At 35.6% G+C, this 124,795-nt stretch overlaps 3 protein-coding genes across 7 annotated transcripts; 1 reads left to right on the plus strand and 2 right to left on the minus strand.

Moving 5' to 3' along the window:
* Positions 1-11,069: 11,069 nt before the first annotated feature.
* On the minus strand, positions 11,070-31,400 carry LOC123533536 (nicotinate-nucleotide pyrophosphorylase [carboxylating]-like). Its single transcript, XM_045315192.2, has 3 exons — positions 30,732-31,400; positions 22,315-22,446; positions 11,070-16,773 (listed from the first exon to the last, which is right to left on the minus strand). Exons 1-3 carry the CDS (start codon positions 31,317-31,319, stop codon positions 16,555-16,557), a joined length of 939 nt encoding a protein of 312 aa, XP_045171127.2. The 5' UTR covers positions 31,320-31,400; the 3' UTR covers positions 11,070-16,554.
* A 10,141-nt stretch (positions 31,401-41,541) lies between these two features.
* Positions 41,542-106,475, plus strand: LOC123533531 (synaptic vesicle 2-related protein-like). 5 transcript variants are annotated; one of them, XM_053520331.1, is made up of 18 exons: positions 41,624-41,762; positions 54,576-55,173; positions 68,384-68,469; positions 72,139-72,237; positions 73,940-74,011; positions 79,468-79,592; positions 80,595-80,658; positions 85,450-85,575; positions 86,124-86,255; positions 90,517-90,593; positions 91,414-91,490; positions 92,080-92,190; positions 93,876-93,987; positions 94,392-94,473; positions 96,790-96,817; positions 97,157-97,218; positions 99,316-99,429; positions 100,285-106,475. In XM_053520331.1, the coding sequence occupies exons 2-18, from the start codon at positions 55,014-55,016 to the stop codon at positions 100,321-100,323; spliced, it is 1,566 nt and encodes a 521-aa protein (XP_053376306.1). In that variant the 5' UTR covers positions 41,624-41,762; positions 54,576-55,013; the 3' UTR covers positions 100,324-106,475. The 5 variants fall into 5 exon arrangements, with proteins under 5 accessions (XP_053376304.1, XP_053376306.1, XP_045171119.1 ...); XM_053520329.1 differs by lacking the exon at positions 97,157-97,218 and having other exon boundaries at positions 41,542-41,666; positions 96,790-96,879; XM_045315184.2 differs by lacking the exon at positions 97,157-97,218 and having other exon boundaries at positions 96,790-96,879.
* Positions 106,476-115,515: 9,040 nt separating this feature from the next.
* On the minus strand, positions 115,516-117,499 carry LOC123533483 (FMRFamide peptide receptor frpr-18-like). The gene is made up of 2 exons (XM_045315129.2): positions 116,411-117,499; positions 115,516-115,551 (listed from the first exon to the last, which is right to left on the minus strand). The coding sequence occupies exons 1-2, from the start codon at positions 117,497-117,499 to the stop codon at positions 115,516-115,518; spliced, it is 1,125 nt and encodes a 374-aa protein (XP_045171064.2).
* Positions 117,500-124,795: the final 7,296 nt, after the last annotated feature.

Consider the following 124,795-nt stretch of genomic DNA (forward strand, 5'->3'; position numbering starts at 1 on the left):
CGCTGCAGCTGTAGGGGCGGTTTCAACATTTTGTCAAAATATGAAAATCGTGAGATATCAACTAAACACATGGAAAAACCACAACAAAACAATATTTAAGCTTACATTCTCGTGTACTTTATGCATCGAGGCGGGTCTGCACTTTTAGCTCATAACAATACTGCGGTAAACGCCGAGGAAATCGTATAAGTCACGCCTCACTTATTGACGTAGAATTATAAAAAAAATCAATAAAATTGGATGTACATGTTATATTACAGACACATTTATCCTGTAGAAAATTGTAATCAGAATCTGCAACCTGAAGCACATCATTTTATTACTTTTTTAGTTTATAGTTCTGCAAAAGGGCTGTTATTATAATAAAGTTAGAAAATCGTTCGTTATATTTTATCACCATAATTCATAATTCTGTAATCTAAATACTCTCCTGAGATACGGTATTTAAAAGCCTGGTTTTCATGGAGATGTGATTTGCGAAATGCCTTTGGTATATTAAGAGCGTTCTAAGGCACACTGTATGTTTAGTGTTCATTTTTCTTTTTGATTGTGGGGGTGACGGGACAGATGGTGGTCTCCATGGTAGATAGATCTTAAACCCCCACCCCCCTCTTTTTCGGACGGACTGTTTTGATATTTGTCACGAGCTCTGCTGTGTATTGTCCTTAATGGCGTTTCCTTTGGTGTTCTGGTTACTGTAAAGTCATTGAGTACAAATATTTACTGTTCCAAGGGTTTTGATGTAGATGTAAATGAGATGTGGAACCAAAATTTGTAGTCCGGTTTGGCGCCATATAACCTATACTGTGTTGGTGCGCCGTAAAACCCAAATAAATAAATATTTGATTTATATATCTTTAAATCAGCATATTTGTCTTTTATAATGTGTTCCTGTGGTTACTGTTTCTTGTGTTAGGGATCTGCCTAGCTGGGAGTAATTTTATTTACATTGTTTTTGTTTAATATGTAGAAAATGACAGGGCTTAAAGAGGTTCTAGTTTAAACTCCCCTGTGGTGTTTTTGCCACTGATGGTTCCAAGACGGTACCCTGTTGTGTTCCTTCTTCATGTTTGTTTTTCGGCGACGCCGTCTAAATTCGTTTTCGTTACCTATGCCATGTGACTTCAGTTTGCAAATCAAACTACTTGATAACGCATTATAGATAATTTATCAAAATGGAAGATTTATGCAAAACTCTGCCTGATTGGACGAGAGTGTCAATTTCTTTCACTCTGTTGACTGTGCTACGCTGAGTGAAATGTAGACAAAGCGTTTATCCTAAACGACGCTGTTCACAGTTTTAAAGCTAACTTTGGCTCGGTATATTTAGCAAGAATATTAATATATCTCAAAATGATAAGTAAGTTTAATAAATATGATAACAACCTGTTCAAATACCAACATATATCAAATTAAAGAAAGAGCTGAATACGGTCTCCGTATCACATGAATAAGGGTGTGATAAGAGTCTTTTATGTAGAGAAGTGCTATTTAAAAGATTTTCCTTGTTACAATGGTCGTCTGTATATGAAAAGGTTTCTTGCTTTTGTGACTTATTCAGATTGAATATTAAAATGAGTACTTGTTTGCTTTGATATATTTGTTATAAATTATTTAACTGATTTATTATATATGAATATTTTTCTTTAGTATGGTATGCAAATATTGAACTCAGTTGAAATCTGTTTTATTATATATATGCTATATAATGACTGAATCTCATTACACTGAAGGTACGCTGCATACAGATATCTATGTGAGATGACTACGGTCAAACTTTGCTTATGAAACAGAAATATTGAAATAATTACAATTGTATGGTTTGCTTGATCTTCACTTTTTTATAGGTGTGACGTCATTATCCAAAGATTCATGAATAGCGAATATGCTATTTGTTATAGCGGGATCAGTTGGCCTATTTTAGAAATAAATAAAAATAATAGATAAAAAAATCCTTTAACTGATTTTTTCTCATGTATTCTAATCAAACTTGATTTGTAGCATCTTTATTAGGCCCGCAGCCAACTTTGTTCAGCTGGGATATTTGACCCATTTTAGGGGCTGCTAGAGCCAGAACTAGAAATGCCTTTATACAGCGTCTCATGAACAGCTTGGTGGATGTTTGTCATACTTGGTCTGGAGCATCATTATAAGGTCCTCTTCCAAATTTATTTCTATAGGAACTCGGGCCCTATTAGGGACCACTATAGATAAATAAAAGTAGATATGCCTTTCTTCGCATTAACCACTAAAATGTAATGATTTTTATCAAACTCGATGTGTAACAATATCGTAAGGTATCCTGCTATTTTGTTACAAATGGGAATAGGGACCAATTTAGCTAAAAAATATAAACACGTTTAATGACCTCTTCTCATGAACCGCTTCATGAATCTTCATCAAAGTACTGCTGTAATTATTCGTCTAAGGATAAACGAAACAAAATTTTCAACCCTACAAAACCTTTGCGAAAAATTAAAAGAGAACCATTTAAATTGTTAAAGTGCGGTGTTTAGTTTTGCAATTTGAAAAATGTTAAATGAAAGATGAATGTTAGATGAAAAATTCATAAACTTCTTTCCTTATTACAATTCGCTGACCATCATTTTTAAAGATATTTCTTGTTTATCTTTTTGTTACTTCTGTGTTTGGCTCTGTACCTATATATACATTCTTCTTAAGTGCAAAAAGTGTTAAACATCGGTTTCCATCTTCACAATATAACTATTTCCCGCTTCAAGTGCTGCCACATGAGGGTTGCGATTAATAAATATAAAACTGTATTGTCCAATTCAACCAAAGTCCATGAATGTTCTTTAGGTGTATAACAATAAGGTGTATATGACATTGCATCTTATTGACTTGCAAATTGATCAAGCTTTTTTCCATATCATTTGATGGCCTGTAATTGGACTCTACGTCAGTGTTAATAAAAATAATCACACTAACATCAAGAATATATTTATATGTCGTTAAAGGTGAATAACAAGAGCTGTCACACGAGACGGCACGCTGGACTATTTCGATGCTGGATGAAGAAACTGGGCACATCTGAGGAAGTTGGAGCTGTCTCTGGTTTAATGACACCAGCGTGGATGAAGATATTAGACAATAATTTGAGGCTGCGTCAAATGTATTTCGTAATAACAGAGACAAAGTGTATCAAAACATTTAATAAGTATAAAAGGGACATAATTCATGGAAATATTTTGCAAAAGTAATGCACCATGTGTCATATCATGTGGCTAATAATGTCGAACAACTATTTTAAGTTTGAATTAAATATATTTAGTAATAACTGAGACAGAGCAAAAGCGCATCACATCTTAATTAAAACTGAAATTAAAGTAAAAAAGGTGGGCATAGCTCACAGTATTATGAACTTATGATGCGGGTGACGATGTGTAACAACTGTTAAAGTTTGAATCAAATCCATTGAGTAACTACAGAGATATGGTGAAAAAAGCATCAAACTGAAATTCTACTTAAAAATAATTGCGTCAGAGTTATGGACCTTGTGTCATATGATGACGACAATGTTGTGGAAGGAATATTTTAAGTCTGAATCAATTCATTAAGTAATAACAAAGATATAGTGTAAGTGCACCAACATTCACCTGCAATTCTAAGTAAAAAGGGGGCATTATTCATGAAATACTGATGCAAGAGTTATTACCCTTGTGTCATATGATATTAATGATGATGTGGTACATTTTTTTTAAGTTTGAATCAAATCTGTTCAGTAATAACAGTTACAGAGTGAAAGTGCATCAAAACTTTTACGTGAAATTTTACATAAAAAGGAGGCATAATTCATGAAATATTGGTACCAGAGTTATGGCCCTTTAGTTAAATGATGTAAGCGATGTTGTGGAAGAATTATTTTAAGTTTCAATCAAATCCCTTCTGTAATAATTCTGTAGTAAGAGAGATGTAGTGAAAATACATCAAAATTAACTTAAAATTCCAAGTAGAAATGGCGCATAATTCATGAACAGCTGGTGGTCCAGAGTTACGGACGTTGTGTCATATGATGTGAGTGATGTGGGGCAACCCTTTTAAGTTTGAGTGCGTGTGTTCGTCTTTAACGTCTTTTTCAACAATTTTTCAGTCATATAAACGACGATGTCTACTTGTAGCAGTGAGCACAATGCCCAACTTTATAGTGCTGCCTCACTGGAATATCACGACGTAGACACATGGCATGATACCCCACACAGTCACATTATTATACCAGTCCTAGCACTATCCTTTTAATGCTGTGCGCCAAGCGAGGAAGCTACTAGTACCATTTTTACGTCTTTGGTATGACGCGGCTGGGGATCGAACCCACGACCTCCCGCACTCGAAGGGGAAACAAAGGGGAAATGTAGATGTTTTTCGAAAGAAACAAGACAGTCATAATTGCCCTATATCGCTCACCTGATTTAAATAGACACAAATAGCTTATAGTCTCTTATTAGTGGTTCTAACAAGGCAAAAATTCACGATTTACACATTCACTTAGGGTGTAAAAAGATCCATTCTAACACTTTAAAGATTTTTTTATATAAACAAAGAAGGATTTTACCGTATATTGTCTTGTCCTTTAGAACATGTTTCACAAAACAACCTACTTTTAGCACCAAGGGAAGTAATGCATCAATTTACCCCTAAAAAGGATTCCAGATTAGTATCCCTTCCTGGTGTAATTCGAACGTTAAGAATGAAAATATATTTAAGATTTGCGTGCTTTGTTGGCAAATAAAACACGTTTTTTTTTTCGTTCAAATGCGTAGTAATCTAATCACGAAGGCCGACCAAAACTAAAATCTATTTCCAAAACATATGGTCATTTGCATTATCAATGTAAGGTGCGAATACTATAATACAGTACAGTTGAAAATGAGGAAAAAATATTTTACAGCTGGTAATGAGAGGGGAAATGAGTAACAAATAACAGTGTATATAGGTAATTGAACTATTTGAGAAAGTTCTAGTTTTTCTGATATGAAAATTGACCCCATGCCAATGCATGATTTGAACAAACTTGGTAAAGGACCACTACACAATGCTACGTGCCAAATATTTATGTTTATGGCATAATGGGTTTAGAAGAAAGTTTTTTTTTAAAAGTTCCCATTATATAGATGTAGGGAAAATCAACCAAATCCACTCTGGGGTGTATAACTTGGTCAATTTTGGTAATGGGCCACCTAAGAAACACTTGCATGAAATTAAATAACAAGAGGACCATGATGGTCCTGAATCGCTCACCTCTTCCCACATGACCCAGTTTTGAGTATGGCGTCGTTTCTTCTATTATTTGACATAGTGACCTAGTTTTTGAGCTCATGTGACCCAGTTTTTAACTTGACCTAGATATTATCAAGATAAAAATTCTGACCAATTTTCATGAAGATCCATTGAAAAATATGGTCTCTAGAGAGGTCACAAGGTGTTTCTATTATTTGACCTATTGACCTAGTTTTCGAAGGTACATGACCCTGTTTTGAATTTTACCTAGATATCATCAAGGTGAACATTCTCACTAATTTTCATGAAGATCTCATGAAAAATATGGCCTCTAGAGAGGTCACCAGGTTTTTCTATTTTTATAACTACTGGCCTAGTTTTTGACCGCATGTGACCCAGTTTCGAAACTGACCTAGATATCACCAAGGTGAACATTCAGATCAATTTTCATGAAGATCCATTGAAAAATATGGCCTCCAGAGAGGTCAAAAGATTTTAATAATTTTAGACCTACTGACCTAGTTTTTTATCACAGTTGACCCAGTTTCAAACTTGACCTAGATATCAGCAAGATGAACATTCAGACCAACTTTCATACAGATCCCATGAAAAATATGGCCTCTAGAGAGGTCACAAGGTTTTTTTTATTATTTGACCTACTGACCTAGTTTTTTAAGGCACGTGACCCAGTTTCAAACTTGACCTAGATATCATCAAGGTGAACATTCTGACCAATTTTCATGAAGATCCATTCATAAGTATGGCCTCTAGAGAGGTCACAAGGTTTTTCTATTTTTAGACCTACTGACCTAGTTTTTGACCGTACATGACCCTGTTTCAAACTTGACCTAGATATCATCAAGATGAACAATCAGACCAATTTTCATACAGATCCCATGAAAAATATGGCCTCTAGAGAGGTCACAAGGTTTTTCTATTATTTGACCTACTGACCTAGTTTTTGAAGGCACGTGACCCATTTTCGAACTTGACCTAGATATCATCAAGATGAACATTCAGACCAACTTTCATACAGATCCCATGAAAAATATGGCCTCTAGAGAGGTCACAAGGTTTTTCTATTATTTGACCTACTGACCTAGTTTTCGCCGGCACGTGATCCACTTTCGAACTTGACCTAGATATCATCAAGATGAACATTCTGACCAATTTTCATGAAGATCTCATGAAATATATGGCCTCTAGAGAGGTCACAAGGTTTTTCTATTTTTAGAACTACTGACCTAGTTTTTGACCGCACGTGACCCAGTTTCGAACCTGACCTAGATATCATCAAGATGAACACTCAGACCAACTTTCATACAGATCCCATGAAAAATATGGCCTTTAGAGAGGTCACAAGGTTTTTCTATTATTTGACCTACTGACCTAGTTTTTGAGGGCACGTGACCCACTTTCGAACTTGACCTAGATATCATCAAGGTGAACGTTCTGACCAATTTTCATTAAGATCTTGTGAAATATATGGCCTCTAGAGAGGTCACAAGGTTTTTCTATTATTTGACCTACTGACCTAGTTTTTGAAGGCATGTGACCCACTTTCGAACTTGATCTAGATATCATCAAGGTGAACGTTCTGACCAATTTTCATGAAGATCTTTTGAAATATATGGCCTCTAGAGAGGTCACAAGGTTTTTCTATTTTTAGACCTACTGACCTAGTTTTTGATGGCACGTGACCCAGTTTCAAACTTGACCTAGATATCATCAAGATGAACATTCTGACCAACTTTCATAAAGATCCCATGAAAAATGTGACCTCTAGAGTGGTCACAAGCAAAAGTTTACGGACGCACGGACGGACGGACGACGGACGACGGACACCGCGCGATCACAAAAGCAGACTAGCAGACTCTGGCAAGATTTTTTACGTTCCCGCTATATGCATATAGGTAAAGGTTACCACGTTCGAGGTGGCCATGATTTTTTTAACAATTCAGAAAAAATGTGATTGAGAAATTGAATCTGCTTGCCCAATTTTATTATAATTTCACAGGAATTAATGTTCCTTCTTTGAGAAATTGAATCTGCTTGCCCAATTTTACTATAATTACACAGGAATTAATGTTCCTTCAAACAGGGAAGTTTAATTCCTGTGAAATTATAGTAAAATTGGGCAGGCAGATTCAATTTCTCAATCAATCTTACTGTAGCTTTTTCCATTCTACTGCTCTACCCAGAAAAGTAAAGATAGTAGTCACAGTCCACCAAAGGCATTTGGCAAAAAGTTAGCTGAAAGACAAAAACAACTGATAAGTTGTACTGCAAAATATATTTATTCTTCCAAAATTTTGGTAATAAAAATTATATCAAAACATATTCAGAAAAACAAACAAATTACTAATATCTATACCATTTTATTGCTTTGATATATGACTGTATCATATGGTAATCTGAAAAAAAATGAACATTACTGTGAGTGTCACATAAAGACATTACATTCAAGAACATTAAAGCAACTGGGTGGTTACATAAGAATTTTCTAGTTTCTCTAAAGATAGTTTTGAATTTGACATTAATAAGAGGGCCAATATGGCCCTATATCGCTCACCTGAGTGACATTTGTATCAGTGGATTTATTTATTTATTTTGTTGGGTTTAACATCGCACTGACACAATTATAGGTCATATATGACGACTTTCCAGCTTTGGTGGTGGAGGAAGACTCCAGTTGCTCCTACGTGCATTATTTCATCATAGCAGGAACCTGGGTAGAACCACCCACCTTCCGTAAGTCAGCTGGATAGCTTCCTCACATGAGGAATTGTACACCCCACATGTTGCTCGAACCAACATCGATGAGGTGTGCCAGTGGAAGTATATCATATGACATACATATAAAATTTATGATCCTAGGCCCTATATAGGGTCTCAAGTCATCATCACAAAACCATTTAACTGTTCCGGGTCACTGTGAGCTTGACCTTTGGCCTACTACCTAAAAGCTGAACTTGACCTGTTTTTATGACGTTACACCTGTGTAACAAAAATTATTTAAATCTGTGATGCCTTTCATGAGTTACTGTCCAGAAACCATGAAAACCAACAGACTGACTGATCAACAGACTAGCTCACTCCTATATACCCCTCCTCCAACCTTTGTTTGTGGGGATATAATTGTAGGATTTTAGATTTAGCATATCTCTATTCACAGGTGGTCTTTTTCACAAAATTTTATGTTTCATTGTGTATGTGGTACAGGTACTTGAAGATCAAAGGAAAAGGAGCTGTTAGTAAGCATGATGGCTTGTTGGAGACATGTAGGTAATGTTATTCTGCTGCATGCTGTGACCTTGACCAAACGACCTGGTATACATCTAGGGTCATCTGTTGACTACAATCCTGAGAACTGACAGCCAAAGTCTCATTTAACTATTGAGTAGAAAATATTTTCAGTTTAGAGACCATACTAGAGCTCTTCACATACTTAGATTTTTCAAACTAAAATGGTTTTTACAAGTGCACAGGCTACGATTAAAAATGTAAACAACGGACTCTGTCTATGAATCACTGGAATGAATGAATGACAGTTTTTCTTAGTCATAATACTGATTGATAGTGAATGCTAATGATTTATGTGTTGCAGAAAGGTATTTAGTTTGTAACTGTAATTTCCTATCAATTGAAATCCCCTCAAAACTTGTAAAATGACTGCTTATATTTGGACATAGCTCGCTGTCTTTGCTGTTCGACAGCTGCTTAAAGGGCAAATATATAAGATTCAGTGTAAGTTATATTTCACTGGTACTACTAGTTACTCTAAGAAACACATCAGAGAAATTTGGGCAGTTATGACTGATTAAAATTTTGGCAAAATTAGATTATATTTTTTCTTTACATGAAAATTGCCATAAGGTAAAAAAACGAATATGCCAATAATCTGGCGTACACCAAACATGTTACTGTCACAAAATTTATCCAGTTCACGTTATGTAGTTAGGAAGATAATAGGGGTGTATTCAAACTGCCTAGCTATAGCTACTGCTGTTACAGGGAAGTGGTAGAGTTCTGTCTTAGGTGTGAGAGGTTCTGGGTTCGAGTTTGAGATGTTTTAGCAAACAGTTTCATGGATCATTATTTAGCAATCAAGATGACACTTGTGAATGTTGAATCAAATGCATCCAAATAGAAAATATTCAATACATTATGCCCCTTTGATGTTTCTGCTCTCCATGATCACAAAATTTACTTTAAATATGAAAATTTAAAATGCTCATAACTCTGCCCTTTTTGTTAAAATATTGTCAAATATCTATTTTTGAAAAACATATGGACAACTGACAAGCTTTTTAACTTCATACCTAAGATTTGAAAAAATTAGGTACTATCTCAGTCTATAGAGTTCACTTTGACCATGACCTTTGTATCATATTAAATAATAGTAATTATAAGTGTAGATGCTTATGTAATAAAAAGATAATTAGATTTGTATCGAGAAATATGCGCTCATTCTTGGTGGAACAATACTGCTTTCCTAAAGTCGTGCAATATCTCCGCTGCAGAACTCATGCATATTTCTCAATACAAATCTAATAAACTATAAACACTGCGAACAACATCAATTTGCCAGAACTTGAGGGGAAAAGACGGAGACACAAATCTGCTACATTATATCAAAGAAACAATTAAACAAAACCATTGTCTGAAGTTAAGTCTGAATAAAGTGTCTTCATGTATAAACAACATCTCCTTAAAATTTGTTAGCATATTTGTACTTCTAACAGCTGACCATCTTTGACAGAAATCCATCCAACAGTTAATGATGACTTAAATGAACTGCAGCCTAAAGACTGTACACCATATTCTCTATCATATAATAAAACTAAAACTTGTTCTGATATGCGCATCTCTATAAGATGTGATTTAGCATCTGAGATGCTTGAAAATATTTGGATTTAGACACACTAAACAATCCAATTAAAACAAATATATTTCTGTTAGCAAAGTCAAAGAAAAAGGCAACCTACACAGTATATAAAATCAGACAGTATCAATCAAAATCTAGCACACTGTTACTTTCCCTTATCTATACAGTTGAATTTCAGCAGAGTTAAAGTTTTTAATTTTTGACGCCAACATTAAATCGCACTTACAGGATGAACATACGTACTGAGTCTCGCTGTACAAGGTTTCAGGTTTCATTCAATTTAATTTAATTTAATTTAAGGTTAAAAATTACATATTTTGCTTGTAAGAAGAAAAAAAATGTTCTAAATTTATTTCTGATTTTGGCATTGTGATGTGCACCAGTTACAATGTAAACAATGAAATTATTTGGAAGTATCTGGATTATAGTCAAAGAATCTGATAATAGCTTATAGAAAAACATAAACATACCGAATTATCAAAAGTTGTGCTAAAAATGTCAATTTGCCTGTAGATGCTAAAAATGCCACCATTTTAGGGTCACATGCTTTTACTATCACCACATAATTTGTTTGGCCTGATTATAAATAGCAATCAAGTTATTAGATATAATAATTTTTACAATGGAATGTAGTGAATAAACTACCTTTTTTAACATAATTCCTAATTTTCTACAAAAGAAAACATTTTAAAAGCAAAACAGTGACTTAAGTGGTTCCGGCAAAAAGATATTTTTAGTGGGTTTTAAATCTAGAATAAATGTGAAGTTTGCTTCTTCACTGTGATTTGATTTTGATATTTAACGCAACAAATCTAGCCAACAATTCTCTCTCTACAAATCCCAAAAAACTGTGATTTCAAAGTAATGTATTTGAAAAGAATAAACTCAAAAAAAAATATTACATGAACAGATGACAATCTATATATATATCAAAGGTTTTTGTAAACGAGATCAGAATATGTGAAATGACAATGTAGATCAGAACATGTGAAATGACAATGTAGATCAGAACAGGTGAAATGACAATGTAGATCAGAACAGGTGAAATGACAATGTAGATCAGAACAGGTGAAATGACAATGTAGATCAGAACATGTGAAATGACAATGTAGATCAGAACAGGTGAAATGACAATGTAGATCAGAACAGGTGAAATGAAGTGTAGATCAGAACATGTGAAATGAAGTGTAGATCAGAACATGTGAAATGACAATGTAGATCAGAACAGGTGAAATACTGGTGTATATAAGGGGTGTGTAAAAGATTTGTTCCTATTTTCACCATAGGCTTAATTTTCAAATGAGTTTTCAAGTGCCGCTGTGATTTAAACATTCAAACAAGAATGCATATCAGTTTTAGAAAATTGAATAAAAATATAATTTCCGGACAAACCGGAATCTTTGTCTATAAAACATATACATTTTGAAATCACTCAATTTCGAAAAGGCAAATATTTTCACTGCCCCCATCCACTTAATTATACAGTTTACATGTACTGGTCACTTAAATAAATTCATGGTTCTGGCTAAAGTAGCTTATAGTATATATTCATCAGAAAATGAAAACGTTCAATCAATATTAGTTACTAAATGGAAAAGTTAGCCTGTAAAATATTCAACAGCTTGATTTTATCCAAAATGGCATTATCCAAACTTGGCACACTTTTTAAATGTGAAATCTAGCTTACGGTCTACATGCCAAATTGCATTTGATGACATTCTTGTATACTAAACAGGTTTTACAGTAACAATGCAAGAGTCATGCAACAAAATCAATTCGACACTATTCGGTTTATTTGGGTAACAAAACGAATAGGAACGAATTTACTACATTTTTAACTATTGTTACAATACTTAAGTTTTAGCCATAATAATGTTTTAACATGGAAATTTTATAGCTCTGCACAAAAACACCTTAGCAATAAGGGTAATATATTATTCACATAATTAATGCTTCTATTTCATTGAGACAGTAACCTTATGATTGTTGTATAGAATTAAGTCACTGGTACCAAATTATATATCTGAATACAATACTAGTTCATTCATATCTGGTTTAAATGTGTAACTCTGCACTAATCTTGTGTAATAGCAAAAATAAATCTACTTTCAATATTATTCAATAATTATTATCAACAGTGTAGATCCATTTGTGCTGATGTGATAAAATATGATTAAATAAAGCTTAACAGATAAACAATAAAAAGTTTGTAAAAGTACAGGAACAAGGCTGTAACATAACTATAAATGGAACCCACTAGACATTCCACCTGTCTGATTATCTGGACTAGGCTTCGAGATAACAAACTTGAGTTTTGAGACCAGTCTAAGAATGCAGCCTTGCTATTGTTAGTTTTATATCATTTAAACCCAGGTAAACTAAAATGAGACAAATATCATGAGACATAAAAAGCACCTTTGGTCTTAAAATGAAAAGAAAAATAACAAAATTAATGTACCTTAATAAAATATAAATGCACTATAGATATTGCAAGATTTTTTAAAAAATGCTAATTGTACAATATATCTGTTAAATCTGTTATATAGTTCTACTATAAACAAGAGCTGTCCATAAGACAGCCAAGCTCGACTATTCGAAATATTGTCACAGAAGCAGGAAATTATTACTCAAAAGAGTTTTGAGTTCGAAAGGGGACATAATTTGACCAAAATGCATATCAGAGTTATGAGACTTGATGCTATCAACTAGTTTTATAACCCCAAAGAAACATGTTAAGTTTCAATTCAATATCTGCATTAGTTTTGGAGATAGTAACTTGCATGTAAAACTGTTGAATTTTCTAAGTCCAAAAGGGGGCATAATTTGCTCAAAATACATGTTAAGAGTTATGGAACTTGACCCAGTGAGGTTGGTAATTGACCTAGAAAAAGAATAAATAAGTTTCAAAGCTATATGCCTTTAATTGATGGCTGTATGTACTTGCATGCAAAACTTTAACCAGGATTTTCTAAGTCCAAAAGGGAGCATAATTTGCCCAAAATACATGTCACAGTTATGGGACTTGATTCTATCAACTAGTTTTATAACCCCGAAGACACATGTAAAGTTTCAATTTAATATCTGCATTAGTTTTGGAGATAGTAACTTGCATGTAAAACTTTAACCAGGATTTTCTAAGTCCAAAAGGGGGCATAATTTGGCCAAAATACATGTCAGAGTTATGGGACTTGACCCAGTGAGGTAGGTAATTGATCTTGAAAAAGAAAAAATAAGTTTCAAATCTATATGCCTTTAAATGATAGCTGTATGTACTTGCACGCAAAACTTTAACCAGAATTTTCTAAGTCCAAAAGGGGGCATAATTTGGCCAAAATACATGTCAGAGTTATGGGACTTGGTGCTATCAACTAGTTTTATAACCCTGAAGACACATGTGAAGTTTCAATTCAATATCTGCATTAGTTTTGGAGATAGTAACTTGCATGTAAAACTTTAACCAGAATTTTCTAAGTCCACAAGGGGGCATAATTTGCTCAAAATACATGTTAGAGTTATGGAACTTGACCCAGTGAGGTTGGTAATTGACCTAGAAAAAGAATAAATAAGTTTCAAAGCTATATGCCTTTAAATGATAGCTGTATGTACTTGCATGCAAAAACTTAACCAAGGTGTGACGCCGACGCCGACGCCAGGGTGAGTAGAATAGCTAGACTATTCTTCGAATAGTCAAGCTAAAAATGTAAATAATATCTTATAATATTGCATTTTGTACTATTTTAACAATTTTTTTAATCTAAATCTATTAACAATAATTATATCTATTCATTACCTAGTGTTTAAATGCTAATTGGACATTTTAAATTGTTTCTCAAAAATATTTCACCAATCCTTGTGGGTGAACAGTCTTAACTGTTTCCCTCCATGATGAGCAGTTTCATGTGCACCAGATATGCCCTGGAAATCATCTCCCGTCTGGTATGTCTTATCAAATATTCATTGACTGTGATTTATACAGCATTAATTGTTTAATATTAGTTGTATTATAAATTTGTACATATTAATTTTGTTTAGAAGTTTCTCAATTATAAACATGTTCAAAAATTAGTTAGTACAATGGTTATTTCATGGTGAACAAAACTGTTGTCTCTTGTTTCCTTGGATTTTACATAAAACATTTCGATCTGTTGCCCCTGGCCTATCACAGGGAAGAGGTCTAAACTCATGACAACATTCTGAATTATTGCATTACCGTATTAAGTGCCTGCCCATAGTCTAAGCTATATGACCTGTCTATATCTATCACATGCTTACAGGGCTAATTAGTCAAACAAGAGGACCATGATGGTCCTGAATCGCTCACCTCTTCCCACATGACCCAGTTTTGAGTATGACATCGTTTTTTCTATTATTTGACATAGTGACCTAGTTTTTGAGCTCATGTGACCCAGTTTTGAACTTGACCTAGATATTATCAAGATAAAAATTCTGACCAATTTTCATGAAGATCCACTGAAAAATATGGTCTCTAGGTTTTTCTATTATTTCACCTATTGACCTAGTTTTCGAAGGTACGTGACCCTGTTTTGAATTTTACCTAGATATCATCAAGGTGAACATTCTCACTAATTTTCATGAAGATCTCATGAAAAATATGGCCTCTAGAGAGGTCACAAGGTTTTTCTATTTTTATACCTACTGGCCTAGTTTTTGACCGCACATGACCCAGTTTCGAAACTGACCTAGATATCATCAAGGTGAACATCCAGATCAATTTTCATGAAGATCCATTGAAAAATATCGCCTCTAGAGAGGTCAAAGATTTATATAATTTTAGACCTACTGACCTAGTTTTTGACCGCAGTTGATTCAGTTTCAAACTTGACTTGCTAGATATCATCAAGATGAACATTCAGACCAACTTTCATACAGATCCAATGAAAAGTATGGCCTCTAGAGAGGTCACAAGGTTTTTTATTATTTGACCTACTGACCTAGTTTTTTTATGGCACGTGACCCAGTTTCAAACTTGAATAGATAACATCAAGGTGAACATTCTGACCAATTTTTATGGAGATCCATTCATAAGTATGGCCTCTAGAGAGGTCACAAGGTTTTTCTATTTTTAGACCTACTGACTTAGTTTTTGACCGCACATGACCCTGTTTCGAACTTGACCTAGATATTATTAAGATGAACATTCAGACCAATTTTCATACAGATCCAATGAAAAATATGGCCTTTACAGAGGTCACAAGGTTTTTCTATTATCTGACCTACTGACCTAGTTTTTGATGGCACGTGACCCACTTTCGAACTTGATCTAGATATCATCAAGATAAACATTCAGATTAACTTTCATACAGATCCCATGAAAAATATGGCCTCTAGAGTGGTCACAAGGTTTTTCTATTATTTGACCTACTGACCTAGTTTTTGATGGCACGTGACCCACTTTCGAACTTGACCTAGATATCATCAAGGTGAACGTTCTGACCAATTTTCATGAAGATGTCGTGAAATATATGGCCTCTAGAGAGGTCACAAGGTTTTTTCTATTTTTAGACCTACTGACCTAGTTTTTGACAGCACCTGACCCAGTTTCGAACTTGACCTAGATATCATCAAGGTGAATGTTCTGACCAACTTTCATACAGATCCCATGAAAAATATGGCCTTTAGAGAGGTCACAAGGTTTTTCTATTATTTGACCTACTGACCTAGTTTTTGATGGCACGTGACCGAGTTTCGAACTTGACCTAGATATCATCAAGGTGAACGTTCTGACCAATTTTCATGAAGATCTTTTGAAATATATGGCCTCTAGAGAGGTCACAAGGTTTTTCTATTTTTAGACCTACTGACCTGTTTTTGAAGGCACGTGACCCAGTTTCGAACTTGACCTAGATATCATCAAGATGAACATTCTGACCAACTTTCATAAAGATCCCATGAAAAATGTGACCTCTAGAGTGGTCACAAGGTTTTTCTATTTTTAGACCTACTGACCTAGTTTTTGACCGCACGTGACCCAGTTTTGAACTTGGCCTAGATATCATCAAGATGAACATTCTGACCAACTTTCATGAAGATCCCATGAAAAATGTGACCTCTAGAGTGGTCACAAGGTTTTTCTATTTTTAGACCTACTGACCTAGTTTTTGACCGCACGTGACCCAGTTTCGAACTTGACCTAGATATCATCAAGATGAACATTCTGACCAATTTTCATAAAGATCCCATGAAAAATGTGACCTCTAGAGTGGTCACAAGCAAAAAGTTTACGGACGGACGGACGCACGGACGGACGACGGACACTGCGCGATCACAAAAGCTCACCTTGTCACTTTGTGACAGGTGAGCTAAAAAGTACAAAACTAAAATTTAATTTCTGATGTCACCTAATAAAATACTTATTGAATGGCTATATCAGAACAGTTATGTAATATTTGAATACTATAAATCTGTCTATATCACAACTTCACAGGCAGGTTCCTTGGGTCTATACCCTCCTTGCGTACTTTGAGTGAGAAGTCCACAGTGTCATATCCCTGTGTTAAACGACTAAGTGATACAACATCCACATTTTCATCACAGTATTGCGCAATATTAGCCTCAGTAATTCCACCACTGGCTTCTATGATCAGCTTTGGAAATTTCTCTTTCAGAACTGCAGCTCCCTTTGAAATTGCCTACAACATTAGCAAATATACATATTAACAAGAAAGAACTGTTCAGAAGTTTTCTAAATCATGTACTTGGTCTCTGCAATCAAGCAGTACCATTTGAACAAAGTTGAGAATTTTTCAGTAAAATGAAACATTTTGAATAGAGTAACATCACTATAATTTGGTTACAAACCAAAGTCTGATGTGGATCCAACAACTTCTTCATGTGAACATTCTTTTTAAATTCTGATGTTTTTTAAGATACTGAATTTCATCCAAGCACCAGGATGGGGTCAATTTACAACAAGAGCACCGCCTATGGGTGCCATCGCTCGTCTGCAAGTGCTGGACAATATGTAAGTAAAGAGTTATAGTTCAGATTTTCTAAGTACAAAAAGGGCCATAATTCTCTTATAGTTTTTGAGAAAAGGTGGACCTAAACAAAAACTTTAATCAAGAAACTCAAATTTTCTAAGTACAAAAAGGGCAATAATTCCGACAAAACGCAGGTTAGTGTTATGGTTCATGGCCTACATAGTCACCTAATATTATGATAAACAAGTGTACAAAGTGTTTAAAAGCTGTAGCTCTTATAGTGTTTGAGAAAAAGGTGGACCTAAACAAAAACTTTAATTAAGAAATTCAAAGTTTCTAAGTACTAAAAGAGCCATTATTCTGACAAATTGCATATCAAAGTTATGGTTCTTGGCCTACATAGTTATCTAATGATGATAAACATTATTATGTGCAAAGTTTCAAAGCTGTAGCTCTTACAGTTTTTGAAAAAAGGTGGACCTAAACAAAAATTTTAACCAATGCCGACAATCAAGTGACAACAATACCTTGTAAATTTTTTTTTAACAAGAGCTGTCCGTAAGACAGCCAAGCTCCACTATTCGAAATATTGTCACAGAAGCAGGAAATTATTACCCAAAATGTTAAATATCAAAAGAGTTTTAAGTTCGAAACGGGACATAATTTGACCAAAATGCATATCAGAGTTATGGGACTTGATGCTATCAACTAGTTTAATAACCCCGAAGAAACATGTTAAGTTTCAATTCCATATCTGCATTAGTTTTGGAGATAGTAACTTGCATGTAAAACTTTAACCAGAATTTTCTAAGTCCAAAAGGGGGCATAATTTGCTCAAAATACATGTTAAGAGTTATGGAACTTGACCCAGTGAGGTTGGTAACTGACCTAGAAAAAGAATAAATAAGTTTCAAAGCTATATGCCTTTTGGTAATAGCTGTATGTACTTGCACGCAAAACTTTAACCAGGATTTTCTAAGTCCAAATGGGGGCATAATTTGCTCAAAATACATGTTAAGAGTTATGGAACTTGACCCAGTGAGGTTGGTAACTGACCTAGAAAAAGAATAAATAAGTTTCAAAGCTATATGCCTTTTGGTAATAGCTGTATGTACTTGCACGCAAAACTTTAACCAGGATTTTCTAAGTCCAAAAGGGGGCATAATTTGCCCAAAATACATGTCAGAGTTTTGGGACTTGATTCTATCAACTAGTTTTATAACCCCGAAGACACATGTGAAGTTTCAATTTAATATCTGCATTAGTTTTGGAGATAGTAACTTGCATGTAAAACTTTAACCAGGATTTTCTAAGTCCAAAAGGGGGCATAATTTGCTCAAAATACATGTCAGAGTTATGGGACTTGGCCCAGGGAGGTAGGTAATTGATCTAGAAAAAGGAAAAATAAGTTTCAAATCAATATGCCTTTTAGTAATAGCTGTATGTACTTGCACGCAAAACTTTAACCAGAATTTTCTAAGTCCAAATGGGGGCATAATTTGGCCAAAATACATGTCGGAGTTATGGGACTTGACCCAGTGAGGTAGGTTATTGATCTAGAAAAAGAAAAAACAAGTTTCAAATCTATATGCCTTTTAGTAATAGCTGTATGTACTTGCACGCAAAACTTTAACCAAAATTTTCTAAGTACAAAAGGGGGCATAATTTGGCCAAAATGAAGGTCAGAGTTATGGGACTTGGTGCTATCAACTAGTTTTATAACCCCGAAGACACATGTGAAGTTTCAATTCAATATCTGCATTAGTTTTGGAGATAGTAACTTGCATGTAAAACTTTAACCAGAATTTTCTAAGTCCAAAAGGGGGCATAATTTGCTCAAAATACATGTTAGAGTTATGGAACTTGACCCAGTGAGGTTGGTAATTGACCTAGAAAAAGAATAAAAAAGTTTCAAAGCTATATGCCTTTAAATGATAGCTGTATGTACTTGCATGCAAAAACTTAACCAAGGTGTGACGCCGACGCCGACGCCAGGGTGAGTAGAATAGCTAGACTATTCTTCGAATAGTCGAGCTAAAAATCAGACAAGCTAAAAATCCTGTTCTCATACATATTGCATCAGAGGTCAGTTATAGTCTCTAGACTCTTGACCATCTACAGACAATCCCTGGGTTTTGAGAATGTACATAAAGTATCTAAGTAAGTTTAAGACAGTGGACCAATACTGACAATCGTAGGAGATTTCTGCATTAATCAGATTTTATGGAAGGTCATATGCGCATTAAGCTATATTTAGGTCTGAAAAATGCTGATAGCCTAAACGTTACTAAATAAGTTCACGGAATTTGCCAAGCCTTATTACAGGTCCATTACCTTAAGGTACAAACAGTGCTTATCAAGTTTGGAGAAATTCTATCTAGTTAAGTTTCATTACCACCTGACTTGTTGTGAATACCATCTTACATGGCTACCACAAATTTGAAAACTGGCACTTACATTCATCAAACTTAATAGGGCTCAAACTGTTTAAAGCAACATTTAAAATATCATGTGTGAGAAAATGTACTGTCTGAACCTCCATTGCCAGAACAAGGTCCCCCCTCCCCCACTTCCCAATTCTATTTCTCTACAGATATATAAAACAATACCACTGATAATAAACATCATTCCAAAGAACTCTGTGGCTGGTCACAGAATATTCATAAATTTTAAAAATATTACTTCTGCATTTATCAAAACAAGAGGACCATGATGGTCCTGAATCGCTCACCTCTTCCCATATGACCCAGTTTTGAGTATGACGTTGTTTTTCTATTATTTTACATAGTGACCTAGTTTTTAAGCTCATGTGACCCAGTTTTGAACTTGACCTCGATATTATCAAGATAAAAATTCTGACCAATTTTCATGAAGATCCATTGAAATATATGGTCTCTAGAGAGGTCACAAGGTTTTTCTATTATTTGACATAGTGACCTAGTTTTCAAAGGTACGTGACCCTGTTTTGAACTTTACTAGATATCATCAAGGTGAACATTCTCACTGATTTTCATGAAGATCTCATGAAAAATATGGCCTCTAGAGAGGTTACAAGGTTTTTCTATTTTTATAACTACTGGCCTAGTTTTTGACCGCACGTGACCCAGTTTCGAAACTGACCTAGATATCATCAAGGTGAACATTCAGATCAATTTTCATGAAGATCCATTGAAAAATATGGCCCCTAGAGAGGTCACAAGGTTTTAATAATTTTAGACCTACTGACCTAGTTTTTGACCGCAGTTGACCGAGTTTCAAACTTGACCTAGATATCATCAAGATGAACATTCAGACCAACTTTCACACAGATCCCATGAACAGTATGGCCTCTAGAGAGGTCACAAGGTTTTTTTATTATTTGACCTACTGACCCAGTTTTTTAAGGCACGTGACCCAGTTTCAAACTTGACCTAGATATCATCAAGGTGAACATTCTGACCAATTTTCATGAAGATCTATTCAAGGGTATGGCCTCTAGAGAGGTTACAAGGTTTTTCTATTTCAAGACCTACTGACCTAGTTTTTGATCGCAGTTGACCCAGTTTCAAACTTGGCCTATATATCATCAAGATAAACATTCACACCAACTTTCATACAGATCCCATGAAAAATATGGCCTCTAGAGAGGTCACAATGTTTTTTCATTATTTGACCTACTGACTTATTTTTTGACGGCACGTGACCCACTTTCGAACTTGACCTAGATATCATCAAGCTGAACATTCTGACCAATTTTTATGGAGATCCATTCACAAGTATGGCCTCTAGAGAGGTCACAAGGTTTCTCTATTTTAAGACCTACTGACCCTAGTTTTTGACCACAGTTGACCCTGTTTCGAACTTGACCCAGATATCATCAAGATGAACATTCAGACCAACATTCATACAGATCCCATGAAAAATATGGCCTCTAGAGAGGTCACAAGGTTTTTCTATTATTTGACCTACTGACCTAGTTTTTGAAGGCACGTGACCCACTTTCGAACTTGACCTAGATATCATCAAGATGAACATTCACACCAACTTTCATACAGATCCCATGAAAAATATGGCCTATAGAGAGGTCACAAGGTTTTTCTATTATTTGACCTACTGACCTAGTTTATGACGGCACGTGACCCACTTTCGAACTTGACCTAGATATCATCAAGGTGAACATTCTGACCAATTTTCATGAACATCTCATGAAATATATGGCCTCTAGAGAGGTCACAAGGTTTTTCTATTTTTAGACCTACTGACCTAGTTTTAAATCGCATGTGACCCAGTTTCGAACTTGACCTAGATATCATCAAGATGAACATTCAGACCAACTTTCATACAGATCCCATGAAAAATATGGCCTTTAGAGAGGTCACAAGATTTTTCTATTTCTTGAACTACTGACCTAGTTTTTGACGGCACATGACCCAGTTTCGAACTTGACCTAGATATCATCAAGGTGAACGTTCTGATCAATTTTCATGAAGATCCTTTGAAATAAATGACCTCTACAGAGGTCACAAGGTTTTTCTATTTTTAGACCTACTGAACTAGTTTTTGATGGCACGTGACCCAGTTTCAAACTTGGCCTAGATGTCATCAAGGTGAACATTCTGACCAATTTTCATGAAGATCTTGTGAAATATATGGCCTCTAGAGAGGTCACAAAGTTTTTCTATTTTTAGACCTACTGACCTAGTTTTTTATGGCACGTGATCCAGTTTCGACCTTGACCTAGATATCATCAAGGTGAACGTTCTGACCAATTTTCATGAAGATCTTGTGAAATATATGGCCTCTAGAGAGGTCACAAGGTTTTTCTATTTTTAGACCTACTGACCTAGTTTTTGAAGGCACGTGACCCAGTTTCGAACTTGACCTAGATTTCATCAAGGTGAACATTCTGACCAATTTTCATGAAGATCTTGTGAAAAATATGACCTCTAGAGAGGTCACAAGGTTTTTCTATTTTTAGACCTACTGACCTAGTTTTTTACGGCACGTGATCCAGTTTCGAACTTGACCTAGATATCATCAAGATAAACATTCTGACCAACTTTCATAAAGATCCCACAAAAAATGTGACCTCTAGAGTGGTCACAAGCAAAAGTTTACGGACGGACACACGGACGGACGGACAACGGACGACGGACGCTGCGTGATCACAAAAGCTCACCTTGTCCCTATGTGACAGGTGAGCTAAAAACAAAACAATTTTGGTGGGGGTTTTATACTATTTCAGTCATTTTTGACAGTAGTTATCATTACCTCAGGTGAGAAGTTATCTAGCATAACCACATCACAACCAGATATAGCTGCCTCCTCTGCCTCCGCAACACTGCGACACTCAACTTCAATCTTAGTGGAGAACCCTCCTACCACTCGAGCATCTTTCACTGCCTGAAAGAAAAGAAAGTAATCTTCTATCACAATACTATATTTAAAGTGGAATTATGTGCATTTTTCAAGTAAAATTCCAGTTGAAATAGATGTGTGTGTAAAAAGGGTAATTTAAATGGAAATTATATCTTTTAACCCAATATACCAAACTCTTCCAGTTACAAGTACAAAACAATAACTTTCCAAAATATGAATTTTCTTATTTTGACTGGGGTAGTCTTTTTAAGAAAGGTCAAACTGCATGCAGGAGTTGCTTCCCTTCAACTTCAGAAACCTCTACCTCAGTGAAATCACTGTGTAGAATACTGAAGAAAAGAACTATTATTTTATTAGTCCAATTTCTTTATTTCCAAAGCACCAACTTCAAATACTTAAGCGGCATTATTGTTCATTTAACACACTTAAATGCACAGCAACCGAACATTTTATGCTTTTTTGCTTTTATAAAACATTCACCAAAAACACACAAAGTGCAGTAAGATGCGCATAATGCCACTTTAACTAATTTTTTACCTATATACAGAATATAAAATAGAGAAAGTGTATATGAAGTGGTGAAGAACTTATAGGTCTTCCTTCTACTGGAAAACAGGGATACAATTTTAATCTAACAATCACATTGAAGGTTTACAATGGCTATAGAACTAACCTCAGAATGCAGCCTTCTTACTGGTCATTTTTGAAACTTTTAAGAGCATTGATGTTAAAAAAGAGCATTTTTAAAACATGCTGAAATTGTAACAAAATCCATATTTTTATCATCACCTACACTCAGTATGTGTTGTAATGCTAATAGCAGGGGAGGAGGAAGTAGGGGAGACTGGTCCTGACCCCTAACTGTCTGTGAATAAAATTACCAAAATAAATATTCAGCTGCAGCTTATTCTTCAAGTGCAAAAAGTGGTAACAGTGTCTCACTATATCTGGTATCACCTGTAGATCACTTACAATGTTACATATAATAGTATCCGACAGCCTAATAAGAAATTCCATAACCTTAATCTATCAACTTTTATCTGATATGATAAGATATCCTGAAGAGCAAATTGATTCTATTTCTTATGCCAGATTAAAGATTTCCAATTTATTTCACAGATCAATGCAAACTTGACCTCTGCAAATGAATGTTAAATTTAATACAAAATTTGAGATACAATCAATCAAATATTTCATATTTAAGAAATGATCAATAAAATGTAACTCTTAACATTCAATTGATGTGCTTTAAAATGCCAAGTTTTACCATTCAGAAATATTAACATTTACTGACATTAATCAAAACAACATTTTAAAAATTAACAATTTTTCATGCATTCTGGTATACCTTACTTCCATTTTAGGTTAAACAATTTCATTTCATTTCATTTTATTGGCATATTCAGCAAAATAGTTTGCCTTTGGCCATTTACAAATGCATACAAGAATGGCAAAGACAACAATCATATATACAAGTACAGCGAAACACATACAGTATTATCATATCAAATATCATAAGAAACAGTCATAGCATCCAGGATAGTTTTACGTAATTCAAAAGCTTCCTTAAAAAATTTCGAGACATTACATAACACCTTTTTATTTCTGGTTGACATCAAATTATTGAATTTGTTTACGGAAGGCCACGATATGTGGCCTAGATATGTTTTACGTATATCTGCATACCTATTGCAACACAGAAGAAAATGATATTCCGATTCCGTAACATTTGCATTACATAATTTACAAACTCTTTCAATTCTATTAATTCTTCTAAATCTACCTACTTCAATTTCTAATGTATGTGAAGATAATCTTAAAGGTAAAATGTACAATATTCAAACCAATGCAAATATCACACATTTTTCTACAACATAAACAGACATCATCATTTTTATAGCCTGTAAATACTTTTGAAAACATAACCAGAATCTGATGGTCTTTTTACCATGACAGCTATTAATACTAATGGATTTTAAAACATTTTTATTTTCAGAATTGATTGTAACTGAAGAAGCACAGGAAGAAGTGTCCTGTGGCTATTTTGGCTTTTTGTCTACAAGGTCAAGCATGGAAGAATGTGTGACCTTGCAGTTAGTGGTGGCTTCACTGAAATAGTTAAGTTCTATTTACCACTTACATGCATCATAAATTATGACACATACTAGAAATGTGTTTCCATATGACACAGATGCCTGCACTGCACAGTGCACCCTCCCCTTCCCCCCCCCACCCCACCTCAACTCCCATGTGATGTCTGTAAGTAACGGCAATTTGACAGTAGAACATGAATACTGAAGTTACAAATAGGAAAAGAAATAAGAATGTTCACATCTATTTCACCTTTAAATGCTTAAATATTTCATAGTCTTGGTGAAAGTTTGTACAAAGTTATTTGAATATCCTTCTATGCAAATAAAAGTTATAGGCCAGATAAAAAAAAAATAACACAAAATGTTCAACCTTTAAGTTAACTATAGTTAGATTTTGGCCTTTGAGCTGGGGGTTCCAAGTCCTGAATTTTACACATTTTATTATTATGGTGAATGTTTGTGCTAAGTTATATCAATATTTACCAAATTGTTCACGGTCACACACATGCGCACACGCACACGCACACACATCCCAAACCCTTCCCAACACTGACACATGAGAAAAAACAAGAGGACAATGATGGTCCTGAATCGCTCACCTGTCCCCACGTGACCCAGTTTTGAACTGAGTAAAATGTCGTTTTTTTCTATTACTTGACATAGTGACCTAGTTTTTGAGCTCATGTGACCCAGTTTTGAATTTGACCTAGATATCATCAAGATAAAACTTCTGACCAATTTTCATGAAGATCTCATGAAAAATATGGCCTCTAGAGAGGTCACAAGGTTTTTCTATTTTTAGATCTACTGACCTAGTTTTTGATCACAGTTGACCCAGTTTTGAACTTGACCTAGATATCATCAAGATGAACATTCAGACCAACTTTCATACAGATCCCATGAAAAATATGGCCTCTAGAGAGGTCACAAGTTTTTTTATTAATTGACCTACTGACCTAGTTTTTGAAGGCACGTGACGCAATTTTGAACTTGACCTAGATATCATCAAGGTGAACATTCTGACCAATTTTCATGAAGATCCATTCAAAAGTATGGCCTCTAGAGAGGTCACAAGGTTTTTCTATTTTTAGACCTACTGACCTAGTTTTGGAACACACGTGACCTAGTTTCGAACTTGACCTAGCTATCATCAAGATGAACATTCAGACCAACTTTCATACAGATCCCATGAAAAATATGGCCTCTAGAGAGGTCACAAGGTTTTTTTATTATTTAACCTACTGACCCAGTTTTTGATGGCACGTGACCCAGTTTCAAACTTGACCTAGATATTATTGAGGTGAACATTCTGACTAATTTTCATGAAGATCCAATGAAAAATATGGCCTCTTGAGAGGTCACAAGGTTTTTCTATTTTTAGACCTACTGACCTAGTTTTGGACCGCATGTGACCCAGTTTCTAACTTGACCTAGATATCATCAAGATGAACTTTCAGACCAACTTTCATAAAGATCCCATGAAAAATGTGACCTCTAGAGTGGTCACAAGCAAAAGTTTACGCACGGACGGACAGACAACAGACGCTGCGCAATCACAACAGCTTACCTTGTCACTTTGTGACATGTGAGCTAACAAGGCATAAGCTTATGTTACAAGAATACCCAATTTTCTTTACCATTCTTTGGGTAAATAAGAGGGCTAAGATGGCCCTAGATCACTCACCCGAGTTTCCGAGCTTAAACAGGCCAGACAATGTGCAACTTTGGAAGAAGTCCATAATATGCTCTAGGTATTGATAATTGAAAGTTCCACAAGCAGTAGAAATTGATTACATATTAAATAAGCGTGACAAACAAAAAACAGTTCAAATACTATATGCTTCTTAGCTAAGGTATTTAAAACTGGGTGGAAAAAATGCCTGCAGACAACAGGAGCAGGCTGAAGGAGTTTTGGAACGTCTATTTATAATCTGCATTCAAGGACTCATGCCAAGTTGTTTAAAGGCATTTTTATATTTTGCTCAAGTGGCCCTTAAAAGAGGGCCAGTGATCCCATTTTAAAAGGTTTGGAAGAGGATCTCACAATGATTCAACAGACCAAGTTTAGTGGAGGGACCAAGCGCCCCTGTTTAAATAAAATTTTGTAAAGGACCTTTTTAGCTCTTTTTAAAGGATTTTTTTTAGCTCTAGTGGCCATTAAAAGGGGCCCAGCTCACCAAAATTGAGCAAATTGGGAGAGGACCTTATAATGATGCTACAGATCAACTTAAGCAGCCCCTAAAAGAGTCAAAGAATCTGCATTTGAACAAAATTGGAATTGGACCTTTCAATGGTGCTTAAGACCAAGATTGATGAAGAACCATCAAGTCATTCACGAGAACAATTTGTTTACATAAAAATGCGTTTTTAGGCTTCAGTTAATTAGAAATTGTATTAAGAAAACTACTTTCAGATATTTAAACTGCGCCATAACTGATCCTTAACAATACCAGTTATAAGAAACCTATTTCTTACTAAGTTTATTATGAGTTAATTGTTTGCCTTTAAGTGTAGCAGAAAAATCAACAAAAGATTTTCCATGATTTACAATGATGTTTGATCCCTATGACCAAGTCTAGATTTCATAAATATAAGAAAGAGGTCCTTGAATCCAAAAGTTGCTCACCTGAGTACCGTTGCTCAAGGTTACTAGAGGTACACCGTACTAAATGGCATTTTGTTGTAAAAATATTCAAGGTGATGTCAATCAAATGTCATGTTTTGTAATTATCAAAGTTGATACAAATTCTGTTACCCCAAACAAAACTTATAAATTATAATTGATCTCAAATCTAAATATATATACAAATTGTAATTGTACATGTAGTATATTCTTTACCTTTGAAGTAGGAGTTGCATACAATGACACCTTGCTTTTTTGTACCTTACCCTATAAACCTTAACCCAGGACTGGAGATAACTCCTAAACAGCTAATGTTACTTAAATTTTGAATCCTCCAATCATACAATCTGTACAAATCAAGTTTCTGCATCTCCTGAACCAGGGCTTTTCATCAGAAAATTGGGAAGAGGCCTCGGCCTTTCAAATTGGGAAATTTATACGTGATAATTGTCCATTTTGGGAAAAATAATCGACCGGAAGTTAACACCGAAAGGCAAATTAAATTTATCTTCCCTGAAACACTGACTAAAATCCAGGCCATGGAACATGATGGATTAGACTGGTAATGCGTCACACGTGGTTCTGTGTGCTGTTAGACTATTGTGCGACAAAAAATCGATACCAGACAAACGCTTCCTCTGGAAATACTAAAATGTAAACAAAATTTTAACCATCTGTTGGCATGATTTTGGGAAATCTTACCTTGATTTTGGGAAATATCTCTGCCACAGTTGGGAAAAAAATAGTATATTTTTGGACTGGAAAGTGACTTTATACAGGCCTCTATTATATAAGGATGAAAAGCCCTGTGAATCTTGGAGATTGACCTGTTCCCAGGTCAAGCTATGATAACATAATAAGAGCTACAAGAGCATTAGTGAAAAGCAGAAATTTAGAAAAAAACAAAACTTATTTTTAAAATTAAAAACAAAAGTATCTAGCCAGTAGCCAGACTAAAAATAGTCACATTTTTGATTATCAATCCAAGCATAACAATCTGCTTAGACAAGAAAAGTTTTATTAATAAGGTCAAATCACAAAAGTGATTTCTAGAGTGTTACTAGCCTTTTCCTATATAACTTAACCCTTTGATCAAGTTTAAATACCCAGGTAACCTAGTTTCAAAACTGCCATTGATTTCATTAAGAAAAAGGTTTTAACCAGATTTCACGTTACACAAATTACTCAGCATTGAACAATTAATTATCATGTAAAAAATATTGCCTTAGATGTGTTAACTAGGTTTATTTATGATATAACCCAGTGACTAAGTTTTTGACTGAAGAATATCCCATTTTCAAACTAGGTCCAGATTTTGTAATGATTAACATTCTGGCTATGTTTTGTTTTTCAAGTAAAAAACCTGGCCTCCTGAATGTTTAATTATTTTTTTCATGATCTGACAACATGAACAAATTTTTAATTTAAGATGACTCAGTTTTGAACCTTACTTATATTTAATGAAGATGACATCTGACGTATAGTGACCTAGTTTATACCCCAGATGACCCAATATTTATCTTGTCTAAGTTTTCATAAAATCAAACACTCTGACAATTTTTGTTCTCCTAAAAAAATGTTAAATTTATGTGGCCCAGAGATAACCATCTGACATGTCTTAATGCGGGCAAACATTTGATTCACTTAAACTCAGCTGATTTAATACTAAATTATCAATTGTACTTTCCATTGTTTCTACTCTATTACACAGGTACTTTCAATTGCTGTGAACATACAATAGGACCACGATATTGCAATTATTATTCAATACTGACATGCAAATTTCACATCAGATGCTTGACATCCATTTAAGACTGCATGCATATGTAGTAGTGTTACAAAGTTCTTTAACATTTATCATAAATAAAAAATCTTAATTGTACTTGGCTGTTTGGTTTTAAAAGGCAAATTTATATTACCGTAATAATTCTATTTATAGCCCATGCTCTAATAAACGCCCAGTCCCGACTTTTTGTTAAAAAAACGGCCTTTTTTAAGAAAAAAATAAAAAATACGATGTTATATAAAATGCGCCCATCCTATGAATCTTAGAAAATAATCCTACCTTTATCAGTTAAGCAGCGAGTTTTCTTATTTCCCTTCTGATGTAAGATCGTACATCACTTTTCTTGTCTTTAATTCCAAATATTTTATATGAACAAGATACTTTAAAGGTTCTAATATGCATGTTGGTATAGTTCCGAAAGGATGATTATTTTTATGAACATAACCTTTTATGGCTGCTTTAACTGAAACTAACACACATGCCGCCATATCATATGTACATGTAATGTGTATTGACCTAGTGACATGTGCTAATGCAAAGGCGCGCGCTTTTCTTAATTACGTCACGTCATAGTCTGGCATTTCGAGACAGGGGTTCCGCAAGGGAAATTTGATCAATACTGGATTCAAGGCGCTTTGAACTAAAACAATAGGGTGTTGTTTAAATTTGCTTGAAATTGACAGAATCACGAACAAAAATACTTAATACTATATTCAAGACAGAATGAATTAAATTTAATCATGTATTTTTGAGTTTAGCTTGGCCGGTTATAGTACCTATCTAGTACGGCCGTTATCGATTTTTGTATGACTATCACATCATTACTTTCTTACAGTCACCTATATGTTCGAATAAATATTGCATCAAGATTTTGAATGTTTGCTAGTGATTTGTCTCTAATATTCGCCCATCCCTAACTTTTGAGCCGACCACGTTTCTAATAAATGCCCGGGCTATAAATAGAATTATTACGGTATTTATATAATGTAAACAAGAGTGCCAGACTGTCACAAAATACGCCGGTCAGATGAAAACTGTTTGACTTTTAAAAGAGAGTGGACAAGGATAAATTGCAATTTTTACAGTAATTCAAGGGCCATAATCCAAGAGTACCTGGGGCGATTTGGTTGGTTATCAAACTTGGCTGAGATATTATGCCCACAAACAATGTCAGCAAGTTTGGTAAAGATCGGATGAAAACTGTTCGACTTTGAGAGCGGACATGCTTTGGACGCCGGCTGCCTGCCCACCACTGTGTACATAATACGTCCAGCTCTTTCAGAGACAGGCGTATAATAGAAGTATCAACATATATGCACTCGTTCCTTCAGTTCCACAGAAAGGTATTGTTTAACTTAGGCACTTGTTCTTTCAGTTTCCCAGAAAGGTATTGTATGCAATATCTCCCTTGCAAAACTTGTGCATATTTCTAGATTCAAATTCTATAACAGTTATTTTTTTTCCCTTTTGGGAAAAAGTCCGGTACCGGATAAATTGGGGAAAAATAGCGGGTTTTTTTACTCAGATTGGGAATTTTTATAGTTAATTAATAACATCATTTACAATACTTCTAAAATCCTTTAATTCCATATAAATAGCATCAAACAAACTGTATAAATGGTAAAATCATGGTGAATATCAATGTAACTAAGTTTTCCTTCTGCAATCATCAAAATGCAAACTTAATTTGGTCATTTGGGGAATTTTTGGATGATATTGGGGAAAAAAGATTTGGGAAAAGGTCCTCTTAGTGGTACTTTATAAAGAAGGAAAAAAATCGCTGTATAAATACTAAGGTATTGTATACCTGTGAAATACTTCCTGCTGTCCAGATATGATTATCTTTCAACATAATCATTGCCGAAAGGTCATATCTATGTGTTGACACACCACCAACAAGAAGTGCATATTTTTCAACAAGTCTAAATCCTGGGGTAGTTTTCCGGGTTCCTGCCACTTGGCCAATCCAGCCTATTTTTTCAACAAGTCTACGTAGTCTGTAAGCAGCAGTTGCTATTCCACTAGCTCGGGTGATGATATTCAGTGCTACCCTTTCCCCTAACAATATTTGGCGTACTTTTCCAGAAACTGTAGCTACTGTTTTAATAGGTTCATTGAACGATCCTTCAAGTACATTTTCCCAAGTAACAGTACAGTCAAGTTCTTTAAAGATTGCATCAAAGAATGGCCTTCCTGCTATAACTCCTGGACTCTTCATTAGCAAAACTGCTGTTTCCTCCTTTTCACCAACAACAAACCCACCATAATCGAAGTTTGGAGTGTCTTCTTTAAGCCATTCCCTGGCTAAATGGCGTATTGTCAGTGGATGTAACACATGGCTTATGTTAGGATTGTGTATGCCATTTAAGACTGCATCATCCCTACTTGACGACATTTTTGTTAACTTGACAAATAACTCAATATTCCCTACAAATATTCATTTCGCGAACTCAATGTTGACATTTACAAAGATGAATAATTTTCTTTAAACGAAATTAATTCAAATTGTCTTACAGAGTTGTCGCCCATACTGATAGAATACCACTAAATCAGACCGCAACTTACGGTCACATTATACTAATTTGGTTCCTAATTTAACCTTATTTTCAGTATTTTAGAGCATTTAAATCATAGGAAAAGATAGTATCACAACATGTCTTCTTACTAAAAATAAAAAGAGAAATTGATATGTAATGCTACATATGTTATACCAGATGGTAATTCAGTCCCTACTATGCCAGATATTAGGATAGACCCTGGATAGGTACAAATGGTATTGAGAAACTTCTCAGCAACCTGAACCCCCATAAGGCCAGTGGTCCTGACAAAATCAAGCCTATAATACTTAAAACTCTCTCTGTAGAACTATCTCCCATCCTTGAGGTCATATTCCAGAAATCCCTGGAGGAAGGTTCACTTCCAACCCAGTGGAAATCCGCATATGTTGCCCCCATTTTTAAAAAAGGTGATGGGTCAAATCCAGTAAATTATAGGCCAGTTTCATTAACATGTGTCCTATGCAAAGTTCTTGAACACATTGTTTCCTCATCTATTGTTAAGCACTTCACCAACCATGGTATTCTGTATGACCTACAGCATGGATTTAGGGAAAAAAGGTCATGCGTTACTCAGTTAGTTATGTTAGTAAATGATCTGGTCACCTCAGTCTACAATAAGAAACAAATAGATCTTATACTTCTAGATTTTAGTAAGGCTTTCGACAAGGTTAGCCATGAGAAAGTCCTACTAAAAATGCATGAATATGGAGTCAGAGGTAACACACTAAGATGGGTCAAAGGCTTCGTAGATAATAGGATCCGATCAGTAGTCCTAAATGGCACTACCTCTGATGCCATCCCAGTACCATCAGGTGTCCCGCAGGGGTCTGTACTTGGTCCCCTGCTCTTCCTAGCTCTACATAAAAGACCTCCCACAAAACATCAGTTCCAAAGTCCGTCTGTTTGCAGATGACACGGCAATATATCTAACATTGTCATCTGCAGACCAATCTGTCACTCTCCAAAATGACCTAAAACTTCTAGAAAAGTTGGAGTTGGAGTGGGATATGGAGTTCAACACCTCCAAGTGTCAAGCGATCCACGCCACTAGAAGGAAACGTCCTATCCCTACCCAGTATTACCTACATGGAGTCCAACTTGAATCGGTCAGCTCAGCTAAATGCCTAGGCGTGGATATCTCAAATGACCTATCATGGGACAATCACATAAATAGGTCAACCAAAAAAGCTAACCAAACCCTAGGGTTCTTACGAAGAAACATTAAGGTCAAATCCCAACCCATTAAGACCATTGCTTACCAGACTCTAGTCCGACCCCACCTTGAATATGCCTCCGAGGTATGGTCGCCCCACACCCAAACCCAAATAGACCAAATTGAAAGCGTCCAAAGGAGAGCCGCCCGTTGGATCAAGACTGACTACGGCCGTACTTCTAGTGTAACAGATATGCTACACTCCCGAAACCTTCGTCGACTGGATTTAAAGGCAAAGAAAATCTCCTATATAAGTGACCCCCTCCCCCAAATACCAGACTTTTTAATCCCCAATATAAAAGATCCTGTCTGGTCCAGTCTGATAAGGGTCCATAAAACGCCTGTAGACTTGACATGTAGCCTAATTATTGTCAGAGAATCATAAATTTTATTGCCTACAGGTAAATTGGTTATTTCCTGTGTTTTGCATTTTATTAATTGAAATGCTGTTGTTTTTTTAGTCTTTTTTCAGAATGTACACAAAATTATTTTAATTGATAATATACTAATTTTGATTGCTCAGTCATGTTGAGTAATGTCCTGGCCAATTAAATTATAACGCTTATAGCAAAGTATTTCTCACTATAAAATAATTATTCAAAACTTAATAAGAGAAATTACAAGTTTGTTTATTCAATGATTATGATCTTTTTATCAAAAGTAACAAAATAAAAACGAAAGAAAAAGATAATTGCTGGATTTTATTAGAAATTAAAGAAGCGTTCAGTTGCATTTTTAATAGATAAAGAAGGTATATAGACAGAAGGATGTTACATATTAAAAATGCTTAATTCCTCTTGTGTTATCTAAATAATGTTAACTTTCTTTTATGTATAATAAAACCCAGCAATAAAGATATTTCATTGTTCAAAATACACAATAATTTATTACTTCTAAAAGCTATGTGCCTGAATGCATTTTTTATATTTTTGATAAAAGAGTTAAGTAATGCGCATGCGTGGAAATATGGCGGACACTTTTTAAACTGAGAAAAAAAATGTGAAAATTTACGAGTTCTAATGGGAATATCTCGGAATTTACTTAGCTTAGTGCTTGTGTTTCCATTTGCTGACATTTCATGAATATTTTTGTGTGAAATGGTCCTGCATTATGTGTTCAAATGCCAAAATCTAAGAAAAATAACAAAAAGCGGACGCTTTCTTCTCCGGACAATGGGGTTGGAAATCAGCCTGAGAAGCGAACATTAGTGACTAATTCAGTGCATAATACGGATTATAATACAATGGCGTCGCCTGGGTATGTACAACCGTTAAACATGTCAAATATGGCGAACATGAACAATTACCAAACTGCTATGAATACGTTCTATACACCACAAACTCAAATGTACGGTACATCATCTGCTATACCGCAGACACAAAACCAAACCCAGAATCAAATGCAGTCACCCCTACAGACTATACCACAACCATATTCTGATAGTTTTCAACAAACAGTACTAGATAGGTTCAATGCTTTGGATTCACGACTTGGTAAGCTTGACTCCATAGAGAAACAGTTAACTTCTATCAATCAAAAATTGACTTCAGTAGATGTGCGTGTAACGTCCCTTGAAAAATCCCAAACTGAAATTAAAAGTAGACTCTGTGATGTTGAAGTCAGTAGAGCCATGGACCAGCAGATATGTGAGGAGATTCAAACTAAACAATCTGGCATTGATAAATCTCTGAAATCTGAACGTGATAGAATTGACCAGCTTAAGCAAGATTATAACATGCTTAAGTCGATAAATGAAGATGTCTTAGACTTGCAATCGCGCTCAATGAGGGATAACCTGTTATTTTTTGGGTTCAAAGAAGCTGCGTCAGTTGATGACAGAAAAGTGGAAAACTGTTCCGAAGTTATATTAAATTTTTGTCGTGATGTTTTGAAAATTGAAAATGCCCCAGATTCAATAAAAATTGAGCGAGCACATAGGGTCGGAAAGTATAACACTGGAAAAAAGAGGCCAATTGTTGTGAAATTTAATCACTATCCAGAAAAAATGCTGGTCAAACAGAAGGCTTTCACCGAACTGAAAGACACGGATTATCGGGTTAGTGATCAATATCCAAAGGCTATTCAGGACAGGCGTAAAGCATTAATACCTACAATGATTAAGGCAAAACAGGATGGAAAAAGAGCCGTGCTTTCATATGATAAGCTTATCATTAACGGTACACAGTATACAGTGGATAATGTGTCACGTGCAGGTTACTAGGTCAGCGCTGAGAAACAGCTGTCTTTTCTACTCTGGAATGTGCAGGGTATCAATACCAAATTAGACGATGGTGACTTTATAAATTTTGTTTCGGACTTTGATATTCTCTTATTCACGGAGACGTGGAACGCTAAATTGACAAATGTTCACATTGAGGGTTATGAGTCGTTTAATTGTCCACGGCCAAAATTTAATAAAAATGCAAAGCGTCACAGCGGTGGCGTTATCGTATATTATAAACAGTTTCTTAAAAACTACATAAGCCTTGAAAGTATTAGCACAAATGGTTTAGTTTGGTTTAAATTGCTAAAATGTTTTACTAAAACGCATAGTGACTTATATTTTTGTGTATGTTACATTCCACCTGAAGACTCTTCTGTTTACCGAAATGCAAATTCAGATTTATATGAAATAGACTTGTTTGAATGTATGAGTAATGATATAAGGAAATAAAGTGACCTTGGTATTGTGTACCTGACTGGTGACCTGAATTCACGCACGAGCACGCACTTAGATTACGTGCCTGACATACATTTAGATAGATTTGTTGATTTACCGTATACAACCGATCAGGTGACCAGCCTACCTGTGCGGAAAAATCGTGACAGTCATGTGAATAATTTTGGGTCGAAGTTACTAAATCTCTGTAAAGAAAATAATTTAGTAATATTAAATGGTCGCCTAGAAGAGGGTAATTGTACCTACCATGGAAAAAATAGAAATAGGCCAGTACAAAGCTTGGTTGATTATTTAATCTGCAATGTTGACAGTTATAATTATGTTTATGACATGTGTGTATTAGATTTAACTGAATTTTCAGATCACTGTCCAGTAACATTTTCTATGAGTTGTAGTGAAAAGTGTCTTGATGCCTATTGTTGTAAGCTTGAAAAAATTGTTTGGGACACCTCCGAAACAGAGTCGTTTTTAGATTTTGTTAATAGTAAAAAGACATTATTTGATGACGCAACCCGCAAACTATCGTCTGGAGAGTATGACATTAATCAGTGTATTGACTATATGTCAAAGCTGGTGTATGACTTGTCTTTCCACTCTTTTGGTAAATCCTTCTCAAATAAATCTAAGAAATTAAAACACAAAGTACTATGGTTTGACGGAAGTTGTCGTCGGGCTAAGGTTGAGTTTTGTGATGCTAAACGTCAATTTAATTCAAATAAAACGGATGAAAACAAAATGTACTTTCTAACATGTAGAAGTAATTTCTGTAATGTGAAGAAATGTGCTAAATGGAAATTCTATAATAATGAGAAAGGAAAATTTTGCAATTTAAGTAAAACGTCGCCACGTAAATTTTGGAAGTATATAAATAAATTTAAAAATACAAATAACAGTCAGAATGATGTAAAATTAGATGATTTTGTTAGACATTTTTCAGATATTTCAAATGAAGCTATGAACCAGTGTGATGATACTGATTTTACAAGTTCTCGAAATGTACCATTAAATGTTGAGCTACTTGACAAGCAAATAACTGTGGAAGAAGTCAAAAAAACTATTTCTTCATTAAATAGGAATAAAAGTTGTGATTATGATCGAAATGTTGCCGACTTTTTCATTGACACTAATGACTTTATATCTCCATATCTATGTGTTATTTTTAATCATATTTTTGATACTGGATTATATCCTGAGGCGTGGTCTAAAGGAGTTATAATACCGGTATATAAAAAGGGTTGTAAATCTGAACCTGCAAATTACAGAGGGATTACACTGGTAAATGTTTTTTCGAAGATTTTTTCATTGCTACTTAGAAATCGTATTAACAAATGGTGTGAATCTGAACAAATATTTAATGATGTACAATTCGGTTTTAGAGATAATCGTTCTACAGCTGATGCTATATTCCTTCTACATGCTATTATTCAAAAAGTACTGTCTAAAAAGTCTAAATTATGGTGCATTTTTATAGATTATCAAAGAGCTTTTGATACAGTTAACAGAGATGCATTATGGTATAAATTAATACAGACTGGCATTAGCTGTAAAATGATTAATATTATTAAATGTATGTATCAAAAAGTACAGTCATGTGTTAAGATATCAAGTACGATGTCATTTTCTGACTTCTTTGATGTAACGATCGGATTGAAACAAGGGGAGCCATTATCTCCCTTGCTATTTATTTTGTTTATCAATGATATCACAGAAAACTTAAATTGGAATGATTTTACGGATAAAGATCTTGAGCTTCTTTCTATGTATTTAATATTATTTGCTGATGATATTGTATTGTTTACGACTGATCCTAAGAGCTTACAGTCCCAAATCGATTCCATTCATCAATTTTCAATAAAGTGGGTTTAACAATAAATGTTAATAAAACAAAAATTTGTGTTTTTGAAAACAGAAAAACTCATCATAATGAAGAATTTTACATTAATGATGATAAAATAGAAATAGTTGATGATTTTACATATTTAGGCATTAAATTTTCTTATACTGGTTCTCTTTTAGGTGCAGTTAAGGCACTGAATGATCAGGCTTTAAGAGCCTATCACAATATACTGTTATTAATTGATAAAGTCTGTTTAGATGTTAAGACAAAATTATTACTGTTTGATAGAATGGTTGTACCTATTTTACTGTACGGAGCAGAAATTTGGGGTGTTTACAATTTCAAGGGTGTCGATAATTTACATTTGAAATTTTGCAAATATTTACTAGGAGTAAAGAAGCAAACGCCAAATAATGCTGTGTATGGTGAATTAGGTCGCATTCCATTATCTACTATTTGTAAAGAGAGATCTGTTAAATATTGGTTGAAATTAATGAAAAATGTAGATTCTCCAATGAATAGCCTGTATCAAAATCTATGTTCAAATGTTATTGGTAAGAACTGGGCTAAACGTATGCATTCTATTATTGACCATCTGGGTCTGACACATGTGCGTCAGTATTTTGATCCGAATATTAACTATCTCCCTGCGTTCAAACTGAGATTACGTGACCAATTTATTCAAGAATGGAATGCATCGATTAATTCAATGTCAAAGCTGAAATATTATTGTCAGTATAAAACAGTCTTTTGTTATGAAGAATACATTGATAAAATTGCCATTGAAAATTTAAGAAAAATGTTTACTTGTTTCAGATTAAGCTCCCATAAGTTAGAAATCGAGTCTGGTAGATTTAATAATATTGATCGAAACAACAGAATATGCAGAATATGTAATCAAAATGCAGTTGAAACTGAGTACCATTTCTTGTTATGTTGTAGTAAATATACAGATGTTAGAAATAAGTATTTGGGAAATATAGCTTGGCCTACAATTCAGATGTTTAAAAATATTATGCTAACAAGAAATAAGAAACGTCTTGTAAACATCTGTAGATATATAAAGGAATCTATGACGATAAGACATAATACCCTAACAAATCTTGCTGTTTCTTAATTTATTACTGTTTGGTATTTTATAGCATGTGATATTCTCATAAATGTGCTATTTTTATGCAATATATGATATTTTTTGTTTGCCATGTTTATTATATGCTGTTTGTTAAATGGCCAAAGGCAAATTATTGCCGATTTTGCTAATAAAGTTGATTGATTGATTGATAATAAAAAACAGCAATAATGAGAAATAATGAGATGTAATTGTTAAAAAACTTACTTTATTAAAAATATGATAAAACACTGTTGTATCTTATCACTTTGTTTATTTAGCCCTAATTCAATCAAGCTTTCTTAACTCGTTATAAAGGTGAGAACTGATTTGCTATAAAGGTGAGAAACATCACCTGCAATTTATTTACTGCACAGTAGCTATACAGTAGCTTATTATGATAAACAGAAGCAAGTCTACCAATGGTCCTGACTTGTGTATTGGCCCTTATCGCCAATACGCAGACCTTATCATCTCCATAGGCCACATACCAGGCATACCAGAATCAGTGTCTTTAAGGCGTATAGATTCTAGGTTATGGGTAGAGAACACCAATTGTTTTCCCATAGACTTCCATTATAACATTATGGCGTGTACGGCCTTCCATACATCGAAACATGTATATCCAATCACATTTCTTTCAAGAACTATCTTAGTTCCACCAAAATATTGGACGAAAAACATATGAATAGTGATACTTTATTTAAGTAATATTCGTGTGAATGAGATGACCCCCTGTTTACATCGTTGTCATGGCGGGAGAAATTCATTTGATGACACTTTTTTTCAATACACATAAAATGTAGCAAATTTTGTCAAAATGTATAATGAAATACTGTAAATGCAGTAAAAATATTCCATTTTGAAAAAAATAATCACTTCTTGGGATTGTTTACATGACTGACCAATCAGAACGCACAGATGCTACCTTATTCCCAGGTATACACTTTCCTCATTCCCAGTAAGTTCCCTGTACTTTTTTGAATTGGTGGTCTCTGACCTTATCACTCTAAGATTCATCATGATCTGGTTGCTATCCCAAAAGATTACCTTACCACAATGACCCGATGTGTCCGCTTTGGCCATTCCCTAAGTTATAGGTTAATTACTGCAACCACTGACTATTACAAGTTCTCTTATTTTCCGAGAACTGTGTACCATTGGAACCAACCCCCCCCCCCCCCCCCCCCCAGTGTCGCCCACCTCACTACCCTAGAGCAGTTCAATGCCGCAGTTTGCAGCCTTGAACATGTCTCTCCCTAGTTATCCTGCTAACTCAAGTTTTAATCTTTTTATTTCACCCAAATTATTTTTTAGTTTCTTCCAATCTAAATTTTTATCACTATATTCTTTCTCTTTATGATTTTGACGCGTAAAACGTTTACGTCCCCGCAAGGGGTTCGACAGTTATGGAAGATAAATAGATACATACATAAGAACATTTTGTTTTGAAAATCAACACACTATGAAAATGCCCCCTAAGCTAAATGCATTAAGCGTATGTAGATATTTTCTCATTGACTTAAAACATAAATCTGAAAATTCACAATGAAAGTGGTCTAAATCTTTTTTCAATGCCAAAGCTAAAATAATCTAAGCCAAAATTATAAAAGTTTCATTATTAGTATTACCAGTCAGGTATGTCAAAAATATTCTACATCAATTTCACTCTTTAGTTTAAACGAATGAAACCACTTTGTAAAAGTATGCAAATGTTAACTGAATCCAGATTGCTAGTTTATTATATTGTGGTTAAGTAATTAAGACACAAAATTGACACAGCACGAGGGGCGGTCGGAAAATATCCGGACTATTTAAATTGCTCTTTTAAGTGTTCAATAATTTTCTTTCTTTTTTTTAAATTCTTTTTCAAAGTATTCCCCACCTACGTCTATATACTTTTGTCATTTTTGTGGGGGCTTTTGTGTTCCATCTGCAAACCATGAAGTAGACCTACTGCTGAGGTATCTATTTACTTACGAGGACGAATTCTAAAATGGAGGGGGTGTATGAGGTAGGGTAGAGTATAATGGAACACTTATACTTCCTTGCTATTGAGCTAGCTTTTATAGTGACGTGGTAGAGTGTCCGCCTTAGGTGTGAGAGGTCCCGGGTTCGATTCCCGGTCAGGCCTGAAGTATCTTCAGCCTGTTACATATATAGTAAGAAAGCTGTAAAAATAAGAGACAAGGTTAAAGCACATAGCATGTAGCAGCACAAATAATGAGATTAAACCTGTGAAAGATCTGCTGCTCTTGACCAGAGGCCTAAGAACTGCTTAAGGTAAACAGGAATAAAAAAACTGATGGTCAAAACAGTCGCAATAAGCCGAATTCAGGAAAAACCTTCATGTTCTTAAAATAAGGTCGCACAAAAACTCTACAAAGCTTATGTTCAATGATTCACAAAGAGTTAAGTAAAATTTATCTTAATTTTCATTTTTATCTTGACTCTCCACCAAAGACAGTTCCTCACAAGACGTTTGCTCCTAAGATTTCCCCACAAAATCAATGGTCTAACTTTTAAGACTATTCACCCCCAATTATAAAGAAGGTATGATCCGCTATGTAAGGAAATTAACATGTATAAAGATAATAATTTGTATGGTCACACCTAAACGTTGACGGATTAGCTGACAATATAGGATATAAAGGAAAATGCTGACCATAATATAGGTAAGAGGGATTGTCAGAAAGTGCTGAGGATATGTATATAGAAGGAAATGCATAAAGTTTTTGGAACATTTTAAACAGCAAAGTAAACAAACTCTGTGTAGTACATTTATTTGTTTTATTATCAGTATTTTTTATCAAAATAAATGTTTATAAGGAGATACAATATTATCTGTACAACGAGCTGAGATATGAATACCCCAAAATGTTCAACAATTTAAACTTCATGCAAGGCAAAACAATAAATATTAAAATAATTATCACATTCGATAGATAAGTGTAAAATAAATCAGTATACAATTATAAAGACAGTCATCATTGAAATATTACATTCAAAAATATATACTATATGTGTAAAAAATAAAACAGAAATTGTTTGAAAAAACAAACAAAGAGTAACAATTTGTTATCTTGCACCATCAGGGAGGTCATTCATATAAAATAGGAAGTAGGAAGTAGTCTAAATAATGAGACCTCGGGCAGACCGATTTTACATTTTGATATTTTACGTTGTCTACCTAGAGGAGGCGGATATCGACAAGTCAAAATAATATAACGATATTCAACTCTCGAGTACAATTATTTGGACTAGAAGAGGAAGGGTCCCTGGACAGGAGATCACCCCAAGTTAATTTAGTAGTCTCAGACCTGTTTTGACAGGTGACATCCAGCAGGTAGACGTAAAAGATAAATAAGTTCCTTAGTTGCACTAGTAGTGTAAATTAATGTCGAATTCAATAGTTTTAGGTTAAAACAATATGAACATTCGTGTAGGTATTCTTCTATAATTTTGTTATGATAATGAGATGTAAATGTATGTTGTTTTTATGAACTGTACTAGTAAACGGTTAAATAGTATTTTGGATAGATAAGAATTTGAGAGGTTATCTTCACAATTGATAACAGATAAAACCTATTGATGCTTAATTTTAAATCATTCTTCAAAGCATACTTGCTAGTAGTCCAAATAATAGAATATTTCAGGACTGTGTGATAACTTTTGACTGTCGCTGTCTGGTCCTCAGAGGATATACGTAGTTAAAGCTTAGGCTAATACTACGGCCCAGGATACAGGTAGTCAAAATAATTTGATGGTAAGATTGTTTTATATTTGTGACATGCAATCTTACTGTCAAAACTTCGAAGGACCAAAATAATGAAGGATAAATGACAGTACACACAGTAATCAGGCTGGTAACATTGCCCGATCGGGCTTACGGCATAAAAAGTGATATTTCTTGAAAAATAATAAAGATATTTCTTTCAAATTTGGTTCATTTATTAAGCATAACATATGATGCTTATCAAGATAGAAGTAACTTTGTTGCCTTCAGTTTTGTTAGAATTACTTCCCTTTTTCAGATTTTTATGATGCATAATTTTTGAAGTCCAAAATAGTTATGTTTTTAATGCAATGTTTAAAACAGAAAAGGTTCAAAGGCTTTCTATTGCTCCAAACTTGTGTGCCAATACCCTTATTCTATATATTTAGGATTAATACTTCGTTTCTAGTGCAGATGTATGAGCACTTTTTTTAAACTAACATTTCTCTATGATGTTAAACTTTTTATCACTACTTCATCTATCCATTTACTCATTATCTTAACAATAGTTTTTCATTTTAACTAAGTACTTACATTTAAATAGTAATATAAGTCATAATTTAGTATATTCTTAATATATTTTTTTATATATATCTTTTTTCTCTCTCTTTCATGCATGATGCCAATCTGTTTTTATTGTGATAACTTTGTAGATGACAGAGGCGGGTGTGGCACTGTGTATGACCCTCTCAGGCCCCTTTTCCCTCTCTACATCTTTCTTTCGGTAGGTTGGGATAAGTACTTTACTTGGGGAATTAGGTTTTCTGTCTCACACTTGTCACACACCCGACTGTCAACTACTAATTTCTTATTTTATGCCCATAGACTTGTATTTTTACTTGCATGTACCAATATAATATGCTTATCTTTTTTTTATGCTATGCTTTAACCATGTACTTTTTTTTACAGCCTTTTTTAATAGTTATATTATTTTTACATATGTTTGTCGGGAAATAGCTTTAAGCTAATGTTTTTGTTATATATAGTATCCGACGTTAAATAAAGTTTCTTGTTGTAAGTGAAAGCAGAGTAAAATGTAAAAATTCATGTACTAGCGCAATAATTTAGAGTATTAGAAAGCCATTGAAGCCTGTTTTTGTTTTAAACTTAGCATTAGAACATATTTTTTGGACTTCAAAGATTATGCGTCATAAAAATCTGAAAAGGGGAAATAATTCTACCAAAACTGAAGGCAACCAAGTTATTTTTATTCTAATTTGTATAATTTGTTATGCTTAATAAATGGACCAAGTTTGAAAAAAATAGCATCATTTGTTTTCATGAAATATTACTTTTTATGTCTTAAGCCCGATCGGGCAATGTTACCAGCCTGGTAATGTAAAGTTATTGGTTTTATCGCTTGCGCATAGGCTAGACGCGGTAAACGTTAATTTGATCATGTACAGTACATTCTTTGTTTAAATCACTGGAAAATTCATAATTTTGGAAATTATTTGATAATTTTTACATAAATCAATGAGGAATTGAATCCCCTTTTGATACATGTAAGTTTTATTTGAATTTATGGCCAATTTGTGACATAATTGGCATTTAAACCTACAGAATGTAAAGCTTCAGCAGCTATGAAAATTTCATCGCAAATTTCCTCCACTATTTTGGTCTTTCGAGTGTTTGACGTGAGTGGAGATATTGCCCACAAGAAAAATAACTCAATATTTCATAGGATAGCATCAAATTTGTTGGACTAGTCAGAGGGATGACATCTATCAGTATCAGAGCATCTAAGTAATCCCAATAAGCCAGATGAAGAAGGCTAACTTGCTAGGAACCAGTAGCAGCCAGGACCAGTTTCTGCAAAATAAAGGTCATTTTTAGCGTTAGAGTATTCCAAATAATTTGACGTCAGGACTGATTCTGAGATATTTTCGTGATTGGGCAGAATCTCTCTTTTTACATCAAGGCCTTTTCTGTGGTGAAAATAGATTTAGGTAAAAACATGATCAGGTAATATACTTAATGGAAGAAATTGTAAAACAAATTAAAACTGAATCATTTTATGGTTTAAACATAACAGTAAAACACATTAATAAAGCTTAAACAATATAATTATGTTTTATTTGGCTACCTTGCTGTATTTACATGTCCGTCATTACACTCTTGTTGCTGACAGTGCAGTTATCAATCACGTGGCACGAAGCGGAGCCATATAAAATGTGTTTAAAACTGTGACAAACTTGTGTTTTAATGTTTATTTACATAAACATCAGTTGAATGGAAGGAAAAAATGGATATTCTTTCCAGGTATCTTAAAATTTCACTAATATTATTGTTTTTAGCTCATCTGATTTTTTGAAAAAAAATGATGAGTTATTGTCATCACTTGAGCAGTTGTCGGCGTCGGCGTCTGCATCGGCGTTGCCTGGTTAAGTTTTATGTTTAGGTCAGCTTTTCTCCTAAACTATCAAAGCTATTGCTTTGAAACTTGGAATACTTGTTCACCATCATAAGCTGACCCTGTATAGCAAGAAACATAACTCCATCTCGCTTTTTGCAAGATTTATGGCCCCTTTTGTACTTAGAAAATATCAGATTTCTTGATTAAGTTTTATGTTTAGGTCAACTTTTCTCCTAAACTATCAAAGCTTTTGCTTTGAAACTTGGAATAGTTGTTCACCATCATAAGCAGACCCTGTACATCAAGAAACATAACTCCATCTTGCTTTTTGCAAGAATTATTGCCCCTTTTGGACTTAGAAAATCAGTTTTCTTGGTTAAGTTTTATGTTTAGGTCAGCTTTTATCCTAAACTATCAAAGCTATTCCTTTAAAACTTGCAACACTTGTTCACCATCATAAGCTGACCCTGTACAGCAAGAAACATAACTCCATCCTGCTTTTTGCAAGATTTATGGCCCCTTTTGGACTTAGAAAATATCAGATTTCTTGATTAAGTTTTATGTTTAGTTCAACTTTTTCTCTTAAACTATCAAAGCTATTGCTTTAAAACTTGCAACTCTTGTTCACCATCATAAGCTGACCCTGTACAGCAAGCAACATAACTCCATCCTGCTTTTTGCAATAATTATTGCCCCTTTTGGACTTAGAAAAATCATTTTCTTGGTTGAATATTATGTTTAAGTCAACTTTTCTCATAAACTATCAAAGCTATTGCTTTAAAACTTGCAACAGTTTTTCACCATCATAAGTGGACACTGTACATCAAGAAACATAACTCTATCCTGCTTTTTTCAAGAGCGATGGCCCTTTTTAGACTTAGAAAATCATGGGTAGGACAATATTTCTATTATACAAAAAAAATCAGATGAGCGTCAGCACCCACAAGGCGGTGCTCTTGTTTAATAGTTAAAATGCGATTTAAAAATCGCCGCGTAGAATCGACGCGAAAGGGTCACCACAGAAAAGGTCCTTTTTGTGTTGCACTTTTCCTGGTTAAAGTTTTGCATGCATGTTACTATCTCCAAAACTAATGCAGATATTGAATTGAAACTTCACATGTGTTGTGGGGGTTATAAAACTAGGTGATAGCATCAAGTCCCATAACTCTGACATGCATTTTGGCCAAATTATGCCTCCTTTTGGACTTTGAAAATCCTGATTTTAGTTTTGCATACAGATCTAATGCAAATATTAAATAATAAAATTGGAACTTCACACGTTTCTTTGGGTTTATAAAACAACTAGGCCATAGCATCAAGTTCCATAAATCTGACATGTATTTTGCAAAATTATGTCCCCTTTTGAACTTAAAAACTTCTGGTAACTAGTGCAGATACTGGATTGATAAATTATATTGATATTTCAACATTTAGGGTAACATTCCTGCTTCTGGGACAACAATTCGAGCTGTCTTACAGACACTTGCTGCTCTTGTATTAGAGCAGGGCCTTTTGATTTCCCGTAATAGATGTCTGTTGCAGAGGCCAAAATCTGGCAAATACCCAAAGGAAAATTATTTCCAAATTTGTGAATGTAATTGCCAACTAAGCAAAAAACAAAACTAAAAAATGAAAAACAGTTTTTTTTACATTTTGGAAAGTTTATCTGCTACAACTGGGCAAAAAGAACTTTGTGAGCTCACCTGACACCCTGAACATGAGGTGCTCATGTTGAGCATTTAGTACATTTCCTAAACCACCAAGCAAATTCCAAACCTCACAGTAATGTTCATTGGATGGCCCCTTTAAGGTTCCACCAAATCTAGGTCTTCTATGCAGAAAAGAAACTTTTTTAAGAATCTTCTCCTCAGAAACTGCTAGCTCAATTTTGAAATAATTTCGCGGAAATGTTCCTTTGTTGACCCTCTACCAAATTCATTCAATTAAAAAACAGCTGCCTGGGGGCAATTCTAGTTTTCTGGCTATGATGATATGGAGACCTTTAAAACTGTTCTCTTGTGAAACTGTTGGCCTGAACTGCACACAGATGAAATGTTTCCTGGGTGACCTTTTACACAAAAGTCTCACCTACCGTTAAACCACCCCAAATCCTCCATCACAATTTTTAGCTCTACAATTATAATAATAATAATAATAATAATAAAGACTTTATTTTAAGAGGCAACGAATTCAGGTAAAACCCGATCTTCCAAACGAGCCTCTTCATAATATATACATTTTTTACAACAAAAAAAAAAAAAATAAAAAAAAATAAAAAAAAAAAATATATATATATATAGCAATATGAAAAAAGTCATGGTACACTACAAAGATCATTACATTGTTAACAAATTAATGACATTATATATACAGTATATAGGAAGAAAGTGAAGATGTAATCTGAAAGTATAGACAATGTTTACACCTGTGACACTTTCCAGTATGCTAGATATTTTTGTTTGAAAGAATATAAGGTATCTGCATTTTGAACTTCAACAGGTAATTCATTCCATATTTTAGGACGAGAATAGTCAAGACTTTTCCTATAAAATTCTGTGTTTGGTTTTGGCAAGTGCAAGTTCAGTTTTGGGTCAAGTGACCTTAGGTTTACTGTCTTTACTTCATGTAAAAATGAAAACTTTGTGTTCAAGTATGCAGGACATATATTATTCAGAGACTTGTAAACTAGTATTGCTTTTTTGTATCTGACCCTGTCAGGAAATTTCATCCAATTCAGAACTTTAAATAAATCTTCAGAAGGGGTGTCAAAATTTGCATCAAGTATAATTCTGGCTGCTCGTTTTTGAAATTTAATCACAGTGTCCATTTCTGCAACATTACAATTTCCCCAAACAGAGCAGCAGTAATCTAGATGCGGCAGTATGTAAGCATTGAAAAACATTTTGCGGACAGGTAAATCTAAGAAACATTTTATTCGTTGTAGAAGATATAACTTAGAGTTGCATTTTTTCATTACATTGTCTACTTGGTCTTTCCAGTTAAGATTTTTGTCTACTTGTACTCCGAGAAGTCTTTCTGATTCTGAAAGCTCTATTTTTTCATTTCCAAGGTAAAGTTCAAAAATATTATTCGCTCTGGCTTTGTTTGTGGTTTGAATTGTCATTGCTTTTGTCTTTTTAGCATTTAAAGACATGGAGTTATTTTGGCACCAAGTGAGAATTTTGTTCAGTGCAGTTTGAAGAGAATTTTGTACATCAGTGTGTGTTTTACCTGTTGCTGTTATTGTAGTATCATCAGCAAATATGTCTGTAAATATGTCTTTTAGTTCAGCTGGAAGGTCATTTATATATAACACAAACAGCAGAGGCCCAAGGACTGATCCCTGAGGCACTCCAGACTGTATATGACCTAGTTCAGATAACTTACCTGAGACACTGACCCTTTGGTACCTGTCTGACAGGTAAGATTTAAACCAAAGTAATGCAGAGTCACTAAGATTAAAAATTTCTAACTTTTCAAGGAGTTTTTCATGATTTACAAGGTCAAATGCTTTTGACAAGTCCAGAAATACTGTTCCTGTAACTTGTTTTGAATTTATAGCACTTATCCACCTGTCAATAATCACTGTCAAGGCAGTTTCACAAGAATGGTTTGCTCTAAATCCTGATTGATATTTGAACAGGAAATCATTTTCTTCTAAGAAGAGTTTTAGACTATCTGAGACATGCCGTTCAATTATTTTGGAGAGAACAGGGAGAACTGAAATTGGCCTATAGTTATTCTTATCATTTTTAGAACCTTTTTTATATATAGGTGTTATTTTTGCAATCTTAAGCTGGTCAGGAAATATTTTATTTTTAATACTAAGATTTAGTGCTTGAGTTATAGGCCTTGCTATAACATTAGCCGATAGTTTCAAAAATTTAGCACTTAATCCATCCAATCCAGTGGACTTTTTGGAATCAATATTGAGCAATTGAGTTTCCACAAATTTTTTGGTGATCAGTGGTATTTCATATTTAGGTCCAGAGTTGTTTGTTTGTTGAGTATAATTTGTACTTTGATTTAAATTCTGTTCCACAGATTGAAATACATTTAGGAAATATTCATTAAAAGTATTTGCAGTCCTTCCTGGATCAGATATTGGGTGTCCAGATTCATCATTTATAAAATTGGTCTGCGACTTGGAAGAATCTCCAGTTAAATCTTTCAAGTTTTTCCAAAGCAGCTTAGCATCTTTTTTATAGTTATTGTTAATGGTATCTGTAAAAAATGATCTTTTTTCTTTATGTATCATTTTCTTGACTTTAGTACGCCAATGTTTATATTGGATATTGTTTTCTGTACGTTTAAAATGATCTCTTTGTTTGATTGCTAACTGAATTTCTTTTGTAAACCAGTTTGGTTGATTAGTATGTTTTACACGTTTAGTTTTCTTTGGTGCATGGTCATCAAGAGTCTTTAGGAATAAGCTTGTAAAATAATCAAGGGCATCATTTGGGCAATTCAAAGAATAGAGCTATCCTTCTCTCCACAGCAATTTGAATTTTGACAGAGTTATACCCCTTTTTAACTTAGAATTTTTTGGTAAAAGTTTTTACTGGCAAAACTCTAATTCAGAGTCAAGCACTGAGAAAAGTCGAGCGTGCTGTTTTACGGACAGCTTTTGTTTGACATAGAAATTAGTTAAGCATTCCATATTTTGTCTAAACTGTTTGATATGTGCCTTTGAAACTTTGAACACTTGCTTACCATCATGTTCACAAATTGCCATATAGTGCAAAACTTATCCAGTTCCACAAATACAGTACAAACACTTATCTTTTTTTATGCCCACCTTCGAAGAAGGAGGGTTCTTGCCTACCTATTGGGGAAAGTATACATTTGTCCGAGCACGTGCCGGGGATAGATATTCCTGTCTTTCCTTAGGGAAAAATCTTGTCTAAAATAGCGTGCACTAAGGTGACGTCACACAGTACAGGCACTATTGTGACGTCATAAACTTTATAAATTATGTCAGGAAATACCCTAATCTATTTGTCTCTACGATCTTTTTTGAACGTGATAGGCAAGAAAAATGATCTAACATGTCTGCCTATGTAAGACAGCTGTTTTCCCTACCCTCGGGAAAGCATGGATAAAAAACCTTGCTAACGCTCGGTTTTCCATTCCACACTGTCCCTCGGGTAGGGAAAACCCTGTCTTACACAGGTAGGCATGTAAGATCCTTATAGTATATTGTTTTGCAGATGTCGATCGGTCAGTCTGTAGACTGATCAGTTTCCGGATGATAACTCAAGAACGCTTGGGCCTATAATCATGAAAGTTGATAGGGAATTTGGTCATGGCCAGCAGATGATCCCTATTGATTTCGAGGTCAGTAGGTCAAAGATCAAGGTCACAGTGACCCGGAACGGTTAAACGATTTCCAGATGATAACTCAAGATTGCTTAGGTCTAGGATAATGAAAGTTGATAGGGAGGTTGGTCATGATCAGCAGATGACCCCTATTGATTTCGAGGTCAAAGTGACCCGGAACAGTTAAACGGTTAACGGATAATAACTCTAAAAGCTTGGGCCTAGGATCATGAATATTGATAGGGAGGTTGATCATGACCAGCAGATCTGCCCCTGTTGATTTTGAGATCAGTAGGTCAAAGGTCAAGGTCACAGTGACCTGGAACAGTTAAACCATTTCCAGACAATAACTTCAGAACACTTGGACCTAGGACCACGAAACTTGATAGGGAGAATGATTATGACCAGCAGATGACCCCTATTGATTTGGAGGTCAGTAGGTCAAAGATCAAGGTCACAGTGACCCGGAACAGTTAAACTATTTCCGGATGATAACTTTAAAACGCTTATGCTTAAGAACACAAAAGTTAATAGGAAGGTTGATCATGACCAGCAAATGACCCCTATTGATTTTGAGGTCAGTAGGTCAAAGGTCAAGGTCACATTGACCCAGAACAGTAGAACCTTTTTTGCCAAATAACTAGAGAATGCTTTGGTCTAAGATCACATTTGATACAAAGATCACTTATGACCCATAATTATTGGTTTGAGGTCAGTACGTCAAACGTCCAGTGCACAGTGACCAAATAATTTCTGTTCCTTGTGCAGTTACTAAATACATCATGGGGGGAGGGGGGCAGCTTTTTAAAGAATAAGATAGAGCTATTGCACTTGCCCATTCGATTTGACGATTTGATATGTAAGCTGGTATCTCTGTAACCACCTGTGAGAATAGATTGAAACTTGACACACTTATTCACTGTGATGAACTGTCTTGAAGTGTTCAGGTTCCATAACTTTAATATACCCCCACCAAACATGTTTGTTGGGGCTATATAGGAATCAGTTTGTTTTTTTTTACAAAATTATGCCCCTTTTTTCAACTTCGCAATTTTTGGGTAAATTTTTTGTTATCTCAGTATCCTATAATGGGAATAGATAGAAACTTTACACATTTGTTCACTGTGATGATCTGATATGCAGTGCATAGGTTCCATAACTATACTTTGCATGTTTACAAGTTATGCCCCTTTTGCGACATAGCAATTTTTTGTTAAGTTTTTGTATGTAAGCGGGTATCTGAAAGTACCCACTATTGGGAATGGATTGAAACTTCACACTGAACATTGTCAACTGTGATTAACTAATATGCATTGTACAGGTTCTAAAACTCTTTTTGCATGTTACGAAACTTTGTCCTTTTTAACACACCCGTCTCTGAAAAAGCGGGGTGTATTATGTGAACACCTGCGGCGGGCAGTTGGCGTCCGAAGCATTTCCGCTCTCTTAGTCAAACAGTTTTCATCCGATCTTCACCAAACTTGCTGACAATGTTTGTGGGCATAATATCTCGGCCAAGTTTGATAACCAGCCAAATCGCCCCAGGCACTCTTGGATTATGGCCCTTAGATTAATGGACAAACTGCGAATTTAGCCTTGTCTGCTCTCTAAGTCAAACAGTTTTCATCCGATCTTCACCAAACTTGCTGACAATGTTTGTGGGCATAATATCTCAGCCAAGTTCGATAACCAGCCAAATCGCCCCAGGCACTCTTGGATTATGGCCTTTGAATTACTCGAAATACTGCGAATTTAGCCTTGTCTGCTCTCTAAGTCAAACAGTTTTCATACGAACTTCACTAAACTTGCAGACAATGTTTGTGGGCGTAATATCTCAGCCAAGTTCGATAACCAGCCAAATTGCCCTAGGCACTCTTGGAATATGGCCCTTGAATTACTCGAAATACTGCGAATTTAGCCTTGTCTGCTCTCTAAGTCAAACAGTTTTCATACGATCTTCACCAAAGTTGCTGACAATGTTTGTAGGCATAATATCTCGGATAAGTTTGATAACCACCCAAATCGCTCCAGGCACTCTTGGATTATGGCCCTTGAATTACTTGAAAAACTGCAAATTTAGCCTTGTCTGCTCTCTAAGTCGAACAGTTTTCATCCAATCTTCACAAAACTTGCTGACAATGTTTGTGGGCATAATATCTCGGCAAAGTTTGATAACCACCCAAATCGCCCCAGGCACTCTTGGATTATGGCCATTGAATTAGGCCAGGTTCAATGACAGGCGTATTTTGTGACAGTCTTGCACTCTTGTTTGAGTTTAGTGTTCATTCAGTTAACTTTCTTCAGCAACAAGGCTTTGCTGTCCTCTGAAAGCTCTTGTATTGTTTAGGTTCACTTTTCCTGAATACTGTAGCTTTGAAACTTTTTACATCATTTTGTCATCAATAGGTGAATAAAGAACCATAACTCTTTTTTTGCATATTGCCTTTGTCAAGTACTTACAGACAATTGTGTTGGCAACTGCAAGTGGTGCTCTTGTTGATGCCTGAAATTTCCATCTTTTTGTAACTTTTTATTATGCCGAGAAATGAGATGTATCATTGGAACACCTACAACAAGCTGGCAGCATCCACTCAAGTTGTCTGCTTTCTAACTCCAGCAGTTCTTATCCAATGTTCACCAACATTGGTCACAAAGTTTATGGGCATAATGTCTTAGCCAGGGTCAATAACAAAGTGATCCACCAAGTCATTGACACTTTATTTACTCTTAATGGTGAAAATTGAGAGTTTGTTTCTAATCCCATGTTCAGCAGACTTGGGTAACAATGTTAAAGGCAACAGATGTTTTGTTTGCCAGTGTTTTCATATTGTATTATAATATACATGTTGTACTATATGCCACAATATAAAGAGGTTTTTTGTGCCCCTATCCCCCCCCCCACCCCATGAGTGGTGGGGGCATATAGATTTGGTCTTATCCGTCCGTCCGAAGTTCGTGATGCACCTAGCTCAAAAAATATTTGATATAAATTGATGAAACCTTGCATGAGTCTTTATTATGATATGAACTTGCGCACCTCCTATTATTCGTCTGGCTCCGCCTAGCTCAAAAAGTATTTCATATAGATTAATTGATGAAACCTTGCATGAGTCTTAATCATGATATGAACTTGCACACTTCTTATTTTTCAACTGGTTCCATCTCCTATTTCCAGAGTTATGGCCCCTGAAATAGTCAAAAATGCGCCTTTTCACCTTGTGAGGCGCCTAGCTCAAAATGTATGTGATATGAATTGATGAAAACTTGCAATAATCTTTATCATGATATAAACTTGTGCACCTCTTATTTTCGTCTGGCTCCACCCCTTATTTTTAAAGTTATGGCTCCTGAATAGTCAAAAATGCACATTTTCACCTAATGACATGCCTAGCTCAAAAAGTATTTGCTGTAAATTCATGAAACCCTGCATGAGTCTGGATTATGATGTGACCTGGCAGTCTGGAACACTTGGCATTCTTCTGGAGAATCTTAGCATTTATTACAGAGTTATGGCCCTTGAAATAGCCAAAATAGTGGATTTTTTGTTTGTGATGCTCATAGCTCAAAAAATATATGGCCTAGAATAATGAATCCTTTATATAAAATGTTTGTTGAGGCTATATCCCCTTAAGACTACAAGCATTTGAATTATTGCCCCTTATTTGTAACAAATGTACCAATGGGGGTTGGGGGGGGGTGCGCACACCCTGTGTCCTACAGACACATTCTAGTTCTAATAAACATTCTATTAACTGAAATTTTAAGCATATAAAAAATTGCTATTTGCCCCTTAATAAATGCCCCCTTCAGCAAAATACATTTGCAGGTACAGAAGGGAATTCACAGTTCTTGAATTACTAATAAAATTTATTAGATTAAGTTCAAACATAACTCTGTCATAAATAATGATTTATCTCCCCTTTTTGCACTAATTTTTATATTACATTGCAAATACCAAATAGAATTTTAATTCAATATGTGGACCATATTTAAAATTGGTTAAACACCAAATATGTTATCCATGTTAAATAGAGTCAAGGGAAAGGACAACCATAATCTAATCAACTTTCTGTCTAATTCCCTTATCTCAGTTGTTGTATATTATTCATGTAATGACTTATAAATAAATAAAGTATGTTTAAACCAAATAGAGTCATTATTATTATTATCATTATAATTAATATGCAAGAAAAATAACTCTCCTTTAGTTGCTTTTTCTTGTAAATGTTGCACTTTCTCTGTCCAGGATATAATTCAGGGAACATGTAGCAGTTTACTGATAGGTGTCTAGGATATAATTCAGGGAACATGTAACAGTTTACTGATAGGTGTCTAGGATATACTGATAGGTGTCTAGGATATAATTCAGGGAACATGTAGCAGTTTACTGATAGGTGTCTAGGATATACTGATAGGTGTCTAGGATATAATTCAGGGAACATGTAGCAGTTTACTGATAGGTGTCTAGGATATAATTCAGGGAACATGTAGCAGTTTACTGATAGGTGTCTAGGATATACTGATAGGTGTCTAGGATATAATTCAGGGAACATGTAGCAGTTTACTGATAGGCTAGTGATTGTTTCTGTTCTTACTTTCTCAAATTTACTTTTATCTTGGTAAACATTTTGGAATAGTCTGGTGGCTCTTGTTTTCTTCATAATAACATCTTCCTGTTATTTCAGTTCCAGGGTTTTATGGGGACTAAAATGTTGCAAACTTAATTGAAAATTAGAATGTACATATTACATGTCAAGAACAGTTGCGCTTAGAGAAATTCTGAGAATTTTATGTTTATTTTACAGAAATACTTGAATGCGTTGGATAACTAACAGATACGTCAATAACACCATTCTGATGGGAGGAGAATTCTTAGATATCACAGTGTAATTCAACATTCAATATACGACCAGCGAGATGTTGTATTAACCATGTATTGGAAAAAGTATAGAGTGGATCCATGCTAACGATGAATTTTCGATGACTGTCCATACTGAGAGCTGTAATATAGGCTAAATTGTATTATAATATTTGACTTATGGTTATAATTGGTATATCAGAAGAATTGATTCTTAACATGACTTAATTATATGCCATCATAGGATATTTTGTTACCACTCAAGGAAGATAATTTGTAACAGAAAGAAAAAAATATGGAAGGAAATTTTCATTGAGACAGACGCTTTTCAGAATTGATGCATAGTATTGCTGGTATACTGCATTAACTAAAGACAGGGTAGAAGATGTTTTCGCGCCTTGCAAAATTTCGTAGTAAGTCGGACAGTTATGAGGACTTGGATCGTGTTGAGATGGATATTACCGACCCCAGTATGAGGGAGTATATCGGGATGGGGGAACCAGAACCTCCAGCTGAAGCCAGGCCACAGGAAGAGCCACCAGAAGGTAGTCTTTTATAATGCAGTTGTTTTATTTCAGTTAGTGAGAGTGGCACCGCAATGGTTAAGTCTCAATAGTTGCAATTTTCTTGTTTTAAAGGAAAGAGGTAATTTCAGCTATTTGTGCTTGACCATGCACATTGTATTGGGCTGCACCTTGTGTGGTATGTCAGCTGGATCCCTCATAGGAAAGAATTCCATACATATGGCGCTAAAAGCAGTAACAGATAGTCAGATGGATTAATGTCTGCAACCATAAGTTGCTGCACCAGAGACCCATCATTTTGCAATTACTGTAAAATAGTTTATTTCTTATTAACCTGTCTGGGACATCAGCTGTGAAATTTCAAAGTTTTAGTGAGAAATGTTTCTAGCATTCAAGATAAAGGGAGCATTTTTTGTCTTTTTCAGCTCCACTATTCGGAGAATAAGGGTGCTATTCTACTCGCCCCAGCGTTGGTGTTGGCCTGAGCTTTCTAGTTTAAAGTTTTTCAGCAATCTTTGTTTTTCTTTGTTACTATTGCTTATATCTTACTGTTAGTTCACATGAACAAATTTCTCAGCATGCAAACAAAGTATATGTAGGGGCTGGGCCCATTATACCCAAGGTCAAGGTCACCAAGGTGTTATACTTTGGTTATTTGTAAGAAAGTTTTTCGGCAACCTTTCTTTTTCTGTCATATCTTTGTCACTATTGCTTATATCTTACTGTAAGTTCACATAAACATTGTCCTTTGTCCAGCATACAAACAAAGAATGTGCAGTGACTGAGCCCATTATACATAAGGTCAAGGTCACCAAGGTGATATACTTCAGGGTGGGGGTGGTTAAGAAAGTTTTTCAGCAACTATTGTTTTTCTGTCATATCTTTGTTACTATTGCTTATATCTTACTGTAAGTTCACATAAACATTGTATAGCATACAAACATTTAGTATGTGGAGTGACTGGGCCCATTTTACCCAAGGTCAAGTTCACTAAGTTGTTACACTTGGAATTATTTTCATGTTAAATTTTTTTTGAAAGCTTCGTTTATAGACATATCTTTGGTACCTCAAAAGATAATGACTTGAAATTAAAACCATTTCTTTATAATCATCATCTGCATGTATGGTTACAATCCCATTAAGTAATTTTATTTTTGACAGTATTATGCCCTTTTCATACTTAAAGTTTTGGCAGTCGTTGCTTTCTGGATATAACTATAGTACAATATAAGGTAATGACTTGGTGTATCTTCTTATTGAGACATAAATTCATTTTACTGTCGAATTGCCGAATAGTGGAGCAGGCTGTCTTATGGACAGCTATTGTTTAACCTTTACCCTGCTAAATTTCTAAAATGGACTGGTCCATCATTCAGTTTCATTCTCATCCATCAGATGTTCGTCAAAATCCCGAGACGAACCTCTGATTTATTTCTGTCGTTTATTTGGTGAGCATGCGCACTCGTAATTACTACCGGGAGAAGTTTTAGCCAATCAATGTTCGCCACTATTTGGCACGCCGAATTGAAATTTCAAACAATATGTAAGCAAGGTAGTTGCTAACGATGGATAAAGGCGATATTCAATGATTGCGACTAATAAAGATTTATTACTGTTATTCGATGTTAAGAAATTTACCTGAACAAATAATAATATTCCTCGTAAGTCGGCATCGATATGAAAGGACGCGGTCACGCTTTTCACGGATGATTTTGATTGGTTCGCTACATTTTGTCCCGAAACGACGCTGATTGGCTGAAACGTTTTACCTGTAATGTAACCAAACCACAAATATCGGCGAAATGTGCCAGAGGTTCATCCGGGGAACCACGGTACACCTCTGGTATGCGAGAATGTTCAATTTAGGCAGCACCACTTATTATTCAAATGGGTTTGCACTGAAAATATACTGACTGAATAGCGAGCAGTGTAGATCAATCCATGCAATGGTCACAAAGGCAAAATCACTTGCCATCAACAGGATAAAAGGTTAAAATGTGACTGCCACAATTTTTTTTTTTTAACATAAAATATATTATTTGTGATGTTTATAAATCCAGTATCTGATAATTGATTTCACATATATTTCTCAGAATTGAATATTTGATTTACATAGTATCTGACTACTACAAATACTCCTTTTCCCCCAGGACTATAATTGTCCTATTGTCCTATGGAATAATCTTCCAATTGACATTCCCTTTCTATCAACCCTTGAGCAGTTCAATGCCGCTGTTTGCAACATTGAACAAACTTCACCATAACCTTGCTCTTCACCCATTTTTATGTTTAAGTTGCTATTTAAATCACTAACAAAATTTCTTTCCCTTTTATTTTGGCCCAATTTTCTTTTCTTTTCTACTAACAATCTTTGTGGCTTAACATGCACGAAAGTGTCTACGTTCCTGTAAAGGGTTAGACAGTAATGGAAGATAAAGAGAGCAAGAGACAGTGAGAGACAGATAGAGGAGAGAGGGAGAGAGAGAGAGTACTGTGAGGTTATTTTACAGTGTTGAGTACAATACTGAATTCTGTTGGATGAGTACGCAGCAGTAATAACCCATATTTGGAAGAGGTGAATGCTGAGTCCGAATATGTAACTGCTGTGTACAAATTACCTCTTTATTTCATGCCATAATATATAATAAAAACAGAAATGACAGTTAAATATCCAGACATTATTAAATGACATTCAGAAACAATTTTCACATTTACCACAAACATTAGAAGTTGATATCCTTCTGTCAGCATAGATATGTTCGTTATCATGCCTTGCGCCAAAAAATTGAAAACAACTTTTCATCAAATTACATGATCATCAGATAGGAAATGTTCTTACTAACACACTAAGTGCTCACACTTCTATGTTTCATTCAGAAATATGAAAGTTGTTGCAGTTTTTAGCTCGACTTTTCGAAGAATAGTCTTGCTATTCTACGCAGCCTGGTGTCGGCTTCAGCATCAGCGTCACACCTTGGTTAAAGTTTTGCATGCAAGTACATAATATCATGGCTATCATTTAAAGGCATATAGCTTTAAAACTGTATTTTGGCCAAATTATGCCCCTTTTGAACTTAAAAAAAGTCCTGGTTAAAGTTTTACATGCAAGTTACTATCTCCAAAACTAATGCAGATATTGAATTGAAACTTCACATGTGTCTTCGGGGTCATAAAAATTTGTGATAGCATTAAGAGCCATAACTCTGACATGCATTTTGGCCAAATTATGCCCCCTTTTGGACCTAGAAAATTCTGGTTGAAGTTTTGCATGCAAGTACATATGGCTATCATTTGAAGGCATATAGCTTTGAAACTTATTTTTTTCTTTTTTCTAGGTCAATTACCAACCTCACTGGGTCAAGTCCCATAACTCTGACATGTATTTTGGCCCAATTATACCCCCTTTTGGACTTAGAAAATCCTGGTTAAAGTTTTGTATGCAAGTACATAAAGCTATTACTTAAAGACATATAGCTCTGCAGCTTTTTTAGCTCACCTGTCACATAGTGACAAGGTGAGCTTTTGTGATCACCCTTCGTCCGTCATCCATCATCAGTCCGTCTGTGCGTGCGTCTGTCAACAATTTCTTGTCTGCACGATAGTGGTTTCATTTATGATTTTATTTTAACCAAACTTGCACACAACTTGTATCACCATAAGATCTCGGTTCCTTTCTTGAACTGGCCAGATCCCATTATGGGTTCCAGAGTTATGGCCCCTGAAAGGGCCAAAATTAGCTATTTTGAATTTGTCTGCACAATAGCAGCTTTATTTATAATTTGATTTTTACCAAACTGGCACACAACTTGTATCACCATAAGACCTTGGTTCCTTTGTTGAACTGACAAGATTCCATTATGGGTTCCAGAGTAATGGCCCCTGAAAGGGCCGGAATTAGCTATTTTGACCTTGTCTGCACAATAGCAGCTTTATTTATGATTTGAATTTAATCAAACTTACACAAAACTTGTGTCACCATAAGATCTTGATTCCTTAGTTGAACCAGCCAGATCCCATAATGGGTTCCAGAGTTATGGCCCCTGAAAGGGCCAAAATTAGCTATTTTGACCTTGTCTGCACAATAGCAGCTTCATTTATGATTTGATTTTAACCAAACTTGCACACAACTTGTATCACCACAAGGTCTTGGTTCCTTTCTTGAACTGGCTAGATTTCTTCATGGGTTCCAGAGTTATGGCCCCTGAAAGGGCCAAAAATTAGCTATTTTGAATTTGTCTGCACAATAGCAGCTTTATTTATAATTTGATTTTTACCAAACTGGCACACAACTTGTATCACCATAAGATCTTGGTTCCTTTCTTGAACTGGCGAGATTCCGTTATGGGTTCCAGAGTTATGGCCCCTGAAAGGACCAGAATTAGCTACTTTGACCTTGTCTGCACAATAGCAGCTTCATTTATGATTTGATTTTAACCAAACTTGCACACAACTTGTATCACCATAAGACCTTGGTTCCTTTGTTGAACTGACGAGATTCCATTATGGGTTCCAGAGTAATGGCCCCTGAAAGGGCCGGAATTAGCTATTTTGACCTTGTCTGCAAAATAGCTGCTTTATTTATGATTTGAATTTAATCAAACTTACACAAAACTTGTGTCACCATAAGATCTTGATTCCTTAGTTGAACCAGCCAGATCCCATGATGGGTTCCAGAGTTATGGCCCCTGAAAGGGCCAAAATTAGCTATTTTGACCTTGTCTGCACAATAGCAGCTTCATTTATGATTTGATTTTAACCAAACTTGCACACAACTTGTATCACCACAAGGTCTTGGTTCCTTTCTTGAACTGGCTAGATTTCTTCATGGGTTCCAGAGTTATGGCCCCTTAAAGGCTTTTGCAGCCATATAGAGACTTCATTTATGGTTTTATTTGATACAAACTTCCAAAATAACTTCAACAACAATAATTCTTGGATTCCATGACAAATCAGATCCAAGTGTAGGTTCAGAGTTATTTTATATCTGATTACCTCCCCTGATTGTAATAAAAATGGATTTATATCAGTAAGTACTTATAGGACTTATTTGAAATTTCATTATTGTCATTAGTTGGACTGAGCCAATCAGGGTAGATAACTATGGACTGATTCTATGTCAAATTACCTCCCTTTATTTATCCCCCCGCCAAAGGCGAAGGGGATATAAGAAATGCTCTCCGTCCGTGCGTCCGCAACGATCTTTGTCCGGAGCATAACTCCAAAAGTACTGGAGGGATTCTCTTCAAACTTCATACACTGATAGAACACATTGGGAGGAAGTGCAGTGTGCAAGAACAATAACTCTACCTTGCCTATTTTTGGAGTTATTCCCCTTTATCATATTTTCTTAAAAAATTTTGTCCGGAGCATAACTCCAAAAGCACTGGAGGGATTTTCTTCAAACTTCATACACTGATAGAACACATTGGGAGGAAGTGCAGTGTGCAAGAACAATAACTCTACTTTGCCTATTTTTTGAGTTATTCCCCTTTATCATATTTTCTTAATACATTTTGTCCAAAGCATAACCCCAAAAGTACTGGAGGGATTTTCTTCAAACTTCATACACTGACAGAACACATTGAGAGGAAGTGCAGTGTGCAAGAACAATAACTCTGTCTTGCCTATTTTTTGAGTTATTCCCCTTTATCATATTTTCTTAAAAAAATTTGTCCGGAGCGTATCATCTTTATGCATGAAGGGATTTTGATATATCTTGGCACAAATGTTTACCACCACGAGGCAGAGTGTTGTGCGCAAGAACCAGGTCCCTAGGTCTAAGGTCAAGGTCATACTTAGAGGTCAAAGGATACAAGAATAAAAACCTTATCCGGAGCATTACTTCTTCATGCATAGAGGGATTTTGATATAACTTGGTACAAATGTTCACCACCACGAGACGGAGTGTCACGCGCAAGATCCAGATCACTAGGTCTAAGGTCAAGGTCACACTTAGAGGCCAAAGGTCAGATTCAAGAATGACTTTGTCCGAAGCATTTCTTCTTCATGCATGGAGGGATTTTGATGTAACTTGGCACAATTATACACCATCATGAGACAAAGTGTCATGCGCAGTTCCCTTCTTTATATATTGTGACATTCTGGCACTCTTGTTCCCTGTTAGCTTTCCATTCCTTCTTTTTACAGTAGCCATATAGAAAAACATCATAGCTATACTGTTCATGAAAATTAGTAAAATTTAGCAGTAAACCATCTCACTACTGACTTATTCTTTCTTCCACATCTTTAAAACCCCTGATGCGAACCACAACTAAACGGTTCTTCAACTAAGCTTTCCCCAAAATTAATACTTTCAGACACTAACTTGCCAGGAACTTTAGACTTCAATCATAATATGCCCGGCGGGGGGATTAGCCATGTCTAACATGGCTCTTGTTTTAAATTGAAATGGGTATATCTCGTAACTAATGAAGATACTGATCTGAAATTTCATTTATGTCAACAGATTTATTTGGCAGATCCTTCTTTTGTTCACTTAGAATAATTTTTTTTTTTATTACTTTTCTTTTACGTTACTATAAATAGCTTATATTTAGTAACTTTTTTATTATTGGCCGTAGGGAAAAACCGAGACCACTTTTCTGTGGTACAACATGGATGGTACCTCCAATTTTTAGGTGTATTTTGACATATCTGTACCTTGTAAGAATTTTTTTTCTTTTTGGTTAAATTTCTTCCCTTTGTTGTTACTGTCCTTTGGACTTAGATATTTTTTCTGAGGACCTTCTTGTCTTCAAGTGCAATGATAACAGGTGAGCGATATAGGGCCATCATGGCCCTCTTGTTTCTTTTCTAGGTCAAAAATACCAACCTCACTGGGTCAAGTCCCATAACTCTGACTTGCATTTTGGCAAAATTATGTCCCCTGTGAACTTAAAACTTCTTGTTAAAGTTTTACATGCAAGTTACTATCTCCAAAACTAATGCAGATACTGGATTAGAACTCTATAGATATTCTAACATTACAGGTAATATTCCTGCTTCTGGGACAACAATTTGAATAGTCAACTGTCTTACGGACAGCTCTTGTTAATTTTACTAGTTTCTACAGTTTAAGTGCATTATACAAGGGAAGTAATCCCAGACAGAATCAGAAGAGTTGTCCTGTCCACTATGAAAAAAATATGGATACACCCGTACTTTGGATTCATGTCCAAGATGAAAGAAATTTGGCCTTTTTGGACTGTATGTTTCCAATATTGTTATAAAAAAACTTAAAAAGACCAGGAATACAGCAAAAATCATGCAGTACAATACTGGTTTCTATTGTATCATCACATGCAGAAAGAAAAGCTTTCCATTGGTTAAATTTATATAGGTATGAAGTAACATTTCAATTTCAATTTCAATTGGTTTATTTCTCTCAATTCATGATAACATGACATAATGAGGTACAATACATACTTATAACGAGGCTTATGCATTGTCAAAACAGCAGGTATAATACTAGCACTAAGTTCAATAATAATGATATTTTTGATGTTTATATTCTTGCGGGAGAGTAACAATTTTGCAACAGTACACAATACAAATACCACTTAATTAAGTTAACAGATCCGCACATTCTGTCCAAAACAATAGAAATTATTAAATCCATTGTTTTAATACCCCCCCCCCCCCCCAACTATATGGCATACATGTGTAATATTGTATACATATATAAAGTAGTGTTTCAGAGTGTCTGTTTAGACAGGTACGTTGTCTCTTTTTAACATAAAATTAAAAGCCTTATGGAACTTTAAAACAATTGATACCCCTGCTCTGTTACCCTGCTCTGTTACCCTGCTCTGTTCTATACTAGTAAACTATCAGTAAATCAGTCTGTTGAAGGAATTCTGTTACAACTTTAAAAGTATGCAAGTAGGTGATAGAAGGACAGAATGATGAAGGCTATGCTTTTTTATCCCCCGATGGAAGTCGGAGGGATATAGTTTTGGCGTTGTCCGTCCGAAGCCATATCTAGGAAGTGGTTGGAAATATTTATATAATACTTCATATACATGTTCACCACAATGAGTTTTAGCGGCCCGTCAAGTTTCAGTCAGATTGCCCAAGTAACACCAGAGTTATGACCCTTAGAAGTTTCTAGTGTTAACTATATAGGGTACTATAAATATGGCAATTTCTGCATCATAACTTTTGATATATTTGACCTTGAACTATGAAACTTATATAGAATTTAGAGCACCAATGTTAATGTGATTGTGCACACACAATTTCGTTTGGATTTCTTTGTAACTTCAGAGTTGTTGCCCTTTAATTGGTTAAAAATCCACATATTTGTACATAACAAACTTACCATTTGGTAGAATTTCATTAAATTTCTTTCATTCTTTTCCATGAACATTTATTATAAACATGTGAAGTTGTGCATCCACACCTGGTCACCCACTTGCCTTGGTCCACACCCCCTTCCCCCCCCCCCCCCCCAAATTTTTTATTTTTTTTTCCTTATTTTAGATTTTTTTCAAACCTTCCATGAATATTTATCAACATGCAACTTGTACCATTCTCCCACCTCGCTCCTCCACCCAGTCATGCCCACTACCGATCATGCATCCTCTGCCCACCCCCTTCACCCAATTTTTTTTTTTTTAATTTTTAATTTTCCATCAATATTTATAATCAACATGTGAAGTTTTGTTTCCTCACCCACCCCATTCACCTCAAAAAAAGAATATAAACATATATATATATATATATATTTCCATTCCTCTTTTTTAAAAAATGTTCAAACCTTCAACATGTTAAGTTGTAACTGCACCAATCTTGCCCCCAACCATGTTCAAGATATCTTACTTGATTGTGTTCTCTTAAGGACATCTGCTCTTTAAGTTCAAATGTACATGTTAAACAGCAACGCCTGGTGCCAAACCACTCACACAATATTTCGTTCCACCTAAACTTCAAGCTCACATTTCAATTAACTGTATTAATTTTAAAAGCTAAGCTTATTACAGTAAACATATACCATTCAAAATAAATCTTTAGTCAGGATCAAAGTATCATACATTTATTATGTACTCTTTAATTAAACATTTGTTTTCTGTTAAATTGATTTTGACTAATGAAATTATTCGCTTCTTAGTAACATCCTTAACTTTTTGCCGGATATATTTTTTTGCCATTCCTCACCACAAACCCTTTTGGCTGGGGATACCAATTCATCGAATTTGCTTGTTTATATTTGGAAGAAGGTAACTTTTTAAGAGATTGCAAAATTGTTCTCCTCTGAAAATTGTGTGTTGTTGTTTTTTGTTGTTTTTTTTTTTTTTAATAATACATCATTTTATTGACAATAGATTAGCACAATATACTGAACATATTTGTATTTTGGTTGCATTTTGTAAGGTTTCATGTGGTCTTGCATTTATAACTAAACTTCAGATATGAATATGTCTTAAATATAAGTTAACAGCATAATTGGATAATGCATAAAAGAGTTTCACGAGAATTTCGTATTAAAATCTAGGATATTTTCCTATTACCTCCCTTTTAAGTTTATATATTTGACTTTCTAAAAGTCACCAACCATAAAGAAACAATTGCTTTTTTAACATCATGGTAATAGATATTAAGCTACACCATTAGTTCAACAACACTGCTTTAAACAGCTAACTGACTTGTTTAATTTCTAGCAGAGTGTTTGTTTGTATTCCTATCTTTGTACATTATACCGAAACAACCACTTGAAACAGATCTTTCTATAAAACATCTGTTTCTTTATGTTTCATTCATTGGACCAAGCTCTCTTTGTATTGTTTGTTCTATATAGAATGCTGATAAGAGACCATTCAGTGTTTCCTATAAAGGAATTACTTTACTTTGAGAATTGTCCTTGAGTCAGTATTATGTGTGTGTGAGAGATAGATTGATGGAAGCTGATTTCTTTAGCTTCAAGTGTCACCAGGAACCTCCAGTGTAGGAGAGTTGACAGGATTCAACAATCAATAACTGTAAATTGTCCTTCATTTGATTGGAATTTTCTCTCTGACTGGTCTACTTGTTTTATATCTGGGTTATATAACACACAATTCATTGAAGTTGGAACCAGTCAGTTTCATGTAGGGAACTTGCAGAATAGTTGTTCACAGTGAATTTGAGTGACTGAATTATAAATGAATGATAGTTTTATTTTCCTTTATGAAAGTATGTTGTAAAATGTGTTCACAAATGAACAGAAAATTTCCAGATATATCGATATACCGGTAGCTCATAACATATTTCAATATTTTATTGTGCCCCCCCCCCCCCCCACCCCACAAGAGGCAACATTGGTGGGGGCATATAAATTTGGTCTTGTCTGTGCGTTCGTCCGAAGTTTGTGACGCGCCTAGCTCAAAAAGTATTTGATATAAATTGATGATATAAATTCATGAAACCTTGCATGAGTCTTTATCATGATATGAACTTGCGCATCTTCTATTTTTCGTCTGGCTCCTCCCCCTATTTCCAAAGTTACATGTATGGCCCCTGAAATAGTCAAAAATGCACACTTTCATCTTGTGACGAACCCAACTCAAAAAGTATTTCATATAAATTGATTAAACCTTGTATGAGTCTTTATCATGATATTTGCGCACCTCCTATTTTTTGTCTGCCTCCGCCCCTTATTTTGAGAGTTATGGCCCCTGAAGTAGTCAAAAATGCACATTTTCACCTTGGGATGCACCTAGCTCAAAAAGTATATGATTTAAATGGATGCAAACTTGCACGAGTCTTTGTCGTGATATGAACTTGCACACCTCTTTTTTTTTGGATGGCTCCTTCCCGTTTTTTTAAAGTTATGGCCCCTGAAATAGTCAAAAAATGCACATTTTCACCTAATTATGTGCCTAGCTGAAAAAATATTTGATGTAAATTCATGAAACCTTGCTAGAGTCTTTATCATAATGTTGCCTTGCACACTTGGCATTCTTCTTGAGTTTCTTAGTGCTTATTACAGAGTTATATGGCCCTTAAAATAGCCAAAATAGTGGATTTTCTGTTTGTGATGCTCATAGCTCAAAAAGTATATGGCCTAGAATAATGAATCCTTTTCATAAAATGTTTGTTTAGGCTATACCCTATTAAGACAGCAAACATTTGAATTATTTCCCCTTTTTTGTGACAAATGTACCAGTGGGGGGGGGCACATCCTGTGTCCTACAGACACATTCTAGTTTTTAAAAAAAAATGGTTTTCCACAGTTTTAATGTGGGCATCGTCAACTAAAAATTAAGAAAATAATGTTTGGCAACAAAATATAACAAAATTTAATGCATCTTCTGGACGAGGACATTTCTGGATTGGGGATAGCCTTGTTAGTTTCACTAACCTCTAATGATGGCTATAAATCCCAACTTGGATGTTTTATGTTACATTTTGTCCTAACTGTATAAGCCTGGACCTTATTCCAAAATTAGTGTACAAATTAATGCTGAAAAAAAAAATGCCTCTTCTGTAGCCTTTCCTCATAAATCTCCAGTTATATGTTATTGAAAAAAGGTATAATTTAAAAGTTTAATATATTAATGGTGATCAGGATGAAATTTGCTTAGCTCTGGGTCCCTCACCATGAAAAGAAAAAAAAGATTGATATATCAGCCAAAGTTTTTTGTTTATAAAGCGACCTCATTCCAACCCCATGGTAATGATTTTAGCATTGAAACAAATGTAACAGGAATAGTTGATTTCTAAGCTAAAGGTTAAAGAAGAGGTCATTCCAGTATAGTTGCCTACAGTTGCATGAGTTACCACTATGAAATGGAACTGCGGGAACCAGATAAGCTATGCCCCATACTGTGGTACTTCATTAAGGTATTGATGATTTCAAATATTTTCACCACTATACATTGTATCTAATGTAAGAACATTCTTTGATTTATTACAAACAAAAAAGACAAAATGTCTAAATATCCTGGAGAAGGAATTAATTTGTACAGCATTACTGTGATAACAACTAAATGTGATCAATAGATTTCTGTTCAGACATCTGTAGACTGATTATACAAGCGTGAACATTGCCTAGTGACAGCTCACCATTTGGCCTGTCTCTTTCTATTTGCCATTTACATCCATTCATATTGTAATTGTGGAAAAAGAATGTTTATTGATTGACCATAGTTATTACAGTCCATGAAATAAACAAACGTGTTTGTAAACATGGACGGATCCAAACGGAAGGGGAAGAAGCATTTTATAGAAATATTTCGATGGCAAACTACAATAAATATCCATAGCCCTGACTAACCTATAAACCGGGCCAGGCTATTTTAGAAGTACAACAACACATTTGACCCATTTAAACGAGTTGTACTCAGTGGATATTTTTGCAGATTTCATTTTGTGCAGAGAATCCATAATTATATATTTATAAATCATGTTGCTTCAAAACCTCACTTTCATTTGAGGAAGCCAATAAGGCTGCTGACTAGGAAGTTTGGTGGTTCTGCCCTGGTTCAAACCTGTGATTAAATAATGTCAGGAGGATCACCTTAAGTTTCCTCTACTTTAAAATGCTGGAGTGTCACCATACGTTCTTTTGACATTAAACCAGTAACCAAAAAGAAAGTAAATAAATAAAAGAAATATCACAAATTCAGTTATTAGCAATAGAAATTGAAAATTTGTAAGAAAGAGAAGTTTTGTGGGAGCAGATGTGTTTTGATTCAAGAACAACAGTAGTCTTTCTAATTTCTTTCCCAGATCTTCAGTAAGTGTCAGGTTTTGGTTAGAATATACAAATCGAAAATTTTCAAATAAGTCAGATCTCTTGATGGCAGTTTCGTTGGTATTGCCAACTGTATCATTACTTGAACATTTTGTCAGTTAAAGCAGGTTTTCATGTAGCTACTGGAATTAATGTCTGTAACCCTCCACTGCAAGTGTAAGACATCATGCAGGTCAGGTTTTATTGCTTCAGTGAATGTTTTGCATTTAAGTTGGTTCCTCAACAAGTATTGTATCCATGTCTCTTGCACCAAACCAAGTGAATCATTGAAAAGCTGAAGACAATAAACTTTACTGTGTAGCATAGCTGGTGCCTTCTTTAGGGTAAGCAATCACAGAACAGATAGACCATAAAATTGGTCATCTACTGTTCAGGAATACCTGTCGCATACCGTACATTTTCTCTGTCACATCCTCTGTACTCCTTGTGAAGCATACATCACTGTCAATGTCTTAATAAGAAAAAATAACGAATGAGGCTGATTTTTTCTGATTTCAGATACATTTACTATACAGCAAGCTATTGATAACATTGGTTTTGGCAAGTTCCAGATCAAACTGTCCATACTAACAGGAGTAGCATGGGTAAGACATTGTCAGTTAGTATGTAACAATTAACAGAAAGGTTTTTGCAAGTTCCAGACAAAACTGCAGTTATACAGACATGAGTAGCATGGGTAAGACATTGTCAGGAAGTCAATACATAACAGGAGTAACATGGTTAATAAAATCTGTAAAAAAATCCTTTGGAAGCAAAGAATGCATCCAAGAAGAATAATAGCAGACTTGGCTTTATTGAGTCTGTTCATGAGAGGTAATGGAATGTGCAACACCTCTCATGCCCACTAGCACCGGCTTAAGCCGAATTCTATTACACATAAGTTGAATGGACTCCATGATCCCAAAGGACCAGAAAATATAACAACACTGAATCCAAGTACGGGGAGACTGTCAGATAGTAGATATGTAACAGAAGGTTTTGGCAAGTTCCAAGCCAGAATGGGTAAGACATTGTCAGACAGTAGATATGTAACAGAAGGTTTTGGCAAGTTCCAGGCCAAAGTGGGTAAGATATTGTCAGACAGTAGATATGTAACAGAAGCTTTTGGCAAGTTCCAGACCCAAGCACCTGGGTAGAACCACCAATCTTCCATAAGCCAGCTGGATGGCTTAAGATTTCAACGTCCTGAGTGAGGCTTGAACTCACATCGGTGAGGGGCAAGTGTCATGAAGTTAGAGACCTTAACCACTTGACCACGGAGGCCTGGGGAAGACATTGTCAGGAAGTAGATACACAACAGAAAGGATTTTGCAAGTTCTAGACAAAACTGTACATAATGACTTGAGTAGCATTTTGAGCTCGACTATTAGAAGAATAGTCTAGCTATTCTACTCACCCTGGCGTCGGCGTCGGCGTCACACCTTGGTTAAGTTTTTGCATGCAAGTACATACAGCTATCATTTAAAGGCTTATAGCTTTGAAACTTATTTATTCTTTTTCTAGGTCAATTACCAACCTCACTGGGTCAAGTTCCATAACTCTAACATGTATTTTGAGCAAATTATGCCCCCTTTTGGACTTAGAAAATTTTGGTTAAAGTTTTACATGCAAGTTACTATCTCCAAAACTAATGCAGATATTGAATTGAAACTTCACATGTGTCTTTGGGGTTATAAAACTAGTTGATAGCACCAAGTCCCATAACTCTGACCTTCATTTTGGCCAAATTATGCCCCCTTTTGGACTTAGAAAATTCTGGTTAAAGTTTTGCGTGCAAGTACATACAGCTATTACTAAAAGGCATATAGATTTGAAACTTATTTTTTCTTTTTGTAAATCAATTACCTACCTCACTGGGTCAAGTCCCATAACTCTGACATGTATTTTGAGCAAATTATGCCCCCTTTTGGACTTAGAAAATCCTGATTAAAGTTTTACATGCAAGTTACTATCTCCAAAACTAATGCAGATATTGAATTGAAACTTTGCATGTGTCTTCGGGGTTATAAAACTAATTGATAGCACCAAGTCCCATAACTCTGACCTTCATTTTGGCCAAATTATGCCCCCTTTTGGACTTAGAAAATTCTGGTTAAAGTTTTGCGTGCAAGTACATACAGCTATTACTAAAAGGCATATAGAATTGAAACTTATTTTTTCTTTTTCTAGATCAATTACCTACCTCACTGGGACAAGTCCCATAACTCTGACATGTATTTTGGGCAAATTATGTCCCCTTTTGGACTTAGAAAATCCTGATTAAAGTTTTACATGCAAGTTACTATCTCCAAAACTAATATAGATATTAAATTGAAACTTCACATGTGTCTTCGGGGTTATAAAACTAGTTGATAGAATTAAGTCCCATAACTCTGACATGTATTTTGGGCAAATTATGCCCCTTTTGGACTTAGAAAATTCTGGTTAAAGTTTTGCGTGCAAGTACATACAGCTATTACCAAAAGGCATATAGCTTTGAATCTTATTTATTCCTTTTCTAGGTCAATTACCAGCCTCACTAGGTCAAGTTCCATAACTCTTAACATGTATTTTGAACAAATTATGCCCCCTTTTGGACTTAGAAAGTTCTGGTTAAAGTTTACATGCAAGTTACTATCTCCAAAACTAATGCAGATATTGAATTTAAACCTAACATGTTTCTTCGGGGTTATAAAACTAGTTGATAGCATCAAGTCCCATAACTCTGATATGTATTTTGGTCAAATTATGTCCCCCTTGGAACTTAAACTCTTGATATTTAACGTTTTGGGTAATAATTTCCTGCTTCTGTGACAATATTTCGAATAGTCGAGCTGGGCTGTCTTACGGACAGCTCTTGTTAAAGACATTGTCAGGTAGTAAATACATAACAAAAAACTTTTGGCAAGTTCAACACCAGTCTGACCATATTTAGAGTGACGTGGGTAAGACATTGTCAAATACTTAGACACATAACAGAAAGGTTTTGGCAAGTTTGAACTTTGGTAAAAAGAGTTTCATTGTCATCATTTCAAGAAGTTTTGTTAATATTGTCTTATTCACCAGAATAATGGCTCAGTGTTATTTTGAAATAATTTATGCCTCAGAAAGAGTAAATAAAATGTACTCTTCGTATCCATGATAAAAAGACAGGTTACTCAATCATAAAAGTTCCTTTAATTTTTGTTTTCTACTGGTTCAAATAGATATTTATTAACAAAACATTTTCTGTCTCAAAAATGTTGCTTTAAATGTATGTCATTGTTCTTACATGATCTGTTTGTATGGTAAGCTGTCAATACTGGTACAAGGTTTTTCTTGCATATATATTACATTTCCCAGTCCTTCCCTTCTCCTGCTACAGAGATAATTTATTTCGATAGCAGATCTCGGGGATATTTTATGCTTTGTTACATTTTGTATAAATTGGTGGCAGATGCTGTTCTTGCAAATTTCTTAATAAAATCATTATCAAATATTCAAGTCACCTTAGTATTGTGTATCATCTGATTTACTATTTTTTCGAGTTTAAATGCCCAGGAATTGAATGAAATATACATTTGAATTTGAATGATGAACTCTGGTAAATAAGACAAGAAACCTCTAGACAAGCCTTGTTTATTTTTCATTCCTACATGCTTTCTAAAACTCTGTGATAAAGATTTATTATGCTCAATTTCATTCATCCAGATAGTGGTTATTTGACATTTTAATTGATATGATTATGTTCTCTGACTTACACCTGCCTTGTTGTAGAACATTCTAACACGACCAGCAAATAACCTACATACATGTAGAGTAAAATCTATCTCTGGTTATTCTGCAATAAACCACTTGCGTGCAATGACGTCATCCGATCCAGGTGCGTAGCATGGTCGTAAAAAGTAGTTACCATTTTTTCTAACACTTTTGATACTAGTTTGTCGTGTTAGAATCGAAATAAGTGTGATTTATTGTAGAATAACCCGAATTTTTCGTTCATATGCGAAATAATATATTCTTACGCATAAGAACTCAAAACTCGGGTTATTCTACGAAAAACCACGTTTGGGAACTTATTATTTCTTAAATGAACAACTCTTGATATTTTTCTTTGTTTAACTGAAAAATAATCACCAAGCCGTGTTAAATGCTTATAGATGTTACATTATTTTTACAGATGGCTGTATACCATGTTTATATATATACATTTACAGATGGCAATATACCATGTTTATATATATATATATATTTACAGATGGCAGTATACCATGTTTATATATATATATTTACAGATGGCAGATGCCATGGAGATGATGATACTGTCTATATTGTCACCAGCATTACATTGTGATTGGCAGATAAATGAATGGAAACAAGCTCTTATCACCACGGTAACCTTTTAATCCTTATCTTTAAAAAATGCAGCAGACGTATGTTATTGTATGGTCAGCTTAGAAATTTGCCTAGCTGAATGTCAAATGTATACAACAACCAAGCTGGGATCCTTCAAACTTGAAACACTTTAACCCTTACCCTGCTATATTTCTAAAACTGAATGGTCCATTATTCAGTTTAGGCAGTACCACTTATTATTCAAAGGGTATTTCACTGAAAATGTTCTTCTACTGAATAGCGAACAGTGCAGACCATGATCAGATGTCATGGATGTGCAGGCAGATCTTGGTCTGCACTGGTAGCAAAGGCAAAAGCACTTACTGCAAGCAGGCTTAAGGTTAACATAGGCTTGAAAAGTTGAAATTGTCATCAGTTTCATGCAAATGTAATTATTTCAGTTTTTGTGATCTCAAGTTCTCGATATGACAAGTGTGTGTCTTCGCTGCATTCCACATCATAAATATCTATTACAGGAGCAGAATAAAGAATGTATAAGGAAATGGCTTGCATAATCAATACTGCCAGTTCTTGTATTCATGCATCAGTCTCATTTTAAACTATTTACAGTGCCTGCAACTAACTCTTATCATGCTGGACACGATTGATTCTGCCTTTGCGACCAGTGTAGATCATGATCAGCCTGCACATCCGTGCAGTCTGATCATGATCTGCACTGTTTGCTATTCAGTCAGTATCTTTTAGGTAAGCACCCCTTTTAACAGTTAATGGTACTGTCCAAATTGAAAGATGGACAAGTTCGTTCTAGAAATTTAGCAGGGTAAGGGTTAAAACTACAAGTAATAATCATTGAGTCACCTAGAGTTTGTACTGGTATTTTCAAGTGGTTTAAAATTTAACACTTGTCGTCTTTTACCAATAAAGGTCAATTAGGTATTAACTCATGAAACTGCTATTTACATTAACATATTTTATAGACATAAAATTTAAGATGACAACAGCCTTGTACTGTTTTACTGTTTTGCAGGGTGGACGGATAGCTCAGTGGTTTGCACACTGGCCTTCCAATCCTGAGGTCGGGGGTTCGATCCCCGGCAGCTACTCTGGAATTTTCAGAAACCCTTTTCAGTGTTTCCCACCCAACTAGAGGTGTACTGGTCAGGAACCCAGGCAATCCTTGCGTGTATCAGTGCTATACACTGGGCACGTTAAAGAACCAGGCTGTCTATTCGCAACGAGCTAGGCTAAGTTAGACGGACAAGCCTGTATCTGATTTCTGATCTCTCTGTGGTGGGGGCTTTATCTCACTCTGTCCCTCTGGTCAGATCGCTCTGTGTCTGTACTAGTAGAGGATGAATTATGCGCCCTGTGTGGCTGCATTTGAACTATGTAAAGCGCCTTTGAACGTGAAATTGATCATGAAAAGGGCGCTATATAAATCTGGTATAATAATAATAATAATTACTTAGAATGGATTCTGTTTAGACAAGTTAATTTAGGTACATCTGAAAAAATTATTTAGATACTGGAATATTCTTTAAGGCTTTGTCCTCAGAATGCACTGCAACCCTCATAAAGGATTAATGGCTCCGTCTTTAAAATTATTATGACATAATAATATCCTCCCCACATTAGCCATACATAAATATAAGTTATTTTGTTGTTTCTCTGTAAGGAGAGATTCTGTTTATTTAACTCTGCAATGTTATAATATCCTTTGTATCACTTTTCTATTTACAGATTGTATTTTGTGGTATGATGTGCAGCTCCAGTATTTGGGGAAGTCTTTGTGATAAATACGGCAGAAAAGCTGTAAGAACATGTTTGTATTAAATTATCATTTTCATATTTTAATGGCTATGCTGTTTTAACAATTTTTAGAAGTACATGTATAATAATAGGGTAATTCGCCCTTGAGTCAAACAGGTTAGTCATTCGCAGTGATCATACGGAGGTCCATATAACGGCAACACCGTTTACAATATGCGGAATGTTCCGGCTATTACCCTGGTTTATAGTTAAGTATGTTTTACTACCGTATCTTGGACTAAATATATCAAAGTATTGGAAGTACTCACTAACCTCGTTGTCGCCTTTGAGTCGAACACATTCGCCCTTGACTCGAACACAAGAATCTCACCAATAAAACGAGCTTTCTTATATGGAAACAGTACAACAAACCCCTTTATTGATTGGTTTAATCATATCCCATAACAAGGCGCCATTTTCTGAAGTTTCAACAAGTTGTTTCAGCCTCTAAATAACACGAGTTTCAAGAAATTCAAACAGTATCCTTAGCTATTTTATAAAGCTATATGCATTAGTGTGGTGTGTTAGTTACATTTAAACTTACGATAGTACTAAGAGCGTTAGATGTGATCTACATGTAAAAGATATTGCGTTTCATGTCCGTCCTGTTTTTGGTTTACCTTCTTCCGTGGACGAGTGGTTCTAATAGCATCACTGACACAGGATCTCTCACTGATAGAGGCCCGGGTCATGGTTTCGTGTCTTTGTAATAACCATGTCTCGTTATGTGAGAAAGTTAGCATTTTCTTACAGACGCTAGTATTTGCCCGTAAAATGTACGATCTTTAGGTGAACTGAAGTTGCAAGAAAGTTGTTGAAAACGGGCACAAAACTCGTCGAACCATCAGTTAGACTTTGAGGAGGTATTACATAATTCTCTCAATGGTTACGACTTTGTTTTTCCTTACATGAATGATAAAATATGGCAAATAACATCACAACTATAATTTATAAACGTGAGATTTGCAGACACGGCAAGGAGAGCACATGGTATGCTATCAAATCATTGGACGGGTTGTACGAAAGAGAATGGTACTACGACCATGATGATCTATTTCTTCTGCACGTACAGCTGAAGTCATTGGTTACAAAATGTCCATACATCCGCAATATAATCTAAAGAAAATTAGACAGTGGCATGAAGAAGAACTTTGTACCGAGGACGTCGTTCCAAAGAGTCACGTCTTTCTTGTCAAGTACATAACTGAATATGTGTCAGACGAGGAACTGGAAGTGTTAAACAGACTAGTAGACAATATTAAACAAAATACAAATCAGAGAGTAACGTTTATTTCGTTCTTTAAAGTGCTATAGTTTGAACGATGTGAAACATTTCATTGAAACAAACTAGTACTCGTACACAACATTAAACATAAACAAATAACAGAGTAAACTTTATTTCATTTCTTTCTCCTAGTTTCAATCAAGTGAAAGCAAATGAAATTTAAACGTCATTCTGAAAATTGTTATTTGTTGTAACTTATTTTTTCTGATTTTATGTTTACACCTTTCTTTTCTTGTTTTAAGGCTAAGGCCTTTTCTTTCTGTTCTTTTTTACCAGTCTTTGTCTCTTTCTTTCTTCAGCCTCTGCTGCTTTCTTTTCTTTTTCCAACTTAATTTTTACTTGTTCACTGAAAGCCTCGTCAGAGGATATGACTAAATACTGGGCTTTTTTCTTGGAATTAGATTTGTTTGAGAATTGCTGTTTGGGGATGGTAAGTAGAGGATTACATGGCTGGGGTACGCTGCTACAGTGGCGGGCTTATGTTGTTGTTTTCTGTACATACACCAAGTAGTATACATTGAGTCATTTAGGACTCTACCTGACATGAAAGCATCTTCATAAATTCTTTTCTTTCATCCGTTATAGCAGATTCTACCACAGACAATGCCATGTCTGCAGTACATTCAGAGACACTCTCTATGGACTGTTGACATGACACTGCCTGGGCCTCACCTGTACAAGTTTGATTGATACCTTGAGCTGCTTCAGAGAGAGGTGAACTGACGTCTGCCAACTGTTCCTCTAGCAGCTCAAGCATACCATCTTCACTCAATGTTATGGGTAGATCTATAACCTCACTGCCATCATGTATGTCAAGGGACATAATGATCTCATTTGTTTGTGGACTAGAGGTTAAACTGCTAGTGGCAGTGGTACTAGTGGTTAAACTGCTAGTGGCGGTGGTACTAGTGGTCAAACTGCTAGCGGCAGTGCTACAAGTGGTCAAACAGCTAGTGGCAACGACACTAGTGGTCAAACTACTAGTGGCAATGGTACTAGTGGTTAGACTGCTAGTGGCAGTGGTTGAAGTACTATCAGGATTCTCCCTGAATATTGCAGTAGGTGCATTAGGTGCCGAAGGTCCATCACCTGACATGACTGTTTCTGTGTAAGAGATATAAGGTGGTATGAGTGGTTGCACAGCGTTGCTACCAATGGCAGCAGATACCGTGGCTGGTAAATCAGACGCATCGACTGGTTCAGCTTGTAATACCCTTGCAGTATATAACTCTGCTGGTGCATAAGCTAAATCCGGAATAGCCCCCGGGTTGTACGGGCATATACCAGTTGCTAGAAATCCAGATGCTACATTTTCAGCTGTCATGAACTCTGTCCAGGCTAACTTAAACATCCTGAAAAACTGAGCGTGTCCAACAGTTACCCCCGTTGTTGATGTAAATCTGTGCAGATGATCAGACCAGCTTGACTTCAGTGCCTTGAAGACAGACCTGAAATAGTTAAAATTTATAAATAGGATTTACTATGCTTAAGGCTATAACTCAGTCACCTTAAGTGATAAAGATGCATACAACTTTTATGCTGAAAGAGTTGACCAGTCTCGTCCATATTCCAAATAAATGGACTTTTGTCTAGTAGATTATTTTCAACTAAGACAGATTTCAGCTGCGAAAAGTATCTGGAGATACGAAGCCTTGTCATAGACATGTGTCTCCCTGATGCTGTGGGTTCCGCAGTTCTAAGGGAGAATTCGGGGTTTCTTTGCTTCAACCCTCGCCACCATTTCTCGGACGCCACACCGTTCTTGAAGGTAACTACCTCAGATTTAGCAAACCGTCCAGCAAATCTAAGGAAAGTCTCTTTGGAAAAGCCGATGCCCATATCGGCTCTTTGCAATGCAAAATTAATCAGCTCTTTCTCTTTGGCTAATGGCAAAAGAGTTGCCTTCCCCCATTTAGCACCCATCGTGATCTTTCCGGAAACCCTGTCATGTAGTGTGGTGACTGGCACGCTGTATTTCTTGGCGGCAGCTCTTATAGATAAGGTTTGTTGCCTGACCTCTTCTAATGCGCTACTTAGCGCCTCTTCCGAATACGGCTTCATTCTATATTTAAAAGAAAAAAAAAACAGGTATATTTGTTGTATACACGTTTCTGAATCATATTTTAAAGTCTGAAGTCTGTAGTGAAATACGTCAGTACCGTCCACATCCGGTCCGTACCGTATGGGTTTTAGGTTGTTTTCTACCTATTAAAGACTATTTATCAGCAATTAAACCAAGAGCAGGTGTGAAAACTCTGATTACTTTTGTTTAACCCTTGATTCGAACACCCGTTCGACTCATAGGCGGATCTCGTTCGGGTCAAAGGCAAACACTCATGTGACCAAGATTAACTCTTTATTGTACTTTTCCATGGATATTGATCCTTTAAACAGAATATTTCTTATAAAATACAGTATAATTTACACAAAACATAAACAAAAAGTTCATGCAGTAGGACTTTTTTACTTACATATAGGTTCTCTGGTTTCGGAATCTTGAAAAAATTCAAATTTCCCGCCACGAAAACTTCGGTTGACTTAGTAAACAAGAAGCGCTCAGGAGAGAAAGATCGAGCATTGTCAGTTTCACGGAAAATGATGTAGAAAAATGCGGAAAGGATGCAAAACACAACAAGAATGCACAGAGAGTGTTGGGAAAAGGGAAAGGTGGTCAAAAACGGCGCCAAAAACGTTCGACTCAACGGCAAAATCGACTCACGGGCGAATTACCCTAATAATAATAATAACGACGTTATTTATAGAGGCGACACAGTTGGGCAAGCCCAGTCTTCCCTGTGAGCCTCTTGAAATATGTACATGGTATTTACAACATGATAGTAATGGCATAAAACTAATTAACATTTTAAATTCAGCATTAAAACAAAGACATATAAAAGCATTTAAGCTGAACCTGATAAATTAGGCCAGTTATTTAGATAACAGAAGAAGATATGTACCATTCAGTGTTTTTCAAACATTCTGATCATTGATCTTGTGATGAAAGAAAACCTAGATACAAAATGAAAACTTTTCTTCAGTACTCAAAAGTCATTATAATTTTATCTTTTGAGGGATTCCCAGAAAATGTCATTTTGGACCAAACCTCAAAATTTCATGTCAATTTTATTTATTTCTTTTTTTTATGCCCCCGAAGGGAGGCATATTAGTTTTCAACTGTCTGTCCGTTTGTTCGTTCGTTCGTTAGTTAGTTAGTTAGTTCTTTAGTGACAACGTTAACTATTTTTATGAAGGCACTTTACTCGTGAACCACTGCACCCAGGACCTTCAAACTTCACATGCTGATAGTACTTATTGAGTATACCACCCCTACTGACTTTGGGGTCACCAGGTCAAAGGTCAAGGTCATGGGTCAACGTTAACTTTTTGCATGAAGGCACTTTACTCGTGAACCATTGCACCTAGGACCTTCAAACTTCACATGCTGATAGTACTTATTGAGTACACCACCCCTGATGACTTTGGTGTCACCAGGTCAAAAGTCAAGGTCACAGGGCAGGGATTTTTTCGGCTGTTTTTATAGCCGTTATTGGGCTATATTCCCAATGCCAAAATGAGTGCAAAAATTCCCAATCTACATTCTGAAAAAAAAATCATCAAAATTGCACAAACATTGACCAAATTATGGACAATTTTGTAATGACAGTATGTTCAAGAGGTTGTACATTGTGAAATAAGTGTATGAGAAAGTGCTTAAACACATCCTTACTTTATTCTATGGGACTAAATATTTCCCAATCTGGAACATTTACGCGTCAAAATTCCCAATTTTGGGGGTATAGGCTATGTTCCCAAAACAGCATGAAAAAACCCTGCAGGGGCCAACGTTAACTTTTTGCATGAAGGCACTTTACTCGCGAACCACTGCACCCAGGACCTTCAAACTTCACATGCTGATAGTACTTATTGAGTACACCACCCCTACTGACTTTGGGGTCACCAGGTCAAAGGTCAAGGTTGCTGCAGGGGCATTTGTCACCATTAGTGACAGCTCTTGTTTCTAACAGAAGGCCACATTCATTTATTTTATTGTTGCTACTTACATGATCAAAACAGAAAAAATTGCCAGAAAAAAATTAAGAATTGAAAATGTTTTATCAATACACAGATTTTGAATAAAATTTTGTATTATCTCATTTGAAATATTTCTTTTCAGGAGTTAATTTTGTGTTCTGTATTCACATGTTACTTTGGTTTCCTAAGTGCATTTGCACCAAATTTTATCTGGTTGTTGATTTTACGAGGTCTTGTTGGATTTGGAATTGGTGGCGCCCCACAATCGTAAGTAAAACAGAATGAAACCACAATTATTCTTACCTTTTTAGTGTGAATTTTGTGCCCTATCAGAGTCAGAGGTAGAGACGTTTTAGATGTACCTTGATTAAGCTGCAGTCTTTTTATTTGATTTGTTTGAACAGCATTTTTCAACAGTATTTCAGTTATGCAATTACAGTCACTTCACTTGACCAGTATCCCAGGATACTTCACTAGTACAGCCTTGTTCTTTGCAAGTAAAAGGTGAAAAGCAAATGACTGTAGTCGCAGTCTCCTGTCAAACCATCACAAAAACCATGCCTGTGTAGGGATAAAACTTGTGACCTCTCATTTCGTAGTTCATAGGTTGACTGAGCTAACAGAGCAGGCTCTTGTGAAGTAAACTTCTTAATATTCAAATTAGAGCAGATGAATACTTGAGATGTGCAGAAGTGCATAAAGAAAGGATGGGTAATGGCTCTTGTTTGTTTTTAATTCTTCTGAGCATAAATTTATTCTGCCTTGTTGTTGATCATTATTTAATTAATTTACATCTCTTTGCACTGAAAGAATACATGGAAAATGGAAATGAAAAGTGATCTTGTAGACACCTTCAAGTGTAAGTCCATGAACAGCAGAGGTGTAGAGTGCAAAATATTATTCTTCCTGATCCTTAAAGTGTGAAAGAGGTCAGCTCAAGAGTTTTAAGTTTGGGACCCTGGGGATGAGTGATTTAGGTGGCTGACATATAATCATTTGTCCTCCTGTATGTGGATTGGGACTGTGCTTTGTCATGTAAGGATGCTAACCAGCTGGTTAATGAAGATTAATGTTCTATCTTTGTGCCTTCCTTACCTTGAAATAATGCCTGCAGGGATACCAGGTCTCTTCCTCCACCATTTAAGCTGTGAAGTCACCATGTAACCAGTTCTATGTTTGTGTGACATAAAACTGAAAACAAACAGATATTTATTGGATACAGTATGTTAATATTTATACATATTTTATATATTCATCTCTGCATTTCAGAGTAACACTGTATTCAGAATTTTTGCCGACAGCATCTCGTGCAACCTGTGTTATTCTTGTTGAGGTAAGTCAGTTAACTCCTTTAGGCCGTTATCGTAACATACCTGCTGCGGCAAGATACAAGTTTTCACCTGACTCCGAAGAACATATCTGGTCTTATCATAATCACACTCACATGCAGTCAATTGAAATCATGCAGGGAAACATTAATAACTTGGGTGTAAATTAAAATAAACTTACAAAATCTTCGAAGTTTGAACGAATATTTTATATCCAATTTCGTCCATAACTTGTATCCAAATAAAACAATAATTTCTCTTCGAATGGTTTATTTTGATGTATAATCTATTCATTAACATGTACAGAAACGTGTGACATGCACTGAGAGAGTACAATGAAGTTGTAATATTTACATCCATCTTTGAAGAATTATTAAATTTACAAACATGCGTTTATTTACACACATTTTTTTGTATTTTATGAAACATGTTTTGTTGTGTTTTTTTTATTCATTTGTATAGTATGCGATGTATGTGTATGAATATTTCATCCTTCTAAAACTTAACATTTTGAATGTTCAGCTAACTGAATCGATGGAATATCATCATCTGAATCATCATCCAATGGAACTGATATGTCAAAATCAGAATGATAATGATTATTTTCTTCATTTTCAGAAAGATCACTGGCAGACGACATTTTTGTACTGTTTTGAAAAGTCAAATACAGTATTTGATTATTCTCTTCATTTTCAGAAAGATCACTGGCAGACGACATTATTGTACTGTTTTGAAAAGTCAAATACAGTATTTGATTATTCTCTTCATTTTCAGAAAGATCACTGGCAGACGACATTATTGTACACTTTTGAAAAGTCAAATACAGTATTTTGAAAAGTCAATTACATTATGAATGAAATACAGCGGAGTTCGTCTTTTTAATTTTCTTTCAAGACCGCATAATTACAAACATTTATTTTAACAAGGGAACTAATTATTAACACAATGAATAATTATAACATCTAAGAAATAATAGCCAGTATGCAAATTAATTTTGCTTTTGCCTGGATTATAAAAAATTAAGGTTGTAGCCAGTATGCAAATTAATTTTGCTTTTGCCTGGATTATAAAAAATTAAGTACGTAGCCAGTATGCAAATTAATTTTGCTTTTGCCTGGATTATAAAGAATTAAAAAGTACGTGAACCAATCAGCAAGATCTCAGTGCTGCGACTATACTCGTCAATTGCCGTCCTGGGGAGTCCTGATAACGCACATATAGTCGGATATCATCGGATACATGGGTAGAAAATATAATGCCTATAGTCGCATTTCAGCTCCAGGGAGTTAAGAGATGTTGCTATGCTCTAATTAATTATGCTCTCAACATGACAATGACAAAGGCACATAGTGTATTAGGAATTTCAATAAATACTTGGAAAATTGCTCTAAAAGTTTTATTATCCCCTGCCAAAATGGAGGGATATAGATTCGGCATTGACCCAGTAAAAGCAGAATTTTTCCCCTTTGCTTTGGTAAACAACAGGGATTTTTGGCTGAATTGGAGTAACCCATTGATGAATCTTCATGAAACTTTACACGAATACAGATCACTATAAGACAGCTTCGTCAGGATCACTTGAGTAACCAGAGTTACTGCCCTTTAATTGTTTTACAATCAATAAATTCCCACATATCAAAGGAATCCATTGATTGATCTTCATAAAATTTTAATCAAATATAGATCACAATATGTCGGTGGTGCTAGCACAACTTTCATCAGGATCTCTTCAGCAACTTAAGAGTTATTGCCCTTTAATAATTTCAAAATTCATAAATTTCCACATAAAAAAAGTAACCCATTAATGTTTCTTGATGAAATTTAATACAAATATAGATCACTGTAGGGCAGTTGTGCATATGCAACATTTATCAGGATATCTTAACTAGCTTTGCTTTATTGCCTTTAACCTTAGGCATGCTCATGTATTTGAAAAAAGAAATTACACAATTCTCAAATCAGTCAGTGAACCAACAAACCATTGCACGGTTCTATTGTACATATGTAAATCAGGATCAAAATATAGTCCCCTCATTCACAAAACAACCAATTCCTTAGAGGGGATGTAAATGTTATACTATAAAAACATTAAAAAGTGAAGAATAAGTGTTTATAAGATTCACCTGGGATTACGATAAGTAACCCTAAAAACGACTTTTAAAGAAATAGTACGTAAATTACCAAGGACGTAAGATCTTCTTCAAATAACTGCATAAATATATGGATCACCTTGTTTATTATCTAAAGAACTGTACACTTAAAATAGAACACTCAGACAATTTACACCTTCAGGCATGTCTGGTTTTTGTCATTTGTATCAAACAATTTGATATGAAAGGTCTTCTTATTAAATTTTGTTGTAAGATTAAATCAGTACTGTGAAATCATTAATATTCGTGGGGGACTAATTTTCGTGGATTTCGTGGCTGAGTCAAACACAAAATTTAATCCCAATGAACAAGTAAAATTCCCATTCATTTTATGTTCAGAAGTTGAAATCCACGAATTGATATCCCCACAAAATAGCCGTTTTGACCAAAACCACGAAATTTCATGCCCACAAAATTAATTGATTTGACAGTATGTCTTAAATCACAAATTGGTTATTTGCGTTGCGCAATTACAAAAAGGCTCAGATTGGTTATTTGTGTGAAACATTTGCACAGCTACTGCCAATAACATTACACAAATTACGCAAATGGTAATTCTTCAACACACTGGACAAAATATTTTTATATGCTTACATTTAAAATAGTATTGGTAAGCCATCAATATGACTTGTGCTTTAGAAATGCATATTCACATGTTTTAGTTTATGGATCAAAACTATTTCTTTCTGGTGCATTCATGAAACTGAAAAAGAAAAAAAAATTCCAAGTGATGTGCGACAAAAATTGCTTTTTTGCTCTTTGATTTCTTTCCTGTCATTAATAATGAAACTTATTTTTCTTGTTTGTGTTTTTAAAGTAGATGCCGTTTTTATGGGCTAGGCTAGCCGTTTAAAAATGAAAATTTGAAATTTTGCAAATCGAAAGGACAAAATCATCATTTACGCCATACATTGCACTGACACTGACAAATACTGTTAATACTGAATAATATTCATTGAAATAGAGAAAACTTGGAGTTGTGTATTTCCACTTTATTATTTACTATGGCAATTTCCTTTTCCAGATCAATTCTTGATTTATTTCCAGAAATGTTTGTAAGGTGGCATTTCTTTCCTATATTTCATCTTTGAAATACAAAACTTACACAATAATATTTAAAAGTTGATACTGTTGTCTTATAATTTGCTGCATTCTGTTTTACTAAAGCATACATCTTCTAAATCAACTTCCGCTTTTGTTTTTAGATAGAGTCTACTTATTACTTTTTTTTTTTTTCAATATTGGCTGTATTTTTGGACACTCCCAAAACATGTGTTCAATAGTTTCATCACACATGTTGCAAAAGTCACACAAGTGTGATGGGCTTAACTTATATTTAAATAGATATTTATTTGTTGGTACCAATCACTTTAAAAACTTGTATTGGAAGCTTGTTAATGTTGTATATGTCATTACAGTAAAGGTTTGCAGAATACATTCTTTTCTAATCAATATTTTCTAACTTAAAAACTTTCTCACAAACTTAATACTTCCTTTTAAAGGTCATAATGCCGAGGACCCGCCCGCTGAGCTCAGTAGGTAAGCTCATGTAGGGCAGTTGGCAGTTACTTGCAGAGAACAGGTTTGTACTGGTGCAGAATCCAGGAACACTGGTTAGGTTAACTGCCCGTCGTTATATGACTGAAATACTGTTGAAAAATGGCGTTAGACCCAAAACAATCAAACAAACATCATAATGCCTATATTTGAATGTGACTACCCACATTTTCAGCCAGAACTATTGATATGCTGTTTAATCCTATTTTCGATAACTTTTTAGCTCGACTATTCGAAGAATAAGTAGCTATCCTACTCACTTCGACGTCAGCATCACACCTTATACCAAGTTTTTTGTACCAGTCCACATTTTGACAAAACCTTTTGAGATAAATCTTTGAAACTTTCAACACTTGTGTACCATCACCATGTACAGTTTTAGGCAAGAGTACATAACTGCATCAAGGAGTTTGTCTGAATTATGGCCCCTTTTAAGTTACAAAATTAATCTTGGTTAAATTTTTCGTACCAGTTCATATTTTGTGTAAACTGTTTGACATATGACTTTGAAACTTTTATCTCTTGTTTATTATAATAGTCTCTATCTGTAGGCAAGAGTACATAACCTTTGTCAAGTTTTTTGGCTGAATTATGGCCATTTTTAGCTAAACTTTTCAAAGTAAAAGTAGAGCTATTGCACTCCCCCGCCCCCAGTGTTGGCGTCGCCGCTGGTTAAGGTTTTTGATAAAGTCAAATATCTCTGTTACTATCAAAGCTATTGACTTGAAACTAACTTAAAATAGTTATTTACTATCAAGGTCTACACCAGGAGAAACAACCCCAAAACTCTAGTTTGAATTTTGACAGTTATGCCCCTTTTTAACTTAAATTTTTTTGTTAAAGTTTTCTGAATTTTTTACTTGCAAAGCTCTAATTCAGAGTCAAGCATTGAGAAAAGTCAAGCGTGCTGTCTTACGGACAACTCTTGTTAGTCATGGGAATAATTTGTTTTGTCCTAAATTATGTCATCTCATACAATTTTTTATTAACAAAGAAGGATATCCTATTCATACATTTATAAGTATGAAATTTTCGAGATCAAAGCTTGTTGTCATTATATTAAATATAGATACATTTTGTATTTTTCAGATATTCTGGGCCATAGGAGCTTGTTTTGAGGTATTATTGGCCTTAGCTGTAATGCCTACATTAGGCTGGCGCTGGTTGCTGGGTCTATCAGCTGTACCTCTGTTATTTTTCTCCTGTTGTTGTTTTGTAAGTATAGTAGATTATTGTTCATACATTGAAAGTACCAGTTTTTTTTTTTGAAAAATGGCATGAAAGAAATTATTTCTGTTTGAAAATAGATACAAAGTTGTCCTTCAGGCAAGTGAAATATATGAAAGATCCCAAGAAATGTTTCTCTGAAAATAATATACTACTGTAGTATCTCATCACATCACCATGTTAAATTTTTGCAACCAAAAATTGGGTTCGGGCAAGTAAAAGTGTAGTTAAAGTTGCCCTATAGGCAAGTGTTCTACAGAGCCCTGTACAGAATTTGTTAATTACTGTGAAATCCGTGATATTCTTGGGGAACTAGACTTTGTTGCTTTCATGCTTGCATTAATCCACAAAATTATTCAGTCCCAGTGGAAAAGCAAATCCCCCTTTATTTCATCTTAGATATTTGAAACCAGCAAAGTTGTGTTCCAAGGAAGTCACCATTTTTGTCGAGACCATGAAATTTCATGACCACAAATTAAATGTTTTCACTGTGTATTAAAATTGGTTTTAAGATGACTACTATATATTTTCTACAGTGGTTACCTGAAAGTGCGAGATATGATATAACTCGTGGCAACAGAACACGTGCGTTGGCTACATTAGAACGTATTGCCAAGGAGAATGGTAAACCTATGCCTCTAGGAAAACTTGTAGAGCCTTCCTTAAAGGTAAAAACCATTTCTTTTTTTAGCTCCTCTGTGCTCAGGGTGAGCTATTGTGATCACTCACCATCCGTACATCCATCTGTATACGTCCGTCCACACTTTCCCTTAAAGAACATCTCCCCCTAAAGCACCAGGCCAATTTTGATGAAACTTCACAAGGATGTTCCTTTGATGGTCTTCTTTAAAAATTGTTTAAAGAATTGAATGCCATTGCAGCCGAAAGGAAAAACTTTAAAAATCTTCTTGTCCAAAACCACAGGTCCTAGGACTTTGATATTTGGTATGTAGCATCATCTAGTGGTCCTCTACCAAGATTGTTCAAATTATCCCCTAGGGTCAATTATGGCCCTGCCCTGGGAGTCACATGGTTTACATAGACTTATATAGGGAAAACTTTGAAAATCTTGTCCAAAACCACAGGGCCTAGGGCTTTGATCTGTAGCATCATCTAGTAGTCCTCTACCAAGATTGTTCAAATTATCCCCCTAGGGTCAAATATGTCCCTGCCCTGGGGGTCACATGGTTTCTATATAGACTTATGTAGGGAAAAACTTTGAAAATCTTCTTGTCCAAAACCACAGGGCCTAGGGCTTTGATATTTTGTACATAACATTATCTAATGGTCCTCTACCAAAAGTGTTCAAATTATCTCCCTAGGGTCAGATATGGCCCCGTTCTGGGGGTCACATGGTTTATATACACTTGGTTTAAACAATATTTTATTAATCACAAAATTTACAACATGTATATATATATCAAAAAAAGCATACAGGATTGAGTAGGAAGCTGAAAGCTTATTTGAAACTCTCTCCTTAAATACTCTTATATACACTTATACAAGGAAAACTTTGAAAATCTTCTTGTCCAAAACCACAGGGCCTAGGGCTTTGATATTTTGTACATAACATTATCTAATGGTCCTCTACCAAAAATATTCAAATTATCCCCTTAGGGTCAGATATGGCCCGGCCCTGGGGTTCACATGGTTTATATACACTTATACAAGGAAAACTTTGAAAATGTTCTTGTACATGGACTAGAGCTTTGATACTTGGTATGTAGCATTGTGTAGTAGTTTTAACCTATATTGCTGAAATTATCCCCTAGGGTTAAAACTTGCCTCACGCAGGGGCAGATGGGGGTGGGGGGTGCACACTTGTGTAGGGAAAAACCTCTTAAAAAATTCTTGTTGAAGTTACAGGATAGAAATTTGGAACTCCTGTATAATTTTTGATACAGGTTTCAATACTCATCTTAAGTAGTCTTAATCTGACCTGCTGACATTCTTTCTTGTTTTTGAATGTACAGCATAGAAATTTGGACCACATGTATAATTTTTTGATACAGATTTCAATACTCATCTTTAATATTGTTAACCCTGACCTACTGACCTACTTTTTTGTTTTTAAAGCTACAGCAAAGAGATTAGGACCACCTGTATAATTTTTTAACAGATTTCAGTAGTTATCTTGAATAATCTTTACCATGACCTACTCACCTAGCTTTTTGTTTCTGAAGCTTTAGCAAAGAAATTTGTTCAAGCAAGCAACTAAACTCAGGTTAGCGATATAGGGTCATCATGGCCCTCTTGTTTTTATGCCCCCGCATATACTGATGCGGGAGGCATATAGTGATTGTCCTGTCCGTCCGTTCGTCTGTTTGTCTGTCCATACGAGGTTAACCAAATGTGACCGTTTCATCTAGCATCAATACCCCTAACTAGAATGACTTGATACTAATGCAAATGTAACCTGTGACCATTCCTCATCTTCAGACATCATCTGACCTCAGTTTGACCTTGACCTTAAACTTGATCTCGTTTTGGACTTAGCTTGCTTTGTATCGACATGGATGCCACCCGGGGCATCAAGCGTTTATTGAACGCAGCTCCTTGTTTCTTATCATGGATCAGTGAAAAGATACCTGCAAAATCTCAATATCAGGGCTGTCATTGTTTATTGCCTATATATGGGATATCAACCTTTAGCCTGCTGGCGGCAAGTGATTCTGCCTTTGCGACCAGTGCAGACCAAGATGTGCAGACTGATCATGGTCTGCACTGTTCGCTATTGTGTCAGTAAACTTTCAGTGAACACCCCTTTGAATAATAAAAGGTATTGTCCAAATTGAATGGTGGACCAGTCCATTTTAGAAATTTAGCAGGCTAAGGGTTAAGATATGTTGATTTTGAGCTCTTGAATATCCCTACAGTAAAAAGCAGAAAACAAGAATAGTTTTTTAGCTCGACTATTCATAGAATAGTAGAGCTATTGGACTCGCCCATGCGTCGGCGTCCGCGTCTGCGTCGGCGTCCGCGTCCGCGTCCCGATTTGGTTAAGTTTTTGTATGTAAGCTGGTATCTCAGCAACCACTTGTGGGAATGGATTGAAACTTCACACACTTATTCACTGTGATAAACTGACTTACATTGCACAGGTTCCATAACTCTATTTTGCTTTTTTACAAAATTATGCCCCTTTTTTGACTTAGAAATTTTTGGTTAAGGTTTTGTATGTAAGCTGGTATCTCAGCAACCACTTGTGGGAATGGATTGAAACTTCACACACTTAATCACTGTGATAAACTGACTTACATTGCACAGGTTCCATAACTCTATTTTGCTTTTTTACAAAATTATGCCCCTTTTTCGACTTACACATTTTTGGTTAAGGTTTTGTATGTAAGCTGGTATCTCAGTACTCACTAATTGGAATGGATTGAAACTTCACACACTTGTTCACTGTCATGATCTGACATACACAAAGCAGGTTCCATAACTCTGTTTTGCTTTTTTACAAAATTATGCCCCTTTTTTCGACTTAGAATTTTTTGGTTAAGGTTTTGTATGTAAGCTGGTATCTCAGTATCCACTAATGGGAAAGGATTGAAACTTCACACACTTGTTCACTGTCATGATATGACATGCAGTGCAAAGGGTCAATAACTCAACTTTGCATTTTACAAAATTATGCCCCTTTTTAAACTTAGGAGTTTTGGGTTAAATTCTTATATGTAAGCTGGTATCTCAGTACCCACTAATGGGAATGGATTGAAACTTCACACACTTGTCCACTGTCATGAGCTGATAAGCACTATGCAGGTTCCATAACCCTATTTTGCTTTTTTTAAATTATGCCCCTTTTTCGACTTTCGTATTCATTCAGTCGACAAGGCTGTTGAATAGTCGAGCGTTGCTGTCCTCCGACAGCTCTTGTTTAGATAGAAATTTACTTCATAATTTCAAAAGAAAATGAGCAGATCAGAAAAAAATATTAGTTATATTACTAGTATTGCTTATATTTCTGTGCATGCTGGGGGCCTCTGTGACTGAGTGGTTAAAGGCACTGAGTTTGAATCACTTGCCCCTCATCTCTGTGAGTTTTTACTGTCTGGTAAAATAGGTTACATAACTGTATAAGATGTGTAATGCTTGCATCCTGTATAAAGGTTTAAAGCTGAACTTTTTGAATTTTGTATATTGCTGAGCTATAATATTTGTCAACATTTGTGTCTGAGGAACAGATATGTAAACAGGTTTTCTGTAAAACTGCTTGACTGAATGCTTTCAAACCTCACTTGAGGCTTTTGTATCATAAGACGGTATCAAAGAACCAATTTTTGTACAAATTAACAAAATTTTGCCACAACTTTTTGCCAAGAAAATTTGGTTAAACTTTAGTTTATTACCTGATATTACATATATGTGTAATGGTGATATTTTCAAATTTTAGAGGGCACTGTAATAACACAGCTCTTGTTACTGGTGTATTAATTCTTAATAAGTGTGTAAGGTATTTAAAATTTGCACAGGTAAATGTGAAATTTTCTCAGGCAGTGTTATAATTGTAGATCAGACTAATACAGAAGGTTTTTATCCTTTGTTTCTTATTGCCTGAGATGCCAGTTAAAAATTACAGGTTGTAGACATATACCGATTTCAGGCTTTCCTGAGTCCGCCCGCTTAGCTCAGTAGGTAAGAGCGTTGGTCTACGGATCGCGGGGTCGTGAGTTCGATCCCCGGGCGGGGCGTATGTTCTCCATGACTATTTGATAAACGACATTGTGTCTGAAATCATTAGTCCTCCACCTCTGGTTCATGTGGGGAAGTTGGCAGTTACTTGCGGAGAACAGGTTTGTACTGGTACAGAATCCAGGAACACTGGTTAGGTTAACTGCCCGCCGTAACATGACTGAAATACTGTTGAAAAACAGCGTTAAACCCAAAACAAACAAACAAATTCAGGCTTTCCTAATTTTTTTTCAGGGTGTGAAAAGAGGGAGTGTGAAAGACCTTTTTATCCCAGAGTTATGCCGGACAACAGTGATCTTATGGGCAATATGGTATGTGGTATATGCTTCCAGTTTGAGCTATCAGGGATTTATTCTAGTCAGAAAAATATCACTAAGTAAAAGTAAACTTTAGCAGAAGTTTCCCAAATTCTGTTGAAATAGTCATTATATTTGTATACAAAGTGTTTAAGTAAAGTTTCACACTTTTGAAAGTTATTTACTCGAGGCGACATGCAGTATGCATAACCCAGGTGACTAGGTTTAAGGTCTAGGATACAGAGGTCAAATATCAAATAGCTTAAATTTATGTCAGTGCCATATCTTCACAAGTTAAAGTGTAACAGACTGAAAATACTGACTGGGAATCGAACCCGGGACCTTTCACACATAAGGCGGACACTACCTTGTTGCTATAAAGCTAGCTCTATAGCAAGGAAGTATAAGTGAACCCTTATTCTCTACCTTACTATGAAAGAATTTTCATTAACCTTTTATTAACCTCATCAAGACCACAGGCACTCGGCATTTGGCCTAGACCACAACACTGCCCCACCCCTAATGCCCCTTCTCTCCTACCCTGGTAAAAAAACTGCACAATCTTGTAAAATATGTTATTTATACCATATAGTTACACAAATAAAGTTCTGTGAGAAAAAAAAACTGTATACCTGAGCACTCTATATACCAGAGCACTGAAAACATAGTGACATGTAGAGGGCACAGCCGAGGTCACTAGGTCCATGTCACATTTGAAGGTCAAAAGTTAAGATATTTTACTTTTCTTATATCAAAGTAGCATCTGGGAGTATTAATCACCTTCAGTGATAGCTGTAGTTGTTGATGTTGTCATTTTTATTTTTGATATCCTCAGGTTGGTGTCTGCCTTTGCCTATTATGGTATAGTATTGATGACAACTGAGCTCTTTGAATCACCAGATGGTTGCCATGGTAACAGTTTATACTTCTTTAAACCATGTTTTATGTTTTAATGTCACAGTTTTAATTGACAGCTTGTCAGAATCGGTAATGCTGAATTTCTCTCGAGCTAAAATTGTGTTAGTGTGGTTTAAACTTATTGATTTTACAATAATCCTAGAGGAACTTCTCACAACTTCACTAAATTTAATGACTGCAGTAAGTCAAGTATATTGGAGTGCTGTAGAAATAAAATTGATCTTTTTCAAGTTGATCTTGTTCGTAGACAGGTTGTAAAGCAGAACCTGGCTTAATAATTAATAATTATTAATCTGTAATTGGTAAATATATTGTTTTGTTTACCTGCTTAAAAGTACTGTTGACTGTCCTCTGTCAGCAAAATTCATATTTACTGGAACATAAGTCTACTTCTGTTATTTAATGCGCTGTCATATTCCTTGTCTCATTGTTATATCCTTTTTAATGTTTTAAAAACTACAACGAAAAGTTGTTATACTTTTTTCAGTCATTATTGGTTATTGTACACTCTAAACCAGTCAGAAAGGCATGATTCATATATATATATATATATATTATATAATATTATAAATTTATTGTTTAGGTACGACCAAAGACAAAAGTCCATCGGATCCAGGATGTTACGTACACTGTAAAACACTGACCAGAAATGACTATGTCGATCTAACTTGGACAACATTAGCTGAGTTTCCAGGTAATATGAAATCAAAATCGAAGAGGACTCATTTTTGTCAAATTCATGGTTTTGTCTATCAACAGAATGGATTCCAAACAAACACAAAATTTCCTTTTATCATACCTTTAAATCTTGAACCCATAAACCCATGCTGCAATGGAACTGCCTTTTTGGATGAAACTAGAAAAGTTCATATCAACAAAATTAAAGGATTTCACAGTATATCAGATGTTTAATTTATTTTCATACATACCCATTTGGGTTGGGGTTTTTTTACAAAAAAAAAAAACCATTCAGGAACATTAATATTGAGAAATAAAATTGAACACCAGCATGTTTCATCTTAAATCTCAGGTTTAACTTCATGGTAGAATTTAAATCACAAGTTTCTCATGGAAAGATAAATGTCAAAATGACAGTCTAATCTCAGATTTATCATGAAAAGATAAATTTTATGACTGTTCAGTTTCATGTTTGTCATGCAAGATAACTTTTGCACGACTGTTTAACCTCTTGTTTGTCATGACAAGATGACAGTCAGTATAATAGTTCAGTTTCATGTTTGTCATGCAAGATAACTTTTGCACGACTGTTTAACCTCTTGTTTGTCATGACAAGATGACAGTCAGTATAATAGTTCAGTTTCATGTTTGTCATGCAAGATAAATTTTGCACGACTGTTTAACCTCTTGTTTGTCATGACAAGATGACAGTCAGTATAATAGTTCAGTTTCATGTGTATCATGGCAAGATAAATTTTGCAGTAGGGACTTAATCTCATGTTTTTCATTGCAAGATACATTTCTCATTGGGCATTGAATCTCAGGTTTATTATGGCTAGATACATAACAGGTTACTGTCCTTTGAGGAAAAGGTTTCTCAGATGTGGCTAGATACGGTCCTCGGCAAGCCTCGCTCCTTCTGGACCATATCTAGCCTCGTCTGAGAACTCCCTTTAGTAACCTGTTATTTTATTTATCATGCCATTATTAACAACTTCTAATTTTTTGTTAAATAGGAGTGCACATTACTGAATATACCTAACCGAATCATACATCACAGTAAAGTAGGTGGGGCTCTTACAGTCTTTATCATAGGTTTACACAGTGTAAAGTGTTCTCAAGTCACAGACCTGAGAAAGGCTGCTTTTCTCAGACAGGCTTTATCAGGCAGTTGTTATAGTAATGGCATGATAAATTTCATTACAGACAGGTTTTTTATTGCAAGATACATTAAATTTTTTACACTAGACATTGAATCTCAGGTTTATCATGGCTAGATGAACTTGTTTAATCTCATGTTTATTTTCATAGCAAGGTGGATTTCACAATGGCTATTAAATCTTATTTTTATAATGGCAACATAAATTTCACAGTATCTGTTTTATTTATCTGCACTTAGTATATTATCTTGTTACCGAAATGTAGCCATTTTCCATTATCCATTTTGTATACTTGTATATGTTATCATACTGCTGATGTTTGCTGCCATTGTGGGACTTAATATTTTGTTAAATAGATCTTGAAATCTTAAAATCTTATATTTCATTATCATGATTTGATAAATTTGTTTAAAATCAGATTCATCATGGCAAGACAGATGTTACAATCATGGCTGTTATCAAATATCATCATAATAATCTTGATGAGATACCTTGCATGTTTAATCTTGATTTTTCACTGACTACTATGGGTTTTTTCCAGGTTTATTTCTAACAGTGTTTATCATAGAGAGAATAGGCAGGAAGTTCACAATGGCTGTAGAATTTTTCTTCTTTGCTGTTTTTGTTCTCCTAGCAAATATATGTACAATAAGGTAAGAATGACCACTTTTAATAAATAAATATTTTTTAAAAGTGATTTTTTTCAGAAACCCTTCAGTCAATAGCTGTACATGTTGTTTGTATATATAACACCGACTTCAAACAAAATTTGTATTTGTATTTGCACTGCAAAATAACTATGAATGTGTAGATAAAGTTTTACCCATTACTGGTATTCAGTTTGAAAATGTTAATGTGACTGCACAGAAAACTTGTATTATTCAGTACCCTCAGTTAATGACCCAGTCATCTTCAAGCTTTGTTACAACTATGTTAAATGAATTTTGTGTTAATAAAGCGATTTCTGCCATATCATCATTGTGATAGTGTGGTGATTCATTGGTTAAATGTTACAATTATCATTCGAGAAATATTACGTTATATTCTTATATTACAGACCTGTGTTGACATTTTTCCTGTTTGTTGCGAGAGCTTTAATATCTGGAGCCTTCCAGGCAGCATATGTTTATACACCAGAAGTGAGTTAACCTTGTTTTATTGTTGTTAATTATTTAACATGATGCTGGTAATCAGCCATTCTCATCCATCAGAGGTTCGTCAAAATCCCGAGACGAACCTCTGATTTATTTCCATCGTTTACTTGGTGAGCATGCGCACTCGTAATTACTATCGGGAGTGGTTTCAGCCAATCATTGTTCGCCATTATTTGGAACTCCGAATTGAAACTTCAAAAAATATGTAAACAAGATACTTGCTTACGATGAATAATGGCTGTATTCCATGATTGCGATAAATAAAGATTTATTCCTGTAATTCGACGTTAAGAGATTTACATCAAGAAATAATAATATTCGTCGTAAATGGACATCGTATTCCCTCGATGATATGGAAAGGACGCGGTCACGCTTTTCACGGACGATTTTGATTGGTTCGCTACGATTTGTCGCGAAACGACGCTGATTGGCTGAAACGTTTTACCTGTAATGTAACCAAACCATAAATATCGGCGAAATGTGCCAGAGGTTCATCCGGGGAACCACGGTAGACCTCTGGTATGCGAGAATGGTAATCAGCCCAAACTTACCTAATAAGGCAACATCACCTAGGATTAGCAAACTATCCACCTTACCTAATATGGCAACGTAGCCAGTGAAACACAAACCTTTCCATACTATCTATAATGTTTCTGCTACAGTTTTAATGTGACAAATATGTGAATACCACCTGCCCAATGCACATGTTCTTCATTGTTCTTCCCCAGAAATGTGTGACTTATGATAACAACATTGATAAGTCCAGGGAGGCTTTTTGTATGTCTGTGACACAGCATAGACTAAACTACAATGAATTATATATGCTGTAAGGTTGAAAATTAAATCCATAATAACAATGTCTAATCGTCTGGCATTAGTAAATCTGATCACTAAAGGTATGTTGATTGAAATACTAATGTTAAAGCATCATTAAATTTCAGTACTTATCTTGATGAAAGCTCTTGACTGTAATACTAATCTATAAAATCACTCTACTGATTGCAATAATGATCTGAAAATCCATTATGTTGAAATCATTAATTTTCTGAAAAGAAGTCTTATATTTGTTGCAACACAAATCTTAAAAACCAGTCTGTTGATTGCAATACAGAAATGGAAAACCAGTCTATTGATTGCAGTACCAAAATTAAAAACCAGTCTGTTGAATGTGATACTAATGTGAAACCACTGGATTTTTTTTACAGATAATGCCATTATGCCAGTTTATAATAATCTTTGTTATGTTAAACATCAGGGAAATTGTCACACAAAGTGCTTTAATAGGCAGATTATTATACTCCAACAAACAAAGTTTGAGGGGGCATATAGGAGTGAGCTTGTCTGTCGGTCCTTTGGTTTCATGGTTTCCGGACAATAACTCGTGCAAGGCTTGACAGATTCAAATTAATTTTGGTACACATGTGTAACATTATAAAATACAGGTCAAGTTCGACTTTGAGGTCAGTAGGTCAAAGGTCAAGGTCACAATGACCCGGAACAGTTAAACGGTTTCCGGATGACAACTTGAGAATGCATGGGCCTAGGATCATAAATTTTGGTACACAGGTGTAACATCATAAAATACGGGTAAAGTTCGACTTTGAGATCAGTGAGTCAAGGGTCAAGGTCACAATGACCCAGAACAGTTAAACGGTTTCCGGATGATAATTTGAGAACGCTTGGGCCAAGGATCACGAAAGTTGATAGGGAGGTTGATGTCCGATATTGATTTTGAGGTCAGTAAGTCAAAGGTCAAGGTCACAATGACCCAGAACAGTTAAACCATTTCTGGATGATAACTTGAGAACGCTTGGGCCTAGGATCATGAAAATTGATAGGAAGGTTGGTCATGACCAGCAGATGACACCTATTGATTTTGAGGTCAGTAGGTCAAATGTCAAGGTCACAATGACCTGGAACAGTTAAACCATTTTCGGACGATAACTTGAGAACGCTTGGGCCTTACTAAGGATTACGAAACTTGATAGGGAGGTTGAACATGATCAGCAGATGACCCCTATTGATTTTGAGGGTCGACTTTGACATTGGCTTACTTCTGTGACAAGGCCGTATTGTGGGGGTGTAATTCGTCACTCCTGTGACAGCTGTAGTTTATAACAAAACCAGAAATTGAGTTAACCTTAATCTGCCAGTTTTGCCTAGCAGTTAAGACATTTGAAAAGGACATATGAATAGAATACAATTTATTTTGACAGTAGGTATTTAAAGGCAGATGATGTCTTTTGAATAAGATCATTTCAAATGATGATGTAAGGTGATTTATAGTGATTTTTGTTCCAGGTATATCCCACCTCAATGCGTGCAATAGGTCTAGGTTCTTGTAGTGGAATGGCAAGGGTTGGTGCAATAATAACTCCGTTTGTTGCTCAGGTAAATATCACTGTGTCAATAGTTCCAGGTTCCTGTAGTGGAATGTCAAGGGTTGGTGCAATATTAACTCCATTTGTTGCTCAGGTAAATATCACTGTGTACAATAGGTCTAGGTTCCTGTAGAGGAATGGCACGGGTTAGTGCAATATTAACTCCGTTTGTTGCTCAGGTAAGTATCACTGTGTACAATAGGTCTAGGTTCCTGTAGTGGAATGGCAAGGGTTGGTGCAATATTAACTCCATTTGTTGCTCAGGTAAGTATCACTGTGTACAATAGGTCTAGGTTCCTGTAGTGGAATGGCAAGGGTTGGTGCAATAATAACTCCATTTGTTGCTCAGGTAAGTATCACTGTGTACAATAGGTCTAGGTTCCTGTAGTGGAATGGCAAGGGTTGGTGCAATAATAACTCCATTTGTTGCTCAGGTAAGTATCACTGTGTACAATAGGTCTAGGTTCCTGTAGTGGAATGGCAAGGGTTGGTGCAATAATAACTCCATTTGTTGCTCAGGTAAGTATCACTGTGTACAATAGGTCTAGGTTCCTGTAGTGGAATGGCAAGGGTTGGTGCAATAATAACTCCATTTGTTGCTCAGGTAAGTATCACTGTGTACAATAGGTCTAGGTTCCTGTAGTGGAATGGCAAGGGTTGGTGCAATAATAACTCCATTTGTTGCTCAGGTAAGTATCACTGTGTACAATAGGTCTAGGTTCCTGTAGTGGAATGGCAAGGGTTGGTGCAATAATAACTCCATTTGTTGCTCAGGTAAGTATCACTGTGTACAATAGGTCTAGGTTCCTGTAGTGGAATGGCAAGGGTTGGTGCAATAATAACTCCATTTGTTGCTCAGGTAAGTATCACTGTGTACAATAGGTCTAGGTTCCTGTAGTGGAATGGCAAGGGTTGGTGCAATAATAACTCCATTTGTTGCTCAGGTAAGTATCACTGTGTACAATAGGTCTAGGTTCCTGTAGTGGAATGGCAAGGGTTGGTGCAATAATAACTCCAATTTGTTGCTCAGGTAAGTACAGTGTATTACTATATATGTACTTGCAGCTTATAGTTTGCTGATTAACACGAGTTCTCAGAATACTTGTCTAGCCATAGTTCTTCACAGACCCGCATTAATGCCAGCAGATGGTACTACCTTCAAGTAGACTAAGACTCCTTTCATTTTTTACCTCGATCGAGCCAAAAGTGATTCCAAACTTCACTTTTGGCATTTTTGTTAGGCAGTTTGTGGTAGTCATCATACATTATTGTTTACACAAATACATGATGTTCAGTTTCAGGCTGGCATATATATTTCCCTATTCTGTAATGAACTTCTGAATGACCATGACTAGAGTTAACTTGATTCAAATATGGAACATTATTCTTTTGGTTTTCTAATCAATCAAATGATCAAAATACAAAATTGGTGGAAAAATTAAGAACAACATTATAATAAATATGAGTAATGAAACTGCAGAAAATATCTGGTATGAGGTATTATGATACAGTAATTTCTTGTATCTGTATTGCAATATACCTGTTTATCGGTATATAATGATGACAGCCCTAGTTTATACACATGGTATATGTCAGTAGTCTTCAATGTTCACATGGTATAATAGTATAATCAAATGTACATGCTATCTGATATTCTGCTTAAGGCTCAAAATCTTGCTTGAGGTGGAAAATATCTTAACCTTTACCCTGCTAAATTTCTAAAATGGACTAGTCCATCAATCAACTTGGGCAGTACCATTTATTATTCGAAGGGGTGTTCACAGAAAATTTACTGACTGAATAGCGAACAGTGCAGACCATGATCAGCCTTCATGGATGAGCAGGCTGATCATGATCTACACTGGTCGCAAAGGCAGGATCAGTCGTGTCCAGCACGGTAAGGGTTAATGTGTGGAAGCCATCAAGCTGGCTTACAGAAGGTCAGTCTGCCTAGGTGCTTACCCTTGCCTGAAATAATTCCTGGAAGGGTGTCCAGCCCTGGTCTTCCACCATCGGAAGCTGAAAAGTTGCAATATGAACAGTAATTCTGTCAGAGTGACTCAAAACACAACAAAACCAATGAAAAACAAAATTATATGGTATTTGCAGTGTATATGAAATATTTCCTAAGTTTGAAATATAACTTTTTTAAGTGCTATAGTTTTAGAATATATCAGTTTATTATCCAGTTTTGACTAGGAACACATAAATCACGTCTTGCATCAGTCAGCCAGTTACAGCCCTGTATTAACCTTAATATTATACATATACAAGCCTGTTCAACACAGGAAATGAAAAGTAAAGGACAGAAACCTGTCCAAAGTAAGATGATAGTATATTCCTTTGAACTTAATGTGACAATGCTGTTAGTGAGAGTCACTAAAAAATACAGTGTTCGTTATTTTATTTAGATCTTTGTTAATTTATTCACTTTTTGTAATTTCAGGTACTGTTAAAAGTGTCAGCATATTTGGCAATATCCACATACGGAGTAATGTCCCTTATAGCTGCTGTTGCCTCGGTTCTGTTACCAATAGAAACAAAGGGTAGAGAAATGAAGGTATGAATCATAGCTTGTTTATATTTCTGTTTTGTTGCTTATTGGTAGATTGAGCCTCAGTAGAACTGGACATGAGTTTATAAAACAAGTGTTAGTCAAACATCCTTCATGTGAAGATGGTCTTTACTAAAAACTTTGCTATTTAGAGGACGGCAAAGTATGTTGGGGCATCCGTGTCCAACGAACACAATTCTAGTTTAATAATGGGCAATGTTGGAAATACAACCAGAGTTGTAGCGCTTGAATTTGTCAGAATTGCTGGGTTTCAAATTGTTAACATAGCACAGACCACATTTCTTTGGCAGCCTTAAATGATACTCAGACATGAATATGTAAAAGTCACCTGTTGAACTATAAGCAGCATGTACCCATTCAGTCAGGTGAGCGATACAGGGCCATCGTTGTCCTCTTGTTCTACGTTTAAGCGTGTATGTAAGCTAGTGTTATGTGGAAGGGTTTCACATAGTTGAGCAAGCTGTCATTAAGGGCTGCTTAATAATGGTCATGATTGCTGAACAAACACCTGAGTTATGGCCCTTGATGTAGTAAAAATGTTATCAGTCTGCCTAAGAGTGCATATAATTATTGAAACCTTTAGTAAAAATACCTTTGCAGTATTCAGGTGAGTGATATAGGGCCATCATGGCCTACTTGTTTAATGAACAGGAGTTGAAGCAAGTGGGTTATATTTGTAATTGAAAAAGATATAAAGGTAAATTTAAAATTTACATTCATTGAAAGACTCAACAACATTTTTGCCTCAATGAAATAAAAACTACTTTCTTAAATTTCTTTTTTATGAATGAAAGAATAAAATATGTCTTGTAACAAAGGATTATTTCTACTTTTTTTCAGGATCACAGCCATGATCAGAAAACTGTCAAACCAAGCTAACCAGACAACTGTACAGGATAGGAGATCAATTGTAACATATTTATTGAAAACAAAAGCTATTGTTATTAATTTTGTTTTGATCATTTATAACAGAATTGATGGTTGATGTACATTGTGTCATGATCTGAAGTGTAGATATTGAATATTTAGAAACTAACACTGATCTTTGTAGCACAATTAATCAGGATTGGTTGTTGAAAGAAATGCTGAAATTGACTGTTAAGTCCAGGTGACCGCATAACAGAGGTCAGTTTTTAGCTGGAGTCTTTGCTGAGCTGTCTGTGTACTAGCCTTTATTTATGATTACTGATTGTTGAATTTTATTTGCAGATTAGTCTCTAAAAATTAACATAAAATACATCAGATAACCTCTGTATATATACCATACACCAGTTGACATCTGTGTGTGTATATGTATAACTTACACCAGTTGACTCCTTTGTATATATAAAACATACATCAGATGGCTTTCATGTGTTTATATAGCATAATATGCTAGCGACCTATGTGTGGGTACCGTATATATGACATACACCAGCTAACCTCTGTGTGTGTGTATATATATATAGAGAGAGAGAGAGAGAGATCAGTAGCTGATGAAGACCTGAAAACAAACTAGAGACACTACTGATATATAAGTTACTGTTTTAATATTTCATTCCACAAAGTCAAAATCTTTCATGTCTAAAATAATCCTTTAAATTATATCCTTTACAAAATAAGATATATTGAGCTGCGCCATGAGAAAACCAACATAGTGGCTTTGCGACCAGCATGGATCCCGACCAGACTACTTTTGGTCAGGATCCATGCTGTTCGCTTTCAAAGCCAATTGCAATTACACAAACAGTTAGCGAACAACATGGATCCTGACCAGACTGCGCAGGCATTATCTGTTCTGTTTGCTATGTTTGTAGTACTAGTATGTCTTGTAGTGAGCTCATATTGAATTCTCTGTCACAAACATTGTATTGTGTTTACAAGCAGCTGAAAATGGAATTATATTCGAAGAAGGGATAGATGATGTTATGTTTAACTTTTTTTCCTGTAATTTACAAGGCAACACTGATTATGATAACTGTAAGAAAGATAACTTCTTTCCACTTTCAGTTCTATGTTTTAAAGACATTGTGATGTCCTTGAATTACTATGTTTTTTTGTACTTATAATGACATTCTACTGTTATAGTTTTCAGACCAATGTATTTGCAATTACAGTCTTTGAATTTGTGTTCATTTCTTGCTTCGAATTGTCTTGTTTTTTTTCTCTTTTATTTTCTTTGATAGATGTTAAAATAATCAAATAGCACACTTAACTGATGGTAGTGTGTGTTTGTATATTTCATTTTGCTTCTGGTAATTTACAGGTAGACAAATTTAATTTTTGTAGAATATGTAATTTGTGTACGAGTATATTTTTTGAAAGGGACATGTCACCAAATTGACATCAGACATTCTATTTCAGATCATATTTCTTTTGATTCACTTGCACTTAAATGTTTTTTATGCCTCCCAGTGGTGAAGAACCCTAGGTTCCATCCTATTCTGAAGAAATTTGAGAAATTTGGTCTACTTCATCAACATCAAGTGGGCACATATATGCAGGGCTTTTATGTCTGACTATTTGTTTTGTTGAGTCGTTTTTGGACATTTACATTGTATACCTAAATCCACCTACAGTTTTTATCCATTTGAAATGAAACTTGCTGCTGCAGTACCTCATCCACATGAAATGGACATGAAAATATTGTTAGGACATGTTTTCTGTAGGTTTTCTGTAGGTTTTGGCCTTTTTGTTACTTTGAAATATTACAACTGCAGCAAAATATTTTGTACTAGACTCCTCCAGTTCAAATGACATTTGGTATACATAAGCAACAGAAAGTGGACATGCTCGTATTGTCAGGACTTACATAACTTATTTTATTCTATATCTATTTTATATATTACCACAAATATCTATTTTGTATATTACCTTATTGGACGCATGTGCGTACAAAAAACCTGTATTTTTTCCATATTTGGACAGTTCAAAAAGTCCCATGTTAAACATACGATAAAACCTGAAACACTTGAAAATGTTCCATATGTAAATCAGGTGAAGTAGGCGCTCTATGTACAGAGTTTGATTATGCATCTTGAAATCAGGAAGGCAGAAATACAATATTCAGTGAATCACTTTTAATTTAAAATGAAATAAAACAGATATAGGATAAAAAGGTTACTTAACATAGAACTGTACAATACAAGATATATTTGGACTCTTACCCAGCTGGGAAAAACATATTTGACTTGCCTAGCAGCTCGTCCAAAATGGTTTTTCAGCTGGGTTCTTGTCCTAATATATCTCCGTATTGTACAGAACAATGTTAAATAACCTTATAATATCTGATGGAGTCATGTCCCTTTTTGGACTTTATAATAATTATTCTATCATGTGTTTTCCGGAGACGTGTTTGATACAGTTTTTATGTCTTTTTTTCTTACTTAAAAAAAAGCACTTTAAATAATGAAAGGTTTCCGCAGCTTTTAAAAGATATCCTAGCAGCATGTGTAAGAAAGGCAAATGTGTACTGATATTTTACATACCAGCTTATTTTTGAAGCAGTTTCATGACGGTTTACATATAGACTTCATTTTTGAAGAGAATTTGTATAAATTTCCAACACAACATTCCTGTTATATTTATTTTTATACATTTATTGCTTTTTGATATAGTTTTATGTATACATCAACTCATAAGTTATATAGATATATTTAGTTATTTTTTTTTATTGCATAATACACAGTTTATCAATACTTGTGTATGAGGCCTGTTATTCATTAGGATTTTAAGACAGGAATTTAAATGAAAGTGGTGTGTTTCAGGGTGACGCTGTGGGCTTGAAACACAACTCGATTGTAAAATTCTTTCTTAGAATCTTTCAAGAGTTGGCATGTAGTTGAAACAATGGCATGAAAGGCAAGGTGTCTGTGCAGCTTACAAGCAGGCACAAGTTTTAATTTCCTGTTATGTTTTTTTTTTAATCCCCCACAACAGGGGGTTATAGGAATGGTCTCTTTCCATCCGTCCGTCCATCCTTCTGTCTGTACGTAACATTTTGTGTCCGCTCTGTATCTCCTAAACCCCTTGAAGGATTTTCATGAAACTTTGGTCAAATGATCACCTCATCAAGACGATGTGCAGAACTCATGAGTCAGCCATGTCAGGTCTAGGTCAAGGTCACAGCTCGAGGTCAAAGGTTTGAGCCTTCCATTTCTTGTCCGCTTTGTATCTCCTACACCCCTTTGAAGAATAATCATGAAACTTGGGTCAAATGATCACCTCATCAAGACATATGCAGAACCAATGAGTCGCCCATGTCAGCTCAAGATCAAGGTCACAACTCAAGGTCAAAGGTTTGAGCCTTCCATTTCGTGTCTGCTCTGTGTCTCCTAAACCCCTTGGAGGATAATCATGAAACTTGGGTCAAATGAACACCTCATCAAGATGATGTGAGGAACTTGTGAGTCAGTCATGTCGGCTTAAGGTCAAGGTCACAACTTGAGGTCAAAGGTTTGAGTCTTACATTTTGTGTCCTCTCTATATCTCCTAAACCCATTAAAGGATAATCATGAAACTTGGGTCAAATGATCACCTTATCAAGATGATGTGCAGAATTTATGAGTCAGCCATGTCAGCTCAAGGTCAAGGTCACAAGTCAAGGTCAAAGGTTTGGGACTTACATTTTGTTTCTGCTCTATATCTCCTAAACCCCTTAAAGGATTTTCATAAACTTGGGTCAAATGATCACCTAATCAAGATGATGTACATAACTCATGAGTCAGCCATGTTAGCTCAAGGTCAAGGTCACAACTCCTGAGTCAAATGTTTGAGCCTTCCATTTTGTGTCCGCTCTGTATCTCTTAAACCGCTTGAAGGAATTTCAAGAAACTTTGGTCAAATCATCACCTCATCAAGACGATGTGCAGAACTCATAAATCAGCCATGTCAGCTTAAGGTCAAGGTCACTATTCAGGGTCAAATGTTTGAGCCTTCAATTTTGTGTCCACTCTGTATCTCCTAAACCCCTTGAATGAATTTCATGAACTTGGGTTTAATCACCTTATCAAGCCGATGTGCAGAACTCATGAGTCAGCCTTGTTGGCTCAAGTTCAAGGTCACAATGTCGATGTTTTGAGCCTTCCATTTTATGTCTGCTCAGTATCTCCTAAACCCCTTGAAGGATTTTGATATGACTTGGCTGTAATATTCCATTTATCAAGACAATGTGCAGAATTCAAAATTCACCCCTGCCAGCTTAAGGTCAAGGTCACAACTTGATTGTTTAATGGTTCCACCTAATACCATAAACCATTCCACTATCCATAACAATGGTGGGGGATATAGCTGTCTTTCAGACTGCCTTGTTAATACATTGTACCACACTGTTGCTACTTAAATTGCACAGAAATTAGTAGTTAAAGAATCAACTTTTTGCCTTAATGTGTAAACCATGATTGCAATGACAATGTTTTTTCAAACTTAGGTGTAAGTCTTAAGTTACCAACTGTTGGCATGACTGAAACCTTAATATTTATTTGACGCTAGCCTAAGTACTGCTAGCAGTTAGGTAGTGAGTAATTGTTATATTGGTTCAGGTGTTGAATCTGTGTGTTTAAAGTATAAGATTAGTCTTATTAGTAGTGTATTTTCAGACTCCATTTTTTACATGCTACAGGTACTAAAATGTCATTATGTTTTCATATTGTTATTCAAATCTCATATCAGGAAAGGAGGGAGGTGAGGGTAGAGTGTATTTTGTTATTTATCGAAACTGAATATTTTGTTTTCAGCTGTATCATATTTTATTGTACTGTTTATGTCGCAAAAAAAGCATGAAGGTCCCATTTACATAGAATTAAGCTTTTACCATGGCATTATTACTGAGTTGTCTCCCTTTACCTACCTCCAAACATCTTAAGACAGATGAGAAATAAACATTTGACCAAAAGTTAGCAGATGCTGGTGAATGTTCTTAAAGTATAAATGTTAAAAATAATTGATAGCCATATTGACTTGACAAAATATAAACCAATGAAATAGACTGATACAATATTCTGAGATATGTTAACCCTTATCATGCTGAACATGATTGATTCTGCCCTTGCAACCAGTGCAGATTATGATCAGCCTGCACATCTGTGCAGTCTGATCAAGATCTGCACTGTTTGCCATTCAGTCAGTATCTTTTTGGAAAACACCTCTTTGAACAGTTAATGGTACTGTCCAAATTGAAAGGTGGACAAGTTCATTATAGAAGTTTAGCAGGGTAAGGGTTATGTTTGTTATTATTGTTTACCTGATTTGCATATCATACATTCCATGTAGATATTTTTGTTAATTATTTATTTTATGTTAATTATTTCAAGAATCTCTTATCAGTGGAATAAAAGCATGCATTTTATATGTTCTTATAATTTAATCAAGCTACTTTTATGCCCCCGGCATCTACTGATGCGGGAGGCATATAGTGATCGTCCGTACGAGGTTAACCAAATGGGACCGTTTCGTCTAGCATCAGTACCCCTTGCTAGAATGACTTGATACTAATGCAGATGTAACCTGTGAACGTTCCTCATCTTCAGACATCACCTGACCTCAGTTTGACCTTGACCTCATTTTGGACTTGGGTTGCTTTATATGGGCCATCTCTTGGTTCACCAAATGGGACTGTTTCATCTAGCATCAATACCCCTTGCTAGAATGACTTGATACTAATGCAGTTGTAACCTGTGAACATTCCTCATCTTCAAACATCACCTGACCTCAGTTTGACCTTGACCTCATTTTGGACTAAGGTTGCTTTATATGGGCCATCTCTTGGTTAACCAAATGGGACCGTTTTGTCTAGCATTAATACCGCTTACAAGAATGAATCAGTACTAATACAGATGTAACCTGTGACCATTCCTCATCTTCAAACATCACCTGACCTCAGTTTGACCTTGACCTCGTTTTGGACTTAGGTTGCTTCGAATCGACAAGGATGCCACCGGGGGCATCAAGCGTTTATTGAATGCAGCTGCTTGTTGAGACATGTTTTCTGTAGTTATGTCACTTTGTCTGTCACAATGTTAGAAAGTTCAGCTATGAATAAACTTTGAAACTGAGTTACTTTTGTTTATTTTCCACTATCAGGGAAACAGTTCTTTACTTTTATATTCTAAAGGCACTAAACTTCAATCTTGAGTCATACTTACAGAGCTTTTTGAAGTGTATCAGAATGAATAATGCTTTGGTTGAATCTGCATTTCCCATGTGAATGTGTATTTAGCAAAACAAAATCAGAAAATATGACTTGAAAGTTCTCAAATTTTACCATGTTTCTGGGTAATTAAGGGTTAAAACTAGGTTGCCAAGATACAAAACTTTGTCAGCACTCTAGACATTAAGAATGCACATTTTTCCACCTGATCAACATTTGGTTACAATATTTAAATTTATAAAACCTAAGCAACTTTCAACTTTTGGTCACGTGTTGTCTAGAGGTCACTAGATCAAATCATAGAGAAACCTTATTAATATTGAAAGTCATATTTTTTTTACCAGGGTTTACTTGAGAAGTGGTCAGAATGTCTGTCTTTATATAATTTAGCTATAATTTGAAACTAGGTGATCCTCTTGTCCCATTTTCCTACGCCTAATAACTAGATCTACGTGAAAGAGTTACATCAATGAAAAGAAGCGTTGTTTGCGACTTTGAATAAATCATCAAACAACTAACTATAATTACATTCACTCAGCTGCTGCCTAAATATCGCTATTGTTTTCAATGGTAAATACAATCGTCAGTCACAAATTAACGTTACTAAGTTACATACTTGCTACAAAACTTGTTTATGTCTATATGTTCACTGTTTAAGTATGTACACCATGTAAGTAAGGTTGACATGGTAATACTTGCCTTATCCTTTAGTCAGTATATTATACGCAATGATAACCTACCCTAAACGGTGAACATACTTCAACCGTGTGCATATAGACATTTTCACAAAACTTCTGCTTTGTTGCAAATGGCGTTGTCTTACAAGGAGAGATAACTCTGATATAATCTCCAACAAAATTTGTACAAAGAGAAGTACAATCAACATTCTCCAAGAGTTGAACACTGGTATTTTGAACTGTATGGATATGTGCATGCATCAGTTCTATGTCTACGTCACACTTAGTTTTGCATTTCAGTGTCGTAGATTTCGACATTGACAAAGTTATTGACATGTCCATTTTTTTATATTTGAACAGCATCATTTCTTGCCATTTTTAGCTCACCTGAGCCAAAGGCTCATGGTGATCTTTTGTGACCGCTCAATATCCGTCGTCCGTCCGTCAACATTCTAAAAAAATCTTCTTGAAAACCACTAGTCAGAATTACACCTAACTTCCCAGGAATGATCCATGGGTGGCCCCTTTTCAAAATTGTTCAATGAATTGAATTCCATGCAGAACTGGTTGCCATGGCAACCAAAAGGAAAAACTTTAAAAATCAACTTGTCCAAAATCGCAAGGCGTAGAGCCTTGATATTTGGCATGCGATATCACCTAATGGTCCTCTATAAAGGTTGTTCAAATTGTGCCCCTGGGATGAAAAGAGGCCCCACCCCGGGGGTCACAAGTTTTACATAGTCTTATATAGGAAAAAACTTTAAAAATCTTCTTGCCTGAAACCACAAGACCTTTACCTTTGATATTTGGTATGTAGCGTTGCCTTGTGGTCCTCTACCAAAATTGTTCAAATTATAACATTAGGGTTAAAAGAGGCCCTGCCTGGGGCGGGGGAGGGTCTCCAGTTTTACCTAGACTTATATACAAAAAAACTTTCAAAATCTTCCTGTCCGAAACTGCAAGGCCTAGGCATTTGATATTTGGTATGTTGCATTCCCTTGTGGTCTTCTACCAAAATTGTCCAAATTATGTCCCTGGGGTGAAAAGAGGCCCTGCCATGGGGGATCTCAAGTTTTACATAGACTACATATTTAGGAAAAGACTTTAAAAATCTTGCCTGAAACTGCAAGGCATAGGCTTCTGATATTTGGTATGTTGCCTTGCCTAGTGGTCCTCTACCAAAATTGTTCAAATTATGCCCCTGGGGTGAAAAGAGGCCCGTGCCCTGGGGGTCCCCCAAGTTAACATAAACTTTTATAGGAAAAAAAATCTTGTCTGAAAGTTCAAGGCCTAGGCTTTTGATATTTGGTATGTAGCATTGCCTAGTGGATCCCTAACAAGATTGTTCAAATTATGCCCATGGGGTGAAAAGAGCCCCGGCGTCACCAGATATATGAGTTATATACATTAAACTATTTGAGTCGAGTTGAATATAGGAAAACATACTTTAAAAATTATCAGATCATATTTCCTAGACTGTTTAATTATAATTACCTGATGACCCCAAATGATTAGGGGTCACTTGAAAGTGACCTTGACAAAAACATACGTCGAAAGGCGGGAAAATATATGTCAAATGGACCTAAGAAACAACAGTGTTTATACAGCTCTTCGCTGTACGGTTTCTAGAACTACATGAACTTGACCTACTGACCTATTTTCTTGTTTTTTTAAGATACAGCTTTGAAATTTGGAAGACATGTACAGTTTTGCACACCGATCTTAAAACTGACTTTCAGTGTCCATGAATTTGACCTACTTTCTTAATATTTTAGCATCAGTTTGCCATTTGAAACATGTGGCTCATATTACTCAGGTGAGCGATTCAGGATCATCATGACCCTCTTTTTTTTTTAATTCTTATGATCAAACTAGCCTGTCTGAGACAAAATAACTAATGGTGAAAAGGCGTATAAAGGCTGGTTCTTTATGTTTCGTAGACGATTCTATACCCAAATAAATCTTGTTCAAGCTCTTTTTGTTGCAAACTTGTACTTCAAGCAATTTCGGACGCAAACTTTTACTTGAAAAATTGGAGTTATTGCTTTGTTTCAAAGGGCAGTGCATACGTTGACCCCCAACTCTTACTTTGGAGGGGTTGCATCCCCTTGTCCCATTTTCCTAAGTCTAGTAACGGCAGGAGTAAATATTTCACACGTTCTTGTTGCTTTGCAGCAACTAAGGTACTATACAGGGCTACACTATATATATATATATTAATTCATATTATGTGACTTTTTATACGCCCGAAGAGACGTATTATGTAATGACGTCGGTGGCAATTTCGTGTCTGCTCTGTAACTCTTGACTCTTGAACTCCTTGAGGGATTTCGAAGAAACTTGACACAAACTCACCACATCGAGATGACGTGCAAAGCGTATGTTTTGGATGGCTCGCTTCAAGCTCAAGGTCACACTTAGGGGTCAAAGGTCACATGACTTTGTTTCGTGTCCGCTCTGTAACTCTTGAACTGCTTGAAAGATTTTTAAGAAACTTTGCACAAATGTTCACCACATCGAGACAACGTGCAGAGCGCATGTTTTGGATGATTCGCTTCGAGGTCAAGGTCATACTTTATAATAGGGTCAAAGCAATTTCATGTCCTCACTGTAAGTCTTGAACTGCTTGAAGGATTTTTAAGAAACTTAGCACAAATGTTCACCACATCGAGACGACTTTCAGTGTGCATGTTTCAGATGGCTCGCTTCAAGGTGAAGGTCACACTTAGGGGTCAAATGTCATACCTTCGGGCGTATATTGCTCCGCATTGCGGTGCTCTTGTTATTTCAGGGTAGCGTTATGAATTAATGACTTTACATCCGTTTCGAATAGTTTTATTATAATAAAATGATCATTACATTTTAACCCTGAAAACAGGGATGTTTAAAAGGTTATTTTCGCCAAAATATATAGAAAATGCCCTTTAAAGCATCCCTGCTGTCATGGTTACAAAAACTTAGAGATACTGTATAGATGTTTATATCTATACCACACTGTCACTTTAATATTATAAATAAAATGAATGAAGCCGTCGGAAAGCTCATTATTAATTTAATTAGTTTCAGAAAAGTGGGTTAAAAATGGCACCTAGAACTCGTCAGATCGCACTGTTGGAATTCTAAATTTCAAAATTTTCAAAACTACCCTAGCAGTAGAGCTTCCCCCCCCCCCCCCCCCCCCCCCCCCCCCCCCCCCCCCCCCCCCGCACCTATTATTTTAATTAAGAAATGAAATGTCGGTGCTAATGCGAAATAAACGACAGAATAGGATCGGCAAATTAAACATGAATCCCGCGCTAGCGCTTTATGTTTAATTTGCCGATCCTATTCTGTCGTTCATTTCGCATGAACTCCGAAAACAGTTAATTCATTTTTTGGTTTAAACTTTATTTCAGAAAGTTTGACATACATGGTATACAACAATAAATACATGAAATTAATGGATCGGAAAACAAGTTATTTAAAACTTATATAAATTCCTCTCCATATATGAAATAACTACAAATCATCAAATACCATATTGTCAGGAATCATGGCTAGTGATAACTAATTTTATATGACAAATAAGAATTATATAACATGGTTGTAATGCTATCTGTTTCTACTGAATTTTGTAAAATAAAAAGGAGTGTTACTTGAATCAAGTATATACTCACGGTACCGGGGTGCAAATCGACAGAGCAGGGCCGAATTAGGTAGTAAACCTTTTTGTTGCGAGAATGTAACGCTGAACATCAACGATTAGAGATTTATTCTGCTCGAAAGAAAGCCTATCGTTGCCATTGAGAAGATTGTTTACTGACAATGGACATGGAGTATTTAAGAAAAACCTTTCACGAATTGTTTGATATTTACGACAACGAAGCAGGTAGTGATCGACAGTCTCAGTGTTTCCACAGGTGCAAAGAGCGGATTCAGTTAAAGATCTTCTTTGGATGTCATAATTCAGAGAACTGCACCCAAGACGCAATCGAGTAGGTAGAATTTGTCCCTTTCTAGAGTCACAGTTAAACAGAGGAGAAGATTTAGTTAAGTTTTTGTTTAGTGCTGATTTGAAAGCTGTTAGGGTAGCTGCTTCTTTTGTCGTTTGTGGTAATGCATTCCAGTCACGGATTGTTTTGGGCAGAAATGAAGAATTGTAAGACTGTGTCCTGGCGTTAACACTTCTTATGTTTCTTAGAGTGTAGCCTTCATCGTTAATTTGATCACGACCTGGAATGAGATCAGACATGTAAGATGGAGATAGACCATAAAGCATTTTGTAGAATAAGATGAGACGATGTTTTTGCCTCCGCTCTGCGAGGGTCTCCCAATTCAAATCATGTAATAGTTTCTGGTTATTGTTGCACCGGTTACTATACGAGCTGCTTCGTTATGGACTGCCTCAATATCATTTTTCAGAGCTTCACTACAGTTGTCCCAGACTACATCTGAGTATTCAAGAAGAGGGCGAATGAATGAAAAATACATTCGTTCAAGGCTAGAGCGGTTAAGCACAAATTTCAGCGACCTCATTATTCCAATCCTCTGCCATGCTTTTTTCAGTATGATGGATATATGGGTTGACCACTTCAGGTCGTTTGAGAAAGTTAGTCCAAGATGTTTATGAGTAGATACCTCTGTGATTGCTGCATTGTTCATAGATAACATTGGATGATGTGGTTTGGAGTGTTTGCGTGAGAAGACCATTGATCCAGTCTTTGATGGATTGAAAGATACTAACCAGGACTCAGACCAAGAATGAATACTTTGGAGATCTGAATTTAAGGCAGTTGATGCCTGATTGGGATTTTCGACTATTATGTACAGACTGGTGTCGTCAGCAAAAAGACGAATGTTAGAGTTGGTAATAGAGACAATGTGGTTGATATAGGTCAAAAACAGAAGAGGTCCGAGTATGGACCCTTGAGGAACGCCAGCATTAATCTGAGACCAACTAGAAGAGGCGTTTGCATAGACGACACGTTGTTTACGGGACGACAGATAGGAAGAAATCCACTGAATAAGTGAACCCTTTACACCCAGTGAAGACAGTTTCTGTAAAAGTCCACGATGCCACACCCGGTCAAAGGCTTTAGAAATATCGCAGAATACTGCACGCACTTCCTTTCCTTCATCAAGGGCTCGGCAAATATCATTGTAGATAAATGTAAGCTGGTTGACGGTGGAGCCGCCCTTAATAAAACCAGATTGAAAAGTTGTGAGGAGGTTGTTGTTGACAAGGTAGTTGTAAAGGTATTTATGGACACAGCGCTCCATGAGCTTGCCAAGACAGCTGAGTAGGGATATTGGACGGTAGTTAGATGGTTTTGACGGATCTGACTTTTTGAATAACGGTGTGACATTTGCAAGTTTCCAAGAATTTGGAAAGTAAGATTCCATCAATAGTTTGTTAAAAAATTTGGAAAGTGGTTCGGATAGTGCTGAAGTGCCTTCGCGGAGAAGTTTTGGACTGACAAGGTCTGGACCACTGGCTTTTGATGGGTCTATAAGAGTAAGAGCATCTTTTACATCCTGGGGAGTGACAGTAATATTAGATAAAGATGAGTTGGTTAACACTTGGCTATGTGGTAAGGGACGATTTTGGTCGTCAATGGTAGATTGTGAGCAGAAATACTGGTTAAGAAGTTCTACTTTTCCCTGGTCTGTGGACGCTTCCATGTTGCCTTCGTATAAGGTTGGGATAGTTTTGGATGTTTGTTTGTGTGTAAGTTGTTTTGCTGTTTTGAACCATGATTTGGCTGAAATATTGGATGAGTTAACTTTTTCAATTAATTTATTTTGATAATCTAGTTTTGCTTTGTGTATCTGATTAGTGACCTCGTTACGTACTTGCCTAAATGTAGCCCATGATTCAACTGTGTTAGACTTTTTTGCCCTTTTATGTATCTTATTGCGTTTTCTAATGAGTTTACGTAATTTAGTGTTTAGCCATGGGATGTTATTTGGTCGGATGGTTACTACTTTATTTGGTATAGATTCTGGTGCAGCTGATAAGATACTCTCTGTAATGTCTTGAGTAACCTTTTCGAGGTCATTACTGTCCATCAGAGTCTCCCAGTTAGTTGCTTGGAGTTTTACTCTGTAGTCATCATAGTTACCTCTGTCGTACAGCCAAATCTTGCGCTTAAATGAAGTATGTTTAGGTTTGTCTAATTTTAGAACCGCAACGACTGGACAGTGAAAACGAGTGAGGTTTGGAATGAAAGGGTCAGCAACAAAGCTAGAAATGACTTGGTTCGTGTTCTTCACAAACATAAGGTCAGTTAGAGAATTAGAGTGTTCAGTGAAGTGGGTAGGGAGTGTTATGAGTTGTTCTGCATTGTACGATGCCATTAGGTTTGTTATTTTATTTGAAGTGGTGTTAAGAACATTGATGTTAAAGTCTTCTGTAACAAGTATGTTATCACACGACTGGTTGAAAGTTTGATCTATGCTTTGTTCTAAGAGAAGCCAATGGTTATTGTTTGAGTCAGATGGTCGATAGTTACCTCCCAAGATAATTTTACGTTTGTTAACAATAAGTTCTAACCAAAGCGCCTCAAAACCAGTAATAGCAAGATCTACTCTTTCTGAAGCAATGATACCCTCTCGGACATAAATGGCGACACCACCACGAATACGGTTCATTCTATCACATCGAAAGGGTGGTTGAAAGTTTGGCAAGAGTAGGTCATCAGATACAACAGACATATTCAGCCAAGTCTCCGTGAAAACTAAAATGTCATATGATTGAGACTCGACTTCAAGGATCTCGATCTTGGGTTTCAAGCTCTGTATATTTAGATGCAAAACACTAAGACCACTGTTCAACACCTCACTGTATCCAGAAATTGATGATGTATCTGACACTGTAGTGTCAGGGCCAGGATTGGGTTGAACATCTCCAGAGATTAAAAGAAGTACATAGTATATATATACCGAAGTTAATATCAATAAGAAATCGCTGATTATTACAAGATACGGTAACAGGTAATAGGACTTCAAAATCAATGGACGGCGCGCACAATAGTTAAAGGACATACACATAATCAAGGCGGATCGAATATCAATTCATTTTTTGTATTTGCATTATATTTCCTTTCCATCTGTAAACAAGGTTATATTATAAATTGCATACATTTTGTTGTATTTAACATTAAAATCAACTTCCCGGTCATTCTGTTCATCAGATGGAACAACTGCGACGTCATCTGAGGAACGTTCTCCCTCACGGTCGTCAAAACAGCGCTCCGTTATATAGAGGGTGAGTAAAATAATAAAATGCGAGGCTCTGTCGAGCATGTTATCAATTTTATTCAACGAGTTTAATAAATTCAATGTGGAAGGACACATATGTAATATTCTTTTTATCACGTGTAAGCTTTACCTATTATAGACCAAAGTAAATGCGACCAACGTCTCCTATCAATAAATCAAATTCACTCCCGCAACGTCAAACATGTGATCAAATTTAGCAACTTTTTTGTAACTTTGGCGCCTTTCCTTTTGCTGTTCATTCAAAATGAACGTTATTATACTCAACGAAAAAAATAGGGCAAATGTAGATATTGCTACATACCATACCTAATGTTAAATGTCGAATAGTTAATGATTTTTGCAAAATGATAAATGCTTATCGTCAAATTTTTATATTTTATAAGATGAAGATCTGTATCTTTAAAACTAATGTAAGGTCGCTGACTTCAAATCACTTGCCCCTCACCGATGTGGATTCGAGCCTCGCTCGTGGCGTAGAATTCTTCATGTGAGGAAACCATCCAGCTGACTTACGGAACGTTGGTGGTTCTATCCCGTGAGGAAATAATGCACCTGTCAATATTTTGCCCGCCCAGGGGGGCGGCGGGCCGACCCGGGGAATTTGACATTTCAAAAATTTTGTTGTCTAAATCCCCACCCTAGGGACAACCTTTTTTGTCTAAATCCCACCCTAGAGCCTGGTTGGTACATCAAATGTTTGTCAAATTCCCGCCTGTCGGGAATGGTCTTCTGTCTAAAGTCCCGTGTATGCCCGCCGCTCCCCCGGGTGGGCAAAATATTGACAGGTGCATAATGCCCGGATGAAAAGCTGAAAAGTTGCCATATGACATAGTAGTGTCAGTGTGACTTTAAACCCAACAAAAACAAAACAAACTAATGTATGGAACATTTAATTATTTGAAAACGTATCATGTTCTACCTGTCTGATTTGAAGCAATAACTTATTCTACCAGTAGTGAAAACATTAGAATCAAACTATTTATTCTAAAATGTTTAGGAAGAAAGTTTTTAACAGAGATGAAGTTCTGTAATGAAGGTCAATGACTATTTAAAGGATGCATTTATCCACTGATATATCCATCTCTTTATCTGAATAAGCACATAATGATAAGCATTTAGCATTTATTGTACCGAATTTCACAATTTTTAGCACTCATGGTTTGATAATTAGCATTTAGAAGTTTTAATATTTTACATTAAGCATCAAATAATTAGCATTTTGGTGATTAAGCTATGGAACGCCGGTGCGTCATGCTAATTGCCAAATGCTAAATGAAAAAAAAAACCAAATGCCAATTACTTAATGCTAAATGCTACATACCAAATGCTATGTGTAATATATTTTATGCTAAATGCCAGATGACAAATGCTAATCGTCAAATTGCTAAATGGTAAATGCTAATCGTCAAATTCTTTCACTTAATGATCTCTATCTTTAAACTAACAAATGTTTCTTTGAATCATGGAAAAACATATAATGTTCTATCAGTCTGATTTGAAGCAGTGTCATGTTCTACCAGTCATACGAACATTGGACTGAAAATGTGTAGGAAAACGTTTTCAAGAGGAACAAAGTTGTGTAAGCAAATGTACATAACAATTAGCGGATAATTACTCTAACAACCCAGCCAGGATAAAAAAGAATTAGAGAAAAACAATAAAGCAATTAAATTCGACCGTGACCCGCATTTCATTAGCTGCCGTCCTGGAAATGTTAAGTCGACTTCCAAATGCCTCCGTCACATTTCTGTTCGAAATATAAGTACACCATATAATAAACTACATAAAGAATGTAAAATAAGTTATAATGCTTTTTTCACTATTCTAGTATGTGAGCCCTTTTCAAGAACCCTATCTAATATTTTCAACTGTATCCCAAAGATTGTGAAGGATTCGGTTCTACTTGCCCTTGTTTCATTCCAAGAACTTGCCTCAGGTAAAACCGGAATTGCTTCGCTGATGACGATTTTAGGTACAGAAAGAAATTGATCGCAAAATTGAACTGGTAGAAGAAAAAGAAAAAAGCCCTCGTCCATTTCAGTCTGATTTTGGTAACCATGAAATCTACGTAACCGGCGTTTCCAGTAAGAACGGCCATACTTCCGTTCCAGATAAGTTCGGTCGTCTGCACAACTCCCAATGGTAACACAAGAAGTACGTATCGGGTAGATACAAGCAAGAGTAATCTTGTTGTTTTATCGTCTGCTCCCGACATAATGGATTGCGTTAACTGGTCCCGACGCCGACGGTTCAAACGCATTTCATGGATAATTACGAGGTTTACGCAAGTTATCAAAGTCGTTGGTAGCCATGTATTGAGAGCTACGTACAGATATATTATTTCTTTGAAGATTTTTCGCCTGGTTTTGCAAGCTTTATAGCCATACACGGAATCTCCCTCGAATCCAGAAACCGCAATTTTATGAAGGGAGATAAGCGCAACAAGGACCGAAACAACTGTGACAGTTATATATGTATTTTTCAAAGACGGTTTATACTTCAAAGGGAATTTGAACATAATAAACCGCTCCACGGTGAAAGCAACTAATATCCAAACGGAGAGAATATTAAATAGTTCCACAACAACACCATGCAGCGTACATAACGCTTCACTTTCTTGGAAAGTCCTGTTTATATCTTGCGAGCTACTCCCTCGCATTATTCCGACCATGAAATTAAAAACGAGGGTGCATGTATCATAGATGGCTAGAACTGACAAGTATACGTTCTGTGCATTTGATCTCATCTGCCGCTGCGTTAGCACAATAAAGGACAAAATATTGCCCATTACGCCCACCAACACAATCAGTGAAGTACCGTAAGAGAGCAAGAAACGGACTAGATCCACAAACGGAAGAATCTCTTCCCAAAATGACCGAAGTTCGCACGGCCATATAGCCACAACCTCCTCCGTTATATTTTGTCCAGCTAAATCTTCAATGACGTCATAGCTAACAGAACAATCGGAAGCATTCTCGGACGGCGCGGCCATACTTTACAAAACGTAGCCGAAGAGCGCACACTACAATCATAAGCTTCCAGAGTCAAGACGCAGAAATATAACTCTGAGAAATTCCACGTATTATATATCAGCCTACAGTCGTTTAATTAGCAGATGAAACAGAACTATGTTTTCTTTTGATTGGCAACCTCTATAGATCTCTTAGCTGGTAAATGTGTTCGCCTGACCTTAAATATGAAAGTCTGGGAATACAATCAGAACCATTTCTTCCATTGTAACGGAAATAGAAAAAATGTACTTGCATTTTAAACTGGCCATAACACTAATGGGTACATTGATACAGCAGGTAAATTTCCCTCTTGTCACGCATACGTATACATGGGGGATATTTGTTTGATTTCAGTATAAGATCGAAATATTGTGGTAGCAGATTAAGGTTGCGTGAGCGTGCGCGCGGTTAGTATTGAACATTTCGTTGTGTCGTCCTGGCGCGCGAGCCAACGCGCAATAACGAAATTTTGAAAAGCTTTGTGTATCTATTTGTCGCGCGCGCCAACAAGACGACGAAATTAACAACACAACATAAAGAGACTTAGAACACACAGTAAGAACGAAACATTTTCTTCCATGCTGGCGACAAGCACCAACAACAGTTGCTTGTCGGCGCGTGCACGCACGCCAAGACCAAGAGAAATATACTATTTCTTCTTGTGCTTGTTCGTTCGCACCATTTACAAATATTTCGTTTTGACATGATAGCATGAGCGACAAGACGAAATACTATGATTCGTTGTCTCGCGTAGTCGCGTGCGCCATGACGACACATCCAAATGTGCTACATATAGCAGCAGGCACACCATCGCGACATAACGAAAAGTTTCATTTTATCTTTGGGATTTGTTAATGGCGAGCACACCAACGTGAAATAAAATGCTTCGTTCTGTCGCGCTCTATAATTCATTTTGTAAACATTCATTTCTAATAGGGATCAGACTCAATGTAATGGGTCTTTTTGCTCATGAAATAAATCTTTAACAGACTATACTAAAAATGAAAAATGTCATAAATTTTCACATAAATGTGATTGACCAACTTTAAAGCCAGCTTGGCAGACAATGGTCCCTGTGCGTCCGACTATTTAAAACTTAGATCTGTTTAGTTTACCGTGAATTTGGATACTGAGACCGTTGTACGTATCAGAATTCAGAAAGTAACATAATTGTTTACAAGAAATATGCATTATCTTTGTGAAGCGTATATACTCGGCACGAACTCAATGCAAATACAGCTTTAAGAGTTTGATGCTGGAAGCCTCCCAGCTAGCACCCCGACGTTGGGTCAGCTGTCTTAGCTATTTATCTTTTATTTTTCTTTATTTTGCAGACCATTATCTTCTAAGTCAGCAATAATTATATTGATCAGTTTTAAATGTAAATATATGCACGTATCAACGCACATGGTAATGGATATGAAATGAACATTAGATCTACGTCAGTTAGGCAAAACGTGGGCGGTTGAAAAAAATATTGAAGCCACTTAAGGCAGAATATTGAAAAAAAAGTATATATATATATCCTTACCATTTCAACAAGACGTGCGAAATGCCCCACCCTTCGTTTAAAAAACAATATCCTTATGTTAAGTTAATTCAATTATCACCCTAAAAACTTATTTTTCAATACATTTAATTTTATCACACATTTTTGAAGTTTTCTTTTCTTTTTTTGTAGGAAAATCAAAGGGAGAATTTTGCGCCTTTGACAGATTGAGCAAACGAATTTTTTTCTGGGTCGGAATTGGAGTGGTTGGGGCGGGATTGTTCTATATCTGTTCTGATGGAAGTCAGTGAACGATAACTGATTATCTGATCTCGATGAATTTCCTGTCTTAGACTATTTCCTGCAATATCGAGAGGAAATACATTAATGATGAAATCAAAAGATTCATTAAGTACTTAAGAGACTTCTTACATTGGTACAACGTGTCTTACTTAATTAATGGGCACTTTATATTTTACAACGATACCTAGCTGGGATCTACAGATATTTTCACCACACAATGGTACTCCTATCCAGATACACATCTGGGTTCAAATGACAGGTCAGCTTCATTAAATGTCCCTGAAAGAGCTTCCTTGCGTGCGTGTCACTTCCTAATAATATCTGAATTTTCTTTTAAAGGTTCACGTAAAGGTTTAAATGTTTACATTTTTCATCAGTATAGAAGTGAAGTAAGCGAAGTTTGTATGTATTTGTTGGTTGTAGATTATATTTGTCAAAATTGGTCTGATCTGAGTTGAATATTCACCAGAAGATAAATTCGATTAACTCTTCCATTCCTGTCTGCAAAAAACGTTGAACTGATTTCTAACTGATATACTCCTGTCTGTCAAATTTTCAACTTCTTTTTTAAACCGGATCGATGTTACCCGCGATCTTATCCGTGCCGGCTCAAGGTCACACTAGGACTAGTAGGAGGTCAAAGGTCAACAGGGCTTTTTTTCCTGTCCAGTGTGTAACTCAACAATTAATGTTACTTGGCACAAATTTTCCAAATAATAAGACGATATGCCATGCACAACTTTCAGACCCATCCCTTACGAAATGGTCAAAAAGCTGCGAACATGCCGCGAACATGCTGCGAACATGCCGCGAACATACCTATTCGCAGGAAGTATTCGCGGGATATTCGCTGCTACCGCGATCATGCCGCGATTGGTTTGATACTAGTTCGCGGGATATTCGCAGGAAGATCAATTATCGCGGCATGTTCGCGAGAAGAACTTAGAAGATTATAATCTTTTGGTAAACTGTTACTGAAGAGCTTTTATAAGAGCAGGTAACTGTAGATCAATTAATTTGTAACATTATCTGTAAGGTCACAGTATATGAGTCTGATAAGTTAATTACAACCAGATATTCTGGACGTGTTTAGAAGGAAATCTGTGTGCATTACAGACAGTTTTCATAAGTGATTCTTAGAGGCTGTTAGGAATGCATACTTTTTTGTGGTAAGTCAGAAAATTTATGTTTAATATCTATACTCATAAATCTCAATAAACATAAGAAATTTTGAAAATGAAATAGATATGCTTAACCTTTTGCAGAGCTGTATCAGATTATCTAAAAAGAAATAAAAGACTAGCTTATTTTGACAATTTCTAAGCTTCATCAGTCTGATAATTAACATATGTAAAACTATGACAGATTTGTAGTGATACACATAACTTATAAGCAGTGTGAAGAAAAAACATTGGGATAAAATGAATACATGCACTCAGACACTGTTATTGAAATAACAGTTAAAATTCAAACATATTTTATCATTAAAAATTTTGTTTAAAATGCTCCAAATATGATATGAAAAAGTTCAGACATAGACAATTTGAATTTGTTACAACCTTAGTGTTCAAGTTTATTCAATAAATTTAGATCCCTGATTCCTATTAATTTATTTGTTTTTGCACTTTTTCTGTACATGCTTTTTTGTACACAATTTCTGTAGTGATGGTTTTCAGCTAGTTCGCGGCATGTTCGCAGCAACTAGTTCGCGGGATGTTCGCAGCAATTAGTTCGCGGGATGTTCGCAGCAACTAGTTCGCGGGATGATCGCAGCAACTTGTTCGCGGAAGTTCACAGCTACTTGTTTGCGGAAAGTCCGCGGCAAAACTAATTTGCATGTGAAAAGTGAACACCAAACGAACATCCCGCGAACAATTATACCAATTGTATCAAGTGTTCGCGGCATGTTCGCTGGATATTCACGGCATGATCGCAGCAAGTGTTCGCGGCAAACTATAATATTTCCGTAAGGGATAGCTTAAAAATCAAGGTCACACTTGGCATTCAAATGTTAACATGACATAAACTAGGTCTGTTTCGTGTCCGGTCCAGAACTCTTTAATATAAAATATTTCTTAACACAAATGTAATGTGCGCAATAATGAGTGCTGCGTCATATATATGCAAGAATCAGATTACTAGCTTAGGAATCAAAGTCACTCTTGAAGGTCAAAGTTGAGTAGTTTTCCCCTCTGTCATACATCTGGGGATATTAATACTTTTTATTAACATACACGCCACAATAAGATGCGTAATACCAGGCCCCTAGCTCAGATATCAAGGTTTCAACTGGAGTTCAAACGTCAATATTGTTATTTATCTTTTATTTTGTTTTTGTTTCCTGTCTTGTACATTATTCTGTCATCCATGAAGGCAAGCATAGATGTTTCCGATAGTATTTGTGTTTTGAAACTGAGACAGTTGAATGTACAAATATGCAAAACTTTAGAATATACAAATAATACAAAATTAGTCTAAGAATATACCTTTTTACGAATCTTTCGTGCTTTTGGACGAAGTCAGTACATATTCATTTTGATCACAATGGCAAAATTTACTTAAGGTGATGTCACGTTTTGAATTTCCGGTGAATAACAAAAAACCAAAGGATATTCAGCTCTTTCCAATAACCGTTATGTTATGATTCAACCAAATAGTTTCCTTTGTCTACCAGAAAGGAACAATTCTTATATCTTAATATTGAGGTTTGGTACCTTTATAACAGACAATAAACTAAAACAATAGAAATTAATACGTGACTTCGGTGAGCTCAGCAAAGCAATTTCAAGCACAAATATTAATGTGGAATGTAAAGTTAGTTACACACTACAATATCCGACCAAGATACTTACAAAAACAATGCATTTGTAGAATAGAGAGATAAAAATAATTTTGACAGCTCGTGAAAACTAATGACAAATTTTGACAGGTATATGATGACTCATGACCTAATTAAAAAATGTTCTGTGATTTCTAACTTCCAGTTTGATTTTCTTAAAAATGGGTATTCAGTATATTGTAGCTTACAACTCGTGAATAAAAACAATATAAGAATATATTGTTACCTCACTGTCGTTTTGTCTATCCAAGTCACGTACGAATTCCTATTGTTTCAGTCATTTGTCACTAATTACAGCAACTCACAGTGTTGCAATCATACAAAACACATCCCTTATTTTCACATAGATATTGAGGATTTATCTAATGAGCACTTGTATTGGAAACACAATTTTAATACCGATTGTGTATTGCAATAATGCTAAACTATCTCAACCGTGACGTGTCCTTAAGGAATTACAAGTGTTCAGCAACGTTAATCATAAAGAAGAGCGTTTTATCGCGGACAAAAACATGAAGACATTGCATGAACCCACTCCATGGTAAGTACATACGACACGCGCGCCCGTTTACATCGATTTTCAGACACTGATTCAAACTCGAGTAAGACGTTCTGCTAGTATTTAGGTTAAGCCTCGCCCACCGTACACAGCGCTATCACTTCTGAATAGCGTCTCACTGATGTGGTAGCGCCACCACTTTTGAAAATACTTGCAAGATCGGAAATGTGGATGAAATTACCAATTTCGCAGTTCTAAGGTATCTTTCCAAAGTCTGTTAAGATGCGTAGTGAGGAAGATCATGGTTATTATTGTTTTCTTACGTATTTGCACAGGTTGCACCAATGACGTTGAGGTGGCGCCTAGAACCGGAGCTGGAGCCAAACTGCAAGCACATTTCATTTAACACCAGTTTTCGTCAGTAGTTTAGTTATCAACATGCAATCAAAATTTACCTTACAATCGTATACGTGCCAGCAAAATTTGCACCTCCAGCTACCATAGAACATGTAAACATTTTTGGTGCAAAGATAAAGATTATATAGATGCGCTCGTACAAAGTCATCTTAGTTAATGAGAGTAAATATTTCATGTAAAGTGAGTGGCGTATATTTAATCATGTTTTCGTTCAGAAAAATGAAGCTTTGACATAAGTGTCAAATTACTATATGGTTTCTTTTGATTTGTTTTGTTGAGTCGGCCTTCGTATTAATTACTTCATGTTTGATAGTCACAAACAATTCATCTCATTTAGCATTGAATGTGTTTCAAACAATCACTGAGGTTCTGCTTTTAGCTACGATGTTTTCAGATATATTTCTTAGACGAATAGAGATTGAACATCTGAATGTTGAAATTAAATTCTGTTAATTTATTAATAAAGTAGGACATTTTTCTTGTTTCGATGCACATTTTTAAAAAAAATCTGCAAACCGTTTGTGGAACTGTCGCTATTCTGTGTACCTCATCCAATGTAATGTTTCAGACTAGACTTTAAATGTATTTAATTAAGGCACCGGCCCATACACAATAGTTGATACAAGCAAAGGTCATGTTATTCGACCCACCTTGTCTTGCATGGATTGGCGAAAACCAGAAGACATGCAAACATGTTCTTGAACATTACTGAAATCATATGAAACAAAGAAAAATATTTTATTGGTAAAACAAAAGTTCTATAAAAGCAATATTGCACATACAAGGGGTGTAACTCTGGAGAAATTTAGAAATACATTTTACAATGAATTACTCCCCTTCTTATCTATCGTAGATCAATCATTATTTAAGATCTTTCTTTGAATTTTCTGATGTGGAAAGATATGATGTTCTTCAGATATAAACCAACAAAAGAGGAATGGTTTGGGGGTTTATTACATCAGAATTGCAGACTAAATTGCTCGTTTCGATCTTTTATACGCATCATAAATAATAACGGCATGCAGTTGTTTTCTCCACTTTGTTCTGTATTTTGCGCATATAAATGCATTGCTATATTTTTTTGTTGTATAGAAACTTTATGTAATAACTAGCGGGTCCTAAAAAGGGAAAATCCATCAAAGTGATTAATAAAAAGGAGTAGTTTAAATGCATTTCTATTTTTAGCTCTATTAGCCTTTAGAAAGTGCCCAGCACCTCATCTGAACAAAATTGGAAAGGATTTTAGGACAATGCTACACATGTACAGGTAATGTTTGAACATCAAACGATTCATGAGAGGTTGTTTAAATTAAGAACTATTGGGCAAACTTGTAGAATTTTACCAAGGTGCAAAAGACCAAGTTTGGTGTGTGTGATTCTGACCAGCAGTTTCACAGGAGAAGCTGTTTATGTGAAATTGTAGACGACAGGCACCGGAAGACGAACAACAACCATTCTCATATACTAATAGTTCTCATTGAACCTTCAATTCACGTGGTACCGAGTTTCTTACATAATTATACAAGGGGTGTAACACTGGAGAAATTTAGAAATACAGGCACTATGAATTACTCGCCTTTTTATATATCGTATCCATTACATATCAGCGATTACTCTATGATTGGTTTCTTTGAAGATCGTACCTGGTTGTCACTTACTGGAAATGATTTACTGATGCGAAACGATATGATGTTGTACAGATATAATCTAACAACAAGTGGAATGCTTTC

Source organism: Mercenaria mercenaria, chromosome 12, assembly GCF_021730395.1.
Source record: "Mercenaria mercenaria strain notata chromosome 12, MADL_Memer_1, whole genome shotgun sequence".
Classification (NCBI taxonomy): Eukaryota; Metazoa; Mollusca; class Bivalvia; order Venerida; family Veneridae; genus Mercenaria; species Mercenaria mercenaria.

What these genes read in the sequence shown, in the direction of transcription:
- LOC123533536 (XM_045315192.2), bottom strand. Translation starts at nt 31,319, where the DNA reads ATGTCGTCAAGTAGGGATGATGCAGTCTTAAATGGCATACACAATCCT. An exon ending in CAGCAGGAAGTATTTCACAG is followed by an intron (nt 22,447 to 30,731) that starts GTATACAATACC and finishes CTTTTCTTTCAG; the next exon opens with GCAGTGAAAGATGCTCGAGT. An exon ending in TAGATAACTTCTCACCTGAG is followed by an intron (nt 16,774 to 22,314) that starts GTAATGATAACT and finishes CTAATGTTGTAG; the next exon opens with GCAATTTCAAAGGGAGCTGC.
- LOC123533531 (XM_053520329.1), top strand. Translation starts at nt 55,014, where the DNA reads ATGTTTTCGCGCCTTGCAAAATTTCGTAGTAAGTCGGACAGTTATGAG. An exon ending in TACTAACAGGAGTAGCATGG is followed by an intron (nt 68,470 to 72,138) that starts GTAAGACATTGT and finishes ATATATTTACAG; the next exon opens with ATGGCAGATGCCATGGAGAT. An exon ending in GCAAATATATGTACAATAAG is followed by an intron (nt 93,988 to 94,391) that starts GTAAGAATGACC and finishes CTTATATTACAG; the next exon opens with ACCTGTGTTGACATTTTTCC.
- LOC123533483 (XM_045315129.2), bottom strand. Translation starts at nt 117,499, where the DNA reads ATGGCCGCGCCGTCCGAGAATGCTTCCGATTGTTCTGTTAGCTATGAC. An exon ending in TTGGAATGAAACAAGGGCAA is followed by an intron (nt 115,552 to 116,410) that starts GTAGAACCGAAT and finishes TCCTTTAAATAG; the next exon opens with TCATTGACCTTCATTACAGA.